Below are 144,179 nucleotides of genomic sequence, written 5' to 3'. Positions count from 1 at the left end.
ATTGAATAAAGTAAATTGGCCATAATGTATGTGTGCTTGTGAGTGTGTATGGATGTTTCCCAGTACTGAGTTGCAGCTGGAAGGGCATCCTCTGTGTAAAACATATGCTGTTTTAAGTTGGCTGTTCATTCATTCATGGCGGTGTATTCTTATTGTAGTATATTTCAGATTATCAAAATATCAGATTTTTCCAATATTGTGCAGCCCTAGTACAAACTACAATCAGCCATAAAAACTGCATATAGATATTACATTTAAATGGACAAGAATTTTGACAATTTTGGCAAAAAAAAAAAAAAAAAAAAAGTAATTTCAAAGTATATTTTAAGCCTTTGAATGTATTTAATGACAATGATTATTATTATTATTATTATTACTACTACAATAAAATATATAATTTTACAATTTAAGCAGTTCATAATTTTAATAATAATAAATAATAAAAACAACATGAATACAAAATGAATTAACAGTAGTAATTATTATTTACTGGGCTAATTTTTACAAAAATTTTGTTCATATCAATCTAAAATGTATAATACTCCAAATGTATAAATTATAAGAGAAATAATAATACAAATAATTTGTATATTTAATGAGTTTGTAAACTATTACATGTATTAATATTAATACGTTTTTATATGTACTATAATAATTATTTTACATTTATTTCTGTTATGTCAAATACTATGTACATTTCCAGTTAGCGGAGTAATTTACTTTTATACCAGGTCGGCACTCTTTCTTTCCTTTTTTTGGGTGTGTGAGATTGTTTGACTTTTGAGCAGCCATCTCTGGCACTTCTACAGCAAACACACACACATGCGCGCGCACACACACACACACACACACACACACACACACACACACACACACACACACACACACACACGCACACACGCACACACGCACACACGCACACACGCACACACGCACACACACACGCACACACGCACACACGCACACACGCACACACGCACACACATCTGTGTGGCAATGCCAAATAGTTAGATATCCCTGGTTTAGGTCCAAACAGACCAGTGTGGGTCTAACAGGCAACAATGGCGTGCCGTCATGGACCAATGCATCACTGCACACATCCAAACACACAGAGGTCAATTTCAAAGCCTCAGCGATTATAAACAAATCTAATCTCCTCACCTCTGGAGCCTTCAGCCCAAAATATACAAGGGAATAGAGGCCAAATTCAATCAAAGAGCTATGTAATCATCATACAGACATACAAGCAATCATAGACCCCAGTGAAAAACGCCATTAAAATAAACGAATGGTTTTTAGAGTTTGGAAAACAAGGTTACGGTTGTTTTGTATACTGGTCAAAATTTATGACAGAATGACAATTCTGACTAGAGTATTCATTTAATCATTGACTGTGGTTTGAGTCTAAAGCACTGTACAGCACATGAAAAACATGTGGGGAGTCTTTGAGGAATATGGCTGCTCCAGATGCCATGTTATAAGCACCCACACACTTCCTGTCATGATCGCTCAACTTTTCTGGTCCTGTTACAATTCATGTAGTAACCTATTATTAAATGTCTTGTCAGTTCCAAAAGATGACCTTATGACAGACCATGTTCCACATTTATCATGATATAATCTGCTATTTTCAGAAAAAAATAAGAACCATTACAATGGTAATACTTTATTTTGTAAGACTTTATTATAAAGTCTCCCTGTAACGCCTTTTATAATCTTTGTAATTACAATTAATTATGATTAACAGTTAATTATATAGTGAGTGGCGTGGTGGTGCAGTGGGTAGCACTGTCGCCTCACAGCAAGAAGGTCACTGGTTCGAGCCTCGGCTGGGTCAGTTGGCATTTCTGTGTGGAGTTTGCATGTTCTTGCGGGTTTCTTTCAGGTGCTTCGGTTTCCCCCACAGACTTGTATGTATGTGAATGAGTGTATGGATGTTTCCAGGTGCTGGGTTGCAGCTGGAAGGGCATCCGCTGTTTAGAACATATGCTGGATAAGTTGGCGGTTCATTCCGCTGTGGCAACCCCTGATTAATAAAGAGACTAAGCCGAAAAGAATAAGTTAGTTATATATACCTAGCCTTAACCATGTAGTAAGCACATACAATGCATTATTATAACTTATATAAATAAATAGTTACACTGTAACAACAGCACCCTTTTTGTTACATGTAATTACTTTAGTAATAGCCATAGGTGTGTATATGGAATGGTCAAGGTGTCATCACTGACTGTAAAAACCACTCAGATTTAAATGTTTGAAAAACTTTCCCAGGTGGGCATGTACTGGCTTTTAGTTTTCAGTTTGGGCAAAAAATATATAATAATAAATTTTGTGAATATCCTACATATTTAACACCATTTTTGTTAACTTATTGCCCTAATTAATTTTTTAAGGATTTATATATATGTACAATTATATAAAACAAAGATAAACATCATGAGACAAAGAAATTATTTATTAGTTTTTGAGTCAAGTCCATGCACAGATTTCCTGTCCTCCTTGTGTAATGTTATGACTGATTCTGTAACCGAGAACATCATTTATTCACTCTTACTCAGCATTTTCTACATCAGTCTCCCCAAATCCCCCAACTGCGTGTTTCTTTTAGTACCTGATGTAATCGTTCCTGCAGAGGATCATCCCTCCTTTGCTGAAGCAGGTGCTGCCGATCTCTCCCAGCTGAGCCTGGCAGCAGGAGCACTTGAGGCAGCGCGTATGCCAGTACCGATCCATGGAGAAGAGCAGAAAGCGATCCGATATCCGACCACCGCATCCAGCACAGGAGCGCACTGCCCCGCCACTGCCTCCTGTTACCGCAACCGCGGAGCTTTCCACGCGACTGTTCACCATCGCCTGCCTGCGGGACAGAGAGAAGACGCTCGTAAATCAGCAGATCCAGAGGCAAAGTTCCAGCACTATCAGAAGATCAGCCATTAGAGATGCTCCCCCAAACCTCTTCAAATAAATCACCATAATACATTCTCCTCATCCTTAGAGACCATAATAGCAGAATAATGGGACAGATATATTTCTCCCCATGTTGCTAATTTCATTTTCAATGTCCTCATCCAGAGATGAGTAAAAATAAGCATAAAACTGCTGACTGACCAAATTGCATTATAACACATTGCTACATAATATAAACAATTTTGTACAGCACATGACGGTGAGCAAGAACAGGAAAAGAACTGATTTAGTGGTACTTTATTTTCAAATGAACTGTAGTAGTCTTGTGTTTACACTACTATGCCGGTGGTTAGTTTCCCAGAATACACAGTATGGTTGCACAATGTTGTTTTTAACTGTTTGCCAGGACTATATTAAGTGTCAACAGTTACTGTGTGCTAACATTTAAATGAATCAGTTTGATACCCTGCAGTTATAAGGCAGATACTGTACATCTATTACTTGATTTTAATTAGAGCTGTAATTATTCTGTAAATTATCTGTAATTGCACTGAACTACCACATAACCAATCCTTAAACCTAATCCTACCCATACCACTGATCCTTCCCCTAACTGTATCCAACATAAATAGCAACAAAAGCGAAAGAAACTTCCTTAAGCACTCTTGGCAGAGTGTCAAGAATACAGAGGTACACAAGGCCTATTCAGATAACAATGTTCTCTTCATACTAAACCCAGATTCCACTGAAATTAATAAATGATAAACACTTATAAGATGACCAAGGAATGCTAAACAAATCTATAAGAAAATTGTAAATATGGCATTTTATTAATAGCAGTTAGTAACAATACAAAACACCACATCGAACTGTATTGGTGTAAGTACATGCATTCAAAATAGCGTTACACGATATATCGGCGGCCATATCGTTATTAGCAGATAAATGCTTTTTTTATGTTATTGTTATCGGTCCATGTCAAAATTAGGTCGATATCGTTAAGCCAATAGATTACGTAATTGTACAGAACTGCCTGCTTTGCGCATGCGTGGTCGAACATGTTCAGACTTGTCCAGTGCACTATAACGGAGCTTTTCTCACATTGTTTATTCCTTCAAGGTTTGTCCTTTCTTGCATGTGCGCTAATAACTCTGTAAGTAACCATATTCCTCATCATTGTAGATAAGTTTGAAAGAGTGTCACTGTGTATTTTGGTTTTAATTGGTGTATGAGGACTCTGAACTGTCAAAACACCTCTCAAAGCGCTTTTTTGGACATTACATATTTTGTACATATGGGCATTACTGTAACAAATTTAATTCAAGAACATTTGGGCTGGTTTCAGTTCTTAGTTCTTTCATTTTCATTTTATTTAATACATATTTATTTTACTTGTTTGTTAATTAAATCCCATTTTGTTATTTAACCTATTATTTTTATGCAACAGTCTTTGCTATGCAAAGAAAAGACATATTATTTTTGGTATCTTGAGTATAGTTATATATCTTGAGTATAGGTCTATAATCACATTGCAATTTTCAAATTATTGCTTTTTTTTGCTTTGAGTGGCCTTTTCTATGATCAGTTCAAACTTTTATGAGGTTTTTAAAATAAAATCAGTAGTTGACTGTATAAAAATATAACATTTTGAAATATTTATATTGGCTAATATATCGGTTATCTGCCTCCAAATCTTAAGAGTTATCGGCCAAAAAAAAGTAGGCCAGTCACAATCAATATATTGACTTATCGCACAACAGATGGACATGTCAATTCAATTCAATTCACCTTTATTTGTATAGCGCTTATACAATGTAGATTGTGTCAAAGCAGCTTCACATAAAAGGTCACAGTAAATAGGAACAGTGTAGTTCAATAGGAACAGTGTAGTTCAACAGTGTCCTCAATAATTTTTGGTGACGCAATATATATCGCCCATACATAAAAATCAATTTTAACCACATTTTAGCTGATTGTGCAATATGTCTTTCTATTGGAGGTGTCAGTATGGTAAAAAAAAAAAAACTAAAGTATTTACTATAAATTACTACAGTATATTTTCATGTGAGTGTCTGATGACTGAAAATAGATGTTTCTTTTTTTCTAGTTCTTTTTACCATTTTTGTTAACATTTATTATTATTTATTTATTTGTTTAGGGTATCGGTTTTCACATTCCGACTCCAATGCCTAATTATTAAATTGCTAAAATGACTATAATTAAATGAAATATTCTTAAGAATAAAATATGATGTGCTCTTTGGAGGAGTGTACTTGCATTATGATGCTATTATAGTGTCAAGATGGTCTTAAAATGACAATAACATCTGTATAGCTATATATCGTACCACAAAAAATAGATATCATGACAAGTCTATGTATAAGCGCAATGGTGTTATGAAACAACTCAAGAAGTTACACTTAAAGTTGAAAAAAGAAAAAGTGCAATGTTATTACCACAGAACTATAATAAAACTCATGCTGCAGGCAATTCTATGGAAATGATGTAGTCCACAGATTTTTATATCTGCCTTAACATCATCAGTTTATATCTACATCTCATTTCCAGAACTTTCATTGCAAATACGAGTAGAGATCAAGCCCAGCTGGAGGCAGTGCGGCTCTCAAATGGCACTAACTGGAACCATAAGGACAGAAACTAAAGTCTGTTCTCTTTCAGAGTCTGCAATTTCAGAGAGTGAGTGCTGATCCGAGAACAGGCGTCACATCTATATAGCATCTCAAATATACGCACTAATTTAGAATCGCCTGTCCTTATCTCCATGAGGTTCCAGGTACTCATTGTACCATGTAAACTAAAATAGTTAAGAAATGGAACTCCGATGTACTGCTTTTAATGATAGGTCCTAGATTGTAGTTGGAATGCCTTGTGGTAAACAGCTTTCAACAGACACGGGAACTCAATCATGACACTAACCACTGTTAATGATGTTTTCCAATTGAAAGTGCAACTGATTTGTCATTCCCTGTCTGATGATTTCAGTTCGAGCATGTTTTCACTTATGATGAGTGTATTCCCTTGACGAGTTACTGTTCACCAGCCATTTCCCTGCGAGCAAGCAAACTATTCCCGCTCTCAATAAACAGCCTTATGCAGTTCCAGAAGGATGAATTCAGTGCAACCACAAACCATCGTCACCACACACACTAGTAGAGTTTTATGATGTCTAGCTTCAGGCCAACATATTACCTTTTCTAACATTGTCTAAAATAAGCATGAAGGCTGTGGTTTGGGAAGGTCAGAGTAACGTCCAACTAAGCAGAACGTTTAGACCTGCGGTGCAGTACATATGCTCAAACGCACAAGGAAACGCTTGCACATTTCATTTCTAAAAATATCTTTGTATAGCCACAATGTTGTCCTTACAGACACAAATGAGAGCTTCTCTGCTGTATTCAGAGACCCTCAGCAAAATCCTGTGTGGGGCAGACGGTGCAGTTTTCTCCTTTTGGAGAGGCAGCAGCAATGTAAGGAAGAGGCTTCGGACATCTGGCTGAGGCTATATCACTTGTTATTTCCTCCCTCTGTTGTTCTGAAGTAGAGGTCGGTCGGCAGCAGACTGGAGACGGAGGCCAGGTTAGAGGTCACAACTGAGCCCTGTTGATTGCTAGGGTCGAGCAGAGGTCAAAAGAGGAGAGGAAAGCAACAGGAAGGCTCTTTGTGCTTTTTTGCTCCAATGAGTGGGGCTGCTTTCCTCAGGTCCTATCTGTCTTCCCAGCTTTGTGCCGGACATAAGATATCGGCTGCCACGCACTTTCCCACAAACGGGAGTATCAACAGGTAACTTAGGCTCCTAGGACCCAAGAAATAAACATTTGTTATCATTGTCAAACAAAATTGTCGATACTTTTAAAATACCACAGGCTAACAAAAGACATATCGCGATTAAACGATGACAATTTTACATTCGGCAGAAACTGTCCATTTCAATGTTAAATGACGCTGACAATAAAAGCACTTCATGAGAGTTTATATTCAGCTGTGAATTTATGGAACAGCTTTTTTTAACATGAAACATAAAAATCAGTATTCAGCAGAAAAATAAACAGGATATCTTGTGCACGTGTAATTCACATCTTCCCACCTTCTATGCTAAAACTAGCCTAGCAGGTTTACTACAATGCTTAGACAGCTGGCTTAGCATTTCCTCCTCAAACCGTTTGAGTGACACTTTGAGTATCCTGAAACTAACATGAACCTACATGCCTGAATTTTATTGGCGAATTTGCCAGGCACCAGTTTAAACCAATTTCCAACACCCTCGGCTCTAATCTTTTCATTGTCAAGTCAGAGTTGGTCATATTTGTAAGTCTTACATGAACTGTGGGTCTGATATCTTATTAAATACGTTGGGACCAGCTGTACAAGATTATAAACCCGAACCAAAAGCAAATTTATTCAGCGCTCCTACACAAACAGATTTCGCCTCAGGACCTTTTCTCCATAACTGACACCGGTAACAAGCACCATACATTGTCATTCCTGCACACCTGCAGAAGCGCCTTTCTAAAGCAGGATGCCAAATAACTTTGGAACAGTTAATTTCATGAAAATGCAAATCCCCCATTTTTTAATCATCCCTTTCCTGCAGACCTGAGAGTGAGTGAGACAATGCTGCCGAATGGGACCCTGGGGGAATATCACAGGCTTTGAGGCATGGCTGTTTCAATACAGAACAATTACATTATCCCTCTAATAACTTAGGTAAGTTAATCCTTCACTGGAAACGTTTGGCGACAACCTTTTTAAAGCTATGAGGTTTAATGTAGTGTCTTATCACAAGGTACCAGGAGTTTGTCTCGCTATAGGCCTATATCTTTGTTGTGACCAATTCCTGACTTAAAAGGAAAGCAAAATATGGCAAATGTACTGTTTAAGAGAAGTGCAAATTTATTTAAAGGTCACCGCTAAGTTAAAGCAAAAAATGGGTAATTTATAAGCAAACAGGTGTAGATTGAACATATTTTTTTGTCATAAAAGCTCTGCAGATTATTTTTGACCCATTTAAAGAAGGCCATCTTAGCATAATGAGCAACTTTAAAGTTGTAATGCATAGAAATATGCAAAAAGCTGATGTTTTGAGTCGAGTATTCATGTTTTTCCCCTAAACCAGAGGTTCCCAAAGTAGGGCCTGTGGACCAAAGTTGGCCGATGGTAACCTTTGGTTTGACCCACCATCTCATCTGAATAAGATGGAGGGAGATGGTTGGGGCAAATGCCTTTGGCAGAGATCGTCCTTTTGAATTTATTTACTGTATACCCTTTTTTGTTTGTTTGTTTGTTTAATTGAGGAGCTACTAAAAAGCCAACTAAAATGAAATGTTTCATATGAATCAGACTTATAAAATGTAAATACTGTCACTTGACAGATAGAAGACAATGCACCAGACATCAGTGAGCAAATCAAGGCAAAGGCAGGAGCAGCTCAACTGGTGTATTCAGTATTGAGCACCATTGTGTTATAAATAGGATTGTTTATGTTTTTATTATAATAAGTTGATAATAAAATGTTACAAATTACACTGTGTCATCAATTAATATGTTTTAAAGCAACCTTTTCAAGTTATTTTTAAATAATTAACAAACAAATGAGCAAATTTCATGTATTACGGTTTGGTATATTTAATTTCGGCCCACAGCTCTCAATCAAGGTTGGTTTTTGGCGCCTTATCAGAAAAAGATTGGGCACCCTTGACCTAAACGTATGAATGCACTGAAGAAGTCAACACAAGTACTGTTAGTTTCAAAGTGAGAAGTTACTCTGGAAATAAACCAAACTCTTCTCTTTCTCTCTCGTTATTTAAACGCTGTCATCAGAAAGGTCAGAGAGGGGGAGGCTCGTTCAGTTCCACTCGACTAACGGGCTGATTGATGAAATAAGAGGCAAAAACAGAAGCTAATGAAGAGAAACACAATACCGTCGCTGTCCGAGCGCAGACTGATGGATTGGTGTCGGCTTGACGGAGCAAATGATGGCTCTACACCACAAGACAAATCACATATCATCAATAACAAGCCTAATGGTGTAGGAGACTTAAAAACACTATTATGTTTTACAGTTGCGTCTCAACTTTTCCTTTTGTTGGGCGGAACGATTGTGGAGAAGTCCCCGCGCGGTCACCATAGAAACTCAATAACGCGAGAACGCGTACAGTTTCGCGTTTTTAATAATTCACTAATGCAGTAACTGTGAATTTTTAGTGTCATAACACGTCGGTTAGGAGAACAAATAACTGCGCACAGGCTCAGCGTGAGTCGCTGATAATTAAAATAAATGAGCATAACACTATGGTTCTCAGCCTCTAAAAATAGTAGCGAGTCCAGTGAGCAAATGACCAAACCCTGGTTGGCACCACCGCAGATTAGCAGTATATCCTTCTCTTTTAATAATGCGCTCTGGGGCCATATAACTACACGCTTCGCCGTTTCATTAAAACGGGTCTCTTTTTAATTAACACTCCGCGCACAACTCCCCATTGTGCACAATTCTCCGCTCCAGTGACAGCACACATCAAGGCTGTGTCTCAAAACATAGTGTGCTTCCTTGCTAGACTGCTTTTTTTTCCTAGACACCAGCTTAGTCCAGTTTTTTTAGGTTGGTAGCTTGCTACGATTTGAGATGCAGCCATTGAGTTGGAGTTACTGTACAGAGAAGTAGTTATGTCAAGTCTAGCGTATATATTATGCAAAATAATCACCCGTACAACTCCAAATCAAACGGAATATAATCTACGATATATAGTTTTGTCTGTCTCAACTAATAACTTGCTTGTTTTTATAAACATCGCTGTTTTGACACCAGCGTTATGCATTAGAAAACGTATTTGTGATAAAAGTAGAGTCAACTGCACTACATGTTTACAGCATTAGGATAAAAGCGTCGCCAAAATGACAAATAACTGCAAAGTGCGGTAAAGAAAAAACACAATGACAATTCATACGAGCATGCGTTATGATGTGCGTGTTTGAACACGCACACAGCTGTGTGGAAACAGTTAAAGCGGGAAGGCATCGAAACAACGGGATGGTCCAGCATTAACGTACTCAAAACGAATTTCAAAGTGTTTGGTGATTATTTAAATGTTTAACGCTATTATGATGTTTTTACTCACCGTTATTTATACGTATCTCGAAGGTCAAAGGGTGCTGGAATCACTTCAGAAGTTACTGTGTGGTATTAAACAGTGATAAAGCGGCTGTCCTGAAACTTGTTTTGCTTCATCCACCCCAAAACCGTTGAAGAAAATGCGCTTTTGATAATCCGAGTGCCTCGGTTCCAGCAAACTTCAGAATCGTCCCTCCTGTTTGATGAAGCGCTTAACCACAACCGTCAAACTCACGTTAGAGTCGCGCTATTGCACATTATCTTTGTGATGTTCACTTAAAAAATACTATTCTATAACCACTCGTTTTCTAACAGAACCTAAAACCTCCTACAAGCTGCAGAACCGAATAGCTGGCGTCAGTTTACGCTGAAATTACACATGAACGAACAGGGAGAAAATTTTAAAGTCACTCCTCTGGTGACGTGCCATAGGTGCAGCCCCCGCAGCCAATGAACAACGAGGGGGCGTGGCGCTTGACAGGATGATGGATTGCTGTTTGGGCAACTTTAAACATTTGAAACTAATTTGAATTGCTCATAATCACCACGGCTGAGTTATGCTGAAATGATTTAAAAGCCTCCTTTATCCACAGCATTTAAGCCTGCTCACGGTTAGCGTGTCACGTTTTCTTCTATTAATTAATATGTGCTAACACAAATAGAGATTTTTTTTATATAGCATTAATCTAGAGTACAAATAAACCGACAATAGATGCAAAAAGAGAGCCGTCCTAATAACAGATGTGTTCACGCGAGAGGCAAACAGGCAGCTGTTAAATTGAGCACTAGCACGTGCTCTCACCTTATATTTGCTTCGTCTCTCGGCACGATGGAAGCTGCGAACATCTGGCCAAGATGGAAAGCCAATTACCTCTGGCGCCGTAAATCTTTATTTAACCAATGCAATACTGTCCAATTTGCCTTGATTTACCATTACAGGCTTAAATGAACTGGCCTTGGCCTCTCTCTTTACAGGCACTGCTACCACAATGTTCTGTTGTGTTAACTGCTAAACACACCTGCGAGGCAGAAGCTCGTTTTAACTGCTAATGGTAATAGCATAATGTGACAACAACTGCGGGACATTCAATAACTTTCAGTCTGTTTGTTCCAACAAAATACTGTGTTCACAATTAAAGAGATGAATAATTATTTTTATTTGCATATAAAATTTATGTATTTAGATCTAGGCCTACATCTACTAGTACATCTAATATTGACAGTTAACACATTTAATATCGACAATTAATTAGCATCCATTGTCTGAAACTTATAATGAAATCCAATCTTACCGATACTTATTTATAAGATACATTTATTCAAACAAAACCGTATTTTTTGACCCAAATCAAATTTTTTGTAATTTACTAAGATAAAGAATTAATTGAATAAATTAATACTCAATACTTAATGTTTAACTGATTAATTTAATTTAAAAATAAACAAATGTTTGTTTTTATGGCATTTTAAAACCTCTGTAAATATTCCAGGTCTAGAAATCAAACTTTTAATATTCTCTAATTTTTCATTTTTCAAGATGGATCATTCCAGTTCTTCTGTGGATCATAGTAGTTGCCAATGATGATCAATAAAAAAAAAAGTATATTCGATTTACACATTTACTATCTTTTTTGATGCTTTTAAAACACAAAGCTGCTATTTTTTTAGTGTTGGACTCCATCTAGTGGACGATTACTTATACTATTTTGTCTGCATCCGAGAATATAAGCAAAAGTAGTCCAAAAATATTTAGTCAATGGTTATTTTTCCTAACAAAAACGACATTATATTATAAAGTCATCTTTTTCTTGTGTATTCTCAGGGTAATGTGTAACGAAGATATCATCATTTAAGTAAAATCTTTACAACCAAATAAAGTGGATATTGGAAGGGTCAAAAATCGGTCATAGAAGGATCAACCAGTTCTATTCTGATGTAAGGTGGCATCATTTGTTTAAAAAAGGAGGGAGTATTGTGATTCTATTCAAATCCAGGCTCTGCATACAAAGACTTCAAAGCCAGCAGCTCACAGGCACACACTCTGCTGCGGGGATCACCTGAGCTGAAGCAAACTGTTCTTTGATGACACACTGGAGTCCCTTTCCTTGCCACTCTTACAAAGGTAAATGTATCCACTCCTCCTCCCCCCAAACCCCCCTGGTCCCTTCTCACTGGTGTCCCCATTGTTTCATAGAAACCCAAGCCTTTGCATGAGATAGAGAGAGGAAATAGACAGAGTGAAGCCTGTGAAAGATGAACAGAGCACAGCAGTCCGGGTGAGAAAATATCTAAGCCAGGGAGGGAAAGAGATAAAGAGGATGACAGGAAGAAAAGAGAATCTGGGGATACTTGCAAACTCAAGAGGACACTGGAGGATTAAAGCATCGTCGTCAGTGAGTAAGTTGCTTTGATGTACCTTGCTCAGAATCTTTTTGAATGGATATCTAAAAATTGTACTAAAAAGAAAAGAAAAGCTCTACATCAAAATTTAAATTTTTTGTGTCAACACTGCTTTAGACGAAAAAAAAAATGGCATAACAATATTTCAGGTTATATTCAGGAGATCAGACAGGCAATATAATGCTATAGTTCTAGTTAAGTTAAAACTCTGTTCAGTTCAGTTTATTGAACATGTCATTGAGCTCCACAGACCCAACACATGAATAAAAGAGTGTAAAATTTGCTATATAAATAACATTTGAAGGACAGCTATTAATGTTGGCTTGAGAAATATTTGAAGACACTTAAGTAGTTTGAAGTTAAATTTTCAACATTTTAAGAGTTTTAAACTTACAGTTATATATATATATATATAATCAAATGAATTAAACAATAATAATAAAAATAACATAAAATCATATTATTTTCTCATTTTAAATCCTTTAATCATCTTCTGGCCCTATGGTTTAGATTAGAACCACAAATTAATGTTTTCCACTTACAACCAATAGCAGGCGCTAGTGTTCACATTTTTAGCCTGTTTTAGCTTATTTTTTTAGTCTGGAGCCACAAATTATTTGTTACCAAAATGCGGGTTTACTTTTAGATTGTATTTGATCTAAAACGTGAATTTCCTAAATTTTAAGGGCCATCACAGACAATCCATGTAAAGTCATTATATCCATCTGTATTTTAATCTTCCCCAGTTTATTTTTTGTTTTTACATTAAAGGGATTCTGTTTAACAGAAGGAAGATATTTTGAAGAATGTGAGAAACCTGTAACCATTGATATCCATAGTAAGAGAAAACAAATATTATGGAGGTAATGGTCTCCGACATTCTTCAAAAATCTTCTTTTGTGTTCAACAGAACAAAAAAAAAATCGAACTGGTTTGGAACCAGTTAAGGGTGAGTAAATCGTGGCAGACTTTTCATTTTTGAGTAAATCTCCTTAAAAACTGAAATATATAAAGGAGCACTGGGATCCTCCACACAGATGACAGCACAGTGTCATAATAGATTATCTAATAAGTGGTGTCTGTGTCACATGGCATGCAGGCAAAGCATATATGCTGACTAATGAAAGAGTGCTAGTGTATGTGTGGCTCTGGTGTTTGTGTGGGATTGAACCGTCATCACATATTTCCACCTGCCATCCTGCACATTCTCAACACATCCAGACATTTCCTGTTCCTCTGTCAGGACACTGCTGAAACTCTCACCTCGCTGTCAGACTGTAAGAGTGAGATAACGGAAGAGAGAGAGAGAAAAAAAAAGATAGCAGAGGCATCCCGTCCTTCAGAAACATAGACTTTCCAGTCAGAGCACATGATGTTATTGAACAAATCAGTAAAAATTTGATATCCACTGAATTATGAGAAAATAACAGACAGCTGCATTACCTAGAATAATTGTCGTACTCAAGGGACATAAAGGCTAAATGTAGATTGCAGCATTTAATAGTAATAATAGATTAGATGATTCGATTAGATTCAACTTTATTGTCATTACACATGTACAAGGCAATGAAATGCAGTTTTAGCCTAACTAGCAGTGCAACAAGTGCAGGATACAGGTATAATTCATAAAGTGCAGTTATTAACTATGGTGATATTTACAGATGGATGTACGATCAACATATTAGCTATGAACGGAGATTTACAATAAATGAATATATGTACAGCATGCTATTAATAATCAAAAGTGTGCAGATAGTGTGCAGAATATATGTACAGGATGCTATTAATCAGAAGTGTGCAGATAGATAAACATAATTACAAATGTATATGTACAGTGGGTGTGTACATAATTACAAATGTCAACGTGCAGTGGGTATGTACAGTTCAAATAAGTGAATCAGTGCAGTGAATATGTGCAAATTTTAAATGTGCAAATGTTAAATAGTGCAGTGATTGTGAGGAGTGTAAGTTAGAGGAGAGAGGGGGATGTATTGGCGGGGCAAAAGCGTCAGTGAGGGGCAGAGTTGAAAAGGGAGACATAAATATGCTTCATTTCTTACTTACAATAAAGGATTGAATATGACACTTCATAAGTATATATTTAGCTTTACAATTACTTTTAAATTGTGAATATTGACTGATATATATATATATATATATATATATATATATATATATATATATATATACTGATAATAATTATTAATATACCGATAATAAATATAAAAATAATATTACAAATGAATTATAAATATAAATGAATAATTATGAATGTACTGATTATACTGTCAGTTTTAATTACATTTTTTAATTAAAAAAAATCATAGTTTCTATTGCATTTTGTAATTTCCCCCTCTTTTCTATTTTATTTTATTCTATTCTTTTATATTCATTATTATTTTGTCAATATCTGTCACGTCACAGCAACACAAATAATACAGAGTCTTTATGTAAACTGTAATACATTTTATTTGACAAAATTAGTGTAAATATGCACAAACAAGCATCCTGCTTGTTATTCACCTCAAAAAATTGAGGTTTGAATATGACACTTCACAAGAACTGAAGAAGTCCATGAAATATTACAAAATAAAAACAAACTCACATCATAAATATATACAGTGATATTTGTACATATGTACACTATATACAGTAAATCTGGATTCAACTACAACAGAAGGGAAAAATATTAATAAATGATTTGTGTGTGTGTGTGTGAATTGTAGAAACCAAATGAGCTTTACAGTCATAATATCATAATAAAGTATAATAATGAACCTTACTTACAGTCATAATAAACCTCTTACTTACACCTGTGTCATTACCGCATACAGGATAAAACGGTATCATTCAAATGTTCTATTCAGAATATTGCTATATTGCATTTGTTGTATTGATGTATGCTGGGTTAAAATGTTTGGTAGAGTGAGGGCAGTGTGGATCTGTCGGTGTCAGTGTGTGTATGTGTGTATGTCATTGGGCAGATTGAAGAGTTCAGCTGGTGTGTTCAGGCCTCGTCTGCTGTGTGAGTGTCTGCAGCTGCAACGCTGGATCCACATGAGGCTACGGGTGAAGTCGTGCCGCTCCGCCTCCGGACAGTGGAAGTGCAGACGGACCGTCCGAGTTGCGGATGGGACACACAGACGACCGTCTGAGCAGGACCCACATGAACGCAGCCGGTAACGGCGAGCAGTGGAACACCCGGCAAACCTGATCTGCACAGGTTTCTGTGGCCGTGTGCTTCTTGCACACTTCTTTCCTTTCTGAGTACAGAGAAAGACAGGGAGGATGTTTATATACAGCTGTAAAGCAGATCTACTTCAAAAAGAAATAAAATAATATAAAATTTAAGACATTTTTTATAGAAAATTATCAGAAAATTAGCAATGATGCAAGGTTGATCAAATTATTAATAAATATTTTAATTAATCAATAAGTATAGCAATAATATAACATTAAAACATAAAATATTTTGTTATAATTGTAATATAAATATTACAAAATATTAATAATATTTTTAGAATATAATTACTACTACTACCACCAATACTACTACTAATAATAATAATAATAATTTTATATGATGATGTATTTATATGTTTTGTTTTGTTTTTATTCATTGTTCATTTATTAATGTTTTTATTCATTTTTGCTTTTCTAGACGCAGATCCATCTTGGCTTATTGCTAATATTTAGTGATGGTCTAACTAATTAAATATGTGCATACAAAAATAATACATACATAATACAAAAATAACAATAATATTAATAAATGTTGTAGAAGCAGTACTAAATGAATATATATATATATATCTTTTATAATTGTAAATGCCTTCATAATATTTTCAAACACAGGTCAGTCACTTACTCATGGGTGCACTATTGTTTATATTATTTTAAAATGATGGTTAATATTTAAAATGGTTTTATATTCTTTACATTTGATATTTTATAACATTCGATGATTTCTGTGATTATCAGATTGAGACTGCAGCCGCCTCTTACCTTCAGTGATGGTGCAGTGTTGACGCCACACTCTCGAATCTGACAGAGTCTAGTTTCGCTTACTAGTCGACACTCTGGGTTGCTATTGGTGACACGGCTTGACACGCCCATTCCACAGGTGGCAGAGCATGGTGACCAATCAGTGATCTGCAGCAAGCAGGTGGATGGAGCAATAGGGCGGGACTTAGAGGATGAGATCCACTCTAAATAAAAAGTAAGCACATTAAGCTTTTACTCGCTATGAGTTATATATAAAGCAATGCCAATTTAAATAACCAGTGTTTATAACCATGAGTCTTGTTGCACAGTGTGCTGTATTTCTATTGAAAAAATGATCATAATGTTTATATCCATGCATATCTCTGGTGGTCAGACAATGAATTCATCTTTAATATATCATTAAAGTATTTGGTGTCTAGGATACAGAAAGCACAGTGACTGTAGTGTCTCTAGAGTCTAGACTGTATATTGTTTTATATTTATCTCTGTTACGTTTTTGTTGTATTCACTTGAAAGATACATTTGACCCATTTTTTGTTTGTTCTTTTATACAGAGATTTGCATGTCTGTCTGACATATTAATGAATAATATATATTGTACTTTGCTTTAGAGCAGGGGTGTCAAACTCCTGTTCCTGGAGAACTGCTGCCTTGTACAGCTTAAGTTCCAACCCTTCTTCAACACACTTACCTGTAGGTTTTAAACAAACCTAAAGGACTTAATTTGTTTGATCAAGTGTGTTTAATTAGGTTTGGAACTAAACTGTGCAGAGCTGCAGCACTCCAGGAAGAAATTTTCACAGTATGTCTGATAATATTTTTTCTTCTGGAGAAAGTCATGTTTGTTTTATTTCAGCTAATTAAAAAAAACAACTTTTTAGTCAAAATTATTATCCCATTTAAACTATATATTTTTTGATAGTCTACAGAACAAACCATCATTATACAATAAAACTTGCCTAATTACCCTAACCTGCCTAGTTAACCTAATTAACTTAGTTAAGCCTTTAAATGTCACTATAAGCTGTGTAGAAGTGTCTAGAAAAATATCAAGTAAAATATTATTTACTGTCATCATGGCAAAGATAAAATAAATCAGTTATTAGAAATGAGTTATTAAAACTATTATGTTTAGAAATGTGTTGAAAAAAATCTCCTTTAAACAGAAAATTGATAAAAAAATAAACAGGGAGGATAATAATTCTGACTTTAACTGTATATGAAGAGTTCAGATGTAAAAGCTTTCAAGTGCCATTTTCTTTGGTGTATCCTATGTGTAGGCTCAGTAATTTTACTTGTAAGGCAAATAATCTGTTAGTGGTTGGGTTGGTTATTTGCATTGCCTGTAATGTGAAATAACTGAACATAAAACACTAGAGGCTGAGAAAAATGCTAATTTTAAAAGAAAATGTCAAATCAATATTAGATGTTTTTGCATTTGATCTCTTCAATAGTTTTCCTAAGATAAGTTTTCGGCCTTTAAAAGTATACAGTACTTAGTACAGTGCACAGTACTTTAAATTGAGTAATCTTCACTTTCAATTGAGCCTCATCCTGAGTACTTTTTACAGCCCTAGGAGACAGTGATGTTATAAAACATTAGTTTTGATGTGTGATGATATTTTCACAGTGGTTACAAACAGCTACAGAGAGAGTTTTATACATTCAAATGAGTGGAGACTTGGACCAGGTCTTGTGCTGAAAAACGCACCCTTGCCATGCTAAATCCTGCACCCCCTCACTAAATTCGCTATATTGCTTAATCCAACAACACCTAATCCTACCCCTGCCCTCACACCCATCCTAACTTTAAACTAATAGAAAATACTGTTTTTCCTCATTTGTTTGATTAGCTATTTCTCTCTAAAATATATTGTTGTTTCGAAGCTATTGGTGTACCTTGATAAGGGGCTCCTGCACTACTGTCCCAGGAAGCAGATGGGGTTACCAGTAGCTCGTTGCCCGTGAGGTGAGTGTGTTCTGCTGGATGAGCTTCGGGCACTGGATTTATCTCAGCAATGCGGTTGTCGTCATCACAGACCCACTCAGGACAGCAGCGCTCGGGCTTTCTGATGAGACGGCGGCGGGCACAGCGCCAGTCGGGCAGAGATATGTGGTGTGGGCACAGTGGCAGACAGCCGACCACTCCGTCCACACACGTGCATTGATGCTCGCAGGAAGGCTGAAAGTCCTCTCCGTGCTGGTAAATCCGTCCATCCAGCTCACACGGGCGACCCTGAGCCTCAGCTGGATAATTGAATAAACAATGATATTGCTTGATTAACACACACACGCACGCGCGCGCTTCAACTTAAATAAATAAGCACATTTTTATTTATTTTAGTGATTTATTGTTTTTTAATTGAATATATATGTATGTTACTGTTTAGCCATGTCCTATTTTAATTAATTAATTATTTTTAATTTAGTTTTAGTAATTTTTTTGCATGACATTTTTTCCATATTTATTTTTTCCAACTATTATTTAAATTAATCAAATGCATTGTTTATTTTTATTTTATCTTGAGCGATTGTGTTTGTGCTTTTGTCATATTTATCCTACTTTTTAAAGTTAAACTTTTTATATTAAGTATTTAATTAATACTTAAACTTTAAACTTTAATACTTTAATTAAGTTACTTTAATTTTTTTATTTTAAGTTCTTTTTAATTTGTCTTTTTAATTAATTCTTATCATTTCAAGATAAGGTTTATATCAGTAAGCTGTGTTTATGTATTTATTGTAATTAATAACCACATTCATCTTTCTTGATTGCTCTCCTCACCTCTGCACAAGCCTCTGCCAGGGTCTCCCTCGGCCCCTAGATGGCAGCGCAGTCCTTTAATGTGGTCGCAGGGTTCAGTAGGGCTGCAGTCCTGGTTAAACTGTCTGGCACAGACCCGACAGCAACCACAGTGGTCCAAAACCGAGCTGATGCCTGGAGGACACGAGGGAGGAGCGGAAGGACAAGAACATTTCAGCGGACATCCTCCCTGCACCTGAGGACACACACATAAACACAAGAGAACGAGAGGTTAGTTACTTAACCTAAATAAACTATATGTACCGGTGCCAGAATACACTTGCCTATGTGATATTTTCCCTCATTTATGCCATAAATCCAGCGATAATGAGTTGCTTTCACATAGGAATGTACGAGAAAAAAAACGTTTAAAATGCCATAATTTTGCAATGAAGCAGATGATTTATTACAGTAGTTGTAAATTCATGCTGCCTCTGTATGGCAGACAACATTCAAGAAAAGTACTGGGTCTGTAAGACAAAACCTGACACAAATCAGGCACAACAGTGGATTCAATGCCCTGTTACTCCTTTTTCTTCAATTAGTAATCTATAACGCTATATACTGTATGTGTATGTATGTATAGTCAGAATTATTAGCCCCCCTGTTTATTTTTCCCCAATTTCTGTTTAACGGAGAGCATATTTTTTTCTAACACATTTCTAAACGTAAAAGTTTACTCATTTACTCATTAATAACTCATTTCTAATAACTGATTTATTTTATCTTTGCCATGATGACAGTAAATAATGTTTGACTAGCTATTTATCAAAACACTTCTATACAGCTTAAATTGACATTTAAAGGGCTTAACTAGGTTAATTAGGTTAACTAGGCAGGTTAGGGTAATTAGGCAAGTTATTGTATAAAGATGGTTTGTTCTGTAGACTATCGAGAAAAAAAATTTGCTTAAAGGGGCTTTCATTCTAGCCAAAATAAAACAAATAAGACTTTCTCCAGAAGAAAAAATATTATCAGACATACTGTGAAAAGTTCCTTGCTCTGTTAAACATCATTTGGCAAATATTTTAAAAAAGAAAAAAAAATTAAAGGGGGCTAAATATATATATACACACACATACATACATACATACACACACACACACACAATATCAATTGTATCAGCAAACACAGACATTGTGAAAAAGAAGCTTTTGTAGGCTACTATTATATTTAAATCATAAGTTTTCTTCTTCAAATTATTTAGCAACATTAGGTGTAAAGTCTTAGATTATGAACATTATTTATGGTAATTTGCAGAATTTTCTTGCTTGCAAATACATTATTAAAGTCAGCTTGAATGTCATATAATCAGGATATAATGACATACATTCAGATTCTACCACAGAAAAACTCACCTCTGCAGTGGCCCATGACAGCAGCACCAGTGTGAAGAAATGTCCTTGCCTTATTATGATCCTCAGAGGAGACATGGTGTTATCCTAAAGTTTGTTTAGAGGCCGTCAGAAATTGTCTTCTGGTTTAGACCTGGTTCTGGATATGTAAATTCAAAAGAAGTTAATTACACTCAACCTTTTATCTTGAGGTTATGAATGGCTAAATGCATAAAACTGTAAAGCTGTGTGCTGCTAGATTCCCTCAGTGACTGCCAGTTTTATAGACAGCGGTGCACAGCCCCCTATGACATCACACACACACACTAACACACACACACACGCACACGAACACAGATCTGACAGGCTGCTTTAGAAATACTCACAAAGGAAAAGATATGAAGTTGAAATGTTAAAGTTTACATCAGAGTATTAGATTTTTCTACATTATTTCTAAATTGATTTTTTTTAAATACCTAATAAAATATACACAACTAATAATTTTAAAGGAACACAGTTTATCAATGTTTTCTACATGTAAATTTATTGGAAACACATAATGAGCTATTCACGTGTCTGGTTAGACTCCAAAAATGGCATGAATGGCTTAAATAACCATGCAAACAGTGTTGTTCTTTTGTCATAAGCAAAATTGTAAATTTGATTTTATTAAATGGGATAGCCCCTTGAGATGAACCATCTTATATTCAAAGGGGTCCCTAAGAGATACAACACATAAATCAGTACAACACATCATAACAAACATACAGTACAGCTAAACAAAACAAACAAGCAAGCAAACAAGCAGCACACTTCACCTCAACCCCACAATCTAAACCTGTAAGCAAACAAAAACATAATCAAAAAGTACAAACAATTTGATATACAAATAAATAATAAGCATTTAAATTGGAACTAAAATTAATAACATCAAGATCAAAAATAATCTTAAAGTATTGATTTATTTGGTTAGCAAAATGTATGAGATATAAGAGAAAATTGCCAAAATAAAGCATGTTTATGATTAAAACAAGAACAATGGCTAAAAAAGAGCTTAATTTAAACTGAAAAATATTCAAATAACTCATTATTGTGTTCAGTTTCTCAAAAAAAAAACATAATTTCTCCATTTTGCATCCGATTTTGGCAAATTTAGTAATTTAGGATACTACGATGTGTGGAATAAGAAATACTGATGAATATATTCATTTCATTTTCAGCTCTGTTTTAAAGGAATAGTTCAAGTTATCACCCTCATGTGATTCCAAACCTGTATGAGTTTCTTTTCTGTTGTACATAAGATAAGATATTTTGAAGAATGCTGGAAACAGGTAGCCGTTTGCTCTTTAACCCTGATTATTTCTATTGAAGGAAGTCAATGGCTGCTTGTTTCAAAATGTAGTCCAAATATTTTCTTTTGTGTTGAACAGAAGAAAGGTACACAAACAGATCTGGATCAAGTAGAGGGAGAGTAAATGATGACAGAGATCGCAGTTTTGTGGAAACTATCTCTTTAAGTCCTGGAATTGTGGAATTGTTCATTTAGACCTTTTTAAGACCCACACAAATCTTTTATATAGCTTTTGTGTATTTTATTTTTAATTTACGATCATTAATGATTGTTTACCACCTTTAGATAGACAACAAGTAAAACTAAAGCCGGAGAAACAACTGGAAATATTAAAAAGTGTCCAGGCAAACTACTCTGGGCTGTTATGAAATTCAGGAAAGGGATCATATTCTGATTCCAGTGACCCCCACACGCATACACGCTCTTTCAGCACTCCTGCAGACAGCACAGACAGTATGTCAGACGATTCTCGCTCTCACCGAGACATCACACACACATGGCACATAGCTGCCCGCTCCCTCAGTGACGTGTGCTTCCTCTCACAAAATCTGAGCAGGGCAGAAGGAGAGGAAAATCATCTGTACGAAAGAGTAGGCGGTGTGGAAATCTCGCTGTTTGGATCTTTTCATTCATGCCTTTGAGGAAGGTGTCAGAAGAGCAGCTGGAATGACATTCCCCTGATGATGCGCTAGCTGTGACATCGAGAGGGTCGAAGGTCAAGGCTGACAGAGATTAGTCAGGGCAAATGCAGCAAATGACTGTAATGACGGATTACAGAGTCATGCAGCATGAATTTAAACAAGCTGCTTGAGAACAGGTGGATTTTAGTTGGGGTGCATGTTGTCAGGACGTATTTGTGGGGTTATGACGTGGGTGCTTGAACTTTAGGTGCAAAGTTCATAAAGGAAGCTGAAACTTTCATTTATTTTTTTATTTTTGTACATCTTAGTTACACTGTTAAAATATCTGTTTCGGATTTTGTGCTTTGCATTGATTTTTCTGTTTATTTACAGCTGTGGATTGCATCATGGGATCTCTCATTTCTATTTTGATGTTGACAGTTCAACAGTGCAGTTTAACAACGTGACTTTTACTGACATTTTAGTACTTTGTATATATACTTTACTTTAGAACTTTATACTGTATAAAAAATACTATACTAGGGAATTAAATCTGTAAAATAACAGAAAAAGTACTGGCAGTTTATTTCCCGGATTTGTACTGTAATGTACACCAACCCTGGCACTTTAAACTATTAACAATGTCAATAAATTCTTTTTTTTAAACTGTAAAACAACAAAAAATCTTCGAGGAATGATCAAGGTCCCACAGTGACATTAATAATAAATAAACATAAATAATGAAAAACTGATCATTTACGCATATTTTTTACAGTGTATATTGTGTATGTAAAGGATTCATTTATGTATTTCATAAATGGATTTCGCAACTTTAACTGTGAAAACTAGACTGAAGCAGTTTAAATTGACTGGAGCTTCATCTACCCTCGCGGCCACTTTATTAGGTACACCTTACTAGTACTGGGTTGGTCCCTTTTACCTTCAGAACTGCCTTAATCCTTCGTGGCATATATTTAACAAGGTACTGGAAATATTCATCAGAGATTTTGGTCCATATTGACATGATAGCATCACACAGTTGCTGAAGATTTGTCTGCTGCATGATGCGAATCTTCCGTTCCACCACATCCCAAATGTGCTCTATTAAATTGAGATCTGGTGACTATGGAGGCCACTTGAGTACAGTGAACTCATTGTCATGTTCAAGAAACCAGTATGAGATGATTCACACTTTATGACATGGCAGGTTATCCTGCTGAAAGTAGCCATCAGAAGATGGGTACACTGTGGTCATAAAGGGATGGACATGGTCAGCAATAATACTTATGTAGACTGTGGGATTGACATGATGCTGAATTGATACTAATGGGCCTAAAGTGTGCCAAGAAAATATCCCCCACACCATTACACCACCATGCTTTCATGTTGTTGGTGCCAAATTCTGAACCGACCATCTGAATGTCGCAGCAGAAATAGAAACTCATCAGACCAGGCAACGTTTTTCCAATCTTCTATTGTGCAATTTTGGTGAGCCTGTGCAAATTGTAGCCTCAGTTTCCTGTTCTTAGCTGACAGGATTGGCACCCGGTGTGGTGTTCTGCTGCTGTAGTCCATCCGCCTCAAGGTTGGACGTGTTGTGCATTCAAAGATGCTCTTCTGCATACCTCGGTTGTAACGAGTGGTTATTTGAGTTACTGTTGCCTTTCTATCAGCTCGAACCATTTTCCTCTGACCTCTGGCATCAGCAAGGCATTTGTGTCCACAGAACTGCCGCTCACTGAATATTTTCCAGTTGAATATGTGTACCTAACAAAGTGGCCAGTTAGTGTATGTTAAGCTGCTTTGACACAATCAACATTATAAAAAGTGTTATAGAAATAAAGCTGAACTGAATTAAAGTGAATATTTTAAGAAGGTCACAACAAGCATAATTCATTCCTAAGGACTTAGGAATGAATTAAAATGAAATATCTTTACAAAAAGTGTAAATTCATGGCATGAAAATATGGGATACTTTTTGTACATTTGCATTTTACCCGATTGTCAGCACAAAATTTTAGACCAGCAAATGACACTCTGATGACATAACAACACAACATGGATCCCAGATTACCCTATTTGGTCCCTATATGTCCTTCTCACTTTATCAGACAAAACATATGCCCATACTGAAAGCTGAAAGAAGGAAACATAAAGTCAAAAAGTCAGCTTAAACCTTTGTGTGTTGACTCTGCCGAGCAATGTGTGGAACGTCTGCATTGCATTCCCATTGAATCGGTCAAGTGAGGGAATCAGCAGCTCTGTACATTAGCTGGATAGGCATCTCAAAACTGCACACAGTGGCAAATCCGTGGGTATGTATTTGTCTTAAAATAGAAGTGAAAAGCAATAGAAGATAAACTAACCAACACTATGGCAACCCTCAGTCTACAAAACAATGAAAACAACATTTGCTGAAACCCAAACAATTATGAAAACATCACTGAAAAAAAATCTAATGACAAGCATTTATACTCAGGGCTTTTAATGTGGAAAAAGAACTGAGATCGTGAAAGAAATACACACATCATATTTCATCCAAATCTAAAAACACTAATAATGTCAACTGATTTTCATCTCCACAGGCAAGCTATTTTCCCCCAAAAAACTTTAAGTGCAATGGAAAATAGTCTTTGTTTAACCCTTGTGAATTGTTCAAATTTACTACCCTTATGTTATGTTGGGGGCTGTTTTTGCCCCATTGACTTCTATTATAATGACATTTTTTGATTGCAAAGCCATGACAGCATATTATCATGCATTCTTGGTTGTTTGTAGATATCACTTTTGGGACGAGGTAAAAGTTGTCATTTTTAATGTTTATCATCAGTTGGCAGCATTAACCCTTTAGATAGGCCTGTGCAAACAGCTTCTGGCTTTTATATGGCGTTCTACGGAGTATAACAGTATGTTATAGTGTGTGTGCATAAATACACTTACTGTGTTCTGAGAGCTGAGGGCCTTATTTTGATTTTCTTAGACATATTAAGATAATAAGCAAATGTCTCTTTCTCTTTCTCACACACAAACACAGACTATACTCCATATTAAATCCAGAAACTAAGCTTTTTTTTGCACTGCAACTGATGATCAACAGTAAAAATCACAAATTGTACCTCTTCCTAACAGGGAGAGCCAGCAACAATGAAAAGTGCATAATTATATATTCTGTCAAGGCTTTGCAATCAATAAATGTCATTATAATGACATATAATGAAAGTCAATGAAGCAAAAACAGCCACCAAAACAATGAAAGGGTTGTAAATTTGAGTGAGTTATTGATTTTTCCCAAACTATGTGTCAAAATAGGATTTGTCATCAAAACCCATTGCACTTGCTGAAACAGAGAAAGTTGTAGACTCAAAATCACCCCAGAGTGGATGAAAATATCCCCAACAGCACACAAGGGTTAATTTCTGTAACTTAAAAAATGACTGCACTTTATTTGAAATACAAATAGAAGTGGTTTTCAATATTAATGTGAATCAGTATTTACAATTTACATTGCAAACCATCTTCATATCATAATCGTACATATATATTATTGGTCAAATTTCAGATTAAGCACTCTTAAAGGGATAGTTGGAAAATTCTGCCATCATTTACTCATAATTGTTCTGAACCTGTTAGAGTTTATTTCATCCTTTGAACACAAAAGAAGATATTCTGAAGAATGCTGAAAAAAAAGAGCAGTGACCCGCAGAGTATATTTGTTTCTACTTTGGATGTCAATGGATGTTTTTCCAGCATTCTTCAGACTGCTTTTATGATGATCAACAGAAGAAAGAAATTCCTGAAATTTTAGATCCACTTGAGTAAATGGTGAGGACATTTTTAATTCTGGGCGAATTGTCCCTTTAACTGCTATTTAAGAACATTAAATACCCACAAGACTAACTATGAACCATGGCTGGTGTGTTTGAGGTATTGTTTAAAAGTAATGGCTGAGTTATGGTTAGTGTTATGGGTATATTTAGGTTCACGCTGTAAGGCTTTGAGTCACAGTAGGGATAATAATAACAGTGTACCCACCGTATAAATTTTAACTGAAATGCTGCCAGAAGTTTGCAATCTGATATCATGCATTGCTTATACATCACAAATAATGTCTCGCCAACAAACCATACAGTGGAGCAGACAAACATCAGTGGATTTGAGCTTGAAAATTGTGAAAAGTTTCTCATATGGGTTAGGGCTGTACGATATTAAAAATCTGACCTTGTGGTATTTGGTTTTTCTGTGAAATAGAGTTGAAGTCTGAATTTTTAGCCCCCCTAAGAATTTTTTTTCTTTTTTAAACATTTCCCAAAGGATGTTTAACAGAGCAAGGAAATGTTCACAGGATATCTGATAATATTTTTTCTTCTCGAGAAAGTCTTACTTGTTTTATTTCAGCTAGAATAAAAGCTTTTAGTTTTTAATTTTTAATAAATATTTTAAGGTCAGTTATTAGCCCCTTTTAAGTATATTTTTCAATTGTCTACAGAACAAACCATCATTATACAATAACTTGCCTAATTACCCTAAACTGCCTAGTTAACCTAAATAACCTAGTTAAGCCTTTAAATGTCACTTTAAGCTGTATAAAAGTGTCTTGAAAAATATCTAGTCAAATATTTACTGTCATCATGGCAAAGATAAAATAAATCAGTTATTAAAAATGAGTTATTAAAACTATTATGTTAGAAATGTGTTTAAAAAAAATCTTCTTTCCGTTAAACAGAAATTGGGTGAAAAAATAAACAGGGGGGCTAATAATTCTGACTTCAACTGCAATATTAAAACAATTTCAACAGATCATTCCTTTAGATTGATTGGAGTGGATTTGTAAGGGTTTAAAACATAATAAACAAATTGCAAACAAAAATAATTACGATGCAGCAAAGTAAAATGTAAAATAAACAGTGCTATATGGTTTTCTGTAGAGTCAAAATGAATTCAGGTACAAAAACTGAATAATGAATTGTAAAAGAACACTGTATAGTCTTCACTGGATTAATTCAGGAAAATTATTCTTCATTAAAGTTACAAATGTACTTTTATTTGTGCACTAATGCTTTAAACTCTCTTGAAGTGCCTTAAAAACACATGCAAATGATAAAGTTTCACTCTGTTATGGTTATACTTTGCAAAGACTCCACAAATCTCATTTATTCTCAACTGTTGTGCTGATCAACTATAATCCCAACTCAGCATTACATATCCTGCAATGTGACTGTAGTGGACACACACACTGAAACAATATATTGTGCAGCCCTAATATGGGTTAAATGCAAGTACTTCTAATGTAAGCACAAAGCATACATAATAACATAATACATAAATATATGGGGCGAAATGGTGGCACTGTCGCCTCATAGCAAGAAGGTCGCTGGCTGGGTCAGTTGGCATTTCTGTGTGGAGTTTGCATGTTCTCTCCATGTTGGCGTGGGTTTGTGCTCCAGTTTCCCCCACAATCCAAAGACATGCAGTATAGGTGAATTGAATAAACTAAGTTGGCCAAAGTGTATGTGTGTGATTGAGTGTGTATTGGTGTTTACCAGTACTGGGTTGCAGCTGAAAGGGCATCCGCAGTGTAAAACATATGCTGGATAAGTTGGCGGTTCATTCCGCTGTGGCAACCTCTGATGAATAAAGGAACTAAGCTGAAGGAAAATTATTAATAATTATAGTGTATCAAATAGTGAAGTTTATATATAATAACACATAATATGTAATAAAATAACACATAATAAAACAAAGCTAAGAGATTTTTATTTATTTTAAACAAACATGACCTTGATAACTCATCAGGAGACTTCTTCAGTTTCCACTTATTAATTGACTAAAAGCTGCATCTGCTAAATGTGTGAGTGAGAAACTGCTGGGAACTGAAGCCTGTTTGTTTTGCTTTGCTGTTTAATGCAGCATCGTCTTCAAAAACTCTTCCTGGAAATAATTCCCTACACGCAAACGAGATGGAAAAAAAATAAACCGCAAGTGCCAATATTAACTCCACAAATATGTATCTTTCTCCTCTATAGGTCCACGTTTCAACACAAACTTGCCTTGTATCAATAACACCTCTTTTATGATATTGTTCAGAGGGCAACTAAAAAATGCCACTTTCAGGCCAACATAATCAAACAGACGGTTCACTCCTTGATGTGTCAAAAAAAAAAAACTGCAGTGTTCAAAATGCTAGCATGAAATACCAGGCATGGTGAGAAACGCTGCTAGCGGATACCAGGGATGCCTCAGGGTTATTCACGGGACGGTTTGTAGGATTTGACGATTCGCTTAAGAATGTCCATAAATCACACGAGGGGAAATCGCAGAGCGGCGGATATGAATTATTTTTGTATTTTGGGATACGGTAGCAGTGTTAGGTTTGGGAAGAGTAGACTCAACAGGAACTTTTTGTGTTTGTGTACATGTATGTGTGTGCGCACATTCTTGTCTGGATATTTGGAGATTCCTCCAGTTTCCACTCAGAGGTCAGTTTATTGAGCGTATGCACATACACAAAATTCTCTCCTTCTCTCTGTGTGTGTGTGTGTGTGTGTGTGTTTGGTAACCTGCTTGTGATGGATAGAGAAGTTCAGGCTGCGTCTGACCCGACACTGGCCGGTCTGTTTTCAGGCTCTCTCTGACAGGCTCATGCATCATCACAGAGCCGCCTCTGTTTGTTTGCCTCTCATGAGCCCTGCGCCCAGTGTGTACAGAGCATCCCCACTTTTTCCACTGCCAGAGCTGTGCAAAAAGACATCCCTCAAATGACGTCTATTCCGAATGCTCCATTTCATTTCAAAACTGCCACAGTGATCACAACATTTTTCGAGCCAAGATGCATTTATGGAGTCAAGCTGCCTTGAGTAACCTAAGAAAGCGTCAAAGATTAGCTAATAAGTCAGATAATGTGCAGCGAGTTCATTCACATTGCAAAAAAAAATAGTAGTATTAACAATGAAGTCATATGGGGTGAGGAAACATTCTCATACAAGTGAGAAATAATTGATGACTTGTTAGAAAATAATACATACCCGAGGTGGTGATGCGGCCATGATGGAAGCCAGGTTATTGTCTTCAAATCACACTGCCAGGTCTTTTGTTTTGTTTTTTGGCAGGTTATTTACCCTGCTTTGAGAATATGGAACTGTAATTAGTTCAAGACTGATCTGAACTTCTTTAACTATGCTTTAATGAGAAATTATTACATTTTTGGCTGCTGATCAGAATCAAGCATTCAACAGCCCTGTAGTGTAAAATAGCATTGCTTTGAATTACCTGGATAGCAATGTTAGGCTCTTTCATGTCTGTCAGAAATATTTCTATTTACAATTTGAGAGCACATGCATGCCACCACAAAGTTGTAAATATGACTGGTAAATTTAGGATTTTGCTTGAATGATATATGATATATTCTGAATAATGTATTCATATGCATATTCATTCATTCATTTTTCTTCGACTTAGTCTCTGATTTATCAGAGGCCGCCACAACGGAAAGAACCACCATCTACTCCAGCATGTGATTTACGCAGCAGATGCCCTTCCAACCGCAATTTCACAAATATAGTTCTATTATATATTTTGTAGAGTGGTGTGGTAGCGCTGTCGCCTCACAGCAAGCAAGTCGCTGGTTTCTGTTTCCCCCACAGTCCAAAGACACGCGTTGTTGGTGAATTGGGTAAGCAAAATTGTCTGTAGTGTATGTGTGTGTGAATGAGAGTGCATAGGTGTTTCCCAGTGATGGGATGCAGCTGGAAGGGTATCCGCTGTGTAAAACATATGCTGGATAAGTTGGCGGTTCATTCCGCTGTGGCGACCCCAGATTAATAAAGGGACTAAGCCGAAAAGAAAATAGATGAATGAATGAATGAATATATTTTGTAAATGCGTAATAAGACTCATTTACAGCTTTCGGTGGCTAAGAATCTCCCAAGAGGCCATCTGACTGACATTTAAAGCAACCAGTCACAGTTCATTTTGTTTAGAAACATGCTTAGGAGTGTGTCAGTGGCTCTACAATTGCAGACAAGCGTGCCGTTGGTAATATTCAGTCATTAAGAGTCTATAGTAGACACATTTTAGAAGTAGATTAAAAAGTCTCAAGACAATTTATTCAATTGTTGTTCGATTGTTTTTGAACAATTTTAATTGATTTATTTTGATCCACTTCAAATGTTGACTACTGTATGCCATAAACTCCACATATAGTTTTAAAATAGTGTTAACTGAGAAGCCCTCTATATACATTTCTGGAGAGTGCCAAATACGTCCCTGGAGGTACGTTTTTTTTTTTTTTTGCGAATCAAGCTGAGGCTGCTGTGTACGCTTTTCAGATCTCAGATTTTTCTCGTCAGTGCCATTTATGCCTGCTGTTTTCACGTAAATCCACCAGAGACCACCGCGACTGACTGACTGACTGACTGACTGACTGATGCCTCATTCACACTAGCAGCGACTTTGTAGCTGCCTGTCGCTGTAGGTGGCGACCTGCTGCAAACGCAAGTCTGTGTAGGTTCACAGCACAGAGAATACAACCGGCCTCTGAGCGAGCTGAGAGAGGATCACGTGAGCTCTATGGTCGCTCAAGAAAGTCGCTCTTCATTTGAATAAAGTTTAAGGATTCTCAACTTTGTTGTATCACTTGACACGTCTACCTGGTTGCCATTGGTCACTGTCATTCATGTTGACAGAGGTCTCAAGAAGTTGTTCATTCTTTGTTGTTTTGCCGCTGTGAGTCACTCATACCAATCGACTGACCCACCCTCATCCTTCCCTAAACCCAACCAATAGTGTTTTTAAAAGCACAGATTGACCCGCCCACCAATTTCCCTTAACCCAACTGACAGTTTTAAAAAGCAATCCTAAAAAAGAAAAGCCCTCGCCTGATTTTTACCACGTTTTCAGACTTTACCACATTCTCACCCTGTTATTTACATGATTATTTTATTTTTTGTCTTCTGTTTTTGTCTTACCGCTTTCTGGAACAGGATTCCAACCCCATCGTCATGGGCAACTCCTCATTGCATCTCAAGTCCACGACGTACATGGCGAGCTACTGGACAAACTGGTAACAGCAGGAAAGCTAAAAGGATTGGCGTCATACCACCCCGCAGCGCTCATTATGAAGACAAAATGCAGCCATATGTACTTCTGGCTACATAATTCGCGTTCTCCAGAAACGTTTATAGGGCTACGTTTTCAGAATGAGCCTATGTTTCCCTCATTAGTTGAATTGCACAATTATCTTAAAGTAATCAGCTAAATTGGAATGTTGAATAAAATATTTACAAATAAAAGAGTTTTCATCCCAAAAAAAAAAAAACTGTACTGGACAATTTTATAAAATAACAAATTATTTTACAGTGACTACATAAAATGATTAATAAAGTTACACTACTGGTCAAAAGTTTGAGGTCACTTTTTTAAGGAAAATTATTCATCAAGGCGATTTATTAAATGTGAAAAATGGTTAAATTGTTAAACATTTATTAAAAATTGTAAATAACTGCTTTCTTATTGTACGTAATTTCAAATGAAATTATTGCTCCAGTCATTATTACCATTCATAATAATAATATTCATAATAATAGTGAATATTAGAGTAATTTCTGAAGGATCATGTGACTGAAAACTGGAATAATGAAGCTGAAAAATCATCTTTAAAATCACTGGAATAAATGATTAAATTAATTTATTAAACTACTTTAATTTTATAAACTACATTTGATTTTATAATGCAATAACATTTCACAAGTTTACAATTTGTACTGTATTTTTGATTAAATAAATGCAGCCTCGGTGAGCAGGATAAGCTTATTTTAAAACATTTAAAAACCCTGCTGACCCCAAACTTTTGACCGGTAATGTACATGAAAAGACCCTGATGCACGTTTTATGTCTGTAGAAGAATTTAAGTTAAAAAAGAGCCAGTAGACCACCCTTTGCTCCAACCAAGTTGACATCATTTTTAACATAAAGGCATGTGCTGCCATTCGTAACTTGAAAGTGCAAGGTCTCCAGTGTCATCAAGTAAGAGGGTGAATTTGAAAACCGTTATTTGCTGACATATATCATTGTAATCACAAACACACTGCAGAAAAATAATAATGCAGCATTGCATGAAAAGTCAGACCGAATGGCGTAACTGACAAATTAAAATCAAGAATTCCAGAAAACCATCTTATATACCAAAAACAAGTGTGCTATATCTGAAAGCTGTCGTGTGGAGAAATATTTGTTTCATAACATTTTTCCTGCATAACCACATAATATGCATCAGCTGTCCTGAAAAAGCTTGAGCTCACAGCTTGTTCGTTGCATTTGTAACATGTGCCATGGCCCCATAACCTCATAAATAGGTCATAAGTTCAAACAGGTGAAGACGGTGCTCTCCACAGGTGTGTTTCAATGAGCTTCATTCAGACATTCACTTCTCATCACTCACGTGAACCTGTTATTCATTCAGTTTGGGTTGCTTCACTCTTTGGAAACGGCGGTGTTGACAGCCGCAGGGAGAGCAGAAGCGCCTCGAACGGCTCAAACCATCAACAACACAACTGTCCTCTGTGAAAGACAAGATCTCCAGGTGTGCAGCAGATATGAGGTGTAATAGACGCATGGGTGAAGATGAGGGAAGATTGGAGGCGAGGCTGAGGTAACTGTTGATGGCAACTTGCAGGCAATGTTTTGATTCCCGCTCTTGGAAGCTGAAATATGTTGACTATGTTGTTATGACAGCGAGAAAACTCGGACTGCTTAACATTTTTATCTGCGAAAAAAAAAAAGAAGTGGGTCAATCAGTGTAATTAATAATGGAAAAATGTAAACAGCAGACTATTTTTAATGTTGTTTTGGCCTGCGTGGTCTTAGACTGATACCAAATCATGTTGATGAAGTGGTAAATGTTGCCATGTTTAACATTTAGCCATGATTCAATTATTCCATTCATTTTGCCAAAGATAAGTGTTGCTTATTTATGTTAAACTGTAATAAGTTGAATGAGTGTTCCTTGCATAACCATAATGCAATACAGATTAAGCAGTCTATATTTGGTTAGCGATTTGTATCCAATTTAATCTATGCCATTTAGTTTATATAAAAGTATGTAAAAAGTCCAATTAAATTGACAAAAAGGCTGTTTTTAATCATGATTGCGCATGGAAAACTGACTCAGGGTGCATAAAAGAAAGCAGATTTTTGTAACATTATTATAATAATAATAATAAATGAAATTGGAATTATAGGATTATGATTTCTTTAAAAGTTCCACGGGGGGAGTTTTCATGTACTTTGATTGCTTACAGGCTCAATGAAAGCAATCGTGGACATCAAGAGAAATGTTTTATACAGAGTTCTTTGTCAAATAAAGAACAGATAAAGCAAAACTGAAACAGCCGACTAAGGGGGGAAAGCACAGTAAAATAAAGGGAGTCCAAACAAAAGACATGCATTCGGTTATATAAGCGCAGTACGCATTAATCATTTTTGACAAGTTCATTTTTTATGGCTGAAAAGTTTTGAAGGTAAACAGATTTGGCTGGCTGTTTGTGAGGGATATGTTGCAATGCTTTTATATTGTCATCTGCCTGGCTTGATTAACTTGACTTGAGTAAGCCAATCAGCATGGTGCTATTCAAGGTCAGTCTTGTTTGAGATACCACCATTTATTGAAAACCTATATGAAGATTGGTGGCACGGTGGCTAAGTGGTTAGTACTTTCGCCGCACAACAAGAAGGTCGCTGGTTCAAGTCCTGGCTGGGCCAGTTGACATTTCTGTGTGGAGTTTGCAAGTTCTTCCCGTGTTTGCGTGGGTTTTCTCTTGGTGCTCTGGTTTCCCCCACTTGCTTTGGCAGGGGTCACCAACATGGTAACCGGCAAGGATCGCTTGAGTTGCCCCCGGGTCTGTTCTAAAAATAGTTCATCATAGCACCACATACCCGTAAGCTGCATCTAATATTTGTTGTAGCTATTCTTTTTAAATCACACTTGCATTGGTGTAAAACTGAAAATGACAGTGTTTCAGACAAATGAAGTGTAACATATTGATATTTATCTGTTTCCTGCTTTGTTAAATCATTGTTGACAACTATTGTGAGAAATCATTAACATGATCAGTGTGTTCACATTGATGAATCTCATTAATTATTAATAATAACAAATAATTAAGGCGATGCAGTGGTGCAGTAGGTAGTGCTGTCACCTCACAGCAAGAAGGTGGCTGGTTTAAGCCTCGGCTGGGTCAGTTGGCGTTTCTGTGTGGAGTTTGCATGTTCTCCCTGTGTTCGCATGGGTTTCCTCCGGATGCTCCAGTTTCCCCCACAGTCCAAAGACATGCGATAAAGGTGAATTGGGTAGGCTAAATTGTCTGTAGTGTATGAGTGTGAATGAGTGTGTATTTGTTTCCCAGTGATGGGTTGCAGCTAGAAGGGCATCCGCTGTATATAACAAATGCTTGATAAGTTGGCGGTTCATTCCGCTGTGGTAACCCCAGATTAATAAAGGGACTAAGCTGAAAAGAAAATGAATGAATGAACATATAATTAAAAGAAAATTGAGAAAATTCGTTATTTGAGAAGTGTGTATCAAACTGGTAGCCCTTCACATTAATCGAGACCCAAAAAGTAGCTCCCAGTTTTAAAAAGGTTGGTGACCCCTGGTTCAAAGACATGCACTATAGGTGAGTTGGGTGAACTAAATTGACCACAGTGTATGAGTGTGTGTGAATATATGGGTGTTTCCCAGTACTGGGTTGTGGCTGAAAGGGCATGTGTAAAACTTATGCCAGAATAGTTGGTGGTTCATTCCGCTGTAGCGACCCCTGATAAATAAGAGACTAAGCCAAGAAAATGAATGAATGAATGAATATGAAGATTCAAAGTAGTCAGTGCATGAAAGCAAGTACTCAAAACGTACAACAATATTAAAACTTCAGAAAATTCTGTTTACACTCTGCACAATATATTGTTTCAGCCTCGATATCGCAATGTGATCATTCGCAATAGTCACATCGCGAGCATACACAATGTTGAGTGTGTGTTATTATCATTTATACAATATATAATGACCTTAAAAGCATTCAGATAATAAATTGTACCATTTGTAACTTTAACGATTAATTTTATTGAATTATTTTTATTTTTATCATTCAGTTATTGTTCTTAAATACTGTTAGACTCTGGAAACGATAAAACTCTTTATTTCAATTGTATGTTTGTCTTGATTGTATTTATAGATTATGCATGAAAATACTCACATCACATGCAAATACAGATATGCACTACAAATAGCACAGGCAACAACGAAAATGTGTCGGGGGGAGTTTATAGATAGTTTATTAAATTTTATGGAGATGCACTCCCACTGCAGAATCATCCCAATCGATCTAACATCATAAATTGTTTCCAAATAGAGATATTAAGTCATCTGCTGAAATTGTATTCATATTGCAATCTAAATCGCAAAATAAAAAAATATCGCAATGCTAGATTTTTCCAATATCGTAAAGCCTTAATCCACTCTTAAGAAATATAAGAATTAAAGCTGTCACTTGGGCTGTACCTCTAAAAACAAGCAAAAACTCCAAATTCCATTGTAGTTTTCCATGAGCCTTTGGGTGAACTCTTGAGAGATGCCTGTCAGTCTTTAAGAAGCAGCAGACAAATGTCCAGACGGTGACGGCAATATTATGTCTTCATTGGCCTTTCCTGGGGACATCTATTGGAGTGGAATGGTGGATGGACCTTCCTGTTTCTGTTCAAACTTTCTTGGTTGAACCATGAAAGGAAACAAATGAGACTTGGCATTTCTGACTTCCTGTCCATCCTTAGGAACTGTGACCTGTGGAAGCATGTGACTAAGAGTTTTAGTCATAATAAGCAATTGGGCGGATTTTTCTTTCTAACAAGAAAGAGCTTGATGTGTTTTCTGAACTCCATTTTTTAGGAAAACATTTAAGGAAAGTTAATTAATTTAAACACTTGGCTTATACATATGTTTTTCTGCAGCTCAGCTGTCTTGTTGGAAAATTCCATTTATTAAAACAACAATGTTGTGGTCACTAATTCTGGCTTATGTCTACATATGACCAAGCTTATACGCTTTTCTATTTTTGTTACTATAATGTCACTGTATTAGTCATCTAAATTAGTGGGACAGTTGGTTTTATCCCTTTAACGGCCCCATTAAGAAAAAACTTGGATTGCATTTCTTAACTTCTAATGTCGCTAGTAAACACACTCAATGCATTTTTTTCCATAATTTCTAAAATATCAACATTTACCTATGTCGGTTTATGGTAAAAGTACTGGAAATAATACATATACTATGAAAATCAGAAAATGTGAAGTGGAAGACCAATTTATTTTAAAAAAATATTAAAAAGAAAACATTTTTGAATACTAAATCATCTTTATTTTATTTTTTTTTAGTATGCCATAAAATATTTCTGATTCTCGTTTAACATGTTTTTTTGTTTGTTTTTTCAAGTGTAGTAGTGCAAGAGGATTCTGTTTGTTTGATTTTTATTTTTTTTGTAAACCAGAAATGCTGTGTGTGTCTAAACTATTATTTAAAACAGTCATTCTTTCATTCATTTTCTTTTCGGTTTAGTCCCTTTATTCATCTGGGGTCGCCGCAGCAGAATGAACCGCCAACTTATCCAGCATATGTTTTACGCAGCGGATGCCCACAGTCATTCTTTAAATGACTTAATCATTATTTAAAACTGCCATGGTCAATCATTCGGTAGAACAGGCCGTTAAAATCTAGATTATAAAATAGACTTTATTTATAATATGTAATATGTCTTAAAAGTCCTATGCAGACGGCCTATAAGCAGAAAATATATGTTTTGAAGTAATCAATTATTCCTACAATGAGACATAATTTTACTATATGAAGTTCAGTATTTGTAGTGACACCTGGTGTTGCTATCACACATTACCACTCTCTTCCCAAAATCCCAATAAATTGGTTATTTTTTTACAGTCCTAAAATTGCTTTTAAAAATGTATGTGTACCGTGTGTTTCATTGTTCAACCAAAAATGTCAATTTATTCTCAAGTGCTTCCAAGCCTGTTCAAGGATCTTTTTTTCTGTTCAAGACAAAAGAAGATATTGGTGTGGGGGGGGGGGGGGGGGGGGTTTACAACTTGTTTTAAATATCTTATTTTGTGTTCAACAGAAGAAAGAAACAAACAGGTTCGGAACAAGTAGAGGGAGAGTAAACGAAAGAAAATTCCAATCACCCAAGCTAGTCAAGAAAAGATTTCCAACTATTTCCATGATGTGGTCAGATCAAAAGTATGAGCGATGCTATTTGACCTTTTGAAGGACAGAATTTTTATTTCATTTAAAGCTGACTCAGAAAAGTATAATAGCAAAAATGATCTATGCTAATAGCAAAAATGCTGTATTTTAAATTGAAATAGCTTCCAATTATTAGGTCTGCTATGACTCCCAACTATAGCAAAAGCTACCAAATCTGTCACTAGATTGTATTGATTTTTTCTTTTTTGTACCATAAAAGGGTTTATATTGATACATATTCGTACCTAAAATGTTCAGAAGTCAGGCCCATAGCCAGCCTGGTAAAAGGGGTGGTTCTTTTTTTCTCAAAAAGTGGACCTTTTTGCAGTTATTCGCCTCATTTTCTACTTAATTATGAGGTTGGGTGGTCATCATAACCACACTATTTAATGTACTTCTCAATGATGGATTTCCTAAAGATTTACAATAAAGACATATGAAAAAATACTTTTTTTAAAATACAAATTTATTACATCATATATCATTAAAAAATCTATTAAAGTTTTAAATTGGTCCATATTAAAAATTAAAAACTGTAGACTGTTGTCATTTTTGAGGCAACTTAAGAAGGACCAGCTTTCATCAGCCGTCTTGGTGAACTTCTACCGATGCACAATAGAAAGCATCCTGACCAACTGCGTCACAGTCTGGTATGGAAGCTGCTCTGTTGCTGAGCGTAAGGCACTGCAGCGGGTGGTGAAAACTGCCCAACGCATCACAGGGACTACACTGCCAGCCATTGAGGATATCCAGAAGAAACACTGTCTGCGCCGAGCACGCAGTATTCTTAAGGACACCTCTCACCCTGCTCACAGACTGTTTTCTCTCCTGCCTTCCGGCAGGCTTTATAACTTATACCTATATCCTGCACTTGCTGCTTTTGCACTGCTGGTTAGACCTAAACTGCATTTCGTTGCCTTGTACTTGTACATGTGTAATGACAATAAAGTTGAATCTAATCTAAAATTTATTAGGCAAATAACAAAATGGCTGGCGCATTCAACTTTTCTCAGTCAGAATTTGGGATGCTGAATTTGGCACGACGTGACTTCAGAACAGGAAGTCTTGGCGTGCTAAATTTGGTGTCCCAAATTCTGTACCAACTGCCAACACAGGATTCCGCTTGGTCTTAAAGCCTTTTTCGATTGGTTATTTCCACAATTTATTATGGCATACAAATCAAAATAGGACAAATGAGTTCATGTATGGGACAATTTCTGGACCCTTGCCAGTGAGCGGTAGATCTTTCGAACCACCCGAACCCCTTGGCTACAGGCCTGCAAGTTACACAGTTGTACGTTTTAGGTACCACCATTATTGACCCTTTAGGTACCAAAAAAAAAGCTTTTGGAAAGGTACTCCAGTGACATCGTTTGTGCCTTGATTTCTAAGAGTGCATAATTACAAAGTTAGTAAAGCAAACCCAGGCATTTAGTGCTAAAAATGCCATAAAACATTAAATGAGCATTTGAATGACATCATCTGCAAAAAGGGTGAAGAAATTTATCTAACTCTATAAAAAGACAAAACAGTGTTAAAAGTTAATGGCTTCATGAGCTCATATATGAAGCTAACCTCATTTGATGAGCATCAAAGAACACGGTCATGGAAAGTCTCTGCCATTTACCACAATTGAGGTTGACACAATTGTATGGCAAACAATAAAGTGTAAAGAACATGTTCAAATAAAGCCACGCCCATAAGCAGATCTTTTTATGGGTCTGTGTAGATTGACTTCGTTATGGAAAAAACTACTGGCAATTTGTTATAAATCTTAAAATACTATTTCAGCGGGACCTCACATGAAGACAAGGAAAGTCTGCTTTATACATTCATTCGTTTTCCTTTGGCTTAGTTCCTTTATTCATCAAGGCTCTCCACAGCGGAATGAACCACTAATCCAGCATATGTTTTACACAGCGGATGCCCTTCCAGCTGCAACCCAGTACTGGGAAACATCCATACACACTCATTCACACCCATACACCACAGACAATTCAGTCTATTCAATTCACCTATAGCGCATGTCTTTGGACTGTGGGGGAAACTGGAGGAAACCACACAAACACAGGGAGAACTTGCACACTCCACTCAGAAATGCCAACTGGCCCAGCCGGGACTCAAACCAGCATCCTTCTTTCTGTGAGGCGGAAGTGCTAACCATTGAGCCACCATGTCGCCTTAATACATTCACTTATTTACAAAATATAAAACACTTCAGTTTCATCAATAAGGTGTAAGTTTTCCACTGTAAAAATACATAGAGCTTAGTTTCGCTCAGATTAGTGGAATCAGGAAAAATGTGTGTTATGGAAAAAAAACTTTCAATGGAAAGAAAAGTTTCCATTATTTGCAGCTAGTGCAGCAGTGCATCATGTTTAACTTTGATTCTCACGCAAGCAAGCAATGCTCTCAAACGCTGGAAACATCTGCTATAAATGGAGATGATTTGAGAACATTAACACTGCTCTCAGCGCGCTTGCAAAGACCATGAAATTACTACAATATACATTCCGTGTAAATTGAGCAGTTTGTACTGGACTGCTACGTGACCATATGGCTTATACTTCAGAAAGTCCAGCTAATAGGAAAATAAACACATCATTCATGTTGGATTGTTCTGTGATAAGATGAGCAAGAGGCAGGATTTTCAAGAAGAAAAATTGATAGAGTTTATGCTTCACACGATCTCAAATGGAGATAAAGAGTTGTCAAGAACTGAGTGGCCCAAAAACAACAGCCGACAAGCCAAAATAAAATAAAAAGACTGAAATGGCAACATTGTGGGTTCTTTCATTTGGAAAAAAAAGGTTTTAAGACAAGAAAATGCATTTAATAGGGTAAAAAAACATCACAATACTTCTCCAGCTGATTGTTTTCAAAAATCTCCTAAATGGTGTGTTTAAATATGCAAATGAGACATTTTAAATGAAATATGGGCTAAAAATATGGGCCAAGCGTAGGCACTGTTTTAAGGAATCGCCATGTTAATAAAGGTTTTTTAATATTTTTTCCACATTTTTCAAGTGACTTGGACTGACAGTTTGCTGTTTATTCTGATAAACCCCTTACCCAAAGAGCAACGACATATTTAAGCTACCCCTGATCACTTTTTGTTTGATTTTAACATATGGGCTAGTTTGCATACATTCTACAAAAATCTAAACACTGATTTTTTTTACAGTCAACGATTTTAGCAAGGAGCGTTTTTGGTCTCCATTTTCTTCATTCCATAATTTTAGAGGGAAAAAAGTGCCAAAAAATATTATTTTGTACAATAAACTTTAGGCGTCACGGTGGCGCAGTAGGTAGCACAATCGCCTCAGAGCAAGAAGGTTGCTGATTCAAGCCCCAGCTGGGTCAGTTGGCATTTCTGTGTGGAGTTTGATGTTCTCCCTGTGTTCGCGTGGGTTTTCTTCCACAGTACAAAGACATGCGGCACAGGTGAATTAAATAAGCTAAATTTTCCGTAGTGTATGTATGTGAATGCAAGAGTGTATAGGTGTTTCCCAATGTTGGGTTGCAGCTGGAAGGGAAAATGCTGCGTATAACATATGCTGGAAAAGTTCATTCCGCTGTGGCGACCCCTGATTAATAAAGGGACTATAAGCCGAAAAGAAAATGAATGAATGAATGAATGGGAATAAAAATGTACACAATCAGGCAAAGTGTGTATGAAAATATCCATCTGTTAAAACCTTAAGAAACAGATAATAGAATGATCATACATAAAAAAAAGTTTATGAAATCACAGACACAGATTGATAAAGTACAACAAATGAAAGAGTTAAACGTGTTTTGAATGTTTAGACTGAAAACATTTTATGAATAGAGAAGGTCGTGTAGGCCTAAGTGAAAAAAAAATGTCTTCAGTGTCTTGCATCAAGCATTTTACACTGGTAGTTTCTATTTTTATATTGTTTTTATTTTTTGCATTATTGCATAAAGTACATTATTATGTCTGTATATTTTCCTGAACAAATGTTTATATGTCCAAACGAGATATATAACCTTCCAAAAGGCACTTCGGAGTGAAAACAATCTTGGCCATCATATTGAAGTGTCATCCTCGACCGAACCAAAAAGTGCTCAAAACTGGCCACTTCGAAGGGCCCTTTAGGAAGAAGGATTTAGAACAGTGCAACCAAACTAATAGGCACTATCCAAGCCCCCATGTAAGGGAGGATTTTTGGTGTCATGGAAAGACGACAGAGGCTCAGAATTCAATCTTAACTATAATTTTACCTAGAACTGAATGTGTAGTGTTTTATAGCTATATAAACCATGCACATATATTTGTCAATAAAATATGTAAGAGTTATAAAGAAAAAAAATATAAAGAAAATATATTTAAATTTGGTAAATAAAAAACATAAATTAACGAACAATTAAAATAGGGCGCAGCCTGTCGTTCTGAGAGTATTAACAAAGACGCACCTTGAGATGATGCAGAAGTGTTTTCCAAATTTTTTTATTTTATTTTTATTTTTTCACCCTAATAGCCTTCGTCCATTCGAAGTTGTCAATCGGGAGTGTGGTTTCAAACTCAATTCCTGGAGGGCCGCAGGTCTGCGTAGTTTAGCTTCAACCACCTCCAACTCACATCTGCTTACTACTCTATAGTAGTTTTAAACACCTTGATTATTTGGATTAGCTGTGTTTGATTAGGGTTGGAACAAAACAGTGCAGAGCTGCGGCCCTCCAGGAATCAAGTTTGAGACCTGTGGATTAGAGCATAGAGATGTGTTGGTGACTACTACAAAAGACTACAACTACCATGAGCATGTGGACCACGTGACCATTGTTTTTCTATTTTAGTTTCCTAGCTGAACTGTTATGTCTTATAGATGTTATAGAAACCACGCAAATAAATTTAACCTACATTGGAAAAAAACAAAGAGAGAAACACATCTTATTTATATTCAGGATGTGCCTACAAACTGACGTCATGCCCAAACGTGCGCACTGGTTGGCGGGACAGAGCAGTGAGAGGTAAAAGGTTAACGCGTGGTTTTGGATGAACAAGCGGGCTGCAAAACAGTGAAGTACACTAGCCGTTGGTCCAATTTTTCTACAACGAATCAATTTTCATATAAATAATTTAGATACTCTTTTGTCGCATTTGTCAGGTAGTAAAATTCGCCGTTTAACACACTTCAACCGTTTTAGATACCAGCTGGTGGCAGTTCACCCCCGGAGAATTTGCTAAGCTAACTTTACGTTTTCGCGGTTTTGCAGTTGCTCAGATTCATATCTGGGCACGTTTTCTGACACAAATCTGTTAATATATCTAGGATTAACTGGTTAAATCAGTTGAGTGTGTAATGGCTGAAAGACCCGAGGACCTCAATCTCCCCAATGCTGTCATCACAAGGATTATAAAGGAGGCTGTAAGTGTCATCAAAGCTAGCGCTGTTAGCCATTTAAACGAACACACAAACAAACAATGCAAATGCATCTTTAGCATTAAACGCCATTCCAGTCAGTTTTATCATGTGTGTAGTGTTCAGTCAACGTGTAATCATCTTGTTTAGTTGCCAGAAGGTGTAAATGTGTCCAAGGAGGCAAGGCGAGCAATATCTCAAGCAGCAAGTGTTTTCGTCCTCTACGCCACATCTTGGTAAGTCTTGAGAAATTTAGTTTCAATCTGTATTAAGCACTGCTGAAGTGTGTTTCCTAAAAGTGACTACATTCAAATCAGTTGAAATTGTAATCATAGGCTAACAATGCATTTGGGAAACAAACCGCAGTGTTAAAATAGTTGCTAACTCTGGAGAAATTGTCATAGCTAAGAGGGCCCTATTTAGGTGAAGTTTAACAACTGATATGCAGAAATCGCTCAGATATTTGCAACAGTTAATGGGTCCTATAATTCAAATGTTTGTGCAAGTCTTAAGAAATTTTCTGTTTGAAAGAAACTTCACTTTAGCCCAGCGGTCACCAATCTTGTTCCTGGGGGGGCTGGTGTCCTGCAGATTTTTGCTCCAACCCTAATCAAACACCCCTGAACAAGCTAATCAAGGTCTTACTAGGTATACTTGAAACACCCAGTCAGGTGTGTTGGAGCTAAACCTTGCAAGAACACCGGCCATCCAGGACCGAGATTGGTGACCCCTTCTCTAGCCAATTGCAATCTCTTCTGTTTTGTTGACACCAGTGCCAACAGTTTTGCTATGAAAGCCAAGAGGAAGACACTCAACGCTGGAGATGTGATGTCCGCTATGGAGGAGATGGAGTTTGAGCGTTTCTTGCAGCCACTGCGGGAAGCTCTTGAAGGTATTTTATGTTAAACAGCCTTTCAGGTGTAGAGATGCTTTAGTGAATTCACACATTCATGTATGGGTTTATTAGTTATTTTACCTCAACGTAAAAAAATTCTTTTATCGTTTTCTCATGTGTATTTTTGAGTTCTGTCTGTTGGAACTAGGCATGGATAACCGGTTTCAAGGTTTATCACGGTTTGGAAAAGTCAAGGTATTAAAACCACAAAAAATGTTTTGTTGCACTGGTTTTCAAGGTATATGTCGTTTTTTTATGTGTTGTAAGGAAATCTGTGTGGTGTCGAAGCTAATTAAGATCGTAGAAGTCAATGGTTTATTTTAATTATTTAGTCTGACACGTTTACGGTTCCAAAATCTTATACATGTAATATATTGTGTTAAATGGGGGGAAAGACAGTTGTTGTTTTTTACCAAGACATTTAAAAAGAAATTATTGTACAGCAGTAAATGTAATACCGGGAAATTTTTATCTAAGGTTATCATACTGTCAGAAACTTATACCGACCCATGCCTAGTTAGGACAAAGAACTTCAAAAAGACCATCCTGTTCATACATACAGAACACAATACAAAAATGAGGTATAATGCCTGTTGTATGGCAACTTTTCCATTACAAGAAAATAGAAGTTCATTCACAAAAGAAATGTATATAGGCTACCACTTGGATTAAACTGCCTGATTGAAATGTATCTATCTTTGATACTTAATGAACGTTTTGGAGTTTTAATAGTTTGGTTAAATCAACTTTCAATGGAGGTATCGAAAACATTGACATTTGTGTTCTGTGAAGATAAATGACAGTTATTAGGATGAACTAACCCTCAAATGCATAACCATTTTTATTGTCAATTTTGTTTATTTTACAGCTTATAAGAAAGGTCAGAAAGGCAAGAAGGAGGCATCGGAGCAAAAACGCAAGGACAAGGAGAAGAAAGGTACAGATGAGAACGACAAGAGTAGGGATGAAGAGGAAGATGAGCACATGGATGATGAACAGGATGGGGAAAATGAAGCGGAGGAAGAAGATGTGGAGAATTGATAAGAGACCTTATTTTCTTTGTCTGGGTTCCACTTTTATAGTGTGGACAGGGACAAGCCTATGGTACCGTTTTACCTTATGCAACTGAATATCTGAGGCTGTATTACAGGGAGCTGTTGTTCAAGGCAAACTGGACATTAATTCAGTTAGATCAGAATTCATAGATTATTGTAAGTAAATAAACACTGTTACTTGGGTCAAGAGCTGAAGTAGGAAATAAATAGTGAGCAGCTTGAAGAACCGGGGAAGCATTTTTGTAAGGATTTCAGTAAGTGTAAAATCTTTATAGGGTGCTGTTTTCGTTGGTTTTCTGATTGGGCTGTTCAACACACCTAAATTTAGATACTTTTGTACTTGTCTTTGTACCGCTCATATGTACCCCCCCCCCCATTAAAGTTTGTGTTAATAATTGTGATTAATTTAAATGCTACCCTGCACAAACACCTGAACTATAGAACCCATTAATTGTTGCAAATATCAAAGATTTTTGCACATCAGTTGTTAAACGTCACCTCAAAAGGGCCTTCTCAGCTGACATTTTCTCCAATTTCCAAATTTAACACTGTTTTTTGATTTTCAAAAACATTGTTAGCCTAATAAAATTTACATTGATTGAAACTGTAGTCACTTTTGGGAAAAGCACCCTGACTAGAATCTTAATATTAATAATATCTTAAATATTAAGAGCTTCTGTGGTGAACACCATAGTGAATTTTACACAAGCCTTGAGGGAGATAGTCTAATGCTACATCCCAATTCACATCTCTCCTTATCAGTACTTGAAAATAGAATTAGTATGTCCCAAATCGTAGTGTGTTGAAAAAGTGTATGCCAAAGTTTCCTGGATGGTCTGCCATTTCTGGTTAAAAAAATAAATAAGTGTAGAACAGTCCATACTCCAACCCTGACACATTGTACGTAAATATGATTAGAACTACAAACGTGGGTAAAAAAAAAAGTTAATAAAATTACAAACATATGCGTGAGACCAAGTGTCAAGTAGAGAGGCCTGGTAAAGATGTTTGTTTGACTTAATATCTAGCCCACTAGAAAATATTTAAAAATCCCATTTTCTGTGTTATATTTCATAAGCAACAATACTGAACTTGGATAGGAGACATGTTTGGACATTTACATTTAGTCATTTAGCAGACGCTTTTATCCAAAGCGACTTACAAAAGAGGACAAGGAAGCAATTCACACAACTATAAGAGCAGCAGTGAAGTGCTATAGACAAGTTTCAGGTGTGTAAAGTCTAACATTAACATCTGAATGCGTAATTATCCAGAGACCTGAGGAGATTTCTCTGCATGAAAGACTTGTGATTAGCAGATTATGCTGCTTCTCCAATAAGGTAGGAAACTAATTATGAAAGTGCAGGGGCTCATAACTAAAGCAACAACAATCTGTAAGTGCGGTAGTATGTCCCAAAGCTTGCATACTGTCACACTCAAAAGAATATATCTTCCTTCACAAAAAAAGTACATACTTTTAGGGCGTAGTACAAGTATGCGAATTGGGACGCAGAATAAAGATTAAGTCACATGTATAAAAATCCTACATTTTGCTACCCAGAGCTCTAGTAAACTCATTTTGTTGTTACATACAACTCCGATTCTACTTTAATATAAAAAAATTCTCCCTTTTAAAAGCATGTTCTTACCCCAAGGCCCAGATCCCTTCTCTTCATAAATACATTTAGAGGATTATAGAAGGTAACAAACAACAAATCAAACTTTAGACTTATGAAAGTTTTATTTTGGTCAACAATCCTCCATTTTACTCCTGCAATAAAAAGAGAAAGTTTAGTTAAAACCAGCAAGTGAAATAATCATTGTAAAGCACAGTTGGTGGCACAATACTTACAGCTGGGCACTCAACTGCACCGCTGTTGATGTCATCAATGACATCATGGGGAAGGCGACCATCAATGGTGCAGCCCACAGACTGAGCTGTGCCAAGAATCTCCTTAATGGTACCTGAGAGGCAGAAGACAAGATTAGTTTGTTCATGGTACAAATCAACAGCACTCGTGCATGCAAGATTACATGTCATGTTCCAGGCCTTTTGGCACAGGGTTAGTCACTGAATTGAGCAGTCCTGCTTCCTAGAGCTGGGTCACTCTGAGCCTCCTCTGGACAGTACACAGTCACTCATACAGACAAGCACAGTGGCGGGAGGCTCATGGATACATTCACGTGTAGATGCACATGGAGAGTATAAGTACATACCTGAGAGTTCCCTGGCAATTGATCTGTGCCTCATGACACGGGCAATGTTGACGATCTCATCAAAAGCAACACTTCCAGAGTGCTTGACTATAGAAAAGAGAAACATGATGCATGTCAGAATACAGAATTTGTTCATCTCAAACAGATACCATGCATAGCACTGTTCAAAGTTTTGTGGTGCGTAAGATTTAATGCAATTGTCAAGCATTTAGCACACACGGATTGTCATCTATTTGATAAATCTCAAATGATTTCCCAGAAGTCATTTTAAAATGCTGGGTTTGGTGCTCAAGATTTACTAAAAACAGTTGTGTTGGTTAAAAATGGGTTAAAAACATCCTTCTGGATCCATGGAAATATTTTATCGGCACTTTATTGAATGAATTACTGACCACAAACTTGTGTACATAATGTTTTTACTCGTGTATATTTCTCATTTATCCTTCAACATGAATATCGTGCCTTGTATGCGTGCACTATATTCTACCATGCAATAAAGCTCTGATTTGCATAAGAAAAAATGTTCCAGACCTTTCGGCACAGAGTTACCCATTAAACTGGGCAGCTCTGCTTCCTAGAGCTGGGTCACTCTGAGCCTCCACTGGACAGTACACAGTCACTCTTACAGACAAGCACAGTGGCGGGAGGCTCACGGTCCATAGCCACAAAAGGTCAGAACACACAAAAGATGCGATTCCTACAATAGTGCATTGAGGTGGGGTAAAAAGCCACTTACTGTTCTTGACCTTCTTCCTGTCACGGGGAGGTTCCTTCAGAGCCTTGATGATGAGGGCAGAGGCTGATGGCACTACCTCAATCTGGAACAACAAAACCTGTAAGCATCTAAAGGCTACATGACCTCAAGAGCCACTTTACGGGCTGAAAGACTTCAAGCGCTTACCGCTGCTTGTCTGTTCTGGATGGTCAGCTTCACAGTGATTCTCAGGCCCTTCCAGTCACCGGTGGCCTTTGCAATGTCATCACCCACCTTTTTAGGGGACTGATGGAAAGAGGGGAGAATGGAAGATTAGCATGCAGCATATAATGGAGTCAATGTTCTTTGATGTTAAGTAGTTTGTTCCAGGTCTTTCGGCACAGAGCTGCCCATTAGTTTGGGCCGCCCTGCTTCCTAGAGCTGGGTCACTTTGAGCCTCCACTGGATTGTACAAAGTCACTTTAAAAGACTAGTACAGTGGCGGGAGGCTCACATAGGACCACAGGTTTGTGACAAGGAAAAAAAAAAAAAAAAAACACTTTAGGTATTGCTGCGTTTGAAAGTGTCATACACAAATTCTGTGACAATTCTGAAGGCAATTAATAACACTAATACAGGCATTTTAGATTGACCAAAACATTTCACATGCCACATGTTGATAATGTTATGATCACTGCTTTAACATCAAGTTGAGATTGAATTGCCTCGTTGCAATTATGAAGTAGTTTGATAAGCAGGAAGTTTATGGGTCAATGACAGAACCACACTGAAACGGTCTTTAACTGCATGTTGTGGCTCAAAAGACATGTTTGTTTTTTTGTAAAGACATTCATCTTGCATCACATCAGATAAATCACACACAGCCCTATTAATAAAGCAAAACTATAAACAGGTTGGACTATTAAGGTAATACTTACAAGACCCAAAGGTCCGATTTTGGGGGCCAGCGAGGAAGTGGCACCGACCTCTCCACCTGTGCATCTCATGAACACTAAGAAAGAAAAAAACACTAAATGAACTGAAATTTATGTTAAGACAGACAAAACTACAATAGCTATACTTTGCCAAAAAAAGAAAACTTGGAATACTCTAGCATCGTGTAACATTCACAGCAACTGATAGTAGCATAGCATTTTACTAAGGTCAGTTTAAAAAAAAAAAAAAAAAGCCATATTAATTCTGCTAAAGCCGAAAAAAGGGGCAAACTGGCCTGATGAGAAACACAAAGTATGGCATTACATATATACCATTGTTCAGAGAATTTGCTGTAGTTGTTTTTTTTAGTTGGTATATGGACACTGGGACTTAACGTTGCGTGGAACTAGTAGACAAGTTTTTCCTAATCCAACCAGGAGTTTTTCATTGTACTTATCAGTTACTTAAGTCATCATTTATGTAACGGACAACTAGTCTTTTTGATCCGGACGAATCAATAGAGTTCACCTGGTTACTTTCATCTTGAAGACGAGTACTGTACATTACACAATAGCGCTAACTTTTACTGCTATATGTCGTGTGCACATGTGAAAGTAAATATAACGCCCAATTTGAATTAAAAGCTAATCTTTATGAAACGATATGCTTTAGATGTATTAATTGTGCTGCACTATACAATAGAAATAATAGAAAGCACGCCACGACTACATAACGTATTTGACTATTCTATCGAACTATTTGGCAATAGTAAGCGAAGGGCGCTGTAGTTCATGGCTGCCCACGTGTGAAGCGCAGCTCCAACCGCACGCGCAACAAACTGCTAAAGAGAAAATCAATCGCGTTTCAAAGCTTTACAACGTATAGTTCAAAACACCTTAAAATTAAGCCACAGTTGGCGTTACTAAACACACCTTAAACATTCAATCCGATTAAACACCAAGTTAAAAATTGTTCGGTTAGATAAAGCTCTGTATTTTTACCCATTCATCTCGTTTATAACAGTCCCGGCGCTCTGGAGCCCAGAGCACAAACATGGCCGCTCAGTCACGCTCAAAAAACCCGTCGAACAGTTACAGTATTCCTCACACATACCAACTTTAATCTCGGTGGGATCGAATTTAGGAGGCATGGTGTATCAGATGAAGTTGAGTTCACTTCAATTGAACTTGGTGAGGGTGTCGGATGAACCCGGATTCGGGACGACCGAAAAGTGTTGCACCTTCACCACAAAAGTGAAAAAGGAAAGACCGGGGAGCGCATGTGCTGAGAATATAAAGGCGGCGAAGTATCGCGAGAACTTGGCAACCTTTCACACTGCGGTGACGCATTACGCCATTCACAACATCCGATAAGTTGTTCCTGGTGTTTATGTGTACTGTCCGAGAGGGAGTGTGCTATAGGTATCACAGGACAGTAAATTGATTTAGAAACATCTCAAAGAACCTATGTTTTCATAAAATATTACAGGTATAGGTCTAACGGTTATTCACGAATATCCGTCGTTCAGCAGGTAACGTTACGTCCGTTTGTTTATAATGGTAATGTTGCGCTATTGTCAGAACTGGTCTTTACACTGATGAAACTGGGACATTTGTGTAGGGTTAGGAAAATCGAATGATTATTATTTGTCATTTTACGTGTTTGTCTTTATGTTTTTTGTCCTACTTCTATTAGTTCAGGCTGTTCTTCGGGATTGTCAACATCACAGTCAGTCAGGTTTCACACTGAACCATCCAGTGGATGTTGTGGGGTTTTAACTAGACAAATAAAATCTCGCTAAGCCTCAGGATGTTTTTGTTCAAAAAGAAGAAACCCAGTGGCGATTCCAGGAAACGTCTCGAGTACCAGCTGTGTTTGGTGAGTGTCTATTGCATTGCAACGCATCCACATTTGTTGCTGTTAGAGATTATAAGTGTGAGCAGAGCCTCTTTTTATAGCAACGTCCTGCTGTCCCACGGTGCAAATCTTATAACACATGCCTATGATTTGTGCAGGCCAAAGAAGCAGGTGCTGATGACATTCTGGACATTTCTGCCTGTGAGCTTTCAGAGGTACATTTAAGAAACCTTAGTGACAATCCTTATTTACATAGTGGGCAAATGATGAAATGATATCTGCTTCTTCAGGTTCCCTCCTGTGCCTTCTCTATGTGTAAAGTGCTTCAGAAGAAAGTGAGCCTGTTCATATTTCCTTCTCTGAACTGTTGGTGGTCAGAGCGAATACAATTTTGACAGCAGTTTTTTTCTTTAACGGCAGGTGTTAATTCTTCATACAAATGACCTGAGGTCACTAGTACCTAAAGGCTGCTGTCTTGGTGCCTTAGCAACATTAAAGGTGAGAGAAACTGACGGATGATAAAGAAAATAAATAACTGTCTCGCTATACTGTCTAGTGATAACATCTCATTGTTCATTTTAAAGGTCTTGGATCTGCATGAAAATAAGCTCACATCACTTCCAGATGACATCGGACAGCTTTCGTCCTTGCAGGTATATTTATTGTATACAATAAAGTTGTGAATCGTTGTATTTTATTTGACTGAAAAAGGCTGATTAGTCTGTACTCTTATTATATATATTGCTTTATTTTATGTAATTATATAATTATATTATAAAGTTATATAGTTTTACTTAGCAAAGATGCATTCGATTTATTAATGTGACCGAAAGCCAAAAGACTGATTAAACTAACTGTATTTCTAAAAAAAATTAATAAAAATTATAAGACATCAGTTGTTTACTGAGCACCAAATAAGCATATAAGAATGATTTCATCACACATTTTTTAAATATCAAAATAAAATTTGTAAAAAATATTTTATGAATACTATTATTCTAAATAATTTTGATCAAGTTAATGCAGCCTTGGTAAGTAGAAAGTTATTGTTTCATAAGCATTACAATATTATCAACTCTATTGTTAATACTCCACTATTATCAACTGAATTGCTGTGTGTGTTTTATAATAACTAGAGTACTTTATATTTATTGCTTTCATAAAACATTATTTATTCTCTAAGGTGCTGAATGTAGAGAAAAACCAGATCAAACAGCTGCCAGACACTATAGGAGGTCTTCTGCATCTACAGACACTTAATGTAAAAGGTTTGTTCTGTGTTTTTAAAAACATATACATTTTTGTCCAATTATTATTCATTTTTAAAATTGTTTTCATCACATCGTTTTTCTAGAATATATTTCAGGAAGTCGTTAAACAATTTTCTTGTTAACTTATTTTCTGTGCGCTTAACCTTGAGCTATTCTTGTTCAACATTTTTATCAGTGGGTTAATAAACGTTTCACGCGAGTAATTGAGGGGTTAGTACTGCTTTTAACCCTGAATTATAACCCTGCATTGTGGTACTAAACATTAAAACCAATGCAAATAGTGTTGAATTGTTATTGTTAGATGCTTAAAAAACTAACTTTTGGGGAAAAACTAAATTACTAACAGAAAATAAATCAATTAGAGTTTAATTCTTATCTTTTATGAACTGTATGCTAATTATAATAATACATCATTTGACCTGGTTTATTGTAAATGCCTTTTATGTAAACTGGTGATGTGCTGCTTTGATCCAATCAATGACACTTTTTTGGCATGACTCAGGGTTACCTGTTTTAAGTTTAAAAAGTCTTTCAGAGAATTGAAAATTTGACAGTCATATGACTTTTGTCTTAATTTACTTTAGTTCTTAGGCACAATTTTAAATAATAAAAAAAAGATTAAACAAATGACCAAAATGTTTTGACGGATACAGGGAACTGCCTTACTGTGTTACCTGTGTCTGTGGGTCGCATGAGCAGCCTGCGAACACTGGACATAAGTGAGAACAACATCAGAGAATTACCCAAAGAACTGGCCAGTGTTCGCACTCTGGAAGTGAGTATCTTATATGTCTATTTCAGTAAATCCAAACATGGTTAGTATTTGTGTAATATCCCATCAAGCTCATAAAACTTGTGTCCAATCATATCTGGGATCTCATTCTCATATCTGTATATGTCTGGTTGCAGAGCCTGATCCTGGACGCACAGGTTATGAGCTATCCACCTGCGTCAGTGTGCACAGGCGGCACAGAGGAAGTGCAGCGCTACCTCTGCTCAGGTACACATCTATTTTCACAGACTCTGAGACAAAGCAGCTGTATTTTATACATCAGTTTGCAGCAGTAGTACTTATCCAAGAATCCCAAAACAGTGGGGAGTCTTGAGTTGAAATGGCTGAGAACCATTGTATTTTAATATCAATCCCTTACAGTCTGTCTTGATTTAGACCAATAAACACTGAGTGCATGCTATGCAGATTGTGCAGATTTGTTTGCAATCCCATATGGTGGCCATTCTGTGCATTATCTGTTGTCCTATTTTATTTCACCATTTATTTTTGATGTTGTCCAGAGATGGGTTTGGAGTATTGTCCTCCATCTCAGTATCTCCTGCCTGTGCTGGAGCATGATGGAGGGAAGCAGGAGGTAGACTGTGTTGATGGTGAGGCGATAGTCTGGCAGGTCAGTCTAAATCTCAATATTGTTAAACAGTGCTGAGATTTTTTGTTTTTTGTTCTGTCAATGTCATCAATATGTGATGTTATCTTTTATTCTCTCTCTGACACTGTAGAACAAATTTATGGACTATGAGAAAAGAAAGGTATGTTTGATTAATTTTGTGTTGGATTGCCTAGTGAAGCGGTATCTACATCTCATTCTCTGCTTCTCCACTAGGAGCAGAAACAATTGGAAAAGTTGATCTTTGAGAAAGATCTTGAAGAGAAACAGAGAGAGCATGCTAAACTCTTAGTCCTCAACAGCTCTCGTAAAGAGGACGTCCTGCTGTCTGTCAAACTGGTAACCATTTTAAGTTACTTTTTTGTTGTACAACTGCATAAAATGTATGCTCAAAGTTCAATTCTCTTCAAAAGTTTTGCAGTGTTAATACTTTTATTTAGTTAGTGTGAAACTAGATTTTTTAAATACTCTGAAATGAAAATTGTGGTCTGAAACTGAAAATTCAGTATACACTTGCCCAAAGAAACGAAACAAAAATGACCTGTTCTACAACTGTTTTCATGAAATTTAATATTACAATATTATAATTATAATATATATGTTAATATAAATTAATACAACATCAATAATACATTAACCTCCAAGGGCTTGAGTGTCCACATACATGGACAGCACATTTTAGCTCTTAAGTGGCTATTTAAAATACTTACTGAATGTTTTATATATTGTTACAGACATACAGTGTGCAACTGTTTTGCAGCATTTGAAATGTCCCAAACCCTATTTTTAACTGTCCAAAATAGGGGAAAAACTGTTTTTACTCTCTGATAGTCAAAGCAAGATCCCAAAAAAAATTCTTTGTTAAATATGCATAAAAAAAAATAAGGAAAATGTATTTTATGTAAATTTGGACCACGAGTCCACATATATGGACATCCTTTTTCTCAATCCAAGTACATTGTGTCAAAAGATGATACTTATTTATTCTAATTAGCTTCTAATAAGCCCAAATAGCAAAGAGAAATAAAAAAATGTATGTAAAAAACACCTTGGGCCTTATTAGGTTATTAATCACACTTTGACAATTGTAATTACAAGTATCACAAGAAATGGGAGAGAAAATGCTTTAGAACAGACTTAAAATTCTACATTTAATTCTTTTCTGCAGAATCAAATTTCACTTGACAGTGTATTTAAAGTTGTTTATAAATCTGCAGTTCTTGCTGGAGCATCTCACACACACACACACGCACGCACACACACACACACACACACACATATTTTATTAACACGGTGGTTTTCACGTTCCTGCAGTTCCCTAATCAAACACATCTAGTTCAGGACATTGCATCTATGCAGTGACCTGAAGACCTGAAAGATCAAGACCTGAAACAGTGTATCAGACAAAGGTGACATCCGGAAAATGTGCAGATTTACTGGTTCTCTAGGAACATGATTTGACTGATTTGAAACATTGCTTTATGACTTTGCTTAAGTGCATAGGAAAAAAAAAGTTAAACAAGTTTAGACTAATGCAGAGCAGGGATGCCAGGGTTAGGACGTTTACACATAATCCCTGTGATCACAAATTCAATGTGGAAGCATTCAGATTTGTGGTGAAGAGGTAGTGCTGTGATAATGGCTAAAGCAAGAGGGATACCTTATTGCTAAAGAGGGGCAAAGTGGGATAAATGTTGGATTTTTTCTTTAGGCCATAAAACAGTAATGCCATTTTCATGGCTGCATGGTTGGTGCATGGCTTGTTGTAATGTTATACAATTCACCGGCTACTTTATTATGTACAGGTTTGGAAGGTATTTTAATAAATCTTGACATATCTTGGTTGTAGTTACAGTGCTCAGCATATATGAGTAAACCCTCCTAAAATCTCTTTTAAATTAATAATTTCTATAGGATGCTTTACAATATTATATTTGTGCATATACATTAGTTTAGTCAGTACTGAAGCCAAATCTGGAGCTAATCTAACAAAATAACTTACGATAACGGTTCAAAAATTAGTAACCCAAATTTATGTGTTAGGGAAAATGTTAAATAAAATTTTCAAAAAATAGAAAAAATCAAGAGAAACAAAAAATAAGTTTTAGTCTAAATTTTGTAGTTTGTAATTTTTTTTGCAATATTTTGCATGAATTGAAATGTATTATCTTTCTAAAGATGTTCTGTGACTAAAATATTATTTTAATAAATATATCTGTTTAATAAATCTGTTTTGTTCAAATGCACCACTATATATTACCCATATTCACTGAGAAATGGATAAAATATTCATTTTGAAAATGGGCTGTACTCATTTATACTGAGCACTGTATCTACCTTGTTTAATAATTGGTTTGTTTGTTACAATTACAATTGCTACTATTAGAGCTGCACGATTTTGGAAAAAATAGATTCTGTGATATTTTTATACAATTTATATTGCGATACTGAATCTATAATTTACCCAGATGAAATGAATAGGTCTATTCGATACATTGGGATGATTTTGTAAGGGAGTGCATCTACATAAAATATAATAAACCAATCACAAACTGTACAAATAAAATATACAGTGCTTTTTTGATTTTCTGGAAGTCAAACAATATTCAGATACACAAATTTAATAAATAAAATAACATTTATTTTATTTAACATTTTATAATTAATAAAATGTAAAATAACACTTTAAAGTCTTTATTGTGTGTATATATATATATATATATATATATATATATATATATATATATATATATATATATATATATATATATATATACAATTAATATTTTTTAATTTAGAAATGTAATTTCTTATGCCTAAATATTTTAAACTGACCGAAATGATAAAAACGCACATAAGTAATACATGTTTTGCTAACTTTATTGTCAAACGTTGCAATGATACCACAAATAATGAGTGTTTTCAAATGGGATTCCTGTTTAAAAATAATACCTGTTTGACATTACAGATCTTGCGGTCTGACTATTGCAAATGTGCATGTTGCAACATCGATGCTGAAACGATATTGTGCAGCCCAAGTTACTGTTGTATTTTTACAGCTCAGGCCTTTCTCCTATGATTTCTGATATCATCAACACATTTTCTTCTACAGAAAACTGTTTATAATTTTTGCCTCTGAGAATTCTCTATTAATCCCAGAAATTATTGTGCATGAAAATACTGGTAGAGCAGCAGTTTCTGAAATACTCAGATCAGTCCGTATGACAACAACAACTGTGCCTCATTCAGACTGACATTCAGATTCAGATGCTTTTTTTTTTCACATTTTGATGATTGTTTTGGCCATGTCTAAATGCCTAAATGTATGAGTTGTGTTTAGTTGCAGCTTTGTGTTTGGCTGATTAGATATTTCTGTTAACCAGGAGCTGAAACGTGTATTTAATAATGTTGCTGAGTGATCACTGAGATATAAAAGTGTTATTACAATGTGAAATTACTATATTTTCATAAAAAGTCTGCAGTGTCACATGATCTTTCAGAAAGCATTCGAATATGCTGATTTGGTGCTCATTTAACATTTCTTATTATAAATTGTGGAGACTATGCATAAGTTTTAAGAAGATAAATGGAGCTTTTTTCCCCTTATACATGATCGTACTTACAGAAAGACATGTCTTTATGGTTTTGTGTTTCTCAGGAACAGGAGCGGTTAGAGTTAGGTGTATCTCAACAGCAAAAGGCCCAGGAAGCAGAGAGGCTGAAAGTGCTGGATAAAGTCCGCCAGGCAGAGAGCGCCGTCATGAACCGCATCTCTGATCTTCTGCTTGATAACAAACGGTGAGGACACAGTGGGAAACCTTTCTGAAATGTCTTGCTTTTTTGTACATATCCATATCCAAATCCATTAGTATTTTGTAGATGAAGGGTAGTTATGTGTTGTGTGATTGTGTTTATCTGATTACAGCCAGGAAAAAAGCGCTGCATTTCTGCAAGCCCTGGAGAAGGACCGGTAAGTGGAAATTACACATGGGTCGAACTCTAATGGAATATGGGCTCCTGCCATCAGTGCAGCTCCTGCTAAGTGAATTTCTCTCCGTCTAATGGTGCCGTGCCACTTAAGAAGTCCAGAGTTACTGCATGAGCTGTGATGCTGCTATAGCACCCCCTGCATTTATACTTGCATTCAAGTATGTTTGGAGATGTTAGCGAGATCTACCATGTTATATTAAGTTGTGGTTTCACAAACACTTTGTTGATTCTTTATGAGAATCTGTTGTTTGTGAGATATACACTACTATTGTAAATTAGTAAAATAGAGTTAGGTTAGTGTTTAATATATTGCTTATCAAAGCTTCATTTTGTAAAAATCAAAGGATACTGTAAAAACAGTAATGTTGTTAAGTATTATTAGTCTATAGTTATGAGTTATTAGTCGTAGTTTCATAGACTATTACTATAGGAAAAATAAAGTCATTATTTAAAAGGGGTACGATGAGTTTCTATAGGCACTGTATTTTTGTATAAAGATAAATGTCACTTTTGATTTTTGTAATGAAAGTAAATAAAACTAATGATTAATAATTTATTTTTACAAATAATTAAAAATATGACTAACCCTAAACTTTTGTGTGGGGGACAGAAGGTAAATGCACAGAAAATTGTCAATCGGAAATTCAACTCCATTCAAGTTTATTTGTATAGCGCTTTTCACAATAATTATTACATTATTAAATTACAGTCAAATTTAGAAAAAGTTAAGTAAGGTGCGAGTAGGGTGGACACTACAGCGGTCAAGCTTATACATAGTTAATCTAGAGTTATACACACTATAATATACTTTTCAAAAATGTGACATCTACAGTATATATACAATATATTTTCACTGAGGTTATCTCATCATTGCAACATCATTTATGTATTGATCCAGAGTTTTTCATCTAGAGTTTATGGTTTGTTTATTTTATTATTATTAAGATACAAAGTTATGAATGTGTTCTTGTTTTAGCATACGAATGGAACACCTTACTACCATCACACAGGAAGAAGCCAACTCTCTTAGGAAAAAGGAAGTGGCGGGTGAGTTTTCGAAATTATGTTTATTGTTTAAATGGCCTTTGTTTCAGAATTATTGTTTTGTATTTTGTAAGCAAGTCCTTAGAACTATCTACACTCACTGGCCACTTTATTAGGCACACCTTACTAGTACCGAGTTGGACCCCTTTTGCCCTAAGATCTGTCTTAATCTTTCGTGGCATAGATTCAACAAGGTACTGGAAATATTCCTCAGAGATTTTGGTCCATATTGACATGATAGCATCACACTACAGATTTGTCGGCTGCACATCCATGATGCGAATCTTCCGTTTCACCACATCCCAAAGGTGCTCTATTGGATTGAGATCTGGTGACTGTGGAGGCCATTTAAGTACTGTGACCTTATTGTCATGTTCAAGAAACCAGTCTGAAATGATTCTCGCTTTATGACATGGCACGTTATCCTGCTGATAGTAGCCATCAGAAGTACACTGGGTACACTGTGGTCATAAAGAGAAGGGACGTGGTCAGCAAAAATACTCAGGTTGGCTGTGGCTTGGCACGATGCTCAATTGGTACTAAGGGGCCCACAGTGTGCCAAGAAAATATCCTACACACCATTACACCACCACCATCCCTGGATATTTTTTCTCTTTTCTGACCATTCTCTGTAAACCCTAGAGATGGTTATGCGTGAAAATCCCAGTAGATCAGCAGTTTCTGAAATACTCAGACCAGCCCGTCTGGCACCAACAACCATGCCACGTTCACAGTCACTTAAATCACCTTTCTTCCCCATTCTGATGCTCGATTTAAACTGCAGCAGATCATCTTGACCATGTCTGCATGCCTAAATCGATTGAGTTGCTGCCATGTGATTGGCTGATTAGAAACTTGCGTTAACGAGCAGTTGGACAGGTGTACCTAATAAAGTGGCCGGTGAGTATATAGAGTGTCCTAGTGTCACTATAACCTTTTCCATAATATTATATGTTCCTGTCTGCTCCCTCTATAAAGCATCTCTACAAGTATCACATAAATAACCTTTAAAAGAACCTTGGGCATTTGCAGTTTCACTTTTTTTTTCAGATGCCATGCAGAGGATGTTGTCCGAGAGCTACTCTGTAAGGTTACTGCAGGAGGCCAGAGAAGCCAAGACAAAGTTTCTGGTGTCTGAGACCTGCAAGAGGTGATTTAATTCCCACTAATACACATAGTTCTGAACTTGCTTCAGTTTGTTTTTACTCTTTTTGGTTACACCTTGTATCAATATGTGCCTTGTTGACATGATCACAAAGGGTGAGGCAGGACGGTTTATTTAGTCTCAAATGAACCCTTTGTGAGCACTTGTGATTGGATTTTGAAGACATTTTGCTGAGTGTTTTTGTGTTTGTCCCTGTTGTAGGTCTGTGGTGGATAAATAAATATATTAAAATCGGTTGTCACTGGTGCCTGTTTTAATGAGTGATTAATTGAATTATTTATTCAAATTATTCATTCAAAATGGCTGATACATTTACAAACATTGCTAATTAATTATGATTTATTCAAAAACAGATTAATAAAAGAATTAAGCATCACTACAACAATGCTTGTTGTTTATTTATTAATATCACAATGCTTAATTCACAGACAAGGAGTTGGTCTTATATCTTTTTTTCTTTTTCCTTCTCTCTTTTTTCTTCATTTGTTTAGTATGGACAATATGGATAAGAAGTTTGACCAAGTGTTGTCCATTCAGCAGCTAGACAAAAACAAAGCCATCAGTCAGATCCTTCAAGAGGTAACTATTCACTTTAATAACCTACAAGGTTCATAATCTATATTTAAAATGTGTTTGCAGTTTACTTGTCATATAGATAGACATATATTATTACATATATATATATATATATATATATATATATATATATATATATATATATATATATATATATATATATATATTACCATGCATTTTTGGACTGGTAGGTCTACAAACTAACATTGACCGGCTTTTTATGTGCAGGAGGAAATGCAGAAGGCCGCCTTTGAAGCCCTTCAGCTCCAGAAAGACAGCGTGCATGCTTATATCCGTAATCAGGTATGCTCATTAGGTTTTCATTTAGGATCTGTGATCCCACACATGCAGGTATTGATATCATACTGCAGTTTATTTTGGGGTCCAGTGTGCTTCAGATGTGTAGTCAATATTCATTTAAAAAAGTCTTAAAGGGATATTTCACCCAAAGATAATGATTCTGTCATCATTTACTTACCTTTGTGTTTTTTCCAAACCTATAGAATTGTCTTTTGTCTGATGACAGGGTTCTCCCTGTCTAAGCCAAATGTCAAATTCCCTGACTTTCACTGGCTAAAATGCTGAATTTCTATGACACACGAGCACTGAGCAGACAAAATGTAAAATATATCTTTAATTACGTGTTGTCATGTCATAAATGCTAGGACATGATGCTAAAGCACAATGCAAAGCTGTACTAGAATTTAGATTGAATTGCCTTATTTAATTTAAGGAGTTTTTTAATCGTTTCAATTAGATAATATAACATTAATACAACATTGATTAATACATTAAACAATGGTTCTTATGCACCAATTATAGTCTTTTAGTAAAAACTTAACAGTAATAAGCTTGCAACCAAATTAGCTTTACTTTCAATTTGGTCTGAAACCATAGGCTACACATTAAAAAAAGGCAAAATTGTAAAAATAAATGTAATAGAAAAAATCTAATGAGAAGTACAATTTTAAATGAATACCAAACAATTCCCTGATTTTCAGTGTCTGGAATAAACCTTTTAAAATTCCATGTTATTCCAGAAATCCCAAGACCTGTGGAAACCCTGTATTGAACACAAAATAAGAGCTTTTTAAGAGTGATTGCATCCAAACAGTTGCCTGTAGTCAATGACTTCCATTTTATTTTTTTTGGTTCTCTATTGTTTTGAGTTCAATGGCAGAAACAATGTTTGGTAAATCTTAATTTTTGGGTGAACTATCTCTTTAACTTTATCAACACTGGTATTTATTAACATATACCCAACCATTTAAAAATGGGGGGGTAATAAGCCTCATTGTCACTAAGGTTGCATTCGTTTGATCTAACATACACTCAAAACAGTAATATTTTGTAGAAACCACTATTATGTTTAGGATACTTTGATTAATAGAAAGAACAGCTTTAAAAAATAGATATGTTTATGTGTAAATGTACGATTATAAATGCTTTACTGTCACTTTTGATACATTTCATTTGTTGTTGCTGAAATTCATTATTTCTTTTAAAAACTTAAAAAACAGACATTCATAAGTTTTCAATGGTCAGGCAATACCTTTTAAAGAGATAATTCACCCCCAAAAATCTAAATTTAGTCACCCTCAACTAGTTTCAAACATTGAAGAGTTTCTTTATTCTATTGAACACAAAAGAAGATGTTTTTATAAATATTGGAAAGCAGTAACCATTCACTTCCATAGTATTAGTTTTTTCCAACTATGGAAGTCAATGGTTACCGATTTCCAACATTTTTTTTTCTTTCAACAGTAAAACAGACTTTGTTATAAGTGAAGGGTAAATGATAACAATTTTCAGTTTGGGGTGAACTATCCTTTTAATCTGCATTACTAGTCATTTTAGCCATTAAAAGCCTTTTCAGTCAGCTCATGCTTCTCACATCCCACCTCTCATTGGATTCAGAAGTCAACAGGTGGCTGTTTGCTCATGTCTCCATGGGGCCATTCACACCCCCACTGTATGCTTGTATCCATAGATTAAACTCATAGAGGCAGAGTTAATGCAGCTGACAAAGCTGGAGGTTAAGAGGAGGAATTTGGACACTGAGAACCTGCAGGTACGTAGCAGTGGTAGATGACGATGTGCTGGTGTTCTTTCATCATGCTGTGGAGTGTAGAGAAGAGGAATCATGACTGTTTGGTGTCGCTCATCACTTTTCTTGTTTGTTTATTTGTTTGAGTTTACTTTCTCTCTCAGCCATTTCATTCCATTCCTGTTTTAGCATCATGCTCACGCCACCACTATGCTTTATCACAGCATTCTGGGAGTCTGGTTTGTTTGTATTTGCTATACTAACTGTTTGTGTTTGTGTGTGTGCGTGTGCGTGTGTAAGGAGGAGCTGTCTGACCAGAGGACGGCTCTGACTGACCTGCTGCAGCAGTTACTCAAACAGAAAGACCAGAGGGAGGAGGAGCTTAGACTGGTCTTGGTTAGTGAATCTGAACCTTCTTCCTTCATTTCTCACTGGAAACTTGATCATTTAACAGAACCACTTCACAAATATTTAGCAATATTCATTTGTTATTCTGTTCCAGTTTTTTTTACTATATGTAATTCAGAATTATTAGCCCCCATTTATTGTTTTTATAACAGAGAGAAGATTTTTTTCAACACATTTCTAAATATAATAGTTTTATTAACTCATTTCTAATAACTGCCATGATGACAGTAAATAATATTTGACTAGATATTGTTCAAGACACTTCTATACAGCTTAAAGTGACATTTAAAAGCTTAACTGGGTTAATTAGGGTAACTAGGCAGGTTAGGGTAATTAGGCAAGTTATTGTATAACGATGGTTTGTTCTGTAGACTACTAAAAATAAAAATAGCTTAAAGGGGCTAATAATATTGACCTTAAAATGGCTTTTAAAAAAATGAAAAAACGCTTTTATTCTTGCTCAAATAAAACAAACAAGACTTTCTCCAGAAGAAAAAATATTATCAAACATACTATGAAAATTTCCTTGCTATGTTAAACATAATTTGGGAAATATTTAAAAAAAGAAAAAAAAAAAAAAAAAAAACAATAATTCTGACTTTAACTGTAAATATTATTTTATCATTATTGGCATGTACTATATTGTATTGCTTGCAGTTATTATCTGAAGAATACATGTTAAAAGCAGTCAAATTATATTGCTTGATAATATTTAGGAACCTTTTTTATTTCTTGACACTTGAAAATGGAATCATTTAGTCATGTTTGAGAAAAAAATAAAATTTTATTATGTTAAATTTTCATTTAAAAATTTTTACTACTTTAAATAAAATAACATGAAAGACTCCATATATTCAGACATGATTATATTCATTTTTAGACAACACAATATCAATGTTTTTACTTTAAGAGTGGAATAACCTTCATTTTCAGTCACATAATATAAAAGAAAATGTTATTCTGACCAGTTGTCATTTTCTTATGAGATGGTTTACCCAAAAATGAAAATATTTATTTACTCGTCCTCTGCTTGTTCAAAATCTGTTTGAAATTTTTTCTTCTGTTGCACACAAAAGAAGATATTCTGAAGAATGTTAGAAAAACTTTGACACTTCCATAGTATTTTTCTTTGTTCCCACTATGGATGTCAATGACTGCTTTTTCTCCTAACATTCTTTAGAATATCTTGCTTTGTATTCAACAGTATAAAGAAATTCATACACGTTTAGAACCACTTGATTATGATAATTTGGTTTGATGTTTTGGCAGAAGTTTTTTTTTTGTTTGTTGTTTTGTTATCAGACCTTTTTCAATTCTTTTGTTTGTTTTTCCTTTGCTATTCAGATGGAGATTGAGCAAAAGAGTGAATCCAACCAGCAGAACTACTGGATGATCCAGTATCAGAGACTTCTGGATGCCAAACCACTGTCTCTGCGCATGCAGGTCAGATCAGCTCAGGCCTTGAGATGCTGTGTTTAAATCTTAAAAGTACTCACACCGTACTGTCCTCTCCTTTCTCCTCAGGAAGCTGCGGTAGACAGAGATCTAGGGAATCTACTGTGCAAACTCTCAGCCCAACACTACCTGCCTATCATAGCTCACCACCGCATCACTGCTGAGGCCTTGAGGCGAATGACCGCCAAAGACCTCAGGAAGGTCCGTCAACTTTCCAGGACGTTTTAAAATCATATCTGAGTTTAATATCTGTTATAATGTACAACTGAGGTAAAAAATAATTTGAGAAATGGATTCTGAGATTTTCAAAAGGCAATTTCTATTCACTTGAATCGGTTTTGAGGTGTTTTAACAGCAGATGGCGCTGTACGCGAGTTTTTAACTCTACACAAAGAAGAGCACTTGAGCGTTGGTCATGTAAGTTGGCTTTCATGGCACGATATTAATGTGAACTTGTTCGTTTAACTATAATTCTGTGATTCCTTTAAACATCCTCTTACTTTATTAATTATTATTTTAGGTTAAAGTGCTATTTGTAAGGAACTTAAACGTAAGCAGTGTACTGCAGTTTATAAATAAAACAGCGCCATCTGCTGCTAAAACTGTGCTCAGAATTGATTCAGGAGAGAAAACTAACCAGGGATTCGTTTTTTTGAAAGTCTCAGAAACAATTTCTCAAACTACTTATTGCCACAGCTTTATTATAATCTACTTTCATAAAACCTGTATCTTTACAGTTGGGGATCAATGAGGTTGGTGTGCAGAAAGCTCTTCTCCACTGGGCCAGAGATCGAACTCTGTCTGATCGTAAGAATCATCTTGAGGACCTAATTTTTTTCATTAGGTGACATTTGTGAATTCTGCTTGGTGATTGAGAGCATTGTCATCTTTTTCTTTTTAGCTTTGCCAAAAACACTGAAAGAGCTGGAGGAAGCTGGTCCATCCGCTCCAAGTGTTCCACTGCCACATCAACTCACTCCTCCACTGACCCCCAGTGCCCCTCTCACCCCCACGACCCCAAATCCTGACCGCTTCAACTCTGAGTGTGTGGTCTGCATGGAGCTTGAGGTAAGGCCTTCAGCAACACTACAAAGCGCTGATATTATTCAAGTGAATTAGAAGAAAGAGCTGATGAGAGACAAAATCAGGCCTAAAAATTGCAATAATAATAATAATAAAAAATGACATAAATTTTTCCCATTAGTCACCCTTGAGCTAACATTTGTCTATAGTAGAAAATGAACAGCATTTATTATTAATACTGCTTACTTTACAGCAACTGTATAAAGTTCTATAGTATAGTCATGCGAGAAGGTTAGGACAGTCTTTGGAATTCCAACTTTTCCATATCAGGATATAAAAAAAGCGATCTAATATTGGCAGGTCGTAAAATGTGGAAAAATAAATCCTCAGATGAACAACAACATTTATAATTTTAACAAAAATTAGTCAAGGGCTAATCAATTGCCTGAACTGATCATCAGCAGAAGTTTTGTTGGTCTGGAGCTTGCAGGTGTGTGTTAACACCATGCCTGTCCAACAGCTAAAGCTTAGCTAAAATTGAATCATGCAACAAGACAATGATGCCACACAAAGCAGCAAATCTACAACAGAAAAAAATCAGTGTTGCAATACTTCAAAGTCCAGAGCTCATCCTGACTCAAATGCTGCGCAGAAACTTCAGGATGGTCAGAGAGACGTGGACCTACATGCATTTGAATCATAGGGTGTCTTAAGTTTGGCTTTTCTATCTTGGCTTTATTTTTGTGAAACAAATAATGACAAGGTGTGAGGTGTCATGTGATGATGTTCATCTGAGGTTTTATCTTCCTAATTTTAAGACTTTCCATTCTGATATGGAAAATCATGAAAATTTATAGGGTGTTCTTGCATATCTGTATAGAAATGTTAACGTGAGTTGACTAGACTTATCCCCTAAACCAGGGATGTCAAACTCAATTCCTGGAGGGTCGCAGCCCTGCACAGTTTAATTCCAACCCTAATTAAACACAGCTGATCAAACTAATTAAGTCTCTCAGTCTTGTTTAAAACCTACAGGTAAGTGTGTTGATGCAGGGCTGGAACTAAACTGTGCAGGGCTGCGACCCTCCAGGAATTGAGTTTGACATCCCTGCCCTAAACAAAAAAACCAAAAAACCTCACTGTGATTATATTAGCGTCAGATTTGATGTAACTCCTTTATTTAAGAAGCTTATTTAATAATGTAAATATTAACATTGAAGCATGAGCAAAAATATTTTAATTGTTCATATATAATTATTGTAAAAAGAAAAAACTTTTTAAATCTTTGGTAATATTTGTGAACTATTTTCCTGTGTATATTCCTGTGATGCAAAGCTGAACTGTAAGTCTTGAGCGTCAGTTCTCAGCAAGCATTTTTTGTTTTAAAAAGATGTCTAATAGACGTCTAAATATAGTCACCTTGGCTAAAACAAGGCTAAATTTGGGCTGTCAGTGAAAATCGAATAGCCATCTAAGAATAGGCCAAAACTAGACTAGTCGTCAAATAAACAGAAATGAATGACTACACAGATAAAGTCTGTCTAATCTGACTATTTGATTACTAGTCTAATTTTGGGCTATTCTTAGATGTCTATTAGATTTTCTCTGACAGCCCAAGTTTTGCCTTGTTTTAGCCACATTTAGATGTCTATTAGATGTTTATTAAACACAAATTTGTTTGCTGGTTTTAGTCTTGAACGTCACATGATCTTTCAGAAATCACTTTTACATACTAATTTGCGCTCAAAAAAGATGTTTACTGTTGAGAACAGATCTGCTATGAAGGATTCTGTGAAATCTATGGTAACTTTATTATTACAGATCTATTGTCAAACAGGAAGTTGTTTGAAAAATGAATAATTTTTAACTAAGTTAAAGCCATATAGAATACAGACATGCAACACAAAACATAAAAAAAAACTACTATTAAGTTTTTAAAATAGTAATAATAATACTAGTTTATTATTATAAATACTAATTTATTATTAGAGCTTGTAATGAAAAGAGTTTATTTTTTCAGAGGCATTTAAAGGAGATTCTCTTGTTGTGCTTTGTGTAGTCTCAGGTGATCTTCCTGCCGTGTGGCCATGTATGCTGTTGTCAGACCTGTAGTGATGCCCTGCAGTCGTGCCCTCTGTGCCGTGGCTCTATATCTCAGCGTGTTCGTCTTTACCACGGCTGAAGTCGGTGAGCACCCACCAAATCCTCCAGTGCTCCCAATCATACCTCATGTGCCGGTGTTAATCCTTGTCCCCATTCACTGCATGAAACACATAGTCTGTGAACGTTCAAGCACTTTAGAAGAAAATGGATTTTCTCTTCCGCTCCTGCTAGAATTAGCCAATCAGAAAGCATCTATAACAGACATGTCACATTCCAATAAACTAACAGCAAGTAGGTATTTATAAACAACTTATCCAACTCAAACCTAATAGTGGATGATATACTAACATACGAGCTTTGTTATCGCCCTTATTGTACATCCTCCAAGCACTTGTGCCTTTTTCGGTATTTAATATTAGACTCTTTAAACTATAAATGTATCTGCATGTCGTCCATTATGAAGCTCAGTCTTGACCTCCATTATTCTAGCATCATTATAGTTCAACAGGGCCACATTTTCCAGCATTAGGAGCTGTTTAACCCAATGATGAAAAGTTGTAATTGTTTTAAAATAGAGATGTTACTGTACTGTTATAACAATAATTATAGAGAGGAACAATTATTATTAGAACAATTTTCTCCAGCTGATAATCTACCAAAGCATTGAAAAATACACAATGTAAATAGCATTTAAAAGGTATTTAAAGGGACAGGACAAATTTGCTTGTCTTTCTACTTATCGTTCTTGGTATAATCTGGCATTTAACCTGGAGTTCAGAATATTTTAATGCTTCAACCCTTGTGTTTAGTATAAAATTAAATCAAAATACTGTAAGATTTACAGAATAGGGCCTTATAAAGACATATATATTGAAATGTTTTAAACTGAATTGACAGAATGGGAAATAATAGGCTGACTATTATATCTTTCTGAATGCACTGTACATTATGGAAACTTGACAGTTTTTCCCCCTCAATTTAGCCTTGTTATGCAAATAAATATTGCAGTATAAGTTGTAAACTCAGTGTTCTGAGGAAAAATGTTAGAATTTAGAGATGAATAGATTTGTGAGGTAAAATGTATCTTAGTTGTGTACCCGGACTCCTAAAAAAAGGTCAGATGTTATTATTCTGTGTAATGTCATCAAAAGTATCGAATTTGATACCAATCGGTACTGAAATGATAAAAACGGCAATCACTCATCAAACTGTTGATGAGCACGTTCTTAAACGCTGCTGATTGGCCATTGTGTTCACATGCTCAAGAGAAATGCTTTAGTGCAGGGGTGCCCAAACTCGCTCCTGGAGGGCAGGTGTCCTGCATATTTTAGTTCCAAGCCCAATTAAACACATCTGAACCAGCTAATCAAGCTCTTTCGAGTACTTTGAAGAAAGTTAGAGCTAAACTATGTAGGACACTAGCCCTCCAGGACCGAGTTTGGACACCCCTGCTCTAGTGTGTGTATCTGTGGCTGCGTCCTAACTCATCTACTACTAAGTAGGTACTAGATTTGAATTAACTACTCAACCATTAGAAAAGTACATTCTATATAGTATGAATGTGAGTAGTATGAATGGAACTCGGTTGTTCTACATCCGCCATTTTGTCATGATCACGTGATCAATTGCAACGCTTAACTCCCATTCATGAATTCTCTCACGAAGCATTATGGGACAACGTAGCATCCATCGGATGTGCACTTCAGAATCTTTCCAGAAGTAGTAGGTCATCTGGGTACTTCTTGCTTACTGCTTTTAGAATTCTATGTATTTGGACATGCTACTTGGCTAGCATACTGTTTTTAGCGTACTATATAGTATGGAAGTATGCAATTTCAGGCACAGCAGTGAAGAGTGGTAAATCGATGACCTTCACGACCATTCATTCATTCATTTTCTTTTAAGCTTCGACCCCTTTATTAATCTGGGGTCGCCACAGCGGAATGAACCGCCAACTTATCCAGCATATGTTTTACGCAGCGGATGCCTTTTCAGCTGCAACCCATCACTGGGAAACATCCACACACACTCATTCACACACATACACATACTACGGTCAATATTAGCGCACCCAAATTACCCATACCACATGTCTCTGGACTGTAGGGGAAACTGGAGCAACCAGAGGAAACCCACGCGAACACAGGGAGAACATGCAAACTCCACACAGAAATGCTTCGAGGACTCGAACCAGTGATCTTCTTGCTGTGAGGCGATCGTGCTACCCACTGCGCCACCGCATCGCCTTTACAGCCAATCACAGTTAAATCTGTTGAGCATGTGAATACGATGGCCAATAAGCAGTGTTCAAATGGACGTTTTTACAATTAAAGTAGCGATTGGTACCGAACTCGAAACTTTTGAAAACCCTAATCATGTGGCTTTATTAATACAACAAAAACATTCAACATAACAAAAATGCTGCCGGTTCAAAATCACACACGTCTATCTATGAAGCAGTCTTCATTCAAGTGCTCTTATATGCAAATCTGCTTAGTAAACAATAGATTAATCTTCTGTAAATAAATGTGACATTGTTAATTTCATATTGATTCATATTACAGGAAATGGTCTTAAAGTGTTATCCAGCATGATCAATTATATTACACATTTTTAATCAATGTGTGTTTGTGTGATACAGTTATGTTGTATAAACTGAACTGGACAAATAGCCTACATCTTTTACTTGCTGTGCAACTCAGCATTTAAGAAAAAATATGATATAAAACTATAATATTTAGTAGAATGTGCAATGAGTACATGATAATGTACCCAAAACAACTCTGTTCAACTGTAGTGGTGATAGTAGTGATAGGAGTTCTGTAGTATAAACTACCCTCTGATGGCAGCTTGTTATTAGTACTCACTTCAGTTCTCCTGCTTTTAGTTTATTTTCTATGGACTGACAAAATGTATGGTCATTTCGTACAAATGCACCTTATCTGTGATGGCCAAACGGAACGGAATCTCAATGTTACATTCATTTACCATAAAAGCACTGCAATTACAGGTGTTTCATTGTTGTTTTAGGATTCATAATATGACATTTTATTGTTTAGCTTTTATATCTGTACACAAGCAACGAATCCACTGAAATGCTGCCTGTTTGTTTTAAAGGGTGTGAGTTTCTTGCTTGTCGGAACTTCTGAAAAATAAAACTTCAAAAAAGACCATGCTTTTTAGTGTCCTCATATTTAAGTGGTCCAATAGTTTGTTGTTTTTATACTACACATGTCTGTATACATTCATCTCTATAAAAATAGCATCATAGGTAACATACTGTAATTTTGAGCAGTTATAACTAGGGATGTAACAATTCACCGTGAGCCAGTTGAAAATCGATTCAAACCGGTAGAAATGTTGAGCAAATCGCGATACATTTATTGAACAGAGGGGGCGCTGTGGTTACAGGCGCAAACTCGCTTTACCTGCACATCAGCGGTGAGCAAGATGTGGGGCGCAGAGTAAAATGACAGCGGTGAGGTGCGCCAGACAAACACAAACTGTGTGCAAATGATGCAAAAATACGTTTACTTGCACTAACAGAACAACGAATACAATGCGCAAAAACCCTCAGCACAGTGAAAAACTATTAATCAGCTAAACCACACGGACCGGATGATTTGCAGCTCCGCTTGCTCCGACAAGTGCTGTGGAGATCACACGGTGCATCAGTGTTTTCATAGCAAAAGTGTGAAGATGTTTTCCAGACAAAGAGAAAGTTGTTCTGTTACAGAAGCAGGTATTAGATTATTTTTACTCTTTCCTTTTTAGATTAGTTTATGCATATTTTAATCATTTGCCTATTATTGAATATTTACAAATGTTCAAGATTATCTCTTCTTAAGTGTCTCTATCCTACTATATAATTAGTAATTTTATAATCAGTATTGTATGCCAGTGGCCAGTCCCCTGGAGCAGAGGGCCTCTGGACCACCTCTGTACACACTGCTCTCTGGTTTAGGAAAGGCTTTCCTCTCCACACCAGCCATCTCAGGTCCCAGTGAAAGCGTTTTTCATCAGCAGGGGACATTGTAAATGTGCAAAAACATCAGCTTATGCCAGAAAACATAAATATTCTTATAATTAAAAAAAAAAAAAAAAGTAAAATCACAGCACAGTCACAGTTTTAGTTGGTTCATATTAAAGAGTCTCGTTTAGTTTGTATTATTTTTATTATTTTTTTAAATTTGTTTTTAAAATAGCAGTTTGGTTATGGCAGAAAATGTATTATTTTGCAAAAAATGTTCAGCATTTAAGAAAAAATGAAAGGGCTCTTCACCTTTAAATTTGTGTCAAATAATTTAGTTAAATCGTCACTAAATCGTAACTTGAGATTAGTATCATGAATCATATCGAATCGTCAGTTAGGTGAATCGGTACATCCCTAGTCATAACAGAATATTTAATGTTATTATAAAGAGGTTTTCCACCAAATATTGATTTATAACTCTTCTGAAGTTAAAACATTGGTATTGTGTTGTCGAACAATAATTGGTCACACTTTACAAAAGGATTTCATTATAGTTATGATAATAGTATGATAATAGTAGTTAGTTTATTTACTAACATGAGCTAATAAATGAACCATAGTTGCACAGCATTTATTAATCATAGTTCAGCATTTACTAATGCATTAATAAAATACAAATTCATGCTTGTTAACATTAGCTAATGCACTGTGAGTTAACATGAACAGTAAATAACTTTATTTCTATTAACAATTGTGAACAAGTACTGTAATAAATGTATTGTTCATTATTTGTTTATGTTAGTAAATACATTAACTAATATTAACTAATATAACCGTGGCGTTAAGTGTGACCCAATAATTATGAAAATGTCTGTAAATGTGGCATATTTTTATTGTTTTATGCCAAAAGATGCTATAAATGAGGGAATTTTAGTAGTTTGAAGAATAAAAGATTTACATTTTACTCAAACAAATGACTATAAATTCAGGGAAATTCTGTTTGTTTATTTTTTTTTAAGCTTAAATGTTAAATTAAAGGATATTCTGTTAGAAAATTAGTAAAGTTGATGGTTGGCATGCCCATGTGAACATTCCATTTATAGTTCATTCACAACCTCTTCAGTTTTACACAGTCAAAAAACTGAAAAACCTGCCTATTTGTTGCAGCAGGAAAGGCTCCGATCTAGACCTAGTTTCTGATCCTAAACTGTGATCCGAGTTTATGGACATTGTGATCTAGAGATTTGTCCAGTTTACATAAATACCTTCTCTTTAATGCTCTCCTTTCTCCTCTAATTCATTGTTATCCTTTAGCATCAACAGCTCTTCGGTAGATCCATATGCTTCCTTTGCTTTATCTTCATCTGATTCAAACTCCCAAGACTCTGAGAGGAGTTTCATGGAGACGCTCTGCAGACGGAAAAAAATATATAAGCAAGATCAAAAACAATGAGCGTCATAAACCATGGTCATCAGGCTAGTTTCTAGTGTGTTTTGAAGCCTGTAGGTTGAACAGTACCTTGATGGTGTTTTGGAGAATCTGAAGCACTGAATGTCCTCTGTAAGACTCCTGCAGATCAAACTCTGTCCTGAGACACTGAAACACTTCTTTCATCACTCGCTTTACCTGCACAATATAAAATACACCGGTTCAGTTTTTAGGTTTAGACCTTCCCGAAGCAGAATTCCAGCTCTTAGTCTTAACCGCTCACCTGAACAGCCAACTGAGCATCAAACTGCTTGTTCTTACTTGACGGTGTTGCTGTTAGATCCTCATACTAAAATGGATAAAATGAAGGTCAGTTGTAGATTGTAGAAAGAGATACTCCATCTGAAACTGAAAATGGGTATTACTTTCTATCATGCCATCACGCATTTACAGTGTATGACTTCTTTTCAGATTAGATAAAAACAATGTTTCCCTCATCACATTCATATCATTTTTGTGTAGGGGATGTTTGAAGTTGATGGTAAAAGAAAATGAACACAATGGCAATCTACATCCTCCAAACTCATAAAACAGTTTGAAAAACTATGTTCAGCTATAGCAACATATAATGAATTCATTTTAAGAGGTCTTGCTTAACATAAACGTGCCTGTTCTTGCAGCTCAGTAATGGCTCCTTCCAGCTTCTTCTGCTCTGCCAGTTCAGCATCACATTTCTTTTGAGAGCTCAACTCAAACTCTGCCTGCAAATGAATTCACGTATCATAGGAAAAATGTGCTTTAAAGCATCTTTACACAGCTAAGGTGACACAGAAACCAAACCTGAACAGGCATACATTTTCCAAAAATGTGTATTTATTTACATACACCATTTAATGAGGCATAGCATTTTTAAACTGAATTCTGAGCAGACACAGACCCATTTTCGGGTCACCTTAAATTGGCTGTCTAAACATGACTTTAGAGCTATACATAGATTTAACAGGGTATATACAGGAATCCTAAAGATAATTTCACTTTTTAAAGACCTTCTCTGAACACTTTTAAGACCTCGTCGCCACTTCAAGTTCTAATCAGTATCAAACCTTTAACTTAATAAACAGTTGCTAATAAACGGTTGCAGTTAAATAAATGAATGGAGGACAACTATGCAACAGAACTTAGATAAGCTCGGAAGAAACAAACCTTGAAAGAATAAATTACGTGGTTGTTTTTAGTGACCGGTTTCAGCCACTGTTTAAACTCCTCTATCTCCAACCAGGAGTATGCAAACTTGCATTATCCCATTTTGCCGTCTGTTTTGCTCTACAGCAGGGCTATTCAATTAGCTTGTCATGGGGGCCAGTTCATGAAAAGCATCCGAAATCAGGGGCCGTAGAGATATATGACTTGCAATATGAGTGATGACACAACAGCATATAAGAGCCCATATGTTGTATTTTTGCTCCTTAAGACACCCACGTTGTATTTTTCTACATTAAAATGTTAATATATTGTATTTTGAAACTACATAATATCAGTGCATTGTACAATAGGCTTTTTTACAAACATATTCAAATGTATTTCAAAGCACAACAAAAGCAGTGCATTGCTTGCTTCTACATTCAGACACATTCGTATGTTCTGTTTTGAACTGCATAACAATTATGGATGCAACAATTATAGATTTTGGTTGTACAATTATATAGTCTAAAGAATAATAATGGTTTCACGGTTATCACGTCTAATGTAAATTTAAGCTTTATATTAGCTAAGTATTTAAATGAACTGTTGTTATCATCTGCGTTCATACATACAAAATAATTTTAATAATTTGTAATAATTCGTCTAACATATCTTTTATTTACATTGCACTGAAAGCCACGCTCAACTCTCACCACTACAGCATGGGATGTTATCTACTCAGTGCGTCTGGAAGGCATGAGCACATGGCTCCGCTTGTGCACGCATATTGGCATATATTCCAATATTGGAAATAACGAACTTGCTCACGGAAAAGACACGATATGTGATATAAACTCCGAACTTTAAACAAGCGCACAGGTGGCATAACTTTGTTTAGTTGCAGCAGTTTCGTTCCGTGCAACAGAAAGGCGGTGCGCCACTCGTTTAATGTCAGATGACTCACGCTCTGCGCAGCCTTCAACTGCAGCTCGTGCTGTATTGAACAAACGCACGTCACTTCATAACTATAGTGGCCGTTTTTCGACTAAACTAAATTTATTTTTGATGTCTTGGTCATACTATCTGGTGGGCTGGAACAAATTGCCTCGCAGATCGCCAATTGAGTAGCCCTGCTCTATGGTTTCGCTACATGTGGAGAGTGTCACATCACCTTCCCGCAATGGTCACAGATTACTTGACATCACCCAGACATAGGAGCTTGGCCGGACACATCTAGCCTGAACTAATCGAAGAAAAAAAAAATATTTATGCTTTTTTGGAGTCAAACACTTAAACAAAAACCTGGACAACGCTTGAACACAATTTAAAACCTCGCTAAAACGGGATTAAGAATTTTTAATCCCTTTTAAGGGCCTTAATTTTCTCATAATTGGTTTATCAACTTTGAATAGTTTTTAAGACCCTGCGGACACCCTGTTTAATGCAAAAGAAACAAACACACACACACACACACACACACACACACACACACACACACCTGCTTCATGAGTGCTTCAGTGGAGTGTCTGGCCTTTCTGAGCTGCATGAGGAGCTGTAGGACCTCCTGCTGACTCCTCTCATGTTCCTCTTCCTGCTCCACAATAATGCGCTCCCGCTCATCCTTCCACTTCCTCTTCTTCTCTAACAGGACCTGACATTACATGCAGAAACAGCATAATATTTGCTTTCATACTAAACTGCACAAAATCTTTAAGCATGTCAGATTTTACAAGAGCTCTTCGCACCTGTTCCAGATTCTCCTTTTCAGCCCTCAGGTCTTGCATCTCCTCATCCATGTTTTGAATAGTGGTTTCCAACTCTTTGCACTTCTGCTTCTCCGCCCTCCACAGCTGATCGCTCTGTTCTCCTCGTTTCAAAAGCTCTAAAAACATATATCATCAAGACACTCTTACAAACTCTTACCAAACAGAGCAGGAGTCTTAGACCAGGGCTGCTCAGCAAACTTCTAAGGGGAAACCTTGTGTGTTAAGACTTTTAGGCTGCGTGTCCACCAAAGTGTTTTTGTGCTTCTAAGAATGCTCAGCTGTGAACATTTTTGCAGCACAGCATTTTTCAGTACGTTGTTATAATATGAAGTATCTTTTCTTTTCATGTCAGTCTGAAGCCCAACTCACACTGTGCGATAATTTTTTTTAATAATTCTTAAAAATTTGTAGCATGTCAGACTGCATGAACATAATTCCCATTTCAAGAGTTCACACTTAGCTCATGACTTACGAAGCTTGTTTGGCATGCTGTCCCAGGAGAGAGAGCCCTAAGCTCAAGGGATCCTCGAGTCCAGGGCTCCCTCCCTTTGCGGGGCGAGGGGAGATTGAGCTCAGGGTGATCTCAAGGCTCCCCCGCAGCTAAGGCCAAGATGAACTCCTTTAGAGCGAGATGTCTAGTAGAACAGACTTGAGAGCCTATTTGGCTTTGAGAAAAACCGGGGGACCCCGGGAAAACCCCTGTGGATGCGTGCCAGCTCCACCCAGAAATGCCGGATACTATGGCAAGGAGCCAGAGCCGATGGAATTCCTGCTGGTCGCTGGGCCACCTATACTGGATAAAGGTGGAAGGAGGGGAGGGGGGGGTTTCTTCAAGACGAAGGTAGTTGCAAAGAGAAAAGAGGATATATATATATATATATATATATATATATATATATATATATATATATATATATATATATATATATATATATATATATATATATATAGGAACTTATGATGCTTTGATTGGAGGGTTGTGATTAGCTAATATGAGCCAGCTAGGTTAATCATGAGCACCTACTCCTCTCGAAATTAGTTTAAGATATTAAACTTCACGTCACACTGTAAGACCTCAGTAGTCACAACACTGACGTGCAAGAAAACTCAACCAGAGTTTGACTTCATCCATACGTGACACTCTCACTATAACACCTCCTGACATAAAGGGCTCTATTTTAACAATCTAGGCACAAAGTCTAAAGCGCAGGGCGCAAGAGTATTAGGCCCTGTCCAAATCCACTTCTGCTATTTCAAGGACGAAAAAATGCGCTTAGGGTTGAGCTTATTCTCTTATAGGTGTGTTTTGAGAATAAACCAATCAGAGTCTCATGTCCCATTCCCTTTAAGAGTCAGTTGTGTCACGCTATGGCGCATTTGCTATTGACATGGTGACTTTGTAAGTGGAAAAACTAAATGCTTCACTAGAGAGAAAACCATTAAATAGACCATCTGCAGCACGAGGATAAAGAATGAGCCTCCTCCAATCGGCCTTTACTTTCTCTTTCTCTCTTTCGTGGATAAGCAAAGTGTGTTGTACACTCCACTGAAGACATCCAGTAGCCTTCATATGGCGGCAAATCAATGCCAATATTAATCGAGCGCAGCGGTGATGTTTGCGCGCGAGGAGAAGTGAACCGTGAGCAGATTACAGATCTACACGCGAGAAAACTACAGCTCGCGAGCGCACAGGGGATCTTCACGCGCGCGCTCAACTGATCCAGCGCGAAGAAAACAAGTCCCGCGTGCGCACCTCATCATCTGTGCGCACGATGTACGCTCTCGCGAGCGAGGTCATGCCTACAGCGCGCGCGCGCTATCAGTTCTCTCCGCTCGCTCGCTGGTTCTTATCTCTGCTCGCGCGAAACATTTTGGAATTTTGTCAGTCCTGGGGCGGGACTTGGTTCACTTGTTATCTCTAGCGCTATTGGCTACTCTACCTTTCCGGAAGTTAGCCGGGATTGGACGCCGATTAAACGACGAACAATAATTCACGTGATCTTATCATCACCTTAACAAACATGGCTTCAACGGACCAGCACGCAAGTAATCATTTCATTTATTATGAAAATTATTGCCTTTGTTAGAAAAGGTAGTTATTAGAAACTTTATTAACAGGCGCCCTGTTTACTGACACATTGTCTTGTTAAATCAACTAATCTACTTAATCTTTAATTTATATTTAATTTACACAAAGCAAATAAAAATTTTTATTATGCTTACTTTGTAGTCAAAGTATCAATACTTCATCAATATATGCAATTGCACCATTGAAGGTAGTAAAACTACATTATTCACAAACTAGTGTATACTTTATATTTGGTATTCTGCTCAAATAAAGTATATAGCATTGCACACTGTATTTTTTCTTTCACATTTAAGTTTTCATTATATAAATTTTGTTTAGAGGGAGCACTGCAAAAAATGCTTTTCTTACTTAGATTTTTTGTCTTGTTTCTAGTATAAATATCTAAAATCTCTCATATCAAGAAGAATTTTCTTGACGAGCAAAACATATTGTCTTGTTTTGAGAAATAATATGTTAATATGAGTTTTTCCTTAAAACAAGCAAAATAATCTGCCAATGGGGTAAGTAAATTAATCTTGTTTTTTCTTTTGACCTAAGATTATTTTGCTTACCCCATTGGCAAAAACTCAATTAATATTAGATCTGTCGGTGAACATGTCAAACAAACCACAGATTTTATCCTAAGATTACAGGAATCTTTTAGTATTTTTCAAATTTGCCTAAGGCGACCACATCGCAGTGTGAGCAGGGCTTTAGTACACGATCCAACTACAGAAGAGTCAAGCTAGGATTACTCTACTGTACTGAGGGAGATGGTAATCGTCTAATATGAGACCTGCAAGAACTAGAGATTGGCTGAATTGATTAAAATATGGTGAAATTCTGAAGTTTAATTCTAAGGGACTTGGCAACAAGTCATAAGATTTTTTTCCTATAACACAGCTACAAAGTGTTTATGGTTAAACAGTACAACAGGCTTGAAAATGAGTGATAACTTTGGTACTACCTGCCACTTGTGCCTCCAGAAGGCTGATCTGAGCACAGTGCTTGTGTTTGTCATTGAGAGCAGCACTGAGTTGAGTCTGAATCTCTGTCTCCCTCTGCTGGTGATTCACCAGCTCCTGCTGCAGATGACAGGAGGAAATCAATGAATCATCCTGAAAAAGAGAAAAAAAGATGACCCAAGGCCTTTAACTGCCCTCACATTTCCTTTAATAACACAGTGTGCAATTAATTAAACTTAAAATGCACATGTTGAATTAATAATATCATAATGTAAAGAGGCAATAAATTAACAGCATGATTTATCATAACTACCGCTACCTTTTGCTGTTCAGAATGAATGTGGCAGGTCTGGATTGCCTGCTGCTCCATATACCTGCACACATGGGGTAACCGGATTAATTGTGTCATACAGTATTGCCTGTTTTTTTAATTAATCTGATCTGGAGAGGGGTGACATGGTGGCTCAGTGGATAGCACTGTCGCCTCACAGCAAGGTTGCTGGTTCGAGTACCGGCTGGGTCAGTTGCCATTTCTGTGTGGAGTTTGCATGTGCTCCCTTTGTTGGTGTGGGTTTCCTCTGGGTGCTCCGGTTTCCCCCACAGTTCACAGACATGTGTATAGGTGAATTGAATAAACTAAATTGGCTGTAGTGTATGAGTGTGTATGGGTGTTTCTCAGTACTGGGTTGCAGCTGGAAGGGCATCTGCTGTGTAAAACATTTGCTGGACAAGTTGGCGGTTCATTCCGCTGTGACGACCCCTGATGAATGAAGGGGCTAAGCTGAATAAATGATCTGGAAAGCAAAAAAAATAATAAAAATACAACCCACCTCTTGTTCTGTTCACAAAGATCTTCCCTTTTGTGGTTCTGTTCCTCCAGTTTAGAGCTCAAAACCTCATTTTTCAGGCACACGCTCTCCTGCTGACCCAGCAAAATGAAGATGTCATTTCAAAGACTGTTTGATATGTGTAGATAAATGTGTATTTAAGTCCAGACCTGAATAATTCTCTGGATGTTGTACAGGATCATGTTTGTTTCTAAAGACACAGTGGCGAGTCCAAAAGAGAAGTGACCCTCTTTATGTAAATCATCCACCTAGAACAGTTGAACACATCTCTCTTTCTGTGAGTTTGAGATTTCAGTTTAATAATAAGAACCGAAAAAATCCATATTGTATAAATATACCTTGCTGGTCAGCCGGTCCACTCTGTGTTCTAGCTTCTCTATTGCCATCAGAATTTCTTTGTTATGCTGGCGAGCGTCAGACATCAGGAAGGATGTAATATCAGGAGCTGTTGTTTAATACAAAACTATTGCATTTAGTGAATCAGGCAGTGACGACATGCTTTATTATTTAAGTAAAATCATATTACATTTCAGCCATAATTGCATGTACTGTACAAAATGTATATTCTTTGTGAAAAGTAAACTACCTGACTAGTCTTGTCGCCTATCTAAGTTTTAGGAACCACAAATAATAACTTGAATTCTAGTTGACTGTTTGTGATCAGATGTGGATTATAGGAAAAGTAAAGGCCTCTAGATTACACTTATTTTACCAAAATAAAACATGACCATGCCTTGATATTTTTATTATTTAATTAGGACAGTAAGGTCAGACTTTGCTCAAGTCTTCTCACTTCACAGGAATAATGTACAGTATAGAATATAAAGTCATGGAGTAGTGGAAAAAGAATGAATATTGTGTATGACTCTCATGAGCTTGGAGGACTGCATCCATACATCTCTGGAATGACTCAAATAACTTATTAATAAAGTCATCTGGAATGGCAAAGAAAGCGTTCTTGCAGGACTCCCAGAGTTCATCAAGATTCTTTAAATTCATCTTCAATGCCTCCTCCTTCACCTTACCCCAGACATGCTCAATAATGTTCATATCTGGTGACTGGGCTGGCCAATCTTGGAGCATCTTGACCTTCTTTGCTTTCAGGAACTTTGATGTGGAGGCTAGAGTATGAGAAGGAGCGCTATCCTGCTGAAGAATTTGCCCTCTCTTGTGGTTTGTAATGTAATGGGCAGCACAAATGTCTTCATACCTCAGGCTGTTGATGTTGCTATCCACTCTGCAGATCTCTCGCATGCCCCCATACTGAATGTAACCCCAAACCATGATTTTTCCTTCACCAAACTTGACTGATGTCTGTGATAATCTTGGGTCCGTGCTGGTTCCAATAGGTCTTCTGCAGTATTTGTGATGATTGAGATGCAGTTCAACAGACGATTCATCAGAAAAATCTACCTTCTGCCACTTTTTCAAATGATCAAGTTAGAAGTCAAGTTATTATTTGCTCTTACAACTGGGATCAATGACAGGACTTAGGTAGGTAGTGTATTAGGTAGTTATTTTGGACTCAGGACTTACTTGAGTATGGAATGTGCTGGGATGGGTAAATTGAAGTAAATGAATTTAGCTGTGGTGGAAAATATGGATTTTCTCTGCAGGAACATGGCTGTTGGAAAACAAATGTAAAAATTGTTCAAAAATAATTCATTTAAGAACAAAAAAGTCATTCTAGTTGCCCGAGCCTGTGGAAATATAATAATGTAGTAAATTATGTTCAGTTTCTTTGCTTCATAGGACCTCATGATCAGGAGCCATATGTATTCATTTTGTATTTCCTAATAAGTTTATAGTGATAATTAGTTTCATTTTATGAATCCTCAAAGATCACAGTTTCATCTATAAATAAATTAAGTAAACAAATGTCACCTACATTTCAAATGGCCTGAGTATTTAAATTAAAGGGATAGTTCGGCCAAAAATGAAAAATCCTGTCATTATTTACTCCCCGTTAACTTGCTCCCTTGTTCTGTTTTTTGTTCTGTTGAACACCATAGAAGATCAATTGAAGAATGTTGGAAACCTGTAACCATTGACTTCCATAATATTTGTTTTTCTGACTAAGGATGTCAATGAGTTTCCAACATTTCTCATTATGTTCTTTTGTGGTTTGGAACAAGTCAGGGAAAGTGAACTATCCCTTTAATGGCTAGAAATTCATTTTGGTGAGAATTGTGCATTTAATTCTAAGTGGGTTTTTTTTTACTAATTTTTTTTGTTAACACTTTTTTTGATGGTGCCTATTGCACATTTTGTTGACTAAAAGTTGCATTGCAACTACATGCCAATTACTTCTCATTTGAGTATTAGTAGACTGTCTGCTTAATATTTGTTGATATGCTCCTTCAACAGACATTTAACTGACTATAAGAAACTTTGCAAGTACATGTCTACTTACACTTACCCTAACCCCAACAGTCTACTTATAATCTAATGAGAATTAGTTGGCATGTAGTGATACGCAATATAACTTAAATTCAACAAAATGGGTTATAGGGACCATCAAAATAAAGTGATACATTTTTTCCATTCCAACATTTTCTATTATGTATGACTGTAGATATCTATCTAATTTATCATAAACATAACTGTGCTTGTAAAATATAGCCTTGGCGGTCACCTGAAAGTCTTGAGCAGCGTTTGATTCTGCTTGTGGCACTTCTTCCTTATTCTGAACATCATCAGCCTTATATGACGCTACAACAAACACCATTTCAGAACAGCCAGTCAGCTCTAATATAACAAAGAGATACCCAATATTGATGAGATGATTGTTTGTACACATACAAGATGGAGAAGTGCAGGGAATTTGAGCAGGTTTTGGGAAGGGTGAATCATGTGAAGGACAGGGGTCGCAGGTCAGTCCAGACTCATTGGCGTCCTGCACAGACAATATCCAGGTCATTCAGTAATCATATCTGAGAGTTGAAAAACCCTGCAGTGTGTGTAAGTAAAGGCTTCAGTCTTCCTGACCTCTGTTTCAGAGTCGCTGGGGTCAGGCTGAGCTGGAATTGCCCCAATCAGAAATGGAAGCATAGGTTGGCCCATCTTGGCTATACGCGAGATCAGTTTGGCTTTAGATGGAGCAGAAGCCTACAAGTAAAAAAAGTAGTTGGAGCATCCATATAGACACTGCATCGTCTTCTTTTTTATGTGTTATTTAAGCTTGTTTCTTTTATAAATAACATACATTTCAAAAAGATTACAAAGAAAACCAAACTCTATGAGTAATGTAACCTCAAAAATAAAATAGAAAACAAAGATAAATAAAGAATGGGAGATATTTACCAATCAGAGCAATCATAGAGTTCAAATTTGATTATCAGTGTTCAGTTGTTATATTGAAAATGTTGATAAAATGCTAATCAATACTGAGGAATACACAAAAGGTTGCCATACAGCTTGGAATTGGAGTCAAGATTTCGGTTCAAAGGAGTGTATCCCTTTTCAGTTGAATGACTTTTCAATTCACCTTTAACAATTCACCCATTCACGGAGAGGTAAACATGAAGAATCTGAAGATTTCTAATTTAAAAGTATTACTTTTTTCGCAAGAGTTAGTCCCATCAAAATAGAACATTGCAGGGACTTGGTGTCTAAAAAGTGTCTTAGAATTAGTGCTGACAAACAAATAATCGCAGTGAAATGCTTCCAGAATAAAAGGTTGTATTTACAAAATATATTTTGGTGTTTTTCTGTGTACATAAATATGTGCATGACTAAAGGTACTAAAATAAAAAAAGTCCATTTCCCACTAACATTTGAGAATGAAATCCTAGCGGGAAATGGACGTTTTTAAAATTTAAGTACCGAATTTGATACTTTTGACAACACTACTATATTGTATAGAATGTTTGTTTATATTTATATATAAATATATATGTAAATATATTTCTTTTGTGTATTTTTGTATTTTATGTACAGTATGTGTGTGTATTTATACATATATACATAATTATACAGTACACACACACACACACATATATATATATATATATATATATATATATATATATATATATATAAACTAATTTTGAGAAGAGCCTGTGATATGATTGGTCATGGCTGGCTTCTCATTATAATCAGAAATAAACCAATCAGATTGATCCAAGTTTACAATAATTTGACCGATTTCACCCTACTGCCTTATCTTCGTATTTGGAAGAATGCCTCCTTCCACCCCATCTCCTCCTTTTCCTCCCTTTTCCAGGGGGAGCTCTCGAAACCTGCCTGATCTCGGACCCCCTTTATGCTTATTAACCAGGCAGGATCCTTGGGCTTAATTATCTCCGAGCTCAGGGTTCTTTCCGGGGACAGCATGCCAAATCTGCTATTAATGCCAAGCATATTTAAGTGTGAACTCTTGAATCACGATTAATCGTTTGATGGCACTACTCAAAATATCAGAGAATTGCGAGACAACAATCTAGCTTAAACTCCTTTTGAAACCCTTTGAAGAAAAATGACATAGGCCAAACTGTTTCGGACAAAACCAAAACCAAAGCTTTTGCGATAAAGAACTATGTTCACAACTGTCACAAACAGGCAGTCGCTGAGTATAATACAGTCTCTGAGTTAGTCGTCCAGCATCTTCTTACTTAAGAAATTGTTACTCACAATCTGGCATTCACTTTTAGGTTCCACCTTTCCATCAGGAGCTTGATCTCTGAGTACAAAACATCAGCAGCAAAGTTCAGAAATTCATAAAGTGAAATTCTTAAAATGAAAAATGCTATCTTAACAATTGTATTTAATTATAAACAATTAGATCTACACAATTTAATTATAGGCAAATAATATAAACCATAAACACACAGGTCATGCTGCACACACTTTAACTTGTCTGTCTCCAGTGTGTCTAGCTTTCCTTCACTCAGAGTGCCTGAACAGACGTCCGGAGGTGTGCTGAAGGCTTCAGCAGATCCCCCACCATGTCTGTTTTTGCCGAATTTAACCTATATTTACATAAATAAACAAAAACAAAGCTGTGAGAGAGTCTTGAGATGTTTACTCAATACTCTAATTCAATATATGAGATGTGCCTTACTCGATGAACCTCTACATCATAGACCAGAGTGCTTTCTGCCGGCACATGATTAGGGCCGCTCTTTGACCCGTAACTCATACTAGGAGGGATAATAAGCAGTCGTCGACCCCCTTTCTGCATACCAAGCATCCCGTCCTCCAATCCCTACGAGAAGAGGCACAACAGCTGAAAGAAGCACAGTTTTTCTGCTAAGCATTATTATTTATTATCTTTTTAACACATAGCTGCTCACCCTCAGAGCTTTTCCTGAACCAAGCTTCACACGCTGGAGCTTTTCTTTGCCCAGATTTGAGTCCAATATCTGAAATAAAAATAGACAGGCATTGAACTTTCACATTTATAGATCTCCAACTTCAGCACAAACAAGCCAGAGAGACTTAAACTGACAGTAGATTGATTAGTTCAGTGGAGGCATGACTTACATTGAGCTGTGGCTAATAAACACGAATGTGCACAGTGAGCTGCTCTGAGTCTGTACTGCATACACTCAACTACAAATAAAAATCGAAAAAAATACTGTGCAAATTAAGGACAAATATAGGTTCAACTGCATCATTTTCTGCAGCCATGTTCACCCAGCAGCAGAATATGGCTGTCGGTACTGTACTTTAGTTCTTAATAGAGTTATGGTGTTGTTACATGGAGCAACTTTGGGTGATGATGCCATCATTGGGCAACCAGATGAGACACATGGCAACCCGATTCTGAAACAATTTCTCAATATAAAAAGTAGCCAAGCAACATCGCTCTACAATATTGTAATGCAACATTGCTTAAAAATTGCTTCATGTATCATCACCTTAACTTTCATACTCTGTTTGTTCAACTACATGAGTGGCAAATACATTCTATAATCTATAACTTGCACTTGCAAATCTTTGTCTTGAATGTTATGGGTTTTTATATGTGATTCTGCCAATTTATAGAGATGCAAATATGAGCTGTGTGTCATCTTGATGTTTTACATCCAATCAGTGTACTTCATGAAACTGCTGTCACTTTTGTGGTTTGCACACAACTCAAATGCTCTGCTCCTCACTGAGGAAGAATCCATTGGTTATTATGCTCCTATTATGGATTTTTGAAAATTAACCTCCACACAGTGCAACACAGCTCTACATGAATGAAAACATCCGGCTGAGGTTTAAATCTGAAAGTGCACCATGTATAAAGTTATTGTTGTCCCGGTATTTAAGTTTTAAAACGTCAATTTCCCGCTAACATTTAAGCGCCGCTGAGCGCATTCATAAACAGCTGATTTGCAATAGTATTTACCAGTGCTCAACAGAAATGACTGTGATTGGCCGTGAAGGTCATCAGTTCACCACTCTTCACCCAGTGCAAACACAGATAGACGAACATTGGAGCGTGTTAAAGCCGTCAACATCAGTCGAGTCTGTGTTTGCACTAGGTAAACATCACTGAAGTGCAGTGAACTGATGACCTTCACGGCCAATCACAGTCATTTTTTGTTGAGCACATGAACACAATGGCAAATCAGCGCTGTTTAAGAATGCCATCAACAATGCTTAAATGTTAACGGGGAATGATTGGAATTTGGTATTTCAGTACCGAAATTTTGTATCGTGACAAGTTTAATATAGTGAAAGAATCAGTTCATTAACTTGAGTTTGGTAAATGGTATCTAAATGTGTGTTTGGGAAAGAAACGCTGTTTAAAATGGCGGTCGTGTCTATTAGAGGATTATAATGGTCACACCTGTCCTAGAGAGTGGTTGTGTAAGAGCCATCCAGAATACGCCACCTCCACAGTGTCTCCAACATTCACAGCTTGACCTTCTCCGTGGAGCAGATCCTGAGTGAGCAGAGAGTCTGAAGAAGCCTCGCTGTTCCACCTGGCCAAAAACACCTGACACAAACAGACTCGCTGGTCATTTCAATACATACTTGTCCATCTGTTTGCATGTCAACTATCTTTTCTGAACATCTGATCCCTTCATGTTAATAATAAGCACACAGTATAATTTTATTCCAAACCACATTCATTTATGTATTCGTTAACCAATAATTCAGGTCAAATGTTACCTCCCTAATGAATTCCGGTCTGGCCTTTTCTGAGTCAAACATTAAAGACCAGTTCTGCTGCTGGTCATCATAGAAAGCAACATATTTACAGGGCTGAACCTGTGGACAGACACAAAGCACTGATGAGAGCAGCATCTCACAGAGCAAAACATAATATAACATAATTATAATATAACTTCATCAGAAGCAGCCTTTGCAATTCGGACACCTGTTTCAAAGGCATCTCCCTCATGGACCAATCCGGTGCCATTCTGGAGACCTTAAGTTCACCATGTTCAGGGCTATGTTTGTGAGCTTGTGTTTCGTTGTGTTGTGTACGCTTCTGTTTCTTATTCATTTTTGCTCTGTTTTTCTCGCGTTATCTGAACTTAAAACAAACAGTCTTAAATTTCATGGTTTAAATGAGTTCACCATTCCTTTTTGGTGAAAATAGTCTATTTATAAGCACATTATTTGTCTTTAAACAGAAACATTGATTGATTGATTTGTTCAAATGATCCATTCAAAATAATAAATTCATATAACAATTTGTTTATTACCCCACAAGTCCAAAGACATGTGCTATAGGTGAATTGGGTAAGCTAAATTGTCCGTTGTGTGTGTGTGAGAATGAGAGTGTATGGGTGTTTCCCAGTGATGGGTTGCAGCTGGAAGGGTATCCGCTGCGCAAAACATATGCTGTAAAAGTTGGCGGTTCATTCCACTGTGGCAACCCCTGATTAATAAAGGGACTAAGCTGAAAAGAAAATGAATGAATGAATTTGACTATTACTGTTTTTATGAGTAAATCACTGAGTCGTTTATTACACTGATTCATTCAATAGTGACTAAATAATACTCTCAGTCTTAAATGTAAGCCACACAATATTAACTTATTTTCTTATTAAATTATTGCATAAAATCAGTATCGTATTTGTGATGGTGTTAATATTCCAGAAATCAGCACTCTTGTATTGCTATTAATTTCCTAGTAAATATTCAAAACAAAAATAATACAGGGATTTTTTGCTACAAATCTGGAAACTGGAGGGCATATATATATATATATATATATTTTTTTTTTTTTTCGTTCCATTTGTTCCTCAAGCTGTCTGGTTTAAATACACTGAATATATCAACAAAAGAACAGAATGAAGACTCACCGTGAGCACAAATCCGCGCTGGATTCGAGCCGCTGTGATCTGCTTTTGTTTACTGCCGTACAACAGAATCTTGTACTAAAATTGCAGATAAAAAGAATGAACATTGTGAAAATGTAAAATAACCATCACATGGACATAACCAGCAGGAGTTTTAGAATTGTTTTGGCTGATTCATAGAATTGATCACACATTTAATACACAACTTTTACGCTACAATTGTCATGGATTGGTCAGGCTCTCACGACCCCCACTCACGAAGATCACCATCACCTGACTTCTAATGAGCACACAGCTGCATCACATTCACGAGCACCAGATAAAAGCACAGCACTCCAGTCGCTCATTGTCCGGGCTCGTCTCGACGAAAGCGGACAACTGAGCGACCACTCAGCGTAGTCATCCTCAGCTAAAACAAACGCTTTACTTACCTGTTCTCTTTGTATTCCTCCTAGTCTTCCTGGTCCACCCGAATCGTCCTGTCTTCCAGTCCTTCCAAGTCTGTGTCATCCTCTGTCAGCTGTATCTGGTGTGTGCTGTCCATCCTCGTGTATTCCTGTTACCCAGCCACGGAGGAAAAGACCCCAACATCATTCCTGATCCTCCTGGCTATCCTTCATGTGCTCCTTGTTGTCATTTAATAAACACCCTAACGTTTCCTTACCTCTGTCTCCTGTCCGCTTCATAACAGAAGCCCGGACCCTTAACGACGACAACATGAGCACCCCCGATCACCTTCAAGAGCTGGTGGACCAGTTGAAGCGGATTCTACAGCCACCAGCTCCACTTTCCAACGCACCACCAGCACCGAGCACTTCCGCCTCCACAGTTTCTTCTTCGGCCCTTCCTTCCAGTCCCATGGCCCGACCAGCGCCCTACTCAGGCGGAGCGGGGGAGTGCAATGGTTTTCTGTTACAATGTTCCCTCATATTCGAAATGCAACCTTCTCTATATCCCACAGATAAGTCGAAGATCGCCTACATCGTATCTCTACTCTCTGGACCTGCACTTAAATGGGCTGAGACGATCTGGAACCAAGCCGGGCCGGTCATGAATTCCATCACTACCTTCACGGAGTATTTCAAAGAGGTGTTTGGACGTTCTGATGGGGAAGTAGCCGCTGGAGAGCAGCTGTATCATCTAAAGCAAGGTACTCTATCTACACAGGAATATGCTCTCCGGTTTCGCACTCTAGCAGCTGCAAGTGGATGGAATGAGAGATCGTTGTTGACCACGTACCGGCTCGGCTTGGAACCCACGCTCCGAATCCAACTGGCCACATTAGATGATACAATGGGTCTGGAGAGATTCATCCAACATTCTCTCCGATGTTCCGATCGTCTCCGTTCCTATCAACAGGACACCATCACCCCCTCGTCTGCACTCCTCCAATCGCCTGAGTCAACAGCCTCTCCAGAACCAGAACCCATGATAATAGAGTCTGGAAGACTGACATCAGCGGAACGACAGAGGAGGCTGACCCGGGGTCTGTGTCTATACTGCGGTGTCAGTGGACACACCCGTATGGAGTGTCCCCTTCGTCCCATTCGGACTTCAGTGAGTGTATTCAGTACGAATATTGAACAATGTAAACCACTTACTACCACCGTACAAATAACTACTGCCTCTATTTCTCTCCTTGTCACAGCCCTCATCGACTCCGGGTCAGCAGGGAACTTCATCTCCCATCCCTCTGTCGTCAACTCCACCTCCGTACTGAGGCGTCCTCGCATATATACCAGATACAACCGATAACCCAGTGCACTCGATCTTCGACCCGTATCCATCGACAATGCGAAGACATCCTTCTTCAAGTGGGGTTGTTACATCAAGAGAGGATTCAATTTCTGGTTCTGGAGGGTGCAAATATGGACATCATTCTAGGGCGCCCGTGGCTGGTGAAGCACGATCCCATCATCTCTTGGGGCACAGGAGAGATAAAGAAATGGGGATCTGGATGTACACCTGCCTGTTTTCCAAATCTCCCTCTTCAAGGTCGGAACCCCATTTCTTTGTTTGCAACATCGGTCGAGAGCCCTCCTGAGAAGCAGTCTATCCACATTCCTAAGGAGTACAGCTCCTTTCATGATGTCTTCTGCCCCAAGAGAGCTTCCCAGCTACCGCCGCATCGGCCATGGGACTGCGCGATCGACCTAGTTCCAGATGCCCAGTTGCCAAGAGGTAGGATCTACCCGCTCTCGCTTCCAGAGAATCAGGCAATGGAAGATTACATAAGGGAGGCTCTGAGTCAGGGGTACATACGTCACTCAAAATCACCAGCCGCCTCAAGCTTCTTCTTTGTGGCCAAGAAGGACGGAGGGCTGCGTCCATGCATCGACTACAGGGTCCTAAATAACGGTACAGTAAAATACCGATATCCCCTTCCTCTGGTACCAGCCGCTTTGGAACAGCTCCGAGAAGCTAAAGTCTTCACTAAATTGGACCTCCGCAGCGCGTATAATCTGATAAGAATACGTGAGGGGGACCAATGGAAGACAGCATTCGTGACCCCTACTGGCCACTATGAATATGAGGTCATGCCTTACGGTCTGGTCAACGCCCCCTCCGTATTCCAAAACTTCATTCATGAAGTCCTCCGGGAGTTTCTTCACCACTGTGTAATAGTGTACATAGATGACATCCTCATTTACTCCCGGAGTGAGGCCGAACATCGCCAACACGTTGCGGAGGTCCTACACACATTGAGAGAACATCACCTCTACCTCAAAGCGGAGAAATGCTCATTCCACCAGAAGTCGATTCATTTCTTGGGATACATCATTGACCAAACCGGTATACGTATGGATGGGAAGAAAATTGAGGCTGTTCTATCCTGGTCAGAACCCACTTCCATTAAGGAGCTCCAGAGGTTTCTTGGGTTTGCTAACTTTTATAGACGGTTTATCAAGGACTACAGCAGGATTACATCACCTCTCACTAATCTCCTCAAGGGTAAACCCAAAGGACTGGAGTGGACCAAAGAAGCAGCCGCAGCCTTCCGCCTTCTTAAGAAGGAGTTCACAAGGGCCCCACTCCTGACTCATCCTGACCCAAATCTTCCTTTCGTGGTGGAAGTGGACGCATCCACCACCGGCGTCGGGGCAGTATTATCTCAACATCATGATACACCGCCCCGACTGCATCCCTGTGCCTATTTCTCTCGGAAGTTGAGCCCGGCGGAGCAGAATTACAGCATAGGAGACAGGGAGCTTCTAGCAATCAAGCTAGCCTTGGAGGAGTGGCGTCACTGGTTGGAGGGAGCCAAACATCCGTTCCAGGTGATCACAGATCACAAAAACCTCCAATACATCAAAGAGGCCAAGAGACTATGTCCACGTCAAGCCAGATGGTCACTTTTCTTCTCACGTTTTGATTTCTCCATTTCCTATCGTCCAGGACCCAAGAATCTAAGAGCAGACGCTCTCTCTCGTTTACACGAGCATCACGATCATGAAGAACTCCCAACGAAGATTCTTCCCGAACACATCTCCATTTGTCCGATCACCTGGAACGCTCCTCCAGTCGTTGCCACTCCGGAAGCCCCTGCTCCGCCGGGATGCCCTCCTCATCGGCAGTTCATACCACCTGAACACCGGGTAGATCTGATCCACTCCTTACATACCTCGCTAGGCACTGGACATCCAGGGATCAACAATACTCTCTCGCTAGTATCCCAACGATTCTGGTGGCCAAACATGGCAAGGGATGTGAGGCAATATGTTCAGGGCTGTAAGGACTGTGCCCAATCCAAGAGCCCACGTCATCTACCCGCTGGAAAGCTCCATCCCTTGCCGATTCCGAACCGTCCCTGGTCACACCTAGGAGTGGACTTTATCACTGACCTCCCTTCGTCAGAAGGTAATACCTGTATTCTAGTCATAGTAGATAGATTCTCAAAGTTTGTCAAACTAATCCCTCTGAAAGGTCTTCCCACAGCCTTTGAAACTGCCGACAATATCTTTAATCAAGTCTTCAGGTCATTTGGTATTCCAGAAGATATTGTGTCGGACAGAGGTCCACAGTTCATCTCACGTCTATGGAAAGCCTTCTTCAAGCTCCTAGGTGTGGCCGTCAGCCTCTCTTCTGGATATCATCCCCAAACCAACGGGCAGACAGAGAGGAAGATTCAGGAGGTGGGACGGTTCCTGAGGACCTTCTGCAGTGGTCACCAGAACTCCTGGAGCCAGTATTTGGGCTGGGCAGAATATGCCCAAAATTCACTGCGGCAACCCTCCACCGGACTCACGCCATTCCAGTGCGTCCTGGGCTTCCAACCACCGCTCTTTCCCTGGGATGGCGAACCATCTGATGTCCCCGCAGTGGATCACTGGTTCCGGGAGAGCGAGAGAGTCTGGGACGAGGCTCATCAACATCTGCAGAGGGCAGTCCGTCGAAGCAAGGTAACCGCCGATAGGAGAAGGTCTGAAGAACCCAGATACACACCCGGACAAAAGGTGTGGCTATCCACCCGGGACATACGCATGCGACTGCCCTCTCGCAAGTTAAGTCCCCGATTTGTTGGTCCCTTCACCATCGTGGAACAGGTTAACCCCGTCACCTACAAACTACAATTACCCTCTCACTACCGTATTCACCCTACATTCCACGTATCACTCCTGAAACCCTATCACGATCCTGTTCTTCCCTCCACAGAGCCTGACCACGAAGAGGAACCCCCTCCTCCACTGCTCCTAGAAGAAGGAGCCGTCTACGCAGTGAAGGAGATCTTGCGTTCCCGACGTCGTGGTGGCCAGTTGGAGTACCTGGTGGACTGGGAAGGGTACGGCCCCGAAGAAAGGACATGGGTTCCCAGAGCTGATATTCTCGATCCTAGTCTCATGGTGGAGTTTCATGAGAGCCACCCTGAGTTCCCAGCGCCTAGAGGCAGAGGGAGACCACCACGGCGTCGGAGGTGTCGGCCCTCAGGAGCGGGCCCTGGGGAGGGGGGTACTGTCATGGATTGGTCAGGCTCTCACGACCCCCACTCACGAAGATCACCATCACCTGACTTCTAATGAGCACACAGCTGCATCACATTCACGAGCACCAGATAAAAGCACAGCACTCCAGTCGCTCATTGTCCGGGCTCGTCTCGACGAAAGCGGACAACTGAGCGACCACTCAGCGTAGTCATCCTCAGCTAAAACAAACGCTTTACTTACCTGTTCTCTTTGTATTCCTCCTAGTCTTCCTGGTCCACCCGAATCGTCCTGTCTTCCAGTCCTTCCAAGTCTGTGTCATCCTCTGTCAGCTGTATCTGGTGTGTGCTGTCCATCCTCGTGTATTCCTGTTACCCAGCCACGGAGGAAAAGACCCCAACATCATTCCTGATCCTCCTGGCTATCCTTCATGTGCTCCTTGTTGTCATTTAATAAACACCCTAACGTTTCCTTACCTCTGTCTCCTGTCCGCTTCATAACAACAATGTCCATGATTTATTTTATTTTATAGTTACTGATTATTGTTTGATATATAGATATGTCATGTATTCTCTTGTGATGTTTTTTTAAGTGTCTAAACAAAATAATTTAATTCAGGCTTGAAACAGCATGAAATTGAGTAAATGATGATTTAATTTTACTTCACTAATTAAATTGTGGAAATAAATCCCTTAATTAGAAAGTAACACCTCTAGTAGGTGGCATTAAATGTCTAAAAAGTCATTTAAATCAAGTTATTTATTTGATTTGTTCAAACAGCTGATTTATTCAGGATTAGGACTGAAGTAAATGGCCTTTTATTAAATGTTCAGTTAAATCAATGACTACGTTTACATGGACATCAGTAATCGAGTTATTAGCCTTAACCTGAATAAGACAATAATATGATTAGGGTGTTTACATGAGTTGCTTTTTGAATGTTCCTTTTATCATCTCGTTTTACATGTTATAGCACATATTTCGATTAACGTCATTGCATCCACATTTCCTCCAGAATTTCATGTAATTTGGGGTGTTTCATTTTTAATTTGTCAACTTTAACTACAGTTTGGCACTTTCACTTTCATTCAGAAACATTTCATGCATGCCCCCGTGAAAAACTAGATATTGGATGTGAGTATGAACTGCTGGACGAGTGTTATATTAATTTAATTTGATCCCGCACGCTGTATGGGAGAAAAAAAAAATGTTGTATTTAGCGATGCAGGTGTCTGTGGTCTTTCACTGACTCGGTAGGTGTTTATAGACTTTACTGTCAGAAAATGCAGTGAAAATCCTACATGATGGTAATAGTTTGATTAAGGTGTTTACATGTCTGTACTGCACTTCAATAATGTGACTAAAATCGGCATACTCCATGTCTAAATTTGATTTCTGTTTAGTTTACCTTAATTGGATTAAACTAATCTAAAATGGCTATTTACATGGTAGACTCTTAATCAGAGTATTGTATTAATCAGATTATTGGTGTCCATGTAAACATATTCACTGATTGAGACTATTTGTTTCAAAACAGATTCATTGGCTAAGAAAACACCACGGTGTGTCACAGCATTTCGTTTTACCTCTTTGGTGACATGATTCCCTAAAACAGCAGCTCCTATCTTGCCTTGCTTCACATATTGTCCATTTACACTGTTGGAAAAGCATAGCTCATTTAAGAAAAGTGTGAACTAATTCTAAATCAGGAACATATAAACAACCATTAAGTGCCATCTGTATACTAACAAGCAGAACGCATGAGCAGCTGTAGCAAACAGCACAGCTGGAGCACATGGAGGAGGAGGAGGAGGGTGTTTCTGAGGAGGCAGCCCTTAAAAAAACATTAAAACATTACACGTTATTGCTCAAAGCACAATAAATAGTGCCAAAAAAGGCTACATGACTGCTGTTGTAACACATACCTAATACACCGCTTGTCTTTTTTGGTTGTTTGGGGGCGGTGAACTGGAAGGACTCATTTCCCTGACACTCTGCTCGGTCCAGACCAAAGAGAGAGGCCAGCTTTGCCCTTGAGGAATGAAGACATAGGCATATTAAATATTCACCAACAAAAATGTACTCTGACTTTTAATTAAATGCACACAGATGTAATCCCAAACTATCTGTTATTTATAAACGATCGTTGCCATCTTTTAAAGGTGCCATACAATGAAAATCTTGAATAGGATTTTATTACATGGTAATGACACACTCAAACCCTATTGTTTCTTCATTCTCGTGTGAATCAAGTGAGTATAAAATCCAGGTGGAAAAACAGGCCGATCGGAACAAAACACAGACACATTACTCACAGGATCATTAAAGTGCACACCCCCCAGACAGTATTTGATTGGCTACTATGCTTCCTAGTGAGATTACAACTAAAATTCATTTCCCTTATTTTCTAAGTATAACACAGCTTACTATATATTTCCTTTGTATGTGGGACTCTTATTTTGAAAAGTGGACTGGCTTTGGGTAGGAAGAAGGGAGCCATGCACATTACAGTATGGTACGGAATGGTACAGAAATTTACTGTAAAATAACAGAGGTTGAATTACAGGAATTTACCAGAAATTTAAATTTAAGGAAACTGTAATTTAATGTCTGTTATTTTAGGGTAAATTCCTGTAATTTAACAGCCATTATTTTACTTTTTTTTTTCAGCATCCCAGGTGCTGGAAAAAAACGTAAAATTACAGATTTTTTTACAGTGTAGCCTATATTTCTTCGGTATTAACAGGAACTACAATTTTATGTGTCACAAAGTGAATTTATATCATGTGACATGTAGTGTGTAGCCATTTTAAATCACATTGTTCTTAGAAAGTCAAACTTTTGACTTAATCAAAACAAGTTACGAGTTTAATATCCTGTTACAAATCGTCTATGAAGGATTTCAATCAATAAAAACAGTGAAAGAATTACTTATGTCAGAAAACGTCACATGTCCACACAGGTTTTTACTGAACACTGGACCCAGCCATTACTAAAATGCAGAACTTTGAAACAATATTGCTCGTGTAAAGCTCAGTACTTTTCAAGATTTAAGACAATTTACTTTACAGAAAAAATGTCAACAATGAATGGCAAGCACAAAAGACATACAGGACCACCTTACACTATATCAAACACCTTCAGAATTGTTGGAAGTACTGCAGGACAACAAGGTCCAGTCTATCATTCATAATTAAATCCAGAAGAAAGAAGACACATTTGAGATAATAGCACTGACCCTTGGACCTCCCTCCACAGATAGTCAGTGTCCCACACAGCTGACATGGCCGCCAGTTTTCTGTCACTTAAGGAACAGGCTAAGAAGCCTCAGAAAAATAGACGTAATAATATTCCTCTTTTTCCAATTCTTATATTGCTGCTTAAGCTAGGATAGCAGTCACTAGAGTGCCTAGATAGATCAGATTTGCCAAACTAAATCAACTGTAATCAACAACATGTGAATGAAATTACCGAAGGAGGGGTTTCACCTCATCAAAGTGCATGTGGTGCTTTTTATAAGCGCTTTCAACAAGTAAAAATGGCTGTTTTGTGTCTGTCAAAGGAGCCTTGAAATGTAGAATACAAATGTTTCTGATATTTGCAACACTCACAACAGCATTAGGCTACTGCCTTTGGAAAAAAAAGAAGTAAGACGTCAATAGGCGCTGTACTGTCAGCATTTCTAAAGATCTTAGCATAAGAAATGGATAGCTGCAGTTTATTTTTAATGTTGTGCAAAGCAAAAGACGTAAAAGTTTGTTTGTTTAAATTTCATGATGGACAATTGCCTGCTCTACCAAATGGTTGACCATGTTTTGACTGTTTTAAATAATAACTGTTATAGTAATTTAAAGAATGACTGTTTTAAATAATGGTTTCCACACACAGCATTGTTGGTTTACAAAGATTTACCACCATTGTTGGTTTACAAACATAATCCTGCTGTTGATTTTGGTTTTATTGTAAAAAATAGACAAACAAGAAACATGTTAAATGAGAATCTAAAGTGTTTTATGGTATACTTCAATAAAAAAGATGATTTAGTATTTAAAAATGTTTTATTTGGATTGTTTTTAAATTACTTAGTCTTACACTTCATATTTTCTGATTTTTCATAGTATATTTATTAATTCTGGTACTTTTACCATAAACCGACATCATTTGGTTGAGGCTGATATTTTAGAAATGATGGGATTTGTTGAAAAAAATGCATTGAGTGTGTTAACTAGCGACATTAGGATTTTTCATGACACCTTTTAAATGAAATCAGAACATTTAACAACTAATGCTCTCACCGTCAATTAAATTAAACTTTGTCCTATGTACCTCTGTTTTTCAGATCTTTTTGAAAGTGAAGATTGTTTATTCAGTGATACTATCAGCAAACACTAACAGTAAGGTATATTGGTGTTAGTATTTTAAAGTATTTACTGTCTATACAATCCCCTTTAAACAAAAGCTGAGTCTATCGTTGATTATAAAAATGTTATATTTTTTTTGTCCATCAAACTGTAACGTCAAATAAATGTTAGAACAAAAGTAATCTAAATGTAATCCAAACTGAGTCATTTACGTTATCATTAACGTGTAATCTAAGAGATTATATTACCGACCACATCAACTGACCGACTGTCATTTAATTTGTAAATGACAAATTAAATCAGTGTTACTACAAAACACAAGATTCAATCAAGCTTGTACATTCAATAAAACTTGCACAAGATCAGAAAAGCTGAGTTTTAAAAAATCCTACAATAATGAACATTTTCTACAATTTGTAATTTTTCCCAATATTTAAACTTGTCGTGACTCGTGAGCTGGACAAAAACATGTTATTTTTTATCATACTTACCCACTTTTAGGGCACAGAAAATCCCCATCGTGATAATCAGGAATGACGTCTCTAATTTTTTCCATTGGCCTACTGTAAGATCAGAGGATCAGTATAGCTGAATCAGCGCGGCTGTCTTTGACGGACTTTATATGCATTTTGCGCTGCTGCGTGACCCGATCAGCACAGGTATGCTGAAAACGCACACACATAACTGATAGCACATAGGAGTGTCATGTGACGAGTTTGTGATCGATCATTGAGGATCAATTGAGGACCCTAGGGGTTAGTGATGGAACTGCAACTTGGACCAATTGTAATAGGTCATTTTGCTTAAATAATAGATGCAGAAAAGTAAAACTATTATTTATTTTATCAACAATTCATAGACCATTGTGATCATTAATGATAAGTAAAAACTTCTTAAACCACTTCTTAAACACACAAGTCCAAAAACATGTGGCACAGGTGAATTGGGTAAGCTAAATTGTCTGTAGTGTACGTGTATGTGAATGAGTGGTATGGATGTTTCCCAGAGATGGGTTGCAGCTGGAAGGGCATCCGCTGCATAAAACATATGCTGGATAAGTTGGCGGTTCATTTCACTGTGGCAACCCCAGATTAATAAAGGGACTAAGCCGAAAAGAAAATGAATGAATGAATTTCTAAACATAATACTTTTAATAACTCATTACAAACTCATATCAAATAGATATTTTCCAAGACACTAGTATTCAGCTTAAAGTGACATTTAAAGGCTTAACTAGGTTAATTAGGTTAACTAGGCAGGTTAGGGTAATTAGGCAAGGGACTGTATAATGGTGTTTTTTTCTGTAGACTCTGTAAAAAATATATAGCTTAAAGGGGCTAATAATTTTGTCATGTTAAACAAATAAGTCTTTTTACAGAAGAAATTTTTACATTATCAGACATAATGTGAAAATTTCCTTGCTCTGTTAAATATCATTTGGGAAATATTTAAAAGAGAAAAAAATATCAAAGGGAAGTTTATAATTCTGACTTCAACTGTATATTGTTTTTAGGTCTACTACTTCATCTTGTGTGTGTATATATTTTTATTTATTTATTTGTGCGTGTACAAAAGTACAGATTGTACAGATGAATAATCTCCTTAGATATAAGCAGAGTTTAAACCTCATTATTAAAGTATTAATATTTATTAAAAGCATGTGGAAATTTACAACAATGTACAAAGAAAATGATTATAAATGTCACTATTTACATTATGGCATCTTTATATTTAATTACATTTGATATCTAATATACATCTACATTCACATGAGCATTTTAAACAGCAGGATCACCATAATGCATATTTTGGGTACATTGTCAATAATGAAAAAAAAATAATAATCCAAGTATATATTATATATTTTTAAATGTTATTCTTGGAGCACATTAACATAAAAAGTAAAAGATAATCATTTAGTGTCGAAGCTTTTCAACGAATGCAGTCAAGGTGACTCTGATCCAGACTGCTGAAATGTAAATCTCTCTTTGTAAAATGCCTGTCCTCTTAAGTGTTTTTGTAAACTGAACTGGAGATTGTGGCAGTCTTTAAAGCTTGGCTCTGGGTGTCTGCTCCAGCAGGGTCTTCATGTCCAGTAGAGCATCCTCCAGACCCTGAGCCAGACGGACAGCGTTTGTGTCCTGGCAGCTGTTAAACGCAGACACTGCAAAGTTAATGTGGGTATCCATGGGATTGTAGCATACGCCATAACCATCAGGTACCACCGGCCCGAAGCACATCACACAGTCCGTTTTAGCTGGCACCTGGAGGAGTACAAAGAAAAAACAAAAGTGCAAAAATATGTATTAAGATGTCGGCGCCAATAGCCTAGTGGTAGTGCGTTGACACATTGCACCAAGGTGCTCACGGCGACCCGAGTTCGATTCCCGGCTCGAGGTCCTTTGCCGATCCTTTCCCTATCTCTGCTCCCCACACTTTCCTGTCTGTAAAATCTCCACTGTCCTATCCCAATAAAGGTGAAAACCCCTAAAAAATAATTATAAAAAAAATAATAATAAAATATGTATCAAGATGATGTGATTATTTCCTGTGATGTTATGAGTGACACCAAAGCTCTGAAGCTTGTTTCCAGAAAAACTAAAGGTTACATTAGATCTGGATCTATTACATCTGAAGACGTTTTTTGCCTGAAATACATGTGAGAAGCGTACTATACTTCAGTTTTGGTTTTCCTTACTCTCAAGAGTTATGAGGATTTTTCTCAATACAATAATTTGATATAAAGTTCAAATAACAAGTGGCTATGAAAAATAGTTCAGTTAAATATGTGTTTTGTAAAATCAAATAAAAAAATTGTCAAATAAATAAAACAGTGGAATGGAACATAGCAGGTTTGTACATGCAGTCGTAATATGACAAGATCACTGCAACTATGTGCAAATGAGTCACCTATAATGTATATTTAAAAATTAAACAAGTACCAAACATTCATTAAATTGTAAAAATAAAGAAATAAATGATTTATTGTTAAATAAAATAACAGAAACAATAATTCAACATCTTTTTTTATTAATTAATGCACAATAGTTTTAGGTAGTAAACAAATATTTATGGCCAGTGAATGGCAAATCACAATTTTGTGTGATTTTTAGCAATAAAAATGACTTTTCGGTGGTAATTCACTGAAATTTGCGGACAATTTTGCAATTAAATATAAATATAGGTAGTCTATGTTGCAATCTGACTAAATGACATAAATGATAAAAATAAAGCTTCTTTATTTTGGTCTCTTGTCAAGACAAGATCTAAAACAGTAGAGATTAAGCCAAAGGAAGGTTGCACAAGACGCAGTGGCGCAGTAGGTAGTGCTGTTGCCTCACAGCAAGAAGGTCGCTGGTTCGAGCCTCGGCTGGGTCAGTGCGTTTTTGTGTGGAGTTTGCATGTTCTCCCTGCGTTCGCGTGGGTTTCCTCCGGGTGCTCCGGTTTCCCCCACAGTCTAAAGACATGTGGTACAGTGTGGTATAGTGTATGTGTGTGTGAATAAGTGTGTATGTGTTTCCCAGAGATGGGTTGCAGCTGGAAGGGCATCCGCTGCATAAAACAAATGCTGGATAAGTTGGCAGTTCATTCCGCTGTGGCGACCCCAGATTAATAAAGGGACTAAGCCGAAAAAAAAATGAATGAATGAAAGGTTGTACAACTCTTATTTTTATCCACGATCTTACCTTCTCTCAGCATCTGACATTATGTACCTCACTCAGGACATGCTTTAGGGCTTCCCCTACCGTAATACACCTAAGGAACGTTTGTCAATGGAACGGAAGCGTTTTCTCTCGTTAACTGCAGGGAAAATGCTCAACAAAATCATTTATCGATTTGACGCACGTCATAATACCAGCCTTACATGTAAAGCACAAATAATGTCCTTCAATTCGGTCACGTCCAGCGGCCATCCTCCTTTAACTTATCTCCATGTTAAGCCGCTTGCTTTTATGTCTGTTACATTGCTCTGTATGTTAGATTTTTGCTCACACTTTGTTTTGCAGTCTGAAGCACTTCAAACACACAAAATGCCACAGGATGTGTAATCACATCTTTGCAGTAACTTCACATGTAAATCACTCGCGCTTTGTTCGCGTATGCTTACAGCACAGGCTGCAAAACAACTCCCCCCTTTCATGAAATGCTAGGATTGTGAGGGTGCAGGTGAGACGTCGAGAGACACTCAATTACATCACGTGCACTGTGTTGTATGGTTTGGAATTTGATGTTTAATGAGATTATTTGCATTTTTTGCGATTGTTTGGCGTTTAATTAAGAATTTAGCAGGATCGCTAAAATTTGCGACTCTGTTGATTTTGCATTGGATTCAGCGATGGCAAAATTGCGAAAAACTAGGGTGTCTGATTTAGTCTCTGAATACACACTATTTAAGGGTTCACCCAGAAATCATAATTTCTTTCCTCACCATTTACTCACACTCAAGTGGTTCTAAACTTTTATGAATTTCTTTATTCTGTTGAACAAAAAACAAGATATTCTGAAGAACGCTTGAAAAAAGCAGCCGCAGACATCCATGGTAAGAATAAGAAATTCTAGGATGTCTAAGATGTTTTCCAACATTCTTCAAAATATCTTAAGAAAAAAGTAAAAGAGGTTTGGAGTAAATGATTTTGATGGAGTTTTATCTTTTAACGGAAACATCTGGTGGGTTTATGACATCACAAAAATGTGCTCAATTATGCTGTACGGCTCATAATATCAAATCTTCATTTTAAACACAATGCAATTTTTAAATTAAATTCAGGGTTTATTTACATTTTTCTGACCCTAAAACAGTGCTTTCACATTATTTAGCAGTACCTGGCTGGTAGAGAGGTTATAGTGAAGTGCCACAGCATATGAGGTATCCATGAAAATCTCTGGCAGGGCAGCCAGATCTTCAATAGCCTGTAGTTTCAGTCCCAGTAAATGTCTGTCGATGGCCTGACCTCGAATGGCCTGCGCATCCACACACACGAGATGAAAAATGTGGAGAAGATTTAGTGTGATCCAGTAATGACTGATGCATTTACCTTCTGAACATCACCAGCATGCGTTTCCTCACCATATCTGTGTAAGATCTGTGTGCTTTAACCGCTTTGTCCAGCAGAGCCACTTTCTCTGTGTTCTGACAAATAAAAAAGGGAGATTGTTACAATTTGGAGCACTTTACAAATGCACTTTTGGTGATACAATTTACTGTTCAAAGGTACAGGGTCAGTAAGAATGCTAAAATGCTTTTTGAAATACGTCTATTTTGCTCACAGAAACTGCAACTATTTGATCAGAAATACAAAACAATACAGTAATATTGTTAAATATTAGTAGATTTTACAATAAGTATTCTAATTTACTATATTTTAAAATGTTCATGTAAGGCCAAAGATGAAATGGACCCTTTTCGGGGTTTCTCAGTAGCAGAAGTTGTCATAGTTGGGTAAACTTAAAAGTGCAGTGAATGGCAGAGTACAACAAATCATTTTTTACAATCATATTTGCTCAAGTAATAAAAGAAAAACTCAACGATACTGTTATCAAGACTTTCAGAATGAGGAAAATATTGAGAGACGAGAACAGAAAACAACATCAAATTTACTGTTATGCCCATATATGCTTCATTAGAAACTCATCGCATATGCAGTTATTCATTTTTGTAATTTGATGCAAATCTGATGTACGTTTTCTTTAATAAATCTTGTAAAAAGGATCCATTTTCCGCAGTCATTGCTCCAGTCCACAGTGTCTCATGACCCTGCTGAAATAATCCTAATATGATGGAAATCATAGGAAATATGATTTCCTAGTATTTACTGATGAATGAAACGCACCTGTAACAGTATTTACTTTCACTTTTAGTCAACTGAATACATCCTTGTTGAAAAACCATATTAATCTTACTGACCCAGAAACATTTGAACTGAAGTATGTGTAAATACAAATCAGTAAAAGATATTAGCGCACATGTTTGACTGGATCATCCATGGCTTTCACAAAGCTGGCAGAGTCGCTGGATGCCGAGCGTATCGTATCCGTTCGGCCCAGTCTGAACATGCGGAGCGAAGCGCTTTCATAGGTGGGACAACAGCGCTTGTAAATCCTGAAACAATCAGTCTATAAATCAACTAAATATCTGTAACTGATCATTAACTACATTAGGAAAATAGCAATTATTAATAACGGTGGTGCTGCTGAGGTTTACCTGTAGTACGCCAACTGAAGAGCCATCTGAATAAAGGCATCAGGGCTCATCTTCTGAGACTTTGGGAAATTTTTACCAAAATGGGTGAACACATTCACTCTCAAGTCCAGGTCATGAACCATGCTGTAAAGAAGAAAAGAAACAGTCATTCTTCCAACATACTATCATGTTATTTATTTACTTACTATTTTTAGAATTAAAGAGGGCTAAAAGTATTTATGAAACCATCACTAACTTTCTCAGAACCTTAAATGCAAATACAGATTCACAAAACCCCAACTCAACTCGCCTCAGGACATTTTGTACTTGGATGAACTGCCCGTTCTAAATGAATGGTGGAATCCAAAAAAACTGCTCACTGAATTCACTTAAAATACATTTTGAAATCAACAAAATCTGAAGCGACCTGTCCCATTATTGTTATTGCTTAAGCACTCATTACATTTAACCATGTTTGTTCCACATTGCTCCAGCTAAAGATTAACACCAATCTCCTTTATAGTTGTTTACTGTTAACCAGAGAATGTGGTTTGGTGACTACTATGTTCCTGCATTAATTTCTCCAGTCAAAAGCAATGCAGGCACATAGTAGTGACCAAACAACAGGGCTAACGACTAGTGGTGTAACGGATCAAAAATCTCGCGGTTCGGACCACATTATGAGTTTTTAGTCACAGATCGGACCATTTTTCGCATCAGCCAAAAAGAGGAGGAGACAAATGCAATTTACTTTCTATTAATTACAAAAACAGTACAACAAGACACTTTTGGTTTCATAAAAAAAAATGAAGAAATAATCAGCTGAATAAAAATAAACTGTAAAATATTCAGTACTGTGAAAAATTTACTGTAAGTACTACTGTTGCTGATAATGCTAAATGTAGAAATCTAACATTAGAATTTGTACAACCCATATTTATTTTGAGTCTCATTTTCAATAAATGATTCAGTTATTCACTCATAAAACTTCATGTTTCATTGCAAGATGATCATTTTTGAAGAATTATTCAGTGGCATAATTTTAATGGCTGGTTGTCGCCACCTGATGGTTTAAATAATGTAAATGCTGCCTACATCTTTCATTTTTGAGCCTATGACTGTGCTTTGAATCGTTCCCATAAACATCAGTGGTTTTATCTAAACTATAAACTGTTATCTCATTACTTCTGTGTTATTTGACTCTTTGTAACTTCATAACTAACTCAAAAGACTAAACCCTCAATCTCTTGATTTTTGCGTTTTTCAAACACAAATTTGATTTAATCAAAGGATTATTAAACATGCAAATCCCCATCATTTATAGTTTATGTTGCTTGGCTGTTGAGATCCTGATCTTTTAATGATTAATGGTGCAGCTTACACTGAATGCATCAATGCGGGCTAAACTAGCGACAGAAAACACCTTTAACCTAGGAAAACCATCACATCCCGAATAACCTACCACCTACTTCTTCCGTTATCATTATATTTTACAGGAAAGCCTAAATACTTTCATACATGTGATTTGAATGATGCAAGAGGAGATCTCTCTGCAATCATTACAAATTTAGGATTAATCTAAAAGTTTAAAAAATGATTAATCCACGGGTCACGTGCGTTTCAAACCATGGGTTGTGATCCGTACGAATCACGGATCAACCATGATCTGTTACACCCGACCAAGTGAATCTGTACAGACTCCTGTCCCAAAAAACTGCAACAGACAATTGGCATTATGACCACAAGACTTGTGGACCTTCTTTGCTTTGTTTGCAATGTAATGTGAGTGAACGGTCTTGCATAGTTACATTCTTTGCCTGTGCGCAAAAATCAAAGCTTTCAAATATATCACATATACAATTTAGTCAATAATATATGCACTACAGGTCATTCATTAGACAATAGACCATATAACAGCTTCCAGAGCATCTACAGAAAAGTGGATACAGAAAAGTTTATATTGTAAATAGTAAGAAAATGTGATTACAAAAAAAGTATGGTAACAGAGTCCAACAACCTAAAACTAAGGTTTTATTTAAAGAAATTATTTCTTCAAAATGGGCCAATCAGAATGTGCTTATTGTCTTAGCAACTGTTAAAAACTAACAAAACAAACATAGTATAAAAGTGTGTATCGCAAACTGTAAATGAAAATCTCACATGTTCATGTTTTGCTTGGCATCTTCAATATCTTTTTTGATTTCTGGTGTGATGTTGAAACGGAGCTTCTGAGGCATACGCAGCGGGACCATTGGGGTACGAACCATCTCTGATTTCTTCCTGTACAAACATAGCAGAGTGGTAAAACTTAGTAGTGTTCGCTGTAGTTAGCATCTACCCATTGAAAAGCAGTTTTTCCACATTAAATCACTTTAAAGGTGCAGTGTGTAAGTTTAACACCCAGTGGTTGAACTAGGTATTGCACTCCTGGATCAAAACAAACACAAGCGCAGGTTGCCAGATCAAGGACAGTAGCGAGTGATTTCGATCATGTTCTAAATAAAAGCAACGGCACCCGATAGAAAGAATATTTTCCATATTAAAAGGAGTTTTTGTCCTAACCAACACTTCGAATTGACGTTAGAAACCGCTTCTATTCTAGGACAACAGAAAACTATGACAATCATCGCCTCAGGTAAACCTCATGTGCTTTATTCAGTGTTAAATGCTAACAATGTGAGTTTGAATGGCATTTTACATCAAATTTATAGCCATAGACTGAAAGCAGCAGCAGATAGTTCACCTCAGATCTGGAAAATAAAATAAACCATTTGAAATTGATCTTTAGAACTAAACACATATGAGTGATTCAGCATGTACATTTAAACATGTTAAAGAGGGTTAATATGTATTAGATTATAGACCTTACTATTTGGTGCATATTCTGTGCTTCTGAATGACTTTATTTAAATTTCTGTCGTGTTTCATCAGGTGCAAACAGCCACATTGCTTATCACTAGGCCCATACGGAATCTGCGCGTGCAGAATTCCGCAGATTTTTAGCCCATCATTAATTCTGTTTATTTCCTTGAGTAAATGTGTGCAAATCTATATTTATTCAGTTTTTAAATTAAGTACAGTTTTATTATTGACTAATATGTTAATGTTCATTTGATTAATGTACAATGCAGTTTGTATGGTAATATTTTCTGTCTTTTAGTAGATATATTATATGAGAGACTTGCTTTGTTGTACCAAATAAAGTGAATCTAATTGGATTTGCATTTAAAACATTAAATCAAAGTTAAAAAGATATTATTTTTTATTTCACATATTAAGGTTTTAGTTATGATACTCCCAAAATAATTCCGCAGAAAACATCCGCAGATTCTGTCTGGCCCTACTTATCACTCCATATCTCATCATGTAACCTGCTCACCTAATATTTACATTCCTAATATTTATATAATTTGCTAATTAATAATCTCATGTGGAACTCTGAATCAGCGTCTCATTTCAGAGTCTGCTACTGTCCACCAGAGGTCGCATTTCAGTCACGGACGCATGCTTTCAGAGCCTTCCTTATTGAATGAATGAATGAAATACGCAGTTTTCCACCAAGGCAACCCGGGCTGCTGAAATATAATTGGCTAAACTGGCATTGGGCAGGTTAAATTGACCAAAACAAAGACAGCGTTCTGGCACAGAAAACACATTTTCAAAGCTTTAAAAGAGTCAAAAACTTACATACAGCACCTAAGACACATCAACACCAAAGGAGATAATTATAATGACAACAATAAACAATCATTTTAACCACACCACAACTCTAATGAAAATCCACACATAAAAACTATGCTTTTATTTAAAAAAAACTTTTAAAAATGCCGAATGATGAAAACACAGACAGCCAATCAGAATTCACCTGCTTTAAAGAGCTACAGCATATAGCAACAAAAGCATAATGCGCTTTAAATAAATAAAGTGTTTTCTTCTGCTGGTGTAACAGCTGATTTGGTTATTGTTATATAGTTATATTTATAGTATAAGGCCTTCAGTCTTACATGTATTCCACCACATGGTCGAGCAATGACACAATAGGAGGGCCCTCAGCAGGAGCGTGTTCATAGATCAGCCCACATGTCCCATCCTCTCCTATAATAAACTACAAACACAACATGAACAGTCTTTCCCATCATCTTTTATGTGGTCCATCTCTAATATTTGATTTGTTAATATTATGTCAATGAAGATATATAGCTCATAGGTCTAACCTGAAGTGTTTTGTCGAACCAGCGATTTCCGCTGTTCCACCGGCTGCCTCCTCCATGCAGCATTTGAACTCCGGCTCGCGTGCGGTACATGTCATCAGAAGCACGCGGCATCGGGGCGTCCAGACAGACTGTGAAGATACTCTTCTGGATGGCTCTCACAGACTCCTTATTGGTTTTATCTGATAGTAATAATAAATAACTTAAGTTGTGATGGCTTTTTCTTCAAAAATAGAGACAAACAGAAATGAATGCATCAGAAACTGATTAGATAATTGTCACCATCAGCTATTATTGCTATCTGTTTGAGTGACAAGTTGTCCTTTTTTAATCACTGATAAACCCTTAAAAACAGCACTGTTAAGATTGTTAATCAATTGCATACTGTTGATTGCTTTTGTTGAACCTATCTGTTTGGATTAATTAAACTTAGTAAATGTAAAGCAAGCAAGTTTATTATATTATCCATGATGCTGTACAGCAAATTCCATCCGATCAGACTCATAAAGTAAAGCATGCAGTCTTTATCTCCACTCCTTGAAACATTGTAAATGGCAGTATTGCATCTGCCTTCACACTATAATCATTCAAATATTTGTGTGTATATGCATTTATATTATAATAAACATGAAATTTAATGCTTCCATTGATACAACTAATACATTTGAATACAGTTTCATACAGTTTAAATACAGAAAATGAATGAATAAATGAAGAACTACAATGTCATAAAGCATTGACACAATTGCTTTATGACATTGTATTTCTTAATTTATTCATTCATTTTCTTTTCGCCTTAGTCCCTTGGAAACACCCACACACTCATTCACACACATACACTACGGTAAATTCTTAGCTTACCCAATTCACCTATGGTGCATGGCAAAAAAATTGCAACCTACAAAAGCTTCTCTTGATTATTTAATATTTTTCTATTTGGGTGTACTAGTTTTTGGACCGTTATCGTAAGTTATTTTGTTAGATAAGCTCCAGATTTGGCTTCAGTACTGACCAATCTAATATATATGCACAAATATAATATTGTATAGCTTCCTATTAAAATATGAATTTAAAAGATAGATTTGTGAGGGGTGTACTAATATATGCTGAGCACTGTATTTGTTTAGGTACTAGCATATTAACATGATAAAAATAAAATGCAGAGTAAGTACCCACCCTTAATAAGGTTGTTGTAAGCTTTGCCCCAGCTGTTGCGGTGGTTGGAGGTGAGGATGCCAATAGGCTCTTTGTTGGTCTGTAAGGAGGAGTTCCAGATCTTCTCCAGCTGTATGTAGATCTGGTCTACAGTCAGTGGTGTGCCGTCACTGTTGTACACATCCAGCACAAAGAACTACAAGTTAAAAGAACAAGGCATTATTATATTTATTACTGTTCTCCTTTAAGTAGCAAGTCATAAGGTAACAAACAAGTCATGGATGCATGAAAATAAATATATTAATAAAAACATGATTACAAAAAGTATGATATATATTATATATTAATGGCTAGTGAAAAATATTTATAGGTTGTACATTTTATTTTTTTTTTTTTTTAAGTCTTTTCACATGACTTTTGTTTAAAAAAAACAACGTATGAACATTTATATGCATTTATGTATTTATTATATCATCTTTGAATCAAATTACAAAAAAAGAATTACCGCTTATGTGAGGTGTTTCTAATGCAGCGCGTCTATGGGACAGGGCAGTAAATTTAACGCTATTCTCTCCTCTGGCTGCCGTCGTCAGTCTCAAACTATTTTTTTTCCTTTTTCTGAAAGTCTTGTGCATTGTGGAGTTTTTTTATTATTTCAGCAAATAGGATTGTAAAAATATTTATTTGTTGTACTCTCCGATTCACAGCGCTCTAAGTTTACCCAACCATGATGCCTTTCGCTACTGAGAAAACTGGAAATGTGAAAAAAGTTTTATTTACCTATTTATTGGTTAATTAAGGTTATCGTTTGCAGTTGTGATGCTTTAATTATGACTGTTGCTGCATCCCAATTCACATACTATTCATCCTAAATAGTATTCGAAAATAGAATTAGTATGTCTCAAACCATAGTATAGGCTTGGGCGGTAATACAGTAATACGGTATACCGCGGGATCTAAAAATAACGGTGTCAGTTTCAATAGCGTTATACCTTTAACACTTTAAGCTGTATAGAAGTGTCTTGATAAATATCTAGTCAAATATTATTTACTGTCATGATGGCAAAGATAAAATAAATCAGTTATTAGAAATGAGTTATTAAAACTATTATGTTTAAAAATGTGTTGAAAATAATCTTCTCTCTGTTAAACAGAAATTGGGGAAAAAAATAAACAGGGGGCCTAATAATTCTGACTTCAACTGTATCTACGGTTCTCTTATATTTCCAGTGTGACCTGATGAAGACTTTGTAGGTTGAAAAGTCCAGTAAAAGGTAGTAAGTTGTCTTTAGAGAGCTAAAGGGACAGTGTGATGATTTTATTTACTTCTGTCTTTGTTTTGGGTCTCATTTATAAACATGGTGTACACAAAAATAGGGGGTAAACAAACATAAGCCACTTCTCAATCAAAAGTTGAGATCTATTAAAAACAAACCTGATGGGAGAATGTGCTCAGCTTTAATTAAACGCCAAGTAAACATATTTAACTGAAATATTGACTTAACTGAAGCTCTTTACAATAAGCCATAATCATTAATTAATACATTTAAACCATTCATTTTAGGAGGGTTTCTATGCAAAGTTTTATAAATAAAACCCAATGTCTTTTTTTTTTACATCTGAAATATGCTGGGACCTATACTCCAAAGTGACTGATTTAATGCAATAACATCAAGCAAGCAAAACATGTTCAAAGTTTGTTGATATTATTATTTCTGTTTGTTTTTATGCCGTATTTTTCATCCCTTTTGTTCCTGTTCTGGACACTGTTAAATAGAGTAGGGGTACTTAAACTTAACAGTCACAATGCCAGTCACTAGCGATCCGCAATATTCTGTGAGGTGGTTAGAAATATAAAACCTTGCACACAACGGTGCACACATAACAATAGGCCCAAGTCTTGAACCCCACTCGGAGATCATCCTTCATGTTCAGTTGTGGCCTATATTTATTTTTAATATACGCGAGTGCTGTAAAGTTGTCAGAAAGCTTAACCTGGTGCCATAAAATCAATCTGCTGCATTTGAGCCTATTGCTGTGTCTTATGATAACATAATCACCCCAGGGGTCACAAAAAAGTAAATAAATAAATTAAAATCGAAAGGCTGATGGCTTTTTATTTGCATTTTGTTTTTTAATGTTTATCATTTACATGTTAACAATGTTACTATTAACTACTATGTTGCTCTTCAGTAGGTTATGGATAAAATATTGTAATTCTAGTAGTTTAATAAAATGAATTTGTCCTGCGACTCATTGTCCCGCAACCCCCCTAACCCCCTACTTTGGGAACCACTAAAATATAGTGAGAGGAACTAAAACCCTTTTTAATAATGTTTGTGAAGTAACTGAGGCCATATTTGTATGTTCACGAACATTGAAGAAACTGACGAAACACAATAAAAATAAAAATGAATAATAATGTTTTTGAATTTAATTAATCAGTAGTAATGTTTGTGAGTACGGGAAGATTATTTTACATTATTTCTGCATAAAGTTATAAAATATGACTTACAGCAATGCAGTTTTGACAACTGTGTGACTGAAAAATAGGATTCTAGGGGACGAACCTGGAAGTTATGCACCACAGTGATGTGTGTGGAGGGTCTTTTGTCCATGGCATAGTTGACCACAGTGTCCCTCTTTGTTCCAGGGATGCGGCAGGACGAGAGCACCTGATAGTATTGGTGCATGCAGAGTGGCTTTCCACCCAGATACTCCAATGGCAATGTTTCACTAATCAAAGAGCAATGACATGATGTCTGACTGGAACACACTGTATGAACTTTATACACACATCGCAACAGTCATACAGACAACTGAATGATTTTTAAATAAACAGGGAATGGAAAGTATGTGTCACTCACTTGTCAATCATGCTCTTGAAATCTAAAACCCCTGCAATCAATTTGGCAGCATATCTGTGAAGAACATAATCATTTTAGGATTACCTTCAACATATTGATTTTAATTAATCACATGTTATTACAGAAGCACTTGCTGTTTGCCGTTTACATGCATTATATAAACATAAAACACTCTAATGCTAATCTGTGAACAGTTTTAGCTGTCATATGTGAAAGCTGTCATTTTAATAGATGTGGTGAGATTAGCTTCAGGCCAGCACTTTACTGAGAGCAGCAGTTTGCTCTCTTTGAGTTGGCAAGAGCGGGTTAGTGTGTATAAAGGTCACAGTAGAGGTAACTGGAAACAACTACCTCACTCTGAACTAATGTCACTCTTGGTTAACAACTGTCTGTGGATATAATTAATCTGAATGAGCCTAAAATAATATCTGCAATGTCTGAAACTTCCTGTTCCTGTAACACCATGATGGTGCTGGCAATACTAAGGACATGGGTTTGATTCAAGAGTTGCCTAAATACTTAAAAAATAATCTGTATTTTTGTCCAAAAAATAAAAAATGTAAGCTATCATTTTAATAAAAATAGTAAAATTTAATTAGAGTTTTTTATACATTAAACATTTATACATATGTAACAGATGGCAGCTAGCAAAGTGCTACACAGGTAAACCTCACTCCTCTGACCTCTAAAGGAACTCTAGAGGCCATGGTCTTTAGAATCCTTATTAGAGCAACTGACTCCCATATAAAGAATTGCCAGTTTGATCCCAGCTCAGAGCGGGTTGGGTGCAGAAGGGCAGCTGGGTTACGTATGGGGGCTCGTCCGGGATGGGAGTGAGGTTTAGAGGGTTGAGTGTAACGGAGGCCAGCTAGCAAAGTGCTATGCAGGTAAACCTCACTCCCCTGACTTCAAAAGTTGCTCTAGCGACAGACGCTAGAAACCATGGTCTTTAGCCTCCTTGTTAGAACAACTGACTTCCAAACAAAGAATTGCCGGTTCGATCCCAGCTCAGACTGTTGGGTGCAGTAGGACCAGTGGGTTACACATAGGAAAAGATACCAACTGAAAAGATCTTATTTGAATTTTATTCACATCTTAATTATAATTTATAATAAAAAATTATTTCATGTTAATCTTATTTATAATTACTAATTTAATTATAACTATCCGTTTAACAAAAATAAAGACCAAGATTTCAACCACGTTCATGTCAAATATATTTAAAAATTTTCAAGTTTATATTTTTAATTCAAAAACAAGCATGTTGAGATTTTATAAATCTTTTTTTAAATCTATGTGTGGGCTCAAAACAGCACACATTTAATTTTAAAGTACACAGCATCTGACTAAGTGACCCGTGCTCAGATTATCTGACCATTCTAACAGCAGACAAACCCACACTGCTCTGACCTCATTTGGCCTTGACGGTCACTGAACTCCATGCGGGGAAGGACGACCCCAGGACTGGAATGGACAACAACAGGCATCCGGTAGTCAAGATAGGCTGTTTGTAACCACCAGTCAGAGAGCTATCATCACACAAATAAAAGAGAAACAAGAAGTCTTTAATAAAGCAGACATTTAAAAGCAGCCAGTCTGGCCTCCTGAGAAATCGTTACACAGCAGGTTTTTACCCAGTTGTTCAACTTCACTGCTCGACTCTCCAGGCCCTTCTGAAGTCTCTCTCCCACGCCGCCGGGTTTCTGAAAGTCCTCCAGCAGCTGCCGGGTGTGATTTAGCTCCTCCGGGTCCACAATGGGGTCCAGGGCAGCCAGATAACGGTCGCATGTTTGTTTGAGGGGTGGCACTGGAAGCTTCGGCAGACCCTCCTGATGGGTCAGGTAGCGGCCGGTGACCCGTGTTACTGACACTGGCTTTACCAGGCCGGAAGGTTTTACCATGCCAGCCTTTACCTAAAAATATCACAAACAATATAAAAGCGAGTGCATTTCAAATTAAAAATATTATTATTTAGCTCTGGTTTCCCCCACAGTCCAAAGACATGCGCTATAGGTGAATTGAATTAACTAAATTGGCCGTAGTGTATGTGTGTGCGCATGTGAGAGTGTATGGGTGTTTCCCATTACTGGGTTGCAGCTGAAAGGGCATCCGCTGGGTAAAACATATGCTGAATAAGTTGGCGGTTCATTCTTCTGCGGAGACCCCTGATTAAGGGACTAAGCCGAAGGAAAATTAATTCATGAATAGTATTATTTAGAGCTTTTTCACACACCCCAAAAACTAAAATTGGTCAGAATAACAAATGTTTATATAATAACAAATAACAAATGTCATGGTCATTCTACCAAACCTTGATTTCTTAACTCTTAATCTTCTGAATGTAAAACAGAGCTGCACGATATTGGAAAAATTTAACACTGCAATATTTCTTTTTCTGCAATATATATTGTGATATGAATACAATTGAACTAGAAGTGTTGAATAACTAATTGCAAAGAATTGATCATTTTAGATTGATGGAGATGATTCTGTAGGGGAGTGTATTTGCATAAAATATAAAAACTAACTACAAGCGTAGATGAATTCAATAAAGAAAAAAATCCAAATTAAATAAACAGCATTTGATTGTTTTCCGAGGAGTCAATCTGTATTCAGGTATACAGTAATTGAATAATTTAAATGTAAAATAATACTGCGTAGTAATAAAAATTTTATAAATGGTACAATTTCTTAAGCCTGAATTCTTTTAAAACCCACACAAGCCTCAAAAACATTTTTATTATTTTATTATTATTATAATACTTAATAATAATCCAGACGTAATATTGCGTATACTCTCGATGTGACTATTGCGAACGATCCCATTGCAATATAGATGCAGAAAAGATATATTGTGCAGCCCTAATGCAAAACATTTGTTTTGTGTACAAAACAACTGAATATAAACATATCTGAAAGCATAGCAGTTTTTTGTTATTCTGTGAGGGAAAAAGGTTTTTATTGACAACATTTTTCATTTTAAATCTGTGAAGAAATGACAGTAAATTGTAAAATATAGATTACATTTTACTTAAACTCATAACTATAAAATTGGAAATCTAGAGAAAATTAAAGTTGTCAAGTTATGTCTTTTTAATAGGCGTACTTTATACAAATACTATGAAACTTGGTATCTGTCATTACTTTTGCAGACACTATTATGTATTTATCATTATATTAGTATATTAATTCGTACAAAACAATCTAATTGAGTCCTATATGTATTAATAATTCGACATGTCAAAAGCACTGACATTTGTACTAAAATACACTGCACTTGACTGTCAGTAATGTAACATGTCATAAAATTGTCGCGCGTGACATTAACAATGTGGATTCATTTGAAGAGCTTTAGAAACCACTTACGCATTCACACGATGTAAGAACTTGATTTTAGGAAACTGTCCAGAATGTATTGGTACTTCCTACTATCTACTGTAACTACCCTAGCACTGCCGCTATCTCACCATAAACATGAATGTCCCTGAAACAGGGCTCATCTTACACGCTGTCAGCTAACCTTGTTTATGTCGAATAAAACAACAGACTATCATTAAAAACAGAATCATGTGTATTGCTTACTCACCATCGTCCTGGCTAAAATGCCCAACATAACTGTAGTTCACTAAAACGCCCCCAAATCGAGGCCTCAGAGGAGGGACAGAAAAGATCAGTGCGGTCAGAGTCCAGTGAACGAGAGCTGCAGGAAAACACTGAGCGCCATGACTGCTGCACTGCTCCTCTTCGCCGCTGGGGGCGCGACTATCACAACAAACCAAACACACCCACAAGCAGGGTTGCCACATCCACGCGGAAGTCTGCATTCTTTTAAACGGTTGATTTTCTTCCCTTATTCAGATAAGTTTTGACATATTGTATAAATAAGATTGACTAAAATATGGTTTTACAATATTTCTTATTCAATCTATGATAAAACTGCATTTGATGTTAGGATTTATGGAGGGTCAGTGGTAGTCTTTGAGCTGTGTTTATGATCACAGTGATATAACTTAGTGACTAAAATGTATTTAATGTGTAATAAATTTTGTATAGATGCATACAATTTATTTTTAAAAATGATGGTAAAGATTTCAGTTTCAAACTAATGCTTTCAAATCAAAGAATCCCAACAATCACAATACACAAACTAATAAGACCTGCTTTAAACACTTACATATGGAGTCAATTTATGGGGCCAAATATACTTGCAAAATAAAAGAAAGTTTTTCAAAAAAAAAAAGAATGTATTGAGCACAAAATAAATAAATAAATGCAAATTTCCAAAATTCGCAAAGCAAAAATAAATTTTTGAGAAATAAAAATTTACTTTACTAACAAAAATAAAGAAATGCAAAGGGAAAATTAAGTTTTGAGACAAACAAAAAAAGTACTGCAAATAAAAATCAAGCAGTGCAAAAAAACTATATTCGCAAACATTTTTATAGCATTGCCTTTTCAAAACCCGTCCAGTCAACTGCAATGCTTATTTTGATTTGCTTGTTTGTCAACCGTGAGTTTGTGATGTGGTTTTCACTTTGCACCCCAATGTTTCTGAGCATTTCACTTTGTATATATCTATGGTCCCATTTAGCAACTTGATAGCAACCGTCTTTTTAAAGAAGCGTAACCGATTTTAAAAATCAAGAGTGAAGTAACTGATGTGTTTTATGTCGTAGAACAAAACATGAAAGTATCTTGAGTTTGTGTTAGCCACGGACCTTTTTTAAGTGATTTTACTGAAATCCGATTGAAAAAAAACTTTGGGACGAGGGAACCGGAACTCCCAAAATGCTAACTCACCTCCGGGTTTTTGCATACAAATTGACATCATAGTTCACTCTATAGCCAATCAAATGAAGCCCAAAGGTAGCCCACTGCACTCACATCTATGATCTATGGAGTAATTAATTAAATATATAAATGCGAATTTCCTAAAATTGCAATGCGAAAATGAAATTTTTGAGAAATAAAAATGAAATTTGCAAGCAAAAAAAGAACTGGACATAAAAGTCAAGTAGTGCAAAAAAAATAAAAAATTTGCAAACATTTTATAGCATTGCCTTTACAAAACCAAACTATACAAAGAAACTTGGGCGTTTACGTCAGGCCCAGACCTACTGAGGCAACCAGTTTTATGCTATCATTCGAATCGCCTACAAGGTGACGTCATAGTTCCTCCACTCTTTTTGATTGGGATAGTTGTTATGCAAACCTGGCAACCCTGTTTCATGCCTCGTCTCTTGTTCTATTTTGCGTCATTTTTCTACTGAATGATCGATAGTTTTCACTGATAATCTGAAGTAAATTTTATTTCTGTACATAAAGAAGATACAGGGAAATAAAAACTCTTCAAACTGTTCAAAATGATAACTAACCTAACTAAAAATCGCGCTTTGCAATGTCCAAAATAGAGCACATTTTCCATATATTTTCATAGATACTCCAATCTATTTTGTAACGTTGTAGCAGTTCTAATTTTTGCACATAAATGTTCTTGGACATACATGTAGGCCTAAACAGTCAAATATTAACAACTTTTTATAATTATGTTAGTATATTGTATTGATTATAGTCATAATACATTATTTTAAATGTTTACAAAGTAAAAATAATAATAATAGAAAATACATAGTTTAGAATATCTGATCCGAGTCCTAAAATTAAAACTAAAGTTACAAATAACGCATGTTACAAAATTATTTGGGTTGCATTAAGAGGCTTTTTTTTCTCGCAGCACTTTACTTTCGCTGGTCAAGTTCAAGGAATATATTTGAGGCGAAACTGCGGGTGAGAGTTGAAGGGTTGTGTTTTCATCACCACAGTAAACATGGCGGAGACAGAACAGGCGTCAGGTAACTCACATCAATCAAATCTTCATTTAAACAGAGCTAATTCAAAAACGGAGACAGCAGTGATATGTGGAGATTATGTATGTCGATGTGCAGCACTTGAATGGACGAAAGGGACTTCACTTGTGCAGAAAAGCGCTTTACTGTCTCGCCGCGCCTCATGTAATGAATCGATGAGAGTCTGTCACTTCTGCGCGACGGCGAATATTTAGGTTATTACGGCTTGAATGTGAACAGTTATTATCAATTTCCATATTAAGGTTGTGTTATATTTTAGCGACAGTTATTCATATACTGTTCGAGCATTATAACCCATATGTTAATAAAGAGAAGCATCAAGGCTTCTCAGTTTTAGAAAGTAGGCTGTACTAACTTACGTTATTTTTTTCTCTTTTGTTTATTCATAACCTTTGTCTCTGATAGTGTGACGTTAATAAGAGAACAGTATTGCCAATTAGGTCACACTACAGAACTTGGAGTCTAGACATTTGTTTTGATATGTGAGATTTATTTGTATGCCAGCGTAGTGACACGGTGTTTTGCCATAAAGTTACCGATTAAAAACCATAAAACTACCAATGTGTAACGTAAATTGATTGACAATTTAGTTTAGTAAACGAGGTGCTTTAATGCTTACGCTTCCTGTGTACTACTATTTTTACCATCGAGGCTAAAAAGGCTCTAGTCCCTAATGACAAAAAATCAATTACAGCAGCACATCTCTAACAAAGTGTAAAGACATGTCCTGAGAACTTCAACGTGTAATGAAGTGTTGATTCTTTCATCAACACTTTCCTTTCAGTTGTCAAGGTAAATACAGTTGAAGTCAGAATTATTAGCCCCCCTTTGATTTTGATTTTTTTAATTATTTCCTAAATGATGTTTAACAGAGCAAGGAAATTTTCACAGTGTGTCTGATAATATTTTTTTCTTCTGGAGCAAGTCTTAATTTTTTTAAAAACATTTTAAGGTCGATATTATTAGATATTATAATATCTAATATTATTAATATAATATTAGATATTATCTTTTTTTGATAGTCTACACAGAACAAACCAGCATTATACAATACCTTGCCTAATTACCCTAACCTGCCTAGTTAACCTAATTAACCTAGTTAAGCCTTTAAATGTCACTTTAAGCTGTGTAGAAGTGTCTTGAAAAATATCTAGTCAAATATAATTTACTGTCATCATGGCAAAGATAAAATAAATCAGTTATTAGAAATGAGTTAATAAAACTATTATGTTTAGAAATGTGTTGAAAAAATATTAGCTGTGTCCGAAACTGCATACTTCTATACTATATAGTACGCTAAAATCAGTATGCGAGCCGAGTAGTATGTCCGAATTCATAGAATTCGAAAATCAGTATGTGAAAAGTACCTGGATGACTTATTACTTCCGGTGAGATTCTGAAGTGCGCACCCCATGCATGCTGCGCTATCCCATGTTGCCCTGCTATGGGAATTCATGAATGGGAGTGAAGCGACGCAACTGATGCAGATAGGACACGTGACCATGACAAAATGGCGGATGTAGTACGTCCGAATTCCATTCATCCTTACATTCATACTGTGTAGAATGGACTTTTCTAACGGCCGAGTAGTACGTTTAAATTCAAATGCACTACCTACTAAGTAGTAGGCGGTTTCGGATGCAGCCATTCTCTCAGGTTTAACAGAAATTGGGGAAAAAAAAATAAACGGGGCTAATTATTCTGACTTCTGCTGTAATTGTGTGACATTGACAATAAAATAGACTTCTCTTGTATTTTTCTTGTAATGAAAAATAACCTAAATCATCTTATCATGGCTAGGCATTGGCCGGTATAAGATTCTGACAGTATGATAACCTTGGATAAAAATATCATGGTTTCATTGTATTGTGATCACTGCTCTTCTTTTTAAAAGTCTGGGTAAAAACCAAAAACGTTTCCTCCTTTGAACAGTAAACATGTCCGGCTAAATAATAAAAGTCATTGACTTCTGCTGTCTTCATTAGTTTCAACTTGAGTTAGACATTTTCTGCTGGAGATACTGTTGTCCTAAAAACAAACAATCAAAACAACATTTTAAAAAAATCTTACATGTACCGTAGGAACCATACGACAGAAAATGTTTCACAGTTTTAAAACCTTGACTTTTCCAAACCACGGTTATCATCCCATGTTTAATAATGGCTCTGTTCTATGGTTTATAGAGCATAATGATGACTTTGTAGATGTTTCTTTCATAAAGCTGCGGTCACACTAGAGTTTGACCATGCGAAATTCTGTAGTACGGTGCTGCGAAAAGGGGCAGGGTTAAACAAGAAGCTTATACATTTATAAAAGTGAGCGATTGGTCCAATATTTTAAATTTCTGTACAGAGAAGGTCATGTTTTGATCCTCAATTGGTCTCACGCAGTCAAGTGATGCGATTTTGCAGGTCAGAGTTCACCAAGCTTGAACTTTGCAATGCAGTGAACTGCGAAACTTGACGCACGAACTTGCGTTTCTGGTCTGACGCATTCGTGTGAGTATGAATGGCAGTCTATGGGGAGAAAAGTGCAGTGTGACCACAGCTTCAAATATGTATTGTAATAACCAATTTAACAAAAAACACCTCAAACCTCTTAAGTATGACAAGTGTTCTTATCATTTTGAACAGCACTATGTAACCTAATGTTTTGATCATTAAAATATTCATTGTTATGAATCTAATATGAAGAGTCTCACGTTAACTTAAAATTCATTTTGTTATATCAGTATTGTATTATACATATATTATACAGAATGTATGATTATTTTTGGTTGACTCAAAAATTAGATGTGCCCTTCATATTTGTATTTCTCACAGGCTCCTCCCATGAGGATGACAAACCTCCCAGTTCTGTCAGTTTCAACTTCATGTTGCCAAAGAAGGAGATCAGCATGGTGCCTGATATGGGCAAATGGAAAAGATCACAGGTATGTTGTTCCACCAACTCTGAGGTTAGTTAATCTGCTGCATTGAGAGATGGGAAAAGAGCCCATTTTCAAGCTCTTTCTCCAGTTTCCCTTGGGTTTAAGGATAATAATAGGAAGCTCTATTGTTTGACACACTTTTCTGCAGCTAGTTGCAGCAGCCACACCATTACATTTTAAAGAGGCAGTTCTAAAGGATACAATTCAAGAGAAACTCTCTATATACCACTTCTGTTATTTTTATTTTTATACTGAGCATTTTAAAACACAGAAATGAAAATCAGTGACCTAAAGAGAGTGGCTTATTACCATTGTAGACTTGCTGTGTTGAGTTAAACAGGTAAGCTTGTAGAACTTGTGCAACCAAATAAATTCAACCAAGTTTCTATCCTACCATTAATCTTGAGGGTTTTAAAAAAGTGTTTTTAGCATACACACTCCCCAGCCAATATATTATGCACACCTTGCTAGAACCAGATTGGACACCCGTTTTCAATTAGGTTAATGGAAACATTCCTCTTGTGTTTTTATCCATACTGATATAAAGGCATATCATTTAGATTTGTTGGCTGCACATCTGTGAAGTGAGGGTTCTGTTCCAGCACATTCTAAAGGTGCTCGATTGGATTGAGATCTGATGACTATGGAGGAAGTTAGAGTTTAGTGAATTCACAGTGATGTTCAAGAAACCAGTTTGAGGTGATTTAAGCTTTGTGACCGCTATCTTGCGGGAAGTAGCCATCATTAGATGGGCACACAATGGTCATATAGGGATAGAGGTGGCCAGCAACTATGATCAGATAGGATAGTATTTAAACTAGGGATGCCACATTACTCGATATATGAATAAAATGTTTAGTACAAACTCTGTGGTTTAATATACATGTGGATATTGTGGTTTTTCTGTTTTGCATTAAAATGTAAAAACTGTATTTTAGAAAGCATTGTCTTGTACTGAAACAAGGCTCCCCACCATATCATCTTATTCTTGTCTTAATCAACAAAAGAGAATGAAATCACTCACTCTGCTCTTGACTGAATAGCTATATAGCTCAGTAGTGATTAACTTTTATTTAATTTAAACATTGAAGTTTATGTACAGTGTGCAGGGTTATATTTGTTAATATTTTTACAGTCTATGTAACTAAAAACTACTGTTGGGTGCATGAAAAAAACTGTATTTTAGTAGTATCTTTGCTATATTGTATTAATTTTTGTATTGTATTTTGCTTGTAGAGTAGAGTAGAGTAGAGTTTATTTAACAGTGCTTTTTTAAATGAACATCTCATCTGTAACTAAACTGTGACCAAAAGTCGAAAACATAACCGAACCATAAGAATTCTGCATTGTTGCACCCCTAATTTAAACAATGTTCAGAGTTTGCAAACTTTAAGACTGAACTGTTAATAGAAAGCAGGATGTATCCTTTCTTTCATGTTGTCAACACCATGTTATTTTGACCCTTCCATCTGAATGTCACAGCAGAAATTTGAGACTCCAGTGGACCAGGCAAAAAAAATAAATCCAGTTTTCAGTGGTCCAGTTCTGCAGTGTGTGTGCAAACTGTTTGTTTTTAGAGATGCTCTTCTACAGACTTCAGTTGTAGGGGTTATTTCAATTATATTCCTTTCTATCAGCTCAAACCAGTCTGGCCATTCCTCTCTGACCTGTGGCTTCTAGAAGACATTTCCCTCCACAAAAAAAATTTGCTGGTCCTTTTTTGGACCATACTGTATTCAAATCATTTGCCCATGAAAATCTGAATAGATCAGCTGTTTCTAAAATACTAATACCAGCCAATCTGGTATACCAACAGCCATTCCTAATTCAAAGTCCTAAAACTCAGTCTGACCATGCGCATGCCTAAATGAATCGATTCACTGCCATATGATTGATCGATTGATTAGATAATTGCATTTACTAGCAGTTGAACAGATGTACCTTGTTATTGGTTTGTTTAGAGTGTTAATAATGGTATGCTAATAGTGATTTATATAAGTAGGACATGAATGAAAAGGAGAAACAAATAAAATATGAACGATCCACACTCCAATTCTCTATGTCTGAAAGCAGAGTACTATATATAATTACTTGGAAAAAAATTAAATTTGGCCAATTCCTTAATTGGACCTACACCAACAATTTGTTTATATGTTAATAAGAAATGGCGAATAGAATGGAATCTTCCTACAGGAAACAAACACCATGAAATTAGCTGTAATGCTGGGGAAAGGTACTTCTTCAAATTCTCTAACCACTGAGGCCCAATTGTTTTTACCTGCTGTAGAATCAGCCACCCCAGATGACATTGGTTTTTAATACTTGGAGAAGATCCTCCCAAATGCTCTATTTGTAAAAGCATTTTAACTATCAAGCAGTTTTATTAAAATGTGTTGTCCTTAATCTTATGTGAAATTAATTCACAAAAACAGTTAATTATTTTGAAGCCATTTTTAACACTGTTAATCCAAATACAGTTTTAGAGTTTTTAGCAAAAAAGATTGTTAAAGGTTAATTTAATTTAGATCTGTATTGAACTTTTCTTGCCATAAAAACAGCCGTAGAAGCTGGCATGGCATTAAACACAATAATAATAATGAAACTCTCTTTTGCTTGTATTTGAGCATGTTTTTGTCTTGTGTAAGTAGGCATATGCAGACTACATTGGATTCATTCTGACCCTGAATGAGGGAGTAAAGGGAAAGAAGCTTACATGTGAATACCAGGTGTCTGAGGTGAGCTCTGTTTCTCTCTATACAACTGTGTGCTTTATTCCTGTGTCATTAATTTAGACATGGATTCATATGTTTTAATGCAGATTATGAGGATTTGGAAATCAGCTCAAGAAAATGTGCTTGTGTGTTTTTTTTTCGATGTTAGACAGTGGAGAAGTTGCTTGCTTTGTTGGGAACATTAGATCAGTGGATTGATGAGACGCCACCAGTAGACCAGCCTTCTCGCTTCGGCAATAAAGCTTTCCGAACATGGTATGCCAAACTTGACCAGGTAAGCGTCTGTTTGACACCAGAAGCACTTTTTGTATATATGACCTGCATTTTCTGGAAAATAAGTCACTTCTGACTATACACTTGGCTAAAATTGCATTGTTTAGATGTGGTAAAATTATTTATTCTTTAAAATGCTGTACTTTTAAACTTTCAAAAAGGAAAATGCCATTTTTTGTAGAATTAAACAGTTCAAAATCATTTTCTGCTGGATTCCAGGTCATGTGGGTCTTTGTGTTAATAAACTGGCAGATGTGGCAGCAAAAAAGCAATTGCTTTGAGATTGACAGAATGTTTAATTCTGCAATTAATTTGGATATATACAAAAATGGCAAACTGAATGGGACAATTGTAAAAATAATACATTGCAAGAGATCAACCTGAGCATAATTGAAAACTTTTCAAAATGTATTTTTTAGGCATCATCAGACTATGTATTCTAGATTCTGAATTGCTCATTCTAGGTTGACTCATTTGTATCTTTTGAGAAATAATATACCACCGTAAGAAATATTTAATTAATTGTGAAATTTCAAAGAATTCTAGACAAGATTTCTGTACTGAGAGCAACTTGGATGTTTTTAAATATGTATCCTCGGGAAGGATTTTTAGTTATTTATCAAAGATTAAACTTAAAAAAAAAAACATATCTAATAACACTCTAGTTTAGGCAACATTTCATGCTATTAACTACTGGTTTATTATCTGCCTATTATAAAGATTTTAACTGTTCATCAGTAGTTATAAAGTATAATCTTATTCTACTTGCCTAATCCTACTGAAAACCTAAACTCCTTTCTTACTAACTATTAATAAACAGGTAATCAGTAGTTCATCAAGCTAGAAGTGTTAGTTGTGACTTAAACTAAAGTGTTACCGTTGTTTTTTATGTACATTTTTGTCATTTTTAAGTTGTATTTATTTATTTTGTATCATCTCTTGTAGATATTTGAATTCGTTATTATTGTGTAACATGTTTTAATCTGTATTGATCTTGCTATGAAATAGGCATAAGTTGATGATGTGGCAGTAAATAAACGAAACATACGTTTGGACTAACATGCAGTAACTTTTTCATCATCAGGTTGTAGGTCTTTTGTATTTAGTGAAGTATTTGAATGAAATAGATTAAGCTTTTCTTGTTGACATGTATGGTTTTTTGACTGTACTGGGTAGTATTAGGTTAGTATTTTTTTTAATTGAAAATGATACAAGCATAATTTGTGTGTGCAGGAGGCAGAGGCTCTGGTTGCTGGAGTTCTGCCAGCTGAGCGTCAGGATGCTGCTCCAGAAATTGCCGTGTACCTCAAAGAGTCTGTGGGCAACTCCACCAGGATTGACTATGGCACAGGTTTGTGAGGAAATGTATTACTGTTTGTTGTTAACAAATTTTATTTCTTAAGTGTGTATGTAAAAACACTTGTACAAGTAGAAATTTTAAGAAGGTGTCTTGTCAAAAACAAGCAACAAAAAAGCTGACTGCTATCAAATTCTCTTTTTTATTTTTATCCACTGTAATGTAGGGGTCCACACAATTTGTTCATGTTGACCAAACGCAAATAAATTAAGATTTTAATTTACAAAACAAATTTAAGTGGATTGAACATAAAACAATGAAGCTGTCCTCAAAAGTCTCAAGAATTGTGTTATTTAAGCTCATTTTAAATAGGTACTGTGAACGAGAAACAAAAATAAAAAATGAGTGTAGTCTTAAATATCTTTTTTCTTTTTATTTTAGGTCATTTTTTATATACCACTATCTACATTTACCCGAATCTGATAACTTTGGCTTCTGAGAAACCCAGAAAGGAAAAAAAAGATTTGTTGTTGTTGTTTTTGATTACCACTAGAGGGTGCTGTTGACACACAAACAGATGGTATTCAGAATGAACACAATTCAGTTACTGATTTAGAAACAATGCTTGTGCAGTACAAATAATAGTTTTCAGTAAAATTGTTTCATAATAACTTGATATGAATATTTTTGGGAGAATTGTTCATTAGTTGAAGTGTACCCTTCAAGCATGCTGAAATAGAATTAGGATTATTATTCAGACTGTAATCTCATTAACTAGGCAATATGTGATTTCATATGCTGTAGATTGAGCAGCACGTTAGCACCCAAGCAGGAAATGCTAACTGCGTTATTTAGCATAAGAAATAACATGTTTTTGTGTGCAGGTCATGAGGCCGCGTTTGCTGCGTTCCTCTGCTGTCTTTGTAAAGTGGGAGCTCTGCGCATGGAGGACCAGCTGGCCATTATATTTAATGTTTTTGACAAGTCAGTGTATCTTCTTATGTCTTGACTATGTATGAAAATATGTGGCTGATGGCATCAACATGATCATTTGCATCATGCATTGTGATATGATTGGCACAGGTATCTGCGAGTGATGCGCAAACTGCAGAAGACGTACAGGATGGAGCCAGCAGGAAGTCAGGGCGTGTGGGGTCTTGACGACTTTCAGTTTCTTCCCTTCATATGGGGAAGCTCACAGCTTATAGGTAAAAACTACAAGTTGGTGTATAATTTTGGCTTCAATTCCAATAATATCCAGCTGCAGTCCCGCAGAACCTCACACGTCTCAGCACACACAATCCAGGACACATGATCTAGGCAGGGGCAAACCGTATATGGTTACGATGGATGTTAATGTTATAAACATCTTCTCGGACCTCGTCATCAATATATTTTATATACAGTTGAATTCAGAATTATTAGCTTCCCTTTGAATTTTCTTTCTTTTTTAAATATTTCCCAAGTGATGTTTAACAGAGCAGGGAAATTTTCACAATATGTCTGATAATACTTTTTCTTCTGGAGAAAGGCTTGTTTGTTTTATTTAGGTTTTTAATTTTTCAAAAACTATTTTAAGGTCAATATTATTAGCCCATTTAAGCTATATATATTTTTGATAGTCTACAGAACAAACCATCATTATACAATAACTTGCATAATTACCCTAACCTGCCTAATTAACCTAGTTAAGCCTTTAAATGTCACTTTAAGCTGTATAGAAGTGTCTTGAAAAATATCTAGTAAAATATTATTTACTGTCATCATGGCAAAGATAAAATAAATCAGTTATTAGAAGTTAATCAGTTAATGAGTTATTAAAATTATTATGTTTAAAAACGTGTTAAAAAAATCTTCTCTCCATTAAACAGAAATTGGGGGGAAAAATAAACAGGGGGGCTAATAATTCTGGAGGGTTAATAATTCTGAGTTCAACTATATATTGTTAATAATAGTGCACACAATAAAATAGTGTATACTATTTCACAAATATGACGATTGAGACGGGCGAATGGGGAATGTTGTTTGCGATCATCATTCAATATAATAGACTGAACAGTTTTCTATCAGTCATCATAGATGATCAGTCATCATGTATCTGACAGAGTCAATAGCTGGCTTTGCCGAAACATTTTTGAAAGGCATATATATATATATATACGATCTAAATTGGACCGGTTTAATTTATATAATGGATTCATTATAATGAAGGAAATAATAGCAAGTTAATACGTATAGACTAGAATACATTTTTATATGTAACAAAAATCTTTTTACATTTAATAAATGTATAACACTAAATTAATATTTTACTCCAGCGATTTGAATCCTATTTATTTGCTCAATAAAATAAGTCATTAGTGTTTTAACTGATTATTTTTATTTACATGAGTACCAAAACAGCACAGATGTTAAAATGATCGTTTGATATAACAATGAAATAACGACTGAAATAGGAAACCCTAAACTGTTCACAGTCACAGTCGCCATGTTTGCGAAATACAGTAGGTGGCGATAATGCTCCTAAGGAGTTAGTTGTCAGTAAACAATAAAAAATAAAAGAAAACTGATCTGTCATTAACCATGGTTCACCCCTGCCTAGATCGTGTGTGCTGAAACCTGCGGGTCTGCAGCTGGATATATCTCTCTAATTCTGTACTGTTTAACATGTCTTTAAATGTCTTCTTGCTTAGAAATGACACATTTTCTTTAACAATAGCAACAACTCTATTGTGTGTGTGAACAAAAGACAATATTTGAAAGAATGTAGGTAATCCACAGTGACTTCCATAGCTTTTTTCTCCCTTTTTTCCATACTATAGAATTCTGGTTACTCGCATTCTTCAAATATGTTTTCTGCTCAAAACATTTCATTTTGGGTGAACTGTCCCTTTAAGACCTAATTTTGTTGATGCTTTCAATACCAGTCAAGGCGACACCCAGTGGTCAGAGTGAGTAACGGCCCTGTGTTTGTTCATCTATTGTGTTCAGACCACCCAACCCTGGAGCCCAGACACTTTGTGGAGGAGAAGGTTGTAAACGAGTACCACCAAGACTACATGTTTCTGGAGTGCATTAAGTTCATCAACGAGGTGTGTGTCATTCAGCGTTTGTTCATGTTTTGGGAGATTTTCACATTTTAAATTGGCGTTTATCAGTTTCTTGCGAGGATGATATTTTGATCACACACAGCCAGAAACTCAGAAGTTTCATTCATGTCAATTCTTAGATTATATAGTTTAAAACTCTCTCTTTCTCTCTCAGTGAGGTTGTGTTGTACTCCTCTCACATGAGTCATTTCCTTCCTTCCCTGCACGTTGTTGTGAATCACTCCTCAGGCCCCAAGGGTCCACCTCCTCCTTTCTCTTTTTTTTCCTCTCTTTCTCTCTCTCTCTCTCTCTCTCTCCTCTCCTTCTCTCCATTCCACTGTGTACGGCTAGTAGTGCTTTGGAAAGTCCGGCTTGCTGTGCGTGTGCGTGCGTGCGAGTGTGTGTGTGTTGAAGTAAAGCCACACAGCACTGCCATTCATAAAGTGCTCTCTCCCAAGGGCAGCCCACCAGCCCCTCTCTCTAATAAACTCTAATGAATAGGCCTCATAGTATAGTGACTTGATGATGATGATGATAGTCAAATTACTAACAGGACTGAAGAGATAATCTTTTGATAATATCCTGATGAGTCTTTACTTCTGTTGAGTCTTTGCTTATGTTTCTTTACTTCACACACAGAGTCGGTAGGATTTGTTTTAAAGATCTTTATGTAGCTATGATGCATATCATTTAAATAAAAGTGATTGAAAAGATATTGATACTGTTACAAAAGATTATTATTTCAAATATATGGTGTTCTTTTGATTTCATTTTTAATAACGTATAGAAATGATTCACAATATCCTTCAGTCTATTCATCATCAAAATAATCATGTAGTTTTTAACTGGTTTAAAGGGGTAGTTCACCCAAAATTTGAACATTTGATCACCATTTGCTTCATCGTCGTGTGGTTTCAAACCTTTATGACTTTCTTTGTTTTATTTTGAAGACAGTTGGAAACCTGTAAGCATTGACTTCCATAGTAGGAAAAACAAATGCTCTATGTTTCCATCCAAAAATGCGGATTCACTTTATGCGCAAAACTGGATTATCGCATAAAAGATGTGCGACTATAAAGCAGCGTTTCCATCCGTACAAAATCGTCACTTCCCGATAAACTGGCGCCAAATATCAACAGTATAAATGGAATTTACTGTGGTAGGAAAAGCTGCGTGAATCTTTTCTTCATTTAATAAATGACTTGCGCCTCAGAAGGCAATCCTGGAGGTAATTAATAATATAAAAACACTAATACTGAAATAGTAAAGGTGTTTTAGAATGACCAAAACAACATTTCAGATGTTTTACAAGGCAGTCAGCCGGCTGGTTTATCCATTTGCACACACTTTTATCATCACATGATCTCTTATCACAAAATCACATGACCTTTTTTAATGCACATGCTGGAATTTGTTCGATAAAAGTTTCCATCGCAGTTTACGCGCTTTTTTTATCGAATAAAAAGTTTGGCCTACTCAGTTATAAGAAAATCGGTTGATGGAAACAATGAGATGCGCATAAATTTAAAAAATGTGCATTAAAAAAAACGTATGTGTGTGTTCAAAATTTATGCGCATCTTGGTGTTTCCATCAACTGAATCTTTTTTTTTTTATGCGCATATCCAAAATGCGCATAAAAATAGGTGGATGGAAACGTAGCTAATGGTTACAGGTTTCTAACTGTTTTCAAAATATTTTCTTTAGTGTTCAACAAAAAATAAAAAATAAATGAATATAATTTAATTGATGACAGAATTTTTATTTTTGAGTAAATAAAAATATCATGTGACACAGATGTCTGGAGTAATGTCTGCTGAAAAAAAATGTGGTCAACACATGAGTACATTTCATTTTAAAATATGAACTGTTATTTTAAAATATCTATATTTTTCATTGTAATACTATTCAACGGTTATACTGTATTTTTCATCAAATAAATAAATAAATCCTGAATGGAACAATTTGTACAAAAACGTAAAAAAAAAGATTCAGGAATTTGGTAATGTATGCTTTTAATGTCACAAAAAATCATAAACTCTGTTTATTTTACAAATTGATTTACTAACCTTTTGAAAATGTATAGTTTATTTATTCATTTTAATTGAAGTAGATCTGCCAAAACGTGTAAAATCTGGTTTAACCAGATTAATATTTCTATACCTACAAAATGTAAATAGCTTTTTAATGGCTGCTTCTATATTGATATTTATATTTATTTGTATTAGTATTTATTTTGAATATGAAATTCATAAACATTCTTTTCTTTTTTTTTTTCTCTTTCTACTTTTTTACTTTTTACTTATTTTATGGTGAACCGACACAGAAATTGTATTTTATTTTTTATTTTAGTAACTTCAAACTGTTAAACGTCTTCAAACATAGATGTGCAAATATCTTTGAGTCTGAAACACTTCAAAGCTTAAATGTTGCTGATTGCACATTACATCTTAAATATTCTATCATTTTGATAATCACTATGTGTATAAATAATTTCTTCTGTCTCTTTAGATGAAAACGGGCCCTTTTGCCGAGCACTCAAATCAGCTGTGGAACATCAGCGCCGTTCCTTCATGGTCCAAAGTCAATCAGGGCCTCATCCGAATGTATAAAGCAGAAGTACGTATCATGATATCATTAACACCAGCACATATCGGTAGATTTTTGACAGTGTAATCTATTAAACAACACCAACTCCTCCAATACAGTATGTACATTTAAAAAAAACTAGTGAACATTCTATTGAAAAAGCTCAATTTCAAGCTTCCAACTCCCACGCTCTGCGTGTGACGTTAATAAATGCTTCATTATAAATTGCCAAGCCATAGCTTCTCAGTTGCTCTGTGAAGTTTCAAGCCCAGAGCTGAAAGAGTTAATCGAGCAGGCATGTGTGTTGAAGGGGAAGAACCGAGCGCCTCTCCCCCTCCTCCAAAAGCCCACATCCTGTGTTGTGGAGAAGCGTTGCTGTTCTCCCTCCCCCTGCAGAGTGAAGCTGAGGGGCCAGTCTGTCTGCAGATTCCCCTCCTCCTTCCCTGTCTGTCTTTCCCCACCCCCGTATATATCACACACACACTCCTGCTCTCCGCCAGACAGACTCATGACTCTTTCTGATGGTGCTAAATGACTCTGCTTTGAGTATGAAAGCTCTGCATATGGAAAGTATATATATGAAGGGCTTTACTTCAGTATCAATGCACTTTTGTCTTTTCGTGTGTGCGTGTGTGTGTGTGTGTGTGTGTGTAGTTTGAGGATATTATACAAGAGTTTTTCATAATCCTAGATTTTTGTTTTGCAAGAATTAATTATAATGCTCTAAAGAGGCTGCAAAGAACTTTGAAACTTTATAACAGCTTTCTGTTTTAAATATTGCTCATGAAAAATGCCTAGGGCCAAGTTTTTGCTCAAATCTTAAGTATCACAACTCTTAAGCGTTGATAACATTAGAAGCGTTTTATAAGGAATGAATTAGCATATTAGAATTATTTCTGAATGATAACGTAACTGAGTAATCATTTAAAATGGAGTAATGATGCTGAAAATTCAGCTTTGCCATCACAGGAATAAATATATTTAATAAATATATTTAGTTTAAAATATATTTAAGATGAAAGTGTATTTATTGTAATATTTTACATTGACTATTGAGTATTATTAATAGTATAAATATTTTCTATTTTCATTTTAATCTTAAAGGTCTTAGTAACTGTGATTTGTCTTTTTTTAATGCAGAATGCATCTGACAATGCAGAATACTTCTGAGAGCAAATTAAGGCAAATCAGATGCAGCTTGACTAGCGTAAAGCCTGGTTTATACTTGACGCATTCGCTAGTTTATTTGAGTGTGCTTGGCAAATGTGCCGCCATCGATGAGTTTGCAGAGGTTTGCTTTGGGTGCACATGACATAATTTCGGCTGGCGGAGCACACAATTTTTTAAAAACTCGAGCGAACAGTTCGAGTGACGCGTTTGATTTGAGTTACACTTTTTTTTAAGAGATTTTGTCTGAAACTGTACACACATCTTTATGATCCGTTCATGCGTGATCATAGGGATAATCAGATGACCAATAATTCTTGGCTAGTAATTGCAACAGCGGTGGGAAAGGAAGAAAGTTTTTGTTAAAAAGTTTGGAAAAACCTGAGGGATAAGTTTGTTAAAGCCAAAAGAGGTCATGGCAAAAGTGGAGACCCAGGTACACAATTACAGAATATGTTTTTCCACCATTTATAGGTTTAACACTGATGTATATATTACAATTTTGAATTTAAAACAATTTAATGGTTACAAAACTATAATTAGGGGACAGATTATTTCTTTGATAACACAGGAATATTTGAACCTGTCAGTTTACAATATACTGATGACCTGTTTTTCTAGACATTATTGGTCATAGTGGTCAGAAATGTTGGACCATTATTGCCTTTTTAGCATACACAGTTGAAGTCAGAATTATTAGCCCCCTGTTTATTTTTTCCCCAATTTCTGTTTAACAGAGAGATTTTATTAACACGTTTGTAAACAGTTTTTAATAACTTATTTCTAATAACTGATTTATTTTATCTTTGCCATCATGACAGTAAATATTATTTGACTAGATGTTTTTCAAGACACTTCTACACAGCTTAAAGTGACATTTTAAAGGCTTAACTAGGTTAATTAGGTTAACTAGGCAGAATAGGGTAATTAGGCAAGTTATTGTATAATGATGGTTTGTTCTGTAGACTATCAAATAAATATATAGCTTAAAAAATTAAAACTGCTTTTCTTCTAGTCAAAATAAAACAAATAAGACTTTCTTCAGAAGAAAAATTATTATCAGACATACTGTGAAAATTTCCTTGCTCTGTTAAACATCATTTGGGAAAAATTTTAAAGGGGGGTTAATAATTCTGACAGAATTAGGTAGAGGACAGAAACTAGCCAGACAGTAATGTGTGAATTGTGGAGTGGGCTAAATATAAACAAAATCTTTATTTTTTTAGTAAGTGTACTTTATTGCTTTCTCTTTATCTCAACGGCCAACACATCAAGTATAAAAGCCTTGTTCACTTCGTGAGGTGCGCGCCCAGTCAGCGGAGGTCCGCGATGCGGCGACAGGCGAAAGTATAAATCGGGCTTGACCGCATTCTGTTATGAGATTTAAATGAGAAATGCAAAAAAAATGTATTAGTTAATACAAAGCAATGTTTTCTAGTTATTTTTAAATATTATTTAATAAATTAGGATGTACCCACAGCAGCTATATTTACCTTCAGTCCACTAGCCTCAATCTAGTTTGATTTTTGGCCCTTCGTAAGAAAAAGTTTAGGGCACTACTGATTTTAGATGTTTGATGTTAGGTTTAATTACAGTGCCTATAGAAAATCCTCATATCCTGTGAAAATCTATACATTTAACTACATTACACCCTGCTTTCTAAAGACCTGGATAAAGTTGTAGAAAGGGAACGATTATGAGAAGGCTACAAAAATATTTCAAAGGCTGAAAAAGTTATTTGAAATGTGATTTGATTTCAGGCTGTATGACAAATAATATTTCAATAAGGTGTGTGATTTTTTTTTTATAATAAATCTCTATATATAATAAATATAAATGCAAAACAATGTGTTTAGATTTCAGTTTCTTCGGGTTTAATTTCTTTTATTTCTAGCAACAACAATAAGATTTTAGTTTAGTTAACTGAAATAACTCTGCTCTGCATAGAGTCTGTTTGGATACAGTGGAGATTTTGAAATGGAGCAAGTCTATTCTCTCATTGCAAAGTTGCATGATACTAGCTAACTCTTTCTCTGTCGCCTTCTCAGTGTCTAGAAAAATTCCCCGTCATCCAGCATTTCAAGTTTGGCAGCCTCCTCTCCATCCAGCCAGTCAAGCCATGAGAAACAACAAAACAAATGCACACCTCTTCAGAGCACAACCAAGACCCCAACTCTGGACGAATCTGCTTCAATCCCATGTTAACAAACCTTAACATGTGCTCTCTTCACAAGAGGTGAACGATCTTGCTCCTGTAGATCTATTTTCCTAAGGAGTTCAGTTTCAAACCTGCTCTAATACATACTTCCCAAAATAAAGTAAGCAAACCTGTTGACCTTGATCATCTGGTTCAGGAGTATTTGAGTTGAACTGAACTCCGCAGGACGGTTGATCTCAAAAGCCCTGCTCCTCACAATCTATTAGTTGTGCAAATCAAATCCCACTTCTGATATTCCTCCTAAGTGATGCAATTTGTCTGTATGGTTTTATTTATCTACCCCCCATGCAAGCAGGAATTTGAACTGCTCAGACACCTGCAGTGAGCAGTAATGCACATATATATTTTCATCTGGCATTTCTATTTATTTATGTGTATATAAAGAACAGCTTGTCACAGTGAACGGTTGAAGGCTTGGTTTTGGTTTAATGGGTTTTTATTTCCTGTGTGCAAAGATCTGAAGCCAACGAACAATAATGTGTGTTTGTGAGGTTTTTTTGGAGCATCATTGTCTTAAAAAGCACTTCAGAAGTAACTTGCTATTCAGTTATCAAAGATTGCTGAGGCGTGTTTGCTGTGAATAGTATTTTTTAAACTGTGTCAGACATTAATAAGTTGTGAACCTCTGTAGTTCTAAAGTTTTTGCTGTGCTTATTTCTTTCATATTCTCTTCACTGCAAATAGGATGAGTAATCGATGTGTACAAATGTCAAGAAATCACTTAAAGCTAACAGTTTGGTAGCAGCCACATGTAGCTAACACCATAGTCTTCCATTGCTAAATCAAAGCAATGAATTGAAATCCGGAAGTTTATTATTATGCTAAATCAGTGAAGCGTATTTGGTTTTTAAAGTTCATTCTGTGTAAATAAATGGGTTCTGTCTGCTTCAAAATCACTGGGGTTATCATTTTAGAGGAAAGAAAGAAAAGAAATGACTAAAATATGGGTGTAAAGCTGTTCAAGTCTTAGAACTGGGGGAAATATCTGTGCATACTTTTACACCGACACAAATATTATAATTCACAAAGTATGTTTTCATTGCTTTGTACATTATTGCACACACTTTAGATCAGGGATGCCCAAGCTATGGGCCGTGGGCCAAAGTTGGCCTGCAGTAACCTTTTGATTTGGCCCGCCATCGCATCTGAGAAGAGAGCGAGAATGATGGACATGGTTTAGAGGTTGTCATTTAAAATCAAATGTACCTTATTTTTTGTTTGTTTTATTGTTAAAAGCTAACTGAAATCAAATGTGTCAATTAAATAGTGTAAATTAATCAGATTTAGTTTGTGTACATACTGTCACCTGACAGGACAAATCAAAGACTAAAGATTCTGCTTGACTAGTGTATTCACCATTGAACTCCACTGTGTTATAAATATGAATGTTTATGTTAGTATTGTAATAGGTTAGCATTTTAAAAGTTATACTGCATTAGTTAATAGGATTTAAAGTAAAGTTTTTTATTTACTTTTAAATTTTATGAAATAAGTTAGCAAATTACCCATGGCAGCTTTAATGTATTATAGCTTGGTATATTTACATTTGGCCCATGTACAGCTCTCAGTGATATTTGGCTTTTTGCCCTTTATAGACCATTTTGAGGGATGTAAACTAAAACAATGGTCCCAACGTATTTCCTGTTTTGCATATTTATTTTCTACAGCTTCTGAGAATCCAAAAAGTGCCACATATTGATAAATAATGTTATGATAGCTGTTTTAACGTTAAGTTAAGATTGAATTGCCTCTTGTTACAGTTATGAAGTAGTTTGATAAGCAGGAAATGTTCATGGGCCAATGACATCACCACATTGAAATGGTCTATACAAAAAAGTTTGGGCACCCCAGCTTTAGATTAATGGAACCACATCCATGATTGAGAATCAAATCATTTGAAATGTGAAGCGGGTAAAAATGTCCTTTCAGAATGCTTTCACATTAGCGCTTTTGCACTCTTTGTGTTCATTTGGATCAGGTGAATGATGTTTTCTGAACTTGCACACCTGGGGCATGTGGCATTTGCTGGTTAGCCAGTTACGTTTAGTTTAGTTTGCACCAAGTTTGGGTTTTAGGTACCATGAAGGTAGCTCAGCTCAGCTGCTCCATATTTCATTGGCAACAGAGAGTGTTTAAAGTCTAGCTACCTTGGTGTTACCTAAAATCCAGGACTGGTGCAATGTAAGCTGAAACTTAACTGGCAAGCCAGCTAGTCCAGCTTCATGGTATAGTCCATGAATATTAACCCAATCAAAAAAGATTGTCTGAAAAACCTTTTTGATAAATTGCATTATATTCCTGACAAATAGACACACGTGCCTTTCTGTTTAGGTGATTTAAAAATGAAGAAAGTTTTCTAAATCAGAAGTACAAAAAGAGTTGAGCATCTATTCATTTCAATGTCTTCTGTGTAGTGGTTTCCTAGCAACAGCTGACACTCAGATGATGCAGTCAAACCATGGTTCGGAATCAAAAACCACAGTGTGAACACATTTACACACACAGGTTAGGACAACTTGTGTTAGGACCAAACAATCGACTCAAGAAAGCAAAACTATACATTTCTGTTTTAAATTAAACAGTCAGGGTTTTTAACGTTAGTTAATATGGAAATATCAAACTGGGCTGTCATACAAAAATGAAATTTCACTCAACCCCAAGCTTTCCAAAAGAAGATACTTTGAAGAATGTTGCAAACTGTCATGAATTCGCATCCATATTAAGAGGAAAAGTGACTGTTTACTAAAAAGTAAACGATGTTTTACCTAAAAATGTTTTCGTTTGTGTTCATATGAAGAAAGAAACAAACATATTTGGAATAAGTGAGAGTTTATGACAGCTTTTAAATATATATATATATGAAATTATTTTAAAAGCTCTGTAGAAACCAGTACAACTTTAATGATCTTGATGGTTTACCTGGGATTATTTAGCTTTTTTTACTTTGCAGTCCTAAGTGTTACCTGCTAGATCAATCCTCATGGACACCAACAACAAATCTAGTTCATATCATGACAATCATGAGTTAGTTTAAGGGGTTTGTTAAAACTAGTCACAGATTTTTAACAGTGCTGTTGATTTCACAAGACCAATTTTCTAAATACTTTGCCTTAAATGTGGCTTTTTGGGGGATTCATGGGGGCTAATAATGGGGCATGAGACTGATAATTATCTGCTTTCCAACCACCCCAATGTTTAGGTTAAGTAATCACTTACATTGTGACTCTTATTGTACAGACAAGATGAACAATTTGTGAATTAGGTAACAGTATGGTTAACAAATATTTAAAGTTTCAGCATTGTCCTGTGTTAAATCATCCTTAAAGGTTTCATTACAAAAAATAGACAAATTATGAAATTAATATTATAGGTTTTCACGATCATTTTATCTACGTTTTAACTTAAACTTGATGGTTTGTAAAACAAGTACGCCTGTTGTTTTATTTCAAGAACCATGGTGCTTTGATACTGATTTAAATAGTGATTTAATTTTTCACATACAATAACTGTGAAGCAAATTAGATATGTGACTTCTTTTCTTTTTTAACATCTGCAAAGGCTAGCCCACAAGACCTACACTCAGTTCAGGCCAATTCCCATTGTCTATTTTCAGTTGAGTCACTTTCTGTGGTTGGCAAATCCAGCATCTGCCCAGTCACTGTAGTTTGGCCGCCCACTGTGAGACTGCTCTGCTTGCTGAGTAATTGACATGAACGCATGTCGAATTCTCCCCCAACACCCATCTGCCTCCCCCGTCCCCATTCAGCTGTATTCAGACCCGGGCTCCACTGCTGAGTTCAACAGGCGCAGTTGAGATAAGACAAGATTAAAGTCGTGCCTTTTGTCTTCATTAACATTTGATGTTACCACTGAGCCGGTTTCACCAGGCTGCTCATTTTGGAAAAGTACAAACACAGGCGCGTTTAGTATATATATCACGTCCAGCAACTAATGAAACACGTGTTATCTGCGTTGAATGTTGTGTGCGTGTATAATCGTAAGAGCACGGGTCTTTCTTCCTTATAGGAAAAATCTGCATTGGTTCCGTGCGCGCGCTCGACATGGCCGCGTTTCCCGCGCTCGCCACGCGGAGGAGCTCGCCACACACCACAGACCGAGTAAGAGCTACATCTCCTGTCAAAATTAAGCGAATATAACAACGGGCTTTTTATTAAACACATTTGTTAGCGTTAGCATAGACGCATTTCCCTAAAGCAACCTATTAAGAACAAAACAAACGAGTTTAAGTAGAGCTCATCATATATAACCGACGTGAATATAGCCATATTGAATCGTTCAGTTGTTTCACAATAATGTCCGTCGCATTCCATAAACAAGCTTAATATATGAATTTTACAACACTGAGATGTTTACACGCATTATAATGTAGCACACAAACCCCGCGACCGAATTACCTGCGATTCTAAGCGAGATGTAAATACGCGCGAAGCGGCTATTCTCGTCGAAAATAGCCAATACAACGAGCTGATAACAGCCCATGTATGTTGAGGTTGATGTGTCGGGTGTACTGCGGTATCTCAGATTGAGAGGAGTCGAGAGGTTTCGGTTGGAGATGAGAGAGAGAGAGACCGGAGAGAGGACAGGGAGGGGAGGGTGGAGGGGGTTGCAGGGAGCAGCGGATTCGAGGTCAGCCCGAGGTGCCGCTACATAGGCGCTCTAATACCTTCATTCATTGATTTTGAAGAACACCACCATGTGGCATACAGCAGAGATAACACAGCCTGCAAGTTTACTGAGAGTTTCTGGCTAAAAAGTGCGCGCGCCTTGAACACAGTGCCCGCCACTAGAATGTGACGCGTGCGGCAGGTAAAAGTTAGAGCTAGTTTTGAATGCAGGATTTGTGTGTATTGCTTTGCTTTATTCCCTTTAAGGTACACTTTTCCTTTCTCGTTAGTAGTTATGGCCTAATCTAAGGATGAGTGTGACAGTTTAATTTCCCTCAGGTAATGGCATATATCTATAAATTAAACTTCAGGTGATCAAAAACAGGTAAACAATGGGTGAACATATCTAGTCTAGATATTTGAAGTCATGCAAAGTTAAGGCCAGAGCCGAAATACTTGATGTAGTTGTATGATAAGTGATTAGAAATCTAAATAATTTTTATTCTGTTTAAAGTAAGGCATATGAAATATGGCTGATATATAATGACTGTGACAGAAGTGATAAAGATGTTGAGTGTTTGTGTTGTCAGGTCAGGCTCACTAAACATGAGGCCTACATTTGTCAGCTGTGGAGAGACACTCTTGGTTGATGAAAAGGTTCAATAATGAGACAATGCAAAAAAAGTAAGTTTGATTTTTTATTAAGGTTATAAATTTTAAACAAATACTTTCTAAAACAGTTTTACCCGGTGATATACAATTTAATATGCACAAAAATACAAGAATACCAACAAAATATGGAGAATACGTCTGAAAACGTCTTTAATTCAATACACATAGTGCTTATATAATGTGAGGACGTATGGCTAATTTATGAGATTGCCTTTTTAGAACAAAAGGTCTAAGTTTGTAGAAAATAAAATCAAACCCACAAAACCAAGCAAATGCTGGCATCATGAATTACTGTGAAGGCTTAAACTTTTTCTTTTTCTGAGAGCAAGGGAGCGGGAAATGGTTAACGCTGGAGACTGGATAGTCAACAAAAACACCTGGCAGGTTAAATCACGGCGTGCATTATGGGAGTTGTAGTGTTAATTGATGGCCCCAACGTTCAGTGTTGATGAGGTGACTGGCATAGGAACTACAAACACACTCAAGAGGAACTGGAGCTGTAGGTCAGTGCAGTCAACAAAACGCACCAGTCCTCTCCACTTTCAACAGCACATTTGAGAATACAGAAAACAACAAACTCAGACAGGGAGGGGGGTCAAAATATTGCACCTTCATTAGCCTACTTGATTGCCTTATATGATATTACAGAATGTAGTCTGTGTGCGCCAGGGCTCTTCCTGTAGCTCTATACAGCACGAGCTCTTGCTGTAGCCTGTTCTACTGGTAAACTGGTCAGAAAATATGACACGGCTGCCCAAAGAGAGAGAAATAAGCGTGCAGTGGGTAGGCTTCCCCGTTTGCAGCCCGTTATTCCCAACATTACGTGTGAGTAGTAATGCTCTTTTACAATACATCTTTGCGAAAGTTCCTGGGGAATGGGGAGAAAGAGAAAAGAAACAATCCACGAGCGAAACATTCAGAGACTTCCCATGTTTGTGGCCATAGCTAGCAGTCTGCGTTGGGTTTAAGGCAACGAAATTCAACTTCGTTTGTTTGTAATATCGACATTTGTTTTTAAAGGATACATCACAAGTGGTAGGCTACAACCACTGTCCGCCTCCCCCACTGAAACGAAACCAAAAACAAACCAAAAATAAAAACACAAAGGCTTAAATAACTTTGCTGCAAAAATAAAAGTCAATTTGTCTTAGACTTTGTACAATTTCATAAAGTATCTGTATTCGCATTAACCACAGAGTCAAAAGGCTACAATAGCTCGCGTCCAAGCCCCTAAACTCGCCAGGGCTTGTTTGCTACAGAACTGTCCGTTTAAGGCTTGCTCCAAGTCCGCTTGTCTGCTCACCAGTCCCGAAAACCCCGAGCCGAAGATCGAGATGAGGTTGGAAATGTTCGACGTGTCCAAGGGCTCCGTGCTCGCGTATGAGGAGTCCTCGAATTTCGCTCTTTTGCACGGCGTAAAATCCGGTGCCTCCTCGATCTCGGACACGTAGTAACCAAAGTCAAGCTTGCGTTTCTTGGCCGGGCTCTGTGCGCCCTGGCAGCACTGTTGGAGCGAAGCGCAGCAGTCCTGGTGCAAGTACCCGTTCTCCACTGTGGTAACGACATGCGTGTCCAAGTCGAGCACTGTAGTTTTGTTGCAGTGCATGTTGTTTACCGGCGAAAAGTCACAGTTGGACACGGGGTAGGCTTCCGCGCAGCAGCTACGGTAGAATGAGGGCTCCGGCGCCGCTTTGCACACCTCCTCGCTTTGGAGAGCCAGGGGCACCGAGCAGGCGCTGGCCGGCTGGATGTGCTGCGCCGCCGGAGGAGTCTGGTGACCGACAGCAGGCAGGAGCGCGCCGCAGAGGCTCGCCGACTCGCTCGCGCTGCCGCAGCAGTCCGCCGTCTGCTCCTCGCAGTCCTCCGCCAGATCCAGCGGGTTCAGCTCCTGGATCTCGTTGCAGACCGTCATCACCTCCTCGTACTGCTGCATCCTGTAGATCTCCGCGTACTTCTCGTTCATGTAGACCTGCCTGGCGTTCCTCAGCACATAGGAGACCAGCAGGTTTTTGTGCAGCTTGATGCCTCCTCTCTGCGTACGGGAGTTGTGGATTTTCCGTAAAGATATCGAAATCAGACTTTGTGCATCCACTGCACACTCCATGGTGTTGATCATGGTCGGGCTGGTGATGCTTTCCCACCTCTCCGACGAAGGAAACTAACTTTCTTTTAGTCAGAATCACGATATTTCGTTCGGGGACGAAGGCTTAAGTCAGCTCTGTGGAGAAACATTGAACGCGGTCGTTTCTGCCTCAACGTGTGAGCGTAGGCAATCATTAGCCTGCGCTTGCTGCCATAGTATATATATGGCGAAGAACTTTACGCCCACTTCGCCCGCGGCCAATTAGAGGCCCAGAATGCCGTTGAGTGACAGGCGAATTCCTCTCAGAGGTTTTGATCTCGTCCAATCGCAGAGAGGCGGTTCTTCTGTGCTATTCAAATTCCAAACTGACTTTACCAAACTGGAATGTTCTCATGAGGCGCATTGTACATCGGAGTGCGCGCTCTTGTCATGTGTGCCGGAGAAACAACTTGAAGGATGTCACACAAGTTTACTAATATACTCAAAACTAAATTAAAAAACAACAAAGCACTGCATATTTTACATGCACGGGGTAATATAAAATAAAAAGCTTTAGTTAAATTATTAAAAATAATAAATTATTAGATGGGAAAAAATTACTTTTCAACATTATACTCCTAAAATACACGCCTATAAAATAAACATTATACGCCTAAATTACACGTGCGCACAACTTGAATTCAAACCATGTAAATAAATTACTATGTAACTTAATTACAGGTCAATGAAAAAAGGGGAAAAACATTAAAGTAATGGATTATTCATGCTTCATGATAAATAAAAGCTATTTACGTTATTGCATGCATTACATATACTTTAGCCTTATTTAAAGTTTCTGCCCTATGCATTGATATATATATATATATATATATATATATATATATATATATATATATATATATATATATATATATATATATATATATATATATATATATATATATATATATGATACACACACACACAAATATATATACACACAAGCTAAAGCAATGATATACAATGTTAATTATGTGAAAAATATAATATAATATAATATAATATAATATAATGTAGGGCAGCTGGAAGGGCATCCGCTGCGTAAACCATATGCTGGATAAATTGGCGGTTCATTCCGCTGTGGCGACCCCGGATTAATGAAGGGACTAAGCCGAAAAGAAAATGAATGAATGAATAATATAATATAATATAATATAATACAAATAAGTTATGTTAAACTAGTCATATATATATATATATATATATATATATATATATATATATATATATATATATATATATATATATATATATATATATATATATATATATAAATATTAAAAAAAAAAAAAAATATATATATATATATATATATATATATATATATATATATATATATATATATATATATAAAAATATATAGAAGACTTGAAGATACTTAGCAATAAAATAAACACTCTCAGAAATGTTTTATTGTTCAGATATTTATGAGTATACATAAAATATTTATTGAAAAACACAAATGATTAAAAACTGAACATTTACTAAAAATGGCTTAGAAATGGTTTTATTTATGAAGGCCATTCCCTGTACAGGAATGGTGATGTCAACAGTACTGATATAATTTGGACTTGGTCTTGCACTGTTAACAATTTACTTACTGTAAATCAGTTACAGCAAAAATACTGTATTTAAATTTACAGCACCATTTAACATGCTGTATATGTATTTACAGAATGGTATGCATATAACTGTAAAATATACAGTCATTTTCACAATGCGACTTTAAAAAACAGTAACATGCTGCATGACTGTCCTACAGTAAAATATAGTTCATATTACAGTTACATACTGTGTCATTTAAAAAAATCATCAACATTGTGGATGAAGTTAAACATTATAAAAGATGTTTGCTCTGGAGTATTACAGTAAAGAATAGCAACAGATATACAGTGGTTCAAATGACCAGATAATAAATTATAGTCAATAAGTGATGTTTAGTAACTGCTGTGGTGTCAGGACAGAAACTGTTCTACAAATTTCCACAAAGGACTGTGTCATATAATTGCATCATCCTAATAGATTGTTTCTACTCTACTCTAAATTTTCACCTTTTGAGTCAATAATATTCCAGACAGAATAACCTTGTCCGTTCCCTATCTGCATTTGCATGTGGAAAAGACTGAAATTTTTCTAAACATCAGTTTTGGTTCTGTACATGCCAGACATTTGCTGCATTCTCAAATTTTCATATATTCATCCCACCAGTGTGATAGATCATAGCAGAGAGAATCATGCAGATTTTTCTGATCATCTCTCTCTTTCTCTCTCTCTCTCTCCACAGTGAGTGCTAAAGCTTACAGCTCTGCATCTTAACAATGCTTCAAATCAGGAGGACCCAAATCTTCATAACGTACACAGAGTACAAACAAATCAATAAACAAGTAAGAGTAACAACACACACTATCAAACAGAAATAAATAAAAGTGTGCAGTACAATCATGTTCAATAAACAATCAAGCATGAAACAATTTCAGAACACTGACAATTAAACAGTATTTTTTTTAATATTGAAGACAACACATATCTTATAATCTAATAATGTGAAAAACATAAAACTGTCCAAACTACAATTTTATATTTGTTATTTGAGTCTTTACTACAGTATAAAGTCATATTTGTATGAAATATATACATATTAAGCTAACTATTAAGAGCACACTTGTGTTTAGAAATGGCAACATTATTTGAGGAAAACATTTCAGTGCTCATATATAAAACTTTCCTGAAGGGATTTAAAAAGTTCTTAATTAATAAACATTTGTAATGTAGTCCTGAAGGATATGATATACCTTGCACTAAATAAATACAGACGTTCAGTTTTAAGTAATGAGTACTTTACCCTGACTACCTAATTACAGTAAGCTGTCAGTTGCTTCAACAGTTTTGTCATTTCATGTAACACATTTGTGTCCTTCCTCTCCATATTACTCTTTGGAAACTTCACATACATTTGTAATCTATGTTTGTCATTGCATTAGATAACATTTCAACTATGGTATTTGCAAATGTAACAGCCTAATCTCACAAGGAAACGTAACTCCGAGTTTAACTAAATTGCAC

General features: G+C 36.5%; 9 protein-coding genes and 3 non-coding genes across 15 annotated transcripts in view; 3 read left to right on the top strand and 9 right to left on the bottom strand.

The window, feature by feature from the left end:
* The window catches only part of lmo4a (LIM domain only 4a), a 20,880-nt gene extending 10,471 nt beyond the window's left edge, over positions 1-10,409 (bottom strand). The window contains exons 1-3 of one of the 2 annotated variants that reach the window (XM_056458021.1): positions 10,044-10,409; positions 6,298-6,724; positions 2,615-2,860 (exon numbers count right to left, since the gene is read on the bottom strand). In XM_056458021.1, coding sequence (XP_056313996.1) covers positions 2,615-2,853 — 239 coding nt within the window. In that variant the 5' untranslated portion in view covers positions 2,854-2,860; positions 6,298-6,724; positions 10,044-10,409. The remainder of the gene's footprint in view (positions 1-2,614; positions 2,861-6,297; positions 6,725-10,043) is intronic. The other variant, XM_056458020.1, reaches the window with a different exon arrangement.
* Positions 10,410-14,941: 4,532 nt separating this feature from the next.
* ccn1l1 (cellular communication network factor 1, like 1) lies at positions 14,942-20,822 on the bottom strand. Its single transcript, XM_056456947.1, has 5 exons — positions 20,603-20,822; positions 19,227-19,440; positions 18,341-18,688; positions 16,442-16,644; positions 14,942-15,699 (listed from the first exon to the last, which is right to left on the bottom strand). Exons 1-5 carry the CDS (start codon positions 20,675-20,677, stop codon positions 15,388-15,390), a joined length of 1,152 nt encoding a protein of 383 aa, XP_056312922.1. The 5' UTR covers positions 20,678-20,822; the 3' UTR covers positions 14,942-15,387.
* Positions 20,823-42,832: 22,010 nt separating this feature from the next.
* On the top strand, positions 42,833-46,148 carry pole3 (polymerase (DNA directed), epsilon 3 (p17 subunit)). Its single transcript, XM_056458019.1, has 4 exons — positions 42,833-43,237; positions 43,382-43,467; positions 44,005-44,123; positions 44,995-46,148. The coding sequence occupies exons 1-4, from the start codon at positions 43,172-43,174 to the stop codon at positions 45,165-45,167; spliced, it is 444 nt and encodes a 147-aa protein (XP_056313994.1). The 5' UTR covers positions 42,833-43,171; the 3' UTR covers positions 45,168-46,148.
* A 755-nt stretch (positions 46,149-46,903) lies between these two features.
* Positions 46,904-50,301, bottom strand: rpl12 (ribosomal protein L12). 2 transcript variants are annotated; one of them, XM_056458017.1, is made up of 7 exons: positions 50,142-50,301; positions 49,031-49,104; positions 48,300-48,398; positions 48,135-48,216; positions 47,399-47,485; positions 47,034-47,146; positions 46,904-46,952 (listed from the first exon to the last, which is right to left on the bottom strand). In XM_056458017.1, the coding sequence occupies exons 1-7, from the start codon at positions 50,176-50,178 to the stop codon at positions 46,947-46,949; spliced, it is 498 nt and encodes a 165-aa protein (XP_056313992.1). In that variant the 5' UTR covers positions 50,179-50,301; the 3' UTR covers positions 46,904-46,946. The 2 variants fall into 2 exon arrangements, with proteins under 2 accessions (XP_056313992.1, XP_056313993.1); XM_056458018.1 differs by lacking the exon at positions 50,142-50,301 and adding an exon at positions 50,030-50,097.
* On the bottom strand, positions 47,219-47,345 carry LOC130229933 (small nucleolar RNA SNORA65). The gene has a single exon (XR_008837887.1). It is a non-coding gene; the product is annotated as a small nucleolar RNA SNORA65 (small nucleolar RNA).
* On the bottom strand, positions 47,917-48,043 carry LOC130229931 (small nucleolar RNA SNORA65). The gene has a single exon (XR_008837885.1). It is a non-coding gene; the product is annotated as a small nucleolar RNA SNORA65 (small nucleolar RNA).
* On the bottom strand, positions 48,472-48,598 carry LOC130229932 (small nucleolar RNA SNORA65). Its single transcript, XR_008837886.1, has one exon. It is a non-coding gene; the product is annotated as a small nucleolar RNA SNORA65 (small nucleolar RNA).
* A 106-nt stretch (positions 50,302-50,407) lies between the features above and the next one.
* Positions 50,408-67,446, top strand: lrsam1 (leucine rich repeat and sterile alpha motif containing 1). Of its 2 annotated transcripts, none has more exons than XM_056458015.1 (25): positions 50,408-50,559; positions 50,729-50,906; positions 51,044-51,100; positions 51,176-51,220; positions 51,306-51,383; positions 51,470-51,538; positions 52,069-52,153; positions 52,810-52,931; positions 53,066-53,156; positions 53,450-53,559; positions 53,669-53,698; positions 53,773-53,895; positions 57,215-57,354; positions 57,482-57,526; positions 58,523-58,593; positions 59,641-59,740; positions 60,247-60,334; positions 60,560-60,634; positions 62,322-62,402; positions 62,679-62,774; positions 64,131-64,229; positions 64,311-64,442; positions 64,979-65,048; positions 65,143-65,309; positions 67,324-67,446. In XM_056458015.1, the coding sequence occupies exons 2-25, from the start codon at positions 50,838-50,840 to the stop codon at positions 67,444-67,446; spliced, it is 2,166 nt and encodes a 721-aa protein (XP_056313990.1). In that variant the 5' UTR covers positions 50,408-50,559; positions 50,729-50,837. The 2 variants fall into 2 exon arrangements, with proteins under 2 accessions (XP_056313990.1, XP_056313989.1); XM_056458014.1 differs by having other exon boundaries at positions 50,724-50,906.
* fkbp15a (FKBP prolyl isomerase family member 15a) lies at positions 67,441-96,144 on the bottom strand. Its single transcript, XM_056458016.1, has 27 exons — positions 96,002-96,144; positions 94,689-94,795; positions 94,513-94,597; positions 94,350-94,419; positions 87,848-87,922; positions 86,706-86,804; positions 86,380-86,529; positions 84,893-84,961; positions 84,661-84,804; positions 84,429-84,568; positions 84,231-84,279; positions 82,587-82,706; positions 82,401-82,494; positions 82,234-82,310; positions 81,135-81,222; positions 79,937-80,043; positions 79,748-79,846; positions 79,581-79,672; positions 79,070-79,124; positions 78,753-78,903; positions 75,697-75,833; positions 75,450-75,602; positions 73,438-73,530; positions 73,053-73,118; positions 72,860-72,967; positions 72,606-72,750; positions 67,441-67,524 (listed from the first exon to the last, which is right to left on the bottom strand). The coding sequence occupies exons 1-26, from the start codon at positions 96,046-96,048 to the stop codon at positions 72,613-72,615; spliced, it is 2,613 nt and encodes an 870-aa protein (XP_056313991.1). The 5' UTR covers positions 96,049-96,144; the 3' UTR covers positions 67,441-67,524; positions 72,606-72,612.
* Positions 96,145-98,753: 2,609 nt separating this feature from the next.
* Positions 98,754-115,277, bottom strand: crata (carnitine O-acetyltransferase a). The gene is made up of 14 exons (XM_056458013.1): positions 115,125-115,277; positions 113,173-113,451; positions 112,949-113,067; positions 111,539-111,592; positions 111,242-111,407; positions 108,693-108,867; positions 107,520-107,698; positions 107,310-107,410; positions 105,466-105,585; positions 103,327-103,449; positions 103,089-103,224; positions 102,193-102,255; positions 101,949-102,086; positions 98,754-99,388 (listed from the first exon to the last, which is right to left on the bottom strand). The coding sequence occupies exons 1-14, from the start codon at positions 115,149-115,151 to the stop codon at positions 99,173-99,175; spliced, it is 1,896 nt and encodes a 631-aa protein (XP_056313988.1). The 5' UTR covers positions 115,152-115,277; the 3' UTR covers positions 98,754-99,172.
* A 2,042-nt stretch (positions 115,278-117,319) lies between these two features.
* On the top strand, positions 117,320-134,590 carry ptpa (protein phosphatase 2 phosphatase activator). The gene is made up of 10 exons (XM_056458012.1): positions 117,320-117,390; positions 120,228-120,337; positions 122,983-123,069; positions 123,215-123,340; positions 124,573-124,690; positions 125,521-125,620; positions 125,720-125,844; positions 127,628-127,728; positions 130,235-130,342; positions 133,528-134,590. The coding sequence occupies exons 1-10, from the start codon at positions 117,366-117,368 to the stop codon at positions 133,600-133,602; spliced, it is 975 nt and encodes a 324-aa protein (XP_056313987.1). The 5' UTR covers positions 117,320-117,365; the 3' UTR covers positions 133,603-134,590.
* A 4,417-nt stretch (positions 134,591-139,007) lies between these two features.
* On the bottom strand, positions 139,008-141,257 carry ier5l (immediate early response 5-like). Its single transcript, XM_056458010.1, has one exon. It carries the CDS (start codon positions 141,108-141,110, stop codon positions 140,193-140,195), a length of 918 nt encoding a protein of 305 aa, XP_056313985.1. The 5' UTR covers positions 141,111-141,257; the 3' UTR covers positions 139,008-140,192.
* Between the last annotated feature and the right edge of the window lie 2,922 nt (positions 141,258-144,179).

The sequence above is a fragment of the Danio aesculapii genome, chromosome 5 (genome assembly GCF_903798145.1).
Source record: "Danio aesculapii chromosome 5, fDanAes4.1, whole genome shotgun sequence".
NCBI classification, from domain to species: domain Eukaryota; kingdom Metazoa; phylum Chordata; class Actinopteri; order Cypriniformes; family Danionidae; genus Danio; species Danio aesculapii.
The sequence above is the reverse complement of the archived record's forward strand: the minus strand, read 5'-3'. Positions and strand labels throughout refer to the sequence as shown.

What these genes read in the sequence shown, in the direction of transcription:
- ccn1l1 (XM_056456947.1), bottom strand. Translation starts at nt 20,677, where the DNA reads ATGTCTCCTCTGAGGATCATAATAAGGCAAGGACATTTCTTCACACTG. An exon ending in TGCAGGAGCCCCTTATCAAG is followed by an intron (nt 16,645 to 18,340) that starts GTACACCAATAG and finishes CTTTTTATTTAG; the next exon opens with AGTGGATCTCATCCTCTAAG. An exon ending in ACACTGCACCATCACTGAAG is followed by an intron (nt 15,700 to 16,441) that starts GTAAGAGGCGGC and finishes CTCTGTACTCAG; the next exon opens with AAAGGAAAGAAGTGTGCAAG.
- pole3 (XM_056458019.1), top strand. Translation starts at nt 43,172, where the DNA reads ATGGCTGAAAGACCCGAGGACCTCAATCTCCCCAATGCTGTCATCACA. An exon ending in GTCCTCTACGCCACATCTTG is followed by an intron (nt 43,468 to 44,004) that starts GTAAGTCTTGAG and finishes TGTTGACACCAG; the next exon opens with TGCCAACAGTTTTGCTATGA. An exon ending in ACTGCGGGAAGCTCTTGAAG is followed by an intron (nt 44,124 to 44,994) that starts GTATTTTATGTT and finishes TTTATTTTACAG; the next exon opens with CTTATAAGAAAGGTCAGAAA.
- rpl12 (XM_056458017.1), bottom strand. Translation starts at nt 50,178, where the DNA reads ATGCCTCCTAAATTCGATCCCACCGAGATTAAAGTTG. An exon ending in TCCCACCGAGATTAAAGTTG is followed by an intron (nt 49,105 to 50,141) that starts GTATGTGTGAGG and finishes TTTCTTTCTTAG; the next exon opens with TGTTCATGAGATGCACAGGT. An exon ending in CAGGAAGAAGGTCAAGAACA is followed by an intron (nt 47,486 to 48,134) that starts GTAAGTGGCTTT and finishes TCTTTTCTATAG; the next exon opens with TCAAGCACTCTGGAAGTGTT.
- lrsam1 (XM_056458015.1), top strand. Translation starts at nt 50,838, where the DNA reads ATGTTTTTGTTCAAAAAGAAGAAACCCAGTGGCGATTCCAGGAAACGT. An exon ending in CACTGTCTCTGCGCATGCAG is followed by an intron (nt 64,230 to 64,310) that starts GTCAGATCAGCT and finishes CTTTCTCCTCAG; the next exon opens with GAAGCTGCGGTAGACAGAGA. An exon ending in TGGTCTGCATGGAGCTTGAG is followed by an intron (nt 65,310 to 67,323) that starts GTAAGGCCTTCA and finishes TGCTTTGTGTAG; the next exon opens with TCTCAGGTGATCTTCCTGCC.
- fkbp15a (XM_056458016.1), bottom strand. Translation starts at nt 96,048, where the DNA reads ATGTCAGCTGTGTGGGACACTGACTATCTGTGGAGGGAGGTCCAAGG. An exon ending in TCCCTGCACTTCTCCATCTT is followed by an intron (nt 82,311 to 82,400) that starts GTATGTGTACAA and finishes TGTTTGTTGTAG; the next exon opens with CGTCATATAAGGCTGATGAT. An exon ending in TGGACCGGCTGACCAGCAAG is followed by an intron (nt 79,847 to 79,936) that starts GTATATTTATAC and finishes CAACTGTTCTAG; the next exon opens with GTGGATGATTTACATAAAGA.
- crata (XM_056458013.1), bottom strand. Translation starts at nt 115,151, where the DNA reads ATGTTGGGCATTTTAGCCAGGACGATG. An exon ending in GACCGTCAAGGCCAAATGAG is followed by an intron (nt 111,593 to 112,948) that starts GTCAGAGCAGTG and finishes TGTTCTTCACAG; the next exon opens with ATATGCTGCCAAATTGATTG. An exon ending in GCCAAGCAAAACATGAACAT is followed by an intron (nt 103,450 to 105,465) that starts GTGAGATTTTCA and finishes TCTTCTTTACAG; the next exon opens with CATGGTTCATGACCTGGACT.
- ptpa (XM_056458012.1), top strand. Translation starts at nt 117,366, where the DNA reads ATGGCGGAGACAGAACAGGCGTCAG. An exon ending in ATATTTAATGTTTTTGACAA is followed by an intron (nt 125,621 to 125,719) that starts GTCAGTGTATCT and finishes TGATTGGCACAG; the next exon opens with GTATCTGCGAGTGATGCGCA. An exon ending in GGGAAGCTCACAGCTTATAG is followed by an intron (nt 125,845 to 127,627) that starts GTAAAAACTACA and finishes TATTGTGTTCAG; the next exon opens with ACCACCCAACCCTGGAGCCC.
- ier5l (XM_056458010.1), bottom strand. Translation starts at nt 141,110, where the DNA reads ATGATCAACACCATGGAGTGTGCAGTGGATGCACAAAGTCTGATTTCG.